This window comes from Vanessa atalanta, chromosome 22 (assembly GCF_905147765.1).
Source record: "Vanessa atalanta chromosome 22, ilVanAtal1.2, whole genome shotgun sequence".
NCBI lineage: Eukaryota > Metazoa > Arthropoda > Insecta > Lepidoptera > Nymphalidae > Vanessa > Vanessa atalanta.
In genome coordinates this window covers 323899-451133 of record NC_061892.1, presented here as the reverse complement: position 1 = coordinate 451133, position 127235 = coordinate 323899, and the positions used below count along the sequence as shown (strand labels likewise).

General features: G+C 32.4%; 6 protein-coding genes across 10 annotated transcripts; 1 reads left to right on the top strand and 5 right to left on the bottom strand.

Moving 5' to 3' along the window:
- The first annotated feature begins 18730 nt into the window (after nt 1-18730).
- LOC125072566 lies at nt 18731-28423 on the top strand. 3 transcript variants are annotated; one of them, XM_047683196.1, is made up of 7 exons: nt 18731-22020; nt 22269-22480; nt 22622-22826; nt 23978-24099; nt 25143-25318; nt 26626-26735; nt 28060-28423. In XM_047683196.1, exons 1-7 carry the CDS (start codon nt 18846-18848, stop codon nt 28362-28364), a joined length of 4305 nt encoding a protein of 1434 aa, XP_047539152.1. In that variant the 5' UTR covers nt 18731-18845; the 3' UTR covers nt 28365-28423. The 3 variants fall into 3 exon arrangements, with proteins under 3 accessions (XP_047539152.1, XP_047539153.1, XP_047539151.1); XM_047683197.1 differs by having other exon boundaries at nt 25140-25318; nt 26626-26731; nt 28060-28214; XM_047683195.1 differs by having other exon boundaries at nt 18732-22020; nt 25140-25318.
- Nucleotides 28424-28887: 464 nt separating this feature from the next.
- On the bottom strand, nt 28888-54976 carry LOC125072736 (hyaluronidase-5-like). 2 transcript variants are annotated; one of them, XR_007119970.1, is made up of 8 exons: nt 54770-54976; nt 41439-41788; nt 38462-38601; nt 33842-34017; nt 32971-33160; nt 31019-32671; nt 29231-30170; nt 28888-29043 (listed from the first exon to the last, which is right to left on the bottom strand). XR_007119970.1 is itself a non-coding variant. In XM_047683418.1 (7 exons), exons 1-7 carry the CDS (start codon nt 54826-54828, stop codon nt 30060-30062), a joined length of 2679 nt encoding a protein of 892 aa, XP_047539374.1. In that variant the 5' UTR covers nt 54829-54976; the 3' UTR covers nt 29224-30059. The 2 variants fall into 2 exon arrangements, 1 of the variants encoding a protein (XP_047539374.1); XM_047683418.1 differs by lacking the exon at nt 28888-29043 and having other exon boundaries at nt 29224-30170.
- Nucleotides 54977-64020: 9044 nt separating this feature from the next.
- On the bottom strand, nt 64021-72872 carry LOC125072793 (ATP-sensitive inward rectifier potassium channel 10-like). The gene is made up of 9 exons (XM_047683488.1): nt 72108-72872; nt 69393-69519; nt 67669-67857; nt 67234-67305; nt 67016-67123; nt 65404-65510; nt 65057-65209; nt 64728-64847; nt 64021-64401 (listed from the first exon to the last, which is right to left on the bottom strand). Exons 1-9 carry the CDS (start codon nt 72647-72649, stop codon nt 64041-64043), a joined length of 1779 nt encoding a protein of 592 aa, XP_047539444.1. The 5' UTR covers nt 72650-72872; the 3' UTR covers nt 64021-64040.
- A 1313-nt stretch (nt 72873-74185) lies between these two features.
- Nucleotides 74186-89278, bottom strand: LOC125072794 (inward rectifier potassium channel 2-like). The gene is made up of 10 exons (XM_047683490.1): nt 88654-89278; nt 85162-85303; nt 84572-84763; nt 80418-80489; nt 79602-79712; nt 79100-79206; nt 77371-77520; nt 75211-75330; nt 74575-74673; nt 74186-74364 (listed from the first exon to the last, which is right to left on the bottom strand). The coding sequence occupies exons 1-10, from the start codon at nt 89103-89105 to the stop codon at nt 74244-74246; spliced, it is 1566 nt and encodes a 521-aa protein (XP_047539446.1). The 5' UTR covers nt 89106-89278; the 3' UTR covers nt 74186-74243.
- A 3838-nt stretch (nt 89279-93116) lies between these two features.
- On the bottom strand, nt 93117-124646 carry LOC125072792. 2 transcript variants are annotated; one of them, XM_047683487.1, is made up of 10 exons: nt 124496-124646; nt 114622-116118; nt 114198-114359; nt 113525-113726; nt 99587-99812; nt 98366-98493; nt 96132-96274; nt 95235-95325; nt 94630-94676; nt 93117-93586 (listed from the first exon to the last, which is right to left on the bottom strand). In XM_047683487.1, exons 1-9 carry the CDS (start codon nt 124545-124547, stop codon nt 94658-94660), a joined length of 2520 nt encoding a protein of 839 aa, XP_047539443.1. In that variant the 5' UTR covers nt 124548-124646; the 3' UTR covers nt 93117-93586; nt 94630-94657. The 2 variants fall into 2 exon arrangements, with proteins under 2 accessions (XP_047539443.1, XP_047539442.1); XM_047683486.1 differs by lacking the exon at nt 94630-94676.
- LOC125072795 lies at nt 108873-110575 on the bottom strand. The gene has a single exon (XM_047683491.1). It carries the CDS (start codon nt 109979-109981, stop codon nt 109025-109027), a length of 957 nt encoding a protein of 318 aa, XP_047539447.1. The 5' UTR covers nt 109982-110575; the 3' UTR covers nt 108873-109024.
- Nucleotides 124647-127235: the final 2589 nt, after the last annotated feature.

The following is a 127235-nucleotide window of genomic DNA, read 5'->3' as shown; positions in this document are numbered from 1 at the left end:
TTTCGTCTTGGGAAACAATTTGTTAAATTATGAATTACAATCGATTGAAACATGAGATTCAGTTCGTTCATGTCAATTTTAGTAATAAAATTAAATGTTTTAAAATTAAAATATAATATAATTTTTTTTTTTTGAAAGTCTTTCTTGCTTCCTTAAAGTTACCTTTGTCTAAAAAACATACTATGTATATTGAATTTATTATTTGTATATAGACTGATATTTATCAAGCTTTAATTTTTATTAGACATTGGTTTGATGGCTTTAATATTTTGAAGATATTTTATGATACGTTTGTTGTTAAAAATAAATATATATTGGACTGTGTGATGTAAGTACAAAACAAAATACATACAATTAATATCATTATTCTGAATCAAATTTAATTAATTATGGAATTTATATTATTATTTTTGTAAGTAATTCGCGTGAAATTTTTTTTTGTTGTTATATATATTAGAGAAAATCTAAATATTTATTATTGAATTATTTATTATATTTATCTTAAAAGAATCACTATGGATAAGCAAGTTCACCTATGTAAGGATGTAATTATTTTATCCACATTTTTGTTTTACTGTAATGTTTTATAAATTAAAATATAATCTATTGACATTTAGCAAACAAGTAACATTTATTTTACAATTTATATTTTTAAGGTCAAAATTAAATTTTTTTTATTCAAGTAGGCTCATAAAAGCACTTTTCAATCGACATGTTATTGTTGAATTAACTGTGTTTTATTAATTAACCGTAAAGCCACCATCGGTTCGGAAAGTAGATTCTACCGATAAGAACCGCCGAAAATGTCAGTAGTTACTCTTTTCCGCCATTTTAATTACAGAGTATGTCTGTAAAGTACAATTCAATTCTCGAATAGATCTTTATATAACGTTAATATATAATATTATAGTATTTTATTTTTTGGTTATCACGTTTTTTCATTGAAATGGGTATTACATGGCTGTGATACTTGTATTGTGACACAATACAGATGGTATGTCTAATAGAATAAAAGTAATCTTCCTTATACACATCATAACATTCTGGGAATGAACTGTTGTCTCGGACTCCTACTGACTAACTAACTCAAACTCAGGGCGTTCATATAAGCCAGGGCCAAGGGTACGTTTTTTATTCTTCCGCGACCGTAGCCCTTTGTTAGGCTTCCTTATGCTCCTATATTGCCTACTCAGAAGTTTCCGTAATGAGTCGTGTCTTGTGGGCCGAAACCAACTCCGCCTCATCAAGTGAAGTCACAAGATCAAACAAACCTAATTTAACCTGGAAGGAGTTATAAGTAAAGAGATTCATTCACTAGATCTATTTCTTACATTGGCAGTAATTTTAATATAACCTGAACGGTGGTCGCCTTTGCCGTTTAGATCTTGTATCCTTAGAATAATTAAATGTCATCTATCCTTACTAATAAATTAGGATACATTGTTTTATAATGCCTATCTGAAACAAAAAAAATACTAAAACAATATACGTAAAACTCATATCAGAAGATGCTGCGTGTTTCGGAGAAGATTAAAGTATATAATGCTAATACATAAGGAACATCTATTGACAGTTTAAGACTTTTCGCGTTAATGCTATTTGTTTCGGGTTTTCTATAATACATTGCTGTTTGGTGTTTAACAAGTGCGTTATATCGAACGTTCGGTTTGGTTATCGGATCTACGGTTCTCGTTACATAAAATATTATAGATCATCCAAAAGCTATTCTTCATTAAAACATCAAAAATATATGTAATTATTACAATTTTATTTATTCATTTTTAATCTCTTCATAGTACGAAAACAAATTCGCATCTCACCGTCTGTACATTTAAATCCTTTAAATCAACGTATTGTAATGTACACACAGTTTTAATTAATGAATAGAGTTATTTAAGATGGTTTATATGTTTGAAACATGAATATTAGACTACAAAAAAACCGAGAATTTCAACTTCCCTAGCCAGAAAAATACGAATTCTCTTTATATCTTTGTTCTTCAACCTAAAAGTTATAGTCCCTTAATGTACCCGTGTAAAGCCGGGTCGGGTTGTATGTATAATATAACGTTATTAATTCAAGGAATAAATGTTCATACCTCTCCCTCTATATCTTAACTAGCTGTGCAGGTGACTTCGTGCGCTTTTGAATTAAACAAAAAAGTTATTTTTGTAGTCTAAGTTACTCCTTATTACATCAGCTATTTGCCAGTGAAAGTCCCGTCAAAATCGGCCCTGCCGTTCCAGAGATTAGCTGGAATAAACAGACAGACAGACAGGCAAATTGAAAAAAAAAAGTTATTTTGGTATATGTACTGTGTATACATACATATGCATCGTAAAAAGGTGTTATTTTAATATTACAAACAGACATTCCAATTTTATTATATGTATTTATATCGATTCTTCATTTATATCAATATATAAATTTAATTCAAACTTCGATTATTAGCGAAAGACATTTTTATAAGATTCGATTTTTCGAGTGTTGTTTACTTAAAAGTCTACCTGCTTCATAATCACATTTCATTACAAATATATATGAAGAAATCAACTTGTAAACAAAGCTCCTTTAAAATTCACCAGAATTAGGACAGGCGACCTTTAAACTTAAAACATTCGAGATGTTTCCAAGGCTACTCAGAAATTTACTTGGAAAACTTTATTTTATACAGATACACATTAATACATATTAATTGAAAAAATATTACTCAAAACAATATATATTAAATATAAACATAAGATTTTCTTTTATGTCGTTTTTTCAGCGATTGAGCGATATATATTATCAAAGAATTACGACTAAGAATTTACCTGTATCAAAGATGAAATCAAAAATATTTTTTATAAAAGTAGGGTTGTTTGTTAATATCCTGATTGTGTTTGAAATAAAAAAAAATCCAAAACCATATAATTAATATGATATACCATAAATGGGATATAGGAATTACAAATTCATAAATTAAACACAAAGCAAATTTGTAAAGTTACATTTTACACGGACTGAAAAAGGATAAACACTACAGAATTCAGTGGTACAGTAAATTCAGTGCTCTATCAAAATATGGCACACTGCCCAAAAGGCCTGCATTACCTCCCAAAAGGGCTATCTCAACTTCAGCCAAGGCTGTCTGCCAGCGCTTCGAATAGATTATAATTCTAAAGTTATATACCTAACTTTCATGTCTACGTTTTTAATTATTTTTCAAATAATAATATTGAAATAAATTAATTGAATTAAAATGTCTTTTTTTAAACAAACTTTAATATATATAACTTTATGTCTATCATGTTGGGCGTTGAGGAGTTTCATTGCCTGGAACCAATCATTGGTGCAGAAAAACTCAGCTCTATCGATTGGTTAGAACTAGTTTAAAATTCAGATGCAAGATTTGACCCAGATAACTAACAGGTGAGGTTAAATAAGAGCTTATAAGTTACGTACCTGCGTTCTGAATCAACACATACTCATTTAATACTAGTTTCCGCTCGCGTCTTCGGTCACGTGAAAGGGTTGGCTAATAAGTCAACGTGTTGTTGTAGACTTTAATCTATCTCAGTGCCAAATTTCCGTTCAGGCGTTCTGGTGTCATCAATCACAGTAACAAACATCCATCCGTCTAAACTTTCGCATTTATAATATTTGTAAAATTTATATATTTAGATAGATCTAGCACAGCATAATATAATCATTCATAATTAATGTAAGATGTACCTATATACTTCCTTTATACAGACTCAAATAGCTACATTTTAATCTTTTATTTACATTATTAAATTTAAAGGAAACCGACAAGAAACTCCCTAGTTATTAGTTATACATTATCTACTATATATATTTAAATTTATTCCTACTTCATAGATATGAACGAATACTTTACGCTTATGTTAATATATGTATATAATTTAGTACTTTTAAAGTGCATTAACCATTTATATATTTGTTAAAATATAAGTTTTTTTAAATCTATGGTTAATAATGTTTAATTCGATATTTATATTTTTTAATTTCTTGATTTCTTTTTTAATTAAAAAATATTCTTAGACAGTTTTAATTTTGATTTTCATTTATTAATTTAATTAATAAATTAATCTCTGCTTGTATTTTAGTTATTTTAATATTTTTCTCGATGTCAGTAGAATTTAGGATTGTATAATTTTAAAATGTAATTTCATGCTGGTAATTTAAAAGAAATAAATAAATTAGATGTATATTAATAGATTCGCAAAGATGAAAAATTATACGCGTTTGCATTATAACGCATTCGATAACGTAACGTACCTTGCCCCAGGAAGGCTGTATTGATTTTGTGAAGTCGGAAGCTTGGTGTTACAAGTTTATCTTCACTAGTGTTTATACACTGATTGTCACTTCGTGATTGTTTCACTATCAGAATAATTAGTATTGAAGTCGCATTTAATGTTTTTAGTTAATTTAGTAGCATCACACTCACTCATTGATGGCCAAAAATCTTATACATTTTCGGAAATAATTAAACAATAAAAGATTTTTTTTGTGTGTAAATGATGTTTTTTATTAAAATATATACCTATATAACATTATATTTTTTTATATGAAACGCCTTGAAGGTGATCGTTTTTTAAAAAAATACATTAGGGACCCTAGTTCTGTAACATTATCTACCAAACAATCCCGTTGCAAAATTATTAACAATTTTAAAATATGATCAAAAAAGTTTTTAATTAGTTTTATGTAAGTTACAAATTCTAGAATATTCTGTTATATTCTTATGCACGTACGTCACATGATCAAATATTACTTTCCCGTCTCGGTGTTCGTTTTATTCCGAGTTATCAATACTAATATTATAAATGGGAAAGTAACTCTATCTGTTACTTCACGCTTCGACTTCTGGACGGATTTAGATGAAATTTGTTATGAAGATAGGCTCCCGGGAAGAAGATAGGCAACTTTTTTTTAAATTTACTCTTCGAGGGGACAAAATGGGGGTAGACGGTTTGTGTGCTACAGGTAGTTTTATAAATTTCACGCGGGTAAAGCTGCAGGTTCAGCTAGTCGTCTATAAATATTAGCTAACCGATCTAATCGCTCGTAGAGTGCTTGTGTGGCGGATCGCGCGCGCCGCGTATTTTTTCTCGTACGAGTATCTAGTGTAATTTCTTGTTGTATTTATAAAGCTGACAGTATAGTATTACCCACATAAACAGTTTATAATCTTAGGAGGATATAAAGATTAATAAATTGTAACATTTGGTTACATACAGATATCCGAAAATCCACAACAGCGCGATTTTAAGACTATTTCTGCCTCGCACAATTACTCTGTTGTTGATGCTGTTGCAAGCGGTTTTTCCGAAACTATACGACTTGGGAAAGAGTTCAAGAAAAGAGTCCAAAAGGTTGTGCAAATGTCCATGGGATTTGGTAGTCACTTTTCATCAGGTGAGACTCCTGCTCGTTTGCCACCTGCATAAAAACACTTGCCGTTACATTTCCCCCTTCCTTAAAACATACAAATGTTTAGTATAATATTGTAAGTATCTAATAAAATAATTACCCGGTACTTATGTGAGCTGTTACTTCGTTTACATTCGTGTTATGTTTCTGATCCGTATTATACTAAAAGACTGTCAAAGCAGTCAAGTTAGAACATTAGTAACTTTAAACCAAAGGATCGGCTTCCGGATACTTAATATTCGTGGGTGTATAAGTTCACGCGGCTCCGTCATCGACGTTTCATCAAAATGGTTCATTGGAAGGAATAGTTTACTATTATTATAAGTTAAGCATGTACTTAACCGCATTTACACTAGTTTGTTAGTGTGAAAATCCAATTGCATATTCATTCGTGGTTCATGCAGGTTGTCTTGACTTGCATTATTAATAACGGACACATTAAAAATCATCAATAATAATGCTTATTTCTCGATAAATACTAGATGTGTGGAGTGGAATTCGTTGAATTCAATTCAGGATAAATATTGATTTTATTACTTATGTAAATTATTAAAAAAAGTTTTTCATTAGAATCTTTATTACAAACCGGATTGAAGCTTCACGCTTCATTTAATATTGAATGATCTAAAAGTGCTCGATGAGCCAACTCGAATAAAAAATATTTTTATTACGTTATTGTAAATTTGGAAGATTAGTCCATTAATCATTTAAAGCCATTTTGTCTGTTTAAAGTATTGTTTGTCATAGTTAGTGGTTACACTACGAACTAAGATTCCTTATTAAGAATTCTTAAGTAAGATATCGCCGTGATCAGATAAAATAGCATAAAATCGAAATATTCTTTATTCAAGAGCAAATGAAAAGCTACCAAAACTACTAAACCGCGACCGGTTCAGAAAGTAGACTCTACGTACAAGAACTGACAAGAAACTTAGTAGCCACTTTTTCCACCATTTCAATTTCAGAGATGATGTCTATAAAACTTACCCCAAACCAAAATATAAGACATAATACTATGAAAATAATCAAAGTATATTAATCGATATATCACTCAAGTAAAACAATTACCCAATAAAAAATTAACGGCAAGACTTGGGGTTTCAACCCAGTGCTTCGGGATTTGCACTCTTATAAGCGAGCCGCTAGACAAACGCTATGGTTATAAGAGCCATACCCCGTCACTAATTTGCACATTATAAACGAGAGTCCAGCGCCGCTCTGTCAATGTCACTTTGCAAGTTTGATTGGATGTTGAATTTTACCTGTTTCTATAAGGGTTGGCGACGTCTAATATACTCTAGATACTAGATATTTGATATTACATCAAGATAAATCAAAATTGAAAATAGCTACTGTATAGAATATGGCCGCGTGAGATGGTAACAAGAATGCTTGCAGCGATTCCTCGTTGAATTGTAATTCCGATTGCCTCGACGAAATTAACCAGCCAGGCAATATATATTTTGCTATTACTACGTAACTGCAAATAGAACAAATATATCACTTAAAATAAGATATATGTCACACAAAAAAGGAGTGTTTTACTGACAAGAGCAGCTAAACTCAGTTGATTAACCCGTAAATATTTACAGATTAACATAATATTCTAAATACCTTTTTCAACCGAGTTTTTTCACGCATTGTAGAACTGGAAACCTTTAGAACCTTATGGGTTGGGAACCGGGTTATGTGGGACTACCCACTAAAACTGCAATGGCCCAGTTAAGCCTTCAGATCCTAAACCACGAGATTTTTTCTTTGCATATTAGTCTTTCAATACACATGTTCTGTGTAGACCCTTACTCTGCTCGTGTGAACCCGAATAAACCATATACCAACTTTATATGAACTTTATAAAAATAAACTGAAACTACTGCGGATTTATTAGCATTTCTATCCGGCTGAAACTAAATACAGAACAACTTGTAATGTTACATTTAATTCAATAGTAACATGACGATTTAAAGGTTCTAGTACTACTTGAATAAAGTTCATATTAATTTATGTTACCTTAATTTTAAAAATGTTTTCGGACAAATTATTCAATGAAAAATAAAACAAAACTAAATGTTTTCAAAGCTTTCTCAGCCCTGTGTGAATTCTGAAACAATTTAAATGTAAATTCGGCTCTAGAGCTAACTGCGCGATCGCTACGAGTATACTTCAACGGAATGAGAGCATTTTATACGAGTACAACCAGTTGCTACCAACTCGACGTACATTTTAAACAATGTTTTCATTCCAAATATATTATTAGTAAAATCGCTTTGCTTTCTGTAATAATTCAATTCAAAATCCCTCATTCAATATTAAAGCATATACACACATAACATAAATTAAACCAAATTGGCATCAAAAAAGCTCGGTGTGTTCAGCAAGGCAAGACAGTATTTCACGTCGGCCCATCGTCTAAGACTCTACAAGGCACAAATTCGGCCACACATGGAGTACTGCTCTCACCTCTGGGCGGGTGCTCCCCAGTACCAGCTCCTTTCATTCGACCGTATCCAACGTAGAGCGGCTCGAATTCTCGACGATCGACGATTTCCGATCTGCTTGATCCTTTGGCTTTGCGTAGAGATGTTGGATCGCTCTATCAATCAAGGGGAATGTTCGGATTAATCCCGGCTGCTGAGTTTCACCTTCGGATATCTCGTCAAAATTCTAAATATCACCCGCACCTAGAAGTAGAAAAATCCACAACAGCGCGATTTTTAAGAATTTTTTTGCCTCGCACAACCACTCTGTGGAACCAGCTTTCGCCGGCGGTTTTTCCGAACCGATACGACTTAGGAATCTTCAAGAAAAGAGCATACTCCTTCCTGAAAGGCCGGCAATGCACCTGCAAGCCACTTTCTATCAGGTGATCCTCCTGGCTCGTTTGCCACCTCAAACATAAAAAAATAACATATAAATCAAAACTACTACCCATTAGGAAAAGAAAATATCTGATCTGAGAAGGACTTAGAAGAATCTCTTTCTGACATATGACTATAAATAAACAGCCATGAATTCACTTATTATATCATAAAATTTTACACAAAAATAAGTTTCAATGCTCTTATTAGGTCAGTACTATTCCTATGACAAAGAAAAACATCAATATATTCAAATTATGGTTATGTAACATTACTAAGATTGTGTCTGTGGTTGTCGTTGTAATAAAGAAAAATCTAGAAGGCACCTTTATATAATTTTATATTGCATAACGGTTTTTGAATAAGTTTTAGAATCAACGGAAAGACTTGTAATAATGATTTTTTTATAAACGCTATTTCAACCATAACAGAACAAACCAAATAAACAACATTTGACATCAAATTGAAGCGATATCATTGTTCGAGAGCTTGATTAATCTATGATATTCACTATAGATTTGCGAAAAAATTGCTTTTTGGACGTCGACAAAAATTTTATCGGAACTTTGGAAGTCAAATTGAAGTCTAAATAAGCGCAATAGTGTTGTATTATAAATAAAAATATAGTAATCATAAACTCTTAGTAGTGCACAACGTAGCTGAGTTATAAGCAAATTGGATGAAATACGTAAATCTAAGGTTTGTTTATCTTTTATCCTATTTATATTGGAATAGGCTATATATAATTCCTTCGCCAATACGCCACCGATCTTGGGAACTAAGAAGTTATATCCCCTGTGTCTGTAATGACACTGACTCACTCACCCTTTACATCGGATCACAACTGAGAGCCATTTAGCGGTAGAATAGGATATAAGTAGGAAACCGTGTTGAAACCGCAACAAAAAATCTATAAATCTTTATTTAATAAATAAAGCATCAGACAATTGTAATCTACTATTGAATATAGGCATATCCCAAGCTGGCCTTTCGCACAGTCACCCGACTACTCACACATCTTTTCAGCCTTCTTTTATCTATAATTACTTAATTAGCTATTTGGTATAAATAAAACTAATGAACCTAATTCAACTGCTTTTCATAGTTCCAAAAGTTTGATTCCTTTTCGTAATATTTTTGTATGGCATCGTTACTCTTTCATGCCTATTGTAATACACTAATCATTATATGTATGTGTGCACTATTCACGCACACTGAAAATTGAGCGTAATGATCGCTTAAATAATATCGATCCTTTAAATAAATACAAGGAGAATCACGCTTGTCACGACATAGTCTAAATTTAAAGCGGGTGAATATGTAAATTGAAGCTATTTATCTATAATTTTGTATATGTTTGTAATATTAAAATAACCCATTTTACTATGCATTTCTATGAATACACTGCACATATACCAAAATAACATTTTTTACAATTTTTGTCTGTCTGTCTGTTTGTTCCGACTAATCTCTGGAACGGCTGAACTGATTTCACTGGCAGATAGCGGATGGATTAAGGAGTAACTTAAGTTACTTTTTTTTAAGAATTAATTATAGAATAAAAATAAAATCAAGCTACAATATCCAAATAAATTCAAACAACGCGCACGAAGTCGCGGGCACAGCTAGTATAAACGCGCTGAATCTTCTGGTATATGAGATACCCTCCGGGATGTTTTAATAAAGGGAATATTGTACATTACAATACAAAATGATATTATAGAACTTGGTATCTATTTATTTTTAGGTATTTCACTGACATATTCTGTAATTAATATGGTGAAAAAGAGTTACACTGAGGTTCTTGCCGGTTCTTCTCGGTAGAATCTACTTTACGAACCGGTGGTAGATTTACGGTTAATTCAACACTGTAACATGTAACGATTCAAGAGTGCTTTTATGAGCCTGCTTGAATAAAGAGTATTTTGATTTTGATTTTTTGATATAAATAAAAGATAATTCAAATGTAACACCGTTACAATTTATATATCTTTTTAGTTTATTTTAAACTAGCTTATTATTTTATTTCGAATTAAATTCTATAATACACGTTTTGATGAAGACTCTGAAGTTCTTTATATTAAAAGCGTTATCAAACAATTGTTACATTTTCTTCCTATTTCGCATTAAGACCCTTATATTGCAAACTCTTATACATTATATACAATTAAATCACGACCCTAATTCTATAACATAAAGCCCAATTTCAAATAACAATAAATATAATACACGGAAATTTTAAAGGCAACCAAATAAGAACCTTATTCATAGCAGTTAAAAGTGTTTTTTTAAATGCGTGCGGTAAATGTTTTATTTAATGGAAACGCTTTAGTGGTTAGTGAAAATGAGCCGTAATGTGCAGAGGTTGAGGTTGTGTTTCGCTTGTAAATGTCTATATTAGGGGCCGGAGCCTTTTTCAGCCACTGTAGAGGGTGGTAGCTTGTTTCCATAGGAAAACTTATTATAAATTTTATTTTAAAATTAGCTCTTGAGCGAATAATGTAAAGAGGTTTCTATTTTAAATTACTTTTTATTCTTATCTATACTGAATAATTATAATATCTATAGTATAATACAAAGTTACTTTCAACTTTGTCCGTCTGTTACGTTCACGGCTAAGCCATTAAATTATTTTTGATGAAATTGGTACACAGTAAGCTTGTGCCTCAAACCCTGAGCTCCGAGCAAGGACATAGGGTACTTTTTTTAGTCTTACATATACATTTTTAGATACTTTTTGTATGACGTACGAAAATTCTTGAAGGATTTTCGTCACAATGTGAATTCGGCTCTGACTGATCGGCTATAATTTAATTTTTTGGTGCTTACTAACGATATCTTTTACATGTTTCCGAATGTTCTATATATGTATATAAAAGGGAAAAATACCACTCACAGATTAATCACGAAATCTCAAAAATTATAACCGACATAGAAACTTGTAATTTGCATGTAACTTGTAACTTGATATCATTCGAGAGCTTGATTAATCTATGATATTCATGGCATTTTGAACGCGGATGAAATTGCTATCGAAAGAAGTAACATTAAAGTGGAAATATTTAGTTAACTGTAATAATGTTGTATTATAAATAAAGACATATATACATATATAGTGCAAAGTATAGCGGAGCTATGAGCAAATCACACGAAATACGTAAATCTAAGGTTTGTTTATCTTTTTTCCTACTTCCGTTGGAACAGGCTATATGTATGATGGCGACGTATTGACAGTGTGTAGATTGGTTTATCTTTCTGTCATTGCTTATGTAGTATATAAACGAAGACTACATAGCACCCGATCCAAATATTCCATAGAATTTATTTTATCAATGTATAATTGATAAAAAAAATAATATTTAAATAAGAATTATTAATGTTAAGTCCTTCGTTATATAAAAATAAGAATTAATCATGACCGCGTGGAATGGTGGCAAGAATGCTAGCAGCATTTCCACGTTGAATCGCAATTCCGATCATGTGGGCAAAAAACGAACTGCCCTGTCCTGTCACCAGTGGAGGTAATAAGGCGAAGTGTTATACTTTTAATGAAGATTTTCGCACTACTACTCCAAGATCCAAGTATTACAACAGCAAATGGGGCAAAAAAATCTATCTATCTTATGTATAATTTATTTATTTTATTTAATGTTATCGTATGAATTATTTTACTAAAAATATTGTCAAATGCTAAGTGATTACCTACGATACGGGATTACCTACGGGTCAACGGATACATTCAAAGCTTAAAGTTGATATTTATTTATTGTTTTTCATTTTTATTTATTAAGTACTTTTTGATTTTCATTTGTTATGATCTATACTAATATTGTAATTGCGAAAGTAACCCTGTCTGTTACCTCTTCACGGTTAAACACGATTAACTAAACCGATTTAGATGAAATTTGGTATGGGGATAGTTTGAGTCCTGAGGAAGGACATAGACTCTTTAAATTGGGGAGCAAATTGTCTGTTATAAGCCAAACCTTGTCAGTAAATCTGCATGTTCTACTGGTATAGATATGTATTTCCAAGGTTGTTCCGTATTGGTTAATATGTAGTTGAATTCAAACGAAAATCAAAAATATAAATTTAGTAAAATTGTATGGTTTTTTATTTTATCGACAAGTGACTTAACAATGGAAACTCGTAATGCAATCAGGGTAGCCGCCCCGATGGGGTTCAACGACCCATCGCTCGGTTTTGTAGGCCGAATGTAAGTGTTATTTTAGGATCTAACAGCTTAGAATTTATTATTAAGATGATTTTTCATATTAAGCACCTACTTACGTTTTAACTTTAAATAATGAATGAACTAATTTTTTAAAGTTTTTATATATATATTTAGCAACCAGAAGCGAGGTAACACACAAAGAATATCATAAATAAATACTGCAAATTTCAGTAATAAAATAACATCAAGTCACATCAAAATGGCATACGTGACCTTAACCACGACTAACACTGATTATCACCATACCACCGAAAACAAGTGGTGGTTAGTGGGGATGCATAAAAACTCCTTACACTTATATTTCTGCATGAAAACTCTTTACAATTTATTACTATAAATAGAAAAGCTTATGTGCTTCGTACTTTGTAGCGCAATAAAATCTTATCGGATGTTTGTGTCCCAGAAATTATCACTAGAATGCCGGAATTTGGACGTTGACTGAGTTTAAGCTCTGATTCTTTAGAAAGCACTTACAGCCTTTGGATATTTTCTCGGTCGAGTCTCACCGTCCCATACGATTATGAGAGTTTACTTATATTTAAAATTTTTCTAGTTTTTTAAGTGTTTGTCCACTATACAATCGAACCGATGGTCCAATTAAAATGGTGCAATCCTCTCGATTGTCCAATTGACCTTAACCGTGCTCAATTCGAACATTGGAAGGAGCTCCAAAATGTCTCTTAAATTTGACTGGCAGTTGCCTGCCGGATGAGCTCTTGATGTGCTTAAGTCGAGATTGTGCACCACAATATGTCCGTTGCGGTTGGCGACTCTGACTGACTTTTTGATAAAATTGTCTCTAATTTTTTTTTTGTTTTTGTTTTTTTTATACAAAGTACCAAGACCTGATAAGGATTGATCTTAAGTAAAATTGTAAATGCGAAAGTGAGTTTGTTTGTTACGCTTTCACGTCTGAACTACTGAACCTACCAAAGCGAAATTTTAAATACACATTGTCAGGGGTATAAAAAAAGACCGAGGGTTGAAGACACGGGCAGAAACTAATATTTTTATTAAAAAATGGCTATATTTTTTTATCGGAAGCCTAGTTCTTAATGTCCTTAATACAAATTAGTTAACATTAAATTGATAATTATGCTGAAGTTTTTTATGTGTGTCATTCGATCTATCCGTCCGTACATGGAAGAATAAATTTTTCTGATGCGTCTATGCAAAATATAATGTCTTCGAAATTACCTGTCTAATATCGCTTAAAACTAATATTTTTTATAGTAACTTAAGGATTAATATTGTGTTCCAAATAAATTGTACTTAGCATTTTTTTATTGTAACCCTTTGATCCAATCGACACATTGAAAGAAACATTTTTCCAACAATGCCAAGACAAATATAATTACTCCATAAATAGTCTTAGTTTAACGGCTTTATAAATAAATGAAGCGATTACGTAATCAAAGCAAAAAAAACCCTGAATTTCTATCTTTTTTATACATCTTTTTTATCATCTCTGTTTTGTTTGTTTGGATAATCTATGTAGATGACTTCATGTAATTTTTTTCAAAGTAACATTAAAATTCATAAAATGTTGACGCATTATCTACATGACAACATAAAGAACACGAACAACTGTTTGTAGTAAGGTTAAATAATAGTAACACATATTTCTATACATATACATAAATATGTATACAAATGTCTGAAAATCTCTTGGTTAGAGAAACTCGGAATGATGACAATTCAGAAAGCTTTGATACTTCCAGAATCAAATCACGACCACGACAATAATTGGTAGGCCATGAAACGAGAGCGTTGTGTTCATCGAAAAGCATATTTCTACTGGATAAGAGCGAACAGTGATTTTTTTATACAAAATATGTATTGGAATTGAAACTATAGGGAGTTCTTTTTTATAATAATGTGATAAAGGGTCGCGCTAGTTTTTATAACGCCGTAAATGTTTCGCGCAGAATGACGTTACAACAATATGCCACAGGGTCAGCTGTTTCGTAATCGGCCCGGGAATCGAACCAAAGCCCCGAATTAAGAAACAGTCACGCACAACGTTATATCGTTTTTAATGCAGGGAATTATTCAACAGGACATAAATTTTTCGTGCTAGCCATTTACATATAGCCACAGTGTAATTTGCTTACAGAGACTTGCAAATGTTAAACTTATGTTTTTTGTAGTTATAAGTGATTAAAACTTCAGTATTAAGTTTTGGCATAAGAATTTATAAGTAATATGTCCAAATTTATTTATTAACCCAATTCGATTGGTTTATTACAAATAATAGTATGTATTTTAAAGTCTTGTAATATAATCTGACATAGTTCACTACTCTGCGCTGTCCCCCCGAGCAAGGCACGCGCCAAACATGTGCGGATTTATCACAGACGGATAACTTGTACGGAGAAGGAATTTCTTTTATTTTTATTAGGCAGTACAAAACATCACAGCAGAGTAAACCTTTTGTTAATATATGTGATTATAGTTGTCGTCACATTATATTTACAAGTATATTATATATATTCAGAATTATATTAAAATTGATCACTTTGAATGAATCTACGACGATTATTCTAAACAAAGAGAGAAAAGAGAATGTAAAAGTTCCTTTCATCGTTTTGGGGGTAGGTTTTCGTTTCTTCCAAATTATTCCGCAGTTTTTTTTTAACTTTGTCTATTACACAATACAAGAATATACATATGCTATCTGGCTCAGCCCAAATTTTACAGCCACAAGGAAAGAATTAAAAAAAGTAGCCTATTTCCTTTCTTGGTCTTTACTACGTATCAAATGTCATCAAAATCGGTTAAGCATCGGCAGTAAGTATAGAAAAGTTGAAAAATAGTTTGCATTCGGAATCAAAGAGATCTACCATTATTTTTCTTTTTAAATAGACGTATGAAAATAGATTATTGTTGTAATTCGTCGACGAAAGTAAACATTAAAGTTTTAACGTTCGAATTTTTGGTACCTACAACGACTGAATTTAGAGTCTAATAATGTAGAATTTAATTAGAAATAATGATTTCGCAAAAAATAGATTTTATTAGTATACATAGCAAAAATATGTATGTTATATTTATAAAAGTGTGCTCCGTAGTATTTGTCGCGTGTCCGAATGCGTGTGCGCAGTTATAATTAGTTTACGCGGTGTCTTTTATCTCCCCTCGCAGAGAGACGCGGTTTCACCCTTCTAACTTTTTATAATCTAAGAGTCTATTTTTAATATAAAAAGATATATTTTATTAAAAGAGGTATTACGTACTAAAAATGTTACGTCATAATATGCTAAATTTATTTTTATATTTAATAAAAATGGACACTAATTGGTCAATTTTAACATATTTTTTCAGTTATATTTATTGTATAAATAAACATATTTTCAGTAACTTAGAGTAAAAAAAATGCAATTAATCACATATCAAAGATTTATTGGAATTAAAATTAACCGTAGGTACTAGTGATAAAATATACATATTAAAATTAATTTTATTATTGAGCTGAACTTGCAAAGTTGTTACAATGCTTGCATCTAATCCGATGACTACGAGTTCAAACCCAGACATGCTACACAGAATATTCTTCGGCATCAGGTTCTTCACCGTTTACCAGTCTATCTATTCTATCGAATAAACTATTAAAACTCCAACTGTACATCGAATCTGTTAAAACGAGAGTAGTTTATTTTAGAGTCAGCTCTTTAACTATGTTTTTGGGGTGCACCAACCCTTCTTCATTAGCATTTTAAAACGAGGGCCACTCGATCAAATGACGGACTGTCTAACCATTAAAACGACATTAGTCCTTCGCACATTACAATACAGACTATAATCCTATAACATTGATTAGTTTTTTTTATTTTAATCGGCAAAGCAAGGACCGTGTCTGCGTACGATTTCATAAGAGATTTATATAGGTCATTTCGATTTTCCTTACATGACGTATTGCGTTGTATAAGCACAGCATTGTTGTAAATTTTTAATGTTTAAATCCATTGTTAACTTATTATTCTGCGTGACGTGGATTGTGTTTCGATATGCGTCAAAGCACGTGAATAAAATATGACATTTGTTACGATTTGAATTAAATATCGAAAAAGTAACGGACTGTAAATGGTACACTTGGAACAATCAAAAACAAATAATCTTTATTTATTGTAGACGCATAAAGCATACTTTTGAATCGTCATGTTATATAATCGAATGAACTGTGAAACTATTGGTTCGGAATGATTCTACCGAGAAGTGTCAGCAAGTAACTTAGTAGTTAAACTTTTCCGTTCCATTCTGTCCGGGATTACCGGACATACTAGTCCTACGTACTAGTCCTTACTAGTAACTTACTCTGTGTAAGGCTTTTATATGTAACGAAATACGTATTTGGACCTGCAATCTTCAATTGAGATCAGCATGTTCTGCTCAGCCAATAATGAATATGTTAATATGTTCTCTATATATAAAACCATGAGCGTTATTCCTTAAAAAAAGTAAACGAATATCTCCAAAGAACATCATTGGCTTGTAGAATTTTATAATAGGTAGGTATGTGATTGCGGTGTATGTTAATACCTGAAAAGTATCTATTTTGTTTCTTTTTACGACGATATCTAAAAATCGACCTTATAAAAAGTAACTTACTTTGATGTCAAAGGCGCCAAATTGTGGGTGCAAGGGTAAATGTCAACATGTAGAAGACCGCCTTGAAATTATTCTGACTATAAAATAAATAACATTTAAATAATTTACGCTTCAAAATCGGCGAAAATTAGTTTTGAATATTTCAAGAGTGAGATACAAAGTGAGATCTTAACGAATAAATCTACAAGGCTCATTAAATTTAACATTATTTTGATATAAATAATCCGTGGACATTATTCTATTCATATAATATACTGGAAAAAGCGATTGTATTGTCACATTGGCATCACATCTGTGCGTTTTTTGGGTTTTGTAACAGTTGCTGTTGACCCTACTGGTCTTTACAACGCTATCTTGGTGCTTTATTCAGCCGATCATATGACCTTCAGAATGACACTCGATTTTTTTTTTATTATTTGACATTTTATATTCTATACTTAGCCAATTTAGTATGAAGACGAACTTATAAAATTCGCTAACGACTGGATGAGAATAACCCAAGTCAGGAAAAAGTGGAGTAAGATGGAGGAGGCCTGTATACTCGTCGAGAGGTCCTTAGTTAAAGTTATATAAAAAAAAAGGAAAAAAATAGCTATCAATTACTACTTATATGATACAAGTTTTATTCTCAAAATTACATACGAAACAGTTTAAGTACGATTTATAATTATATGTGCGAGGTAAATTAGTCATTAGTTCTTGTCACAGGAACGCTCTCAGCGCTCTGTATATACCTACTTCATAACATAACCAAGTGTGCCTTAGATACTGATATATAATTTACTTGATGGTAAGGCTTTGTGCAAGCTTTTCTGGCAAGGTACCACTCACTCATCATATATTCTCTCACAATACTATATAAACACTCAATTGCAGCAATAATTAGTAATTAGTATTGATGTGTTCTGGATTGACGGGTGAGCCAGGTTATTACAAGAGACATAACGTCATAGTTCCCAAGGTTAGGTATAATTGTTGTGAGGAATGATCAATAATTCTTAAAGTAAACTATGTCTATGGGCAGTGGTGATCACTTACCATCTTGTGGCCCATTTGCCGGTCCGCCTACATAAATAAATAACAGTTTTACTTATGTGCATAACATTCATAAAGTAACTTATTTGTATGAGGCGTGTATATAGAGGTAGCCGATAGTTCTAACACAAGAAATATTATACTATATAATAATAATTCTAGACGTATTTTAGTCTTAAAATAAGTATAGACGTTTTAAAATAAGTATACTTTAGTCGATATCTCTATCATTTACGTATATTTGGTTGGATGGTATTGTTTTTTTTTCAGAATAAGATTACACTGAAGCTGTATATCACATCTTCGATCAACGCATAACACATATAGATACAAATTTCACCGCCAATAAATCCGATATATATTTAGATCCGTAACAGTGCGAATGCACTTTTGGCAACCCACTCTTCCTCATTGCTCTCGGCATTTCGAAAATGTTCATCCGTTATCGAAAATAGAAACTTGTGCTAATGAGCTATAAGATTGATTTTCTATTACAGGATTTAGGGTATGACATTTTGTGCTCCGACTCGTAGAAATTTTAAGTTAAGAATAACAAGTGACACACAATTCAATCAGATGAACATAGAAAGTTGCGTTGGTCACACGTTGTTAGAGTATTCATTAAGTTTATTTATGGGTGAATAAAAAGTGAAAGTGTATTGATCTTAAAAATGAATAGTAAGAAAGGTAAAACTAAAAACCGACCGAAACCATCAAAAACTTCACAAAACGTAGACTTAGTAGATACAAAAGATGCTGAGATTTCTAGCAAAGCTGATGAATCTGAAAAGTGTGAAAGTCTTAAAAAAGAAGAGATTACTTTACCGGAGCTTAATATTGATGCTGCACCTGAAGTCATAGAGCAGCCCGTCGTGCCGGCTAGTGAAGCTCCCAAAAAGCCAAAACGAAGCAAAGCTAAAAAGAAACAAGACACGTGTATCGAACCGATAGCACATGACAATTTAAATACAAATGCTGCAGAAGATGATAAAAAAGGAAATATTGTCCAAACTGAATTGCAAGAATCTGTTGATGTTGTACCGGTCGCTCGTAAAAAGAAAACAAAAAGTAAGAAAATATTGGACCAACCAAAAGCTAATGTAGAACCACAAGCTTCAGAATGCGAGGTTAAAATAGTGGAAGAAAAAAATACAGACATTAATTTTGACATATCTCATAAAGAAAATCAGGATACGGAAGCACCTAAAACTTCCGAATTATTACAAAAAGAAACAATCGTTTCTAAGAAAAAGAAAAAAAAGAAACATCGCCATGATTCAGAAAAATCTGATTTAAATGACCCTTGTACTCTAGCTTTTCAAAAATTATTAGAATCATCAGAAGACGTTAATGAAGAAAATGAAAGTGAAAAGGTATCAGTGGACACTATCAATCTTACACAGGAAAATATAAGCGCAATTCCAGTACTTATTACGGATTCAAACCAAACTAGAGATTTACAAGAAAATGTAAAGGATGACGCATCGAAAAGCAAGAAAAAAAATAAAAAAGGTAAAAAACAGCCACCCGAAACAGAGTCACAAATCAAAAAAGAATGTAAACATGAACCAGAAGAGGATGTCGCAAATGTTACAACAGATAAAAATATTACTACAGAAAATATTGAATTAGACACATCAGCAATGGACCTTAACTTGAAACCGAAAGCAAAAATTGTCAAGCCTGTTCAAAAGAAACGTAAAGCAAAATCAGAATCTCAAGATGAAAATATCCCAGAATCAATAGAAATTGATTCAGAAATTAAAATCAACGAACCTAAAATGGTATCTGAAGATAAAATCCCCGATAAGAGTATTCAAGAAAGTGAGGTTACGAATATATCCATAAGTTTGATAGACGATACGAAGGATATTGAAAATAAAGCGTTGTCGGAAATTACTGATAAAATTGATAGTACGGGTGAAAATCTTTCCACTGAAGTATTTTCATCATTAGAGGCATTAAGTAAAAATGAAGAAGAAAATCTTGTTAGTGAAAAATCTTTTGAACTACCTAAAATTAAGGAAATTCCACAAGAAAAAGACATTATAAAATCAGATAGCGAAAAAGGGTCTGACAATTCGGGCTTCGTAAAAGTTAAGACGGGTAAACAAAAGAAAAAACGACAGCAAAATGTTGATACCGTACCTGAGATTATAGAATCTGTGGGTCCTTCAACAGTTAAGGGATCTGAAATAAATGTCCTAGAACATGAAACGTCAACTAGTAAAGATCAAAAAGAAACATATTTTGAAAAGCATTGTGATTTTGTAGAAAATAGTCCTAAACAAGATGAACTGGAAACGTTAAGTATAGCTACTCCTGATTTGATTCAATACCCTAGATCTACAAGTCAACAACACTTTGACGATAATAATAATGATACAATAATTGAAGAAATATCAACGACGGATGAGTTTAAATTGGGTATTCCTATTTATACAGCAACACCTATTATTCAAGGATCAGGTGAATCACCCGAAGCTAAAACTATTACTGAACCAATAGATGTTAAAGTTACTGAAGTAACTTCACCGACCATTAGCACTAGCAATGACAAAAATGATATAAAGTCCAGAATTATTGAAGTGAACAACGATATGGAAGAATTAAGGCGATCCATTGAAAGATCATTGGCAGAATTAACAGGTGCTGAAATATGCACTACTGAAGTAGATAAAGAGTTTGAAGAGTTATTTCAAAATCAAATGGAAGACTCACAACGAACAAAACGACCAGAGGATAAATTAGAAAGTTTACAAGCAGAACAATTGAAATCAGATGAAACAATTATGAAGTCGCAGAAAGAAAGTGTTGATACAGAAATCGTCAGAGTAAGTAAATTGAATACAATTATTGAAATAAAATCTGAACAAGCAGACGCAACCATTAACCAACCGATATCTACTGAGGATAGTACCGAAAAGCCTGATATGGAATCGGATGCAACAAGTACAGTTCCTATTTGTCCAGCTAGAAGTAAAGGTAAAAGCAAATCAAAGAAAAAAGGTAAAAAAGAAACTTTATCTACCAGTAGTAACAATTCCACTACTCAACAGTCAGACACTACGAAAAAAGACACACCTAAAACCTCTAAATCTAATAATTCTGATAAATCTGATCAAAAACCTGAATCATCAAAAGAAAAAGGTAAACAACAATCAGTAAATCCTACTGGAGATTCTGATCCTAATTTGAAACATTTGAAGTTGGATTTGTCTTTTGAGCCAATAGAAAATTTTGAAGACGCTCTTACATCTAGCGCTGATGACGTCAATAAAACTTTTGAAATAATTGTAAACGAAGCAACTGAATCGTTACGACAAAACAATCCACAAATAAATATAATAGCTCCGAAAGAAGATACCGAAGAAAAGAATAAAGAAAAGAAGCGAAAACAAAATCCTGCATCGCAGCCAAAAAACTTATTAGGCAAACCCAACATTCCTGCATCATCGAATAAAACTGATTACAAAAAGGAAAAAAATAAACCTCCCAATTCAATACAAGCTAAAGTTAAAATAAAGGATTCTGTGGAAATCGAAAAATTCAATAAAGATTTAAAAGAATCTCATATCGATGGTAAAAATAAATTAAATAAACAGAGTAATGGTCCCGATACTTATTCATATTTATCGAACACGAACGAAGATTTCATTTATAAATACAGTTTCCGTAAAGTTTTCCTACAAAGTAGTTGCCACGTTTGTAAGAAGGCGTTGATACACAGATTCCCTTGTAAGTTTTGTTCATTAGTTTTCTACTGCAGTCAAAAACATCACGACGAAGATTGGGCTAGGCATCAATTCTTGTGTTTCGCTGTTTCCACAATTGCTCATCTAAAAGGTATCGTAATTAGTTTTTATATAACTGAATATATAATATATGTAGATTAAATTTTTATTTAATTCATTATTAATATAAATCTCTTTTTATATACTATGTTACCTTTGGTCAAATCTTTACAAAATATAAAGTAAATAATCCAAATTATAAAGTACACAGGACATTTAGGTGTTTTTTTTTTTATATATTCAAAACAATAAGGCCATTAAAGTAACATTTTATCTGAGTTCATAATGTATTTATTGTAGAACAAAAACACATCTACGCTGATGCTCAAAATATTACCGGACAGGACTATCGCGTGCTTAGAATGCAAATGATTCTGTCTTGTGAAAAGATACTAAAACGAAAGCTGGTACCTTGGGAACAAGAGGCCTTGCTGTATCCTAGACTTTGTGCGGATACAAGTTGTAGACAATGGAAGCAAACGAAACTGAAAGATTGTGAGGGATGTGGTCAGGTAATATAAAGGCTACATAATAAGTAATTGTTTTTCAAAATGTCTTAAACAAAATCTGAAGCATGCAGGGAAGTTCAAATGATTGATGACGCTTGACTATTAATTGACGATATCAACTGATAATATATCTATATATTACAGATATCATACTGTGCTGATCATCCAGATCATCTGCCTTTATCTCACCAACGTTGGTGCAAATCCTACGCTCTATATCAGAAACTTGTGAACTATCAACAAACGAAAGGAAGGCTGGAACCTAAGCTCCCCACCAAAGTTATGGAGCATTACAGAATACCAGAGAAAATGAATGAGGTGCTTGGAGCTATGTATGAGGAAAAAATTGGTAAGTTTAGGTAATAACTTGAAATCATTTATGTTAGCCACTTCAAAAGTACACATTAATGACGTAGTAAATTCAGTTTTGTAATAAGTGTTACGGTTTCAGACATTTTGTAAGATATTTAAAAGATTGTGGAATAATTGATGTATTATTTAAATAGTACAAAGAAAGTCGGGTCACTAAATATTATCGGGTTCAAAATCTCTATAGCCGTCTGTGAATAGACCGGCTGCACTGTGTTTGCACCGAGGAGATCATCAATATTCCTATTGTACTTCTACAGTAAGCGTCTTATTAGGAGTAAAAACAAGTATTAAGAGTCCGGATAATAATAATTCAAGAAGTTCAGATCGTACGTGCGAATGTCACATCACTCATAGTTTCGTAAGCCGTTAAGCCGTATTTCATGTGAAGAATGTCTTTATATGATTAGGGTAATAGTTTTCAAGAATATCTTACTACATAGTATTTCATTCATCTACGAGAAATTTCTTTGGTCAGTTTCACGCTGATTCGTCTTATTAATTAAATCCTTAAATATTTGATATTGTGCCAAGTGTGTGTGAATTATCTCTCACACCTACTGAAATGAGAAGTTTTCGATGAATAATATCCATCAATATAAATATATTTTTTAATCACTTACTAATTTTATGTTATTAAAACAATATTTAATCTATTTTTCATGGTAGGTATTCAATATTGAAGGTACATCGCGAAGAAATATTCCTATGATGATTGAAAGTCAATTAATCAAAATTTGTTTTGAAGAGTTGTTACTCATATCACATATCTGCGCCAAGTTAATAACTTCAACTAAAAAAGCGCGGTCCTTATACTATAATACCTCTGTAGTATTTATTTCACCGAAATGTCACAAATAACCACGAGGTAGCCCGTACGGTTTCTACTCTGTGATTGGCAATTGGGAATCATTTTTGTATTGAATGTCCTCGTTCAAAAATTCAGGGATATGTTAGCCGATTTGCTGTTTTGCATAGATTACGAACTTTCGAATACGGCAGACATTAATTGCTATTAAAATATCTAGAAAAAAATGGTATAGAATCTAGATCTTTACTATCTAGACTCTAGAAGCTGGAGTAAAGATAAATTAATAAATGATTAATAATCAAATTTATTTTTATTATCAGACATGGATGAGATTCAGTACGCAGCGTTGACGCAACTTGCATCAGCACCATTGACAGCAGCGTACGGTTATCAGATCTACAGCACCAAGATGAACTCGACATGCGCTAATGGAGTCTTAAAGGTAAACAATCTTAATTTAAATGCTATATTATATGCTATAATACTATAATGCTAACAATACATTCTAATGCAAAAGGTTGAGTTGAAAACCTAAGTTCTTACATTCAACATAAATAAAAGATACTAATAAAAGGAACCCTTAATCAAAAGTATATAAATAAAAAAAAAAACGAATCAGATAAAATCTCGAATAAGAAATGTGTTTTCTTTTATATAACAGTTTTCGTTTTGCTGGATTTAATAACTACTAATCTTCAGTATGCGAAAAGCGTTCGCGATACGCTTAGGAAGATAAAATATGATGGTCCTCATGTTTTTAAAAGGAGAATGGAAACAATCCGTATGGTTAGAATAATTTTCTCGAAGTTTGTTTATTCCCATCAAATTATATCGAATAACGATAGTTTTAGGATCTAGAATAACATCTCATCTCCACAGAGGATGGAACATTTTGGAGCTTATTCCACCGTATATTTTTGTGTTTTCTCCAATACAGGTTAGTTGATATACATTCATCCAACATTTGCAGATTCCTCGCGATGTTTTTCTTCAGATTTGAGCATGATATGAATTATATAAACAATTTAAGTACATAAAAACTTGGTGGGCTTTATTCGGCTTTAACACGATATCTTCGTTTAATTTAGACTTTTTCTAACTTTATTTCATGTAGCCATCTTAGCTTATCAGACACACTTGGAAAAAATTAAAATACACTTTATTCAACCACTTTTGAATAGCTATTTTACAGAACTATATTAAGAAAAGCACCTGTTCGGAATGTAGATTCTACCGAGAAAACCGGCAAGAAACTCAGTAGTTACTGTGTTCCAATATTTAAAATGCAAATATATGTATATTAGTTAAAATCAATTATATACAATATATCCTGCCGGAAATTCAACACGTATTCGTTCCACGATTTTTTATCGTCTGTGTAATTTTGTGTCGAATAATATGCTATATGAATTAAATTTATGAATCCACAAATTTAAAATAACTATATACCTACATATAGCTTCATTTTGTCATTACTTTCAGAAGACCACGTTCACTATCCACGCAGTGGGTACAGACCTTCAATTCGAAGCTGATGCCTTGAACAAGTGGGAAATATTCTTCTTACACTTGCGGCCTGATGTCCAAGATCTGAGAGTGGTGCTTGTTGGACCAGACCTGAATCCTTCAGAACTTCCTCTGGAATTACTTGGAAAAATCAAGTATGTAAACGTGATATTTTTTTATTTTACCAGGAATACCCGTACGAATACTTACCATAGTTGGATCAAATGGGCTGCACAATGGCCATTGGTACTGTCAGAAATACACAGCTAGTTCACTGCTAACATCCCATATGCAGCTATATAGTGTATATTTATGTTATTCTATGTTATTTTGTATACTGGTATACCTACTCTTGTTTATAATTAATTGTAAAAAAGTTAGAAAGTGTTTCGGTTTGGGTATACTTCGAAACTTTTTTTTTTTTATGCAGCTTGTTTTGTCAACGGTCATATATTTAACACGCTATATTTTAAAATAATAAGAATAACGAAATGTAAATATAATTTTCAGACAAACGAAAAGCACATATTACTTTGAAATTTTAAAAGTTATCTGTATCAAAAGAATTCTTACAGAAACTACAGGACAGAAATGTGAATAAGTATGTTCTACTGTTACTGCGATATTATTTGTCTAATAACAAAAGTCTAGACTAGACGCGGCGGAGACAGCTTTACGACATTATATGCTCATAAAATAAAGACAGTGGCTACTTCGAACTCATTCACAATTGAGATGAAATCAAATACCGATTCTAATAGCTAAGTGAGACAAAAAATTGGTGTTTTTTTAAGTGTCGTAGGAATATTTTACTCGGTGTAAATAATATATAGATTTTAACTGAAGCTGAACCCACCGTGGGATTTTATCCATGCACCAAACATTCGTCTTGCGCTTGGCAAGAATAGCACCGTGTAAATATGTCGGAAGAATTTCTGCTACATATTCATCCTCCAATGTTATTACTGCAACGTGGTATGACAACCTCATTACCTTCTTAAAAGAGAGGGTTCTTTTGTTGCGAAGAGCACAGTAAGCGAATCAATTTTACTTGTCACAGAAACAGCAATTCGGTCCGATAATTAGTAGTTGTTGTTGTTACAAAATTCGCTATTCTAAGTCTTTAAAAAATAATTAGCGGTGTAGGTACTGAAGCGAATACGATTTACTATACTCATATTTATCACAGGCACAAATTATGTGCAAATTTCAGCCCAAACTTTAATAATTAATCAGTTGCAAGATTTGAATGAGCCGAGATGGCCCAATGGTTATAACGCGTGCTTCTTAACCGATGATTTCGGGTTCAAACCCAGGCAGGCACCACTGTAAACATTAAACATTCTGTAAAATAGCTATTCAAAGCTAATGATGAAATGAATGATGCAAGGTTTGATCTAGACATACGAGCAGGTTAATTTAAATAAACGCAAGTAATACTAACATTCTCTTTTGTTTACAGGCTATGTGAGAACTGTCGTGCAAACAAACGCAGAGTGATGTTTCACTTCCACGACAAGGAAACGTACCACGAATATTATTCCGGCGACGACTTTATCACACCAGATGTCGGTAAAGTACTCATTTGTTTTCAATCAATTATTATAAATTAATATTTTTTTTATATCAAATAAAATTTCATAAAAATTATCAAGTAAAATTAAGGTAAGAGTTCTGCACCCTGTGTAGGTAGTACAGACTCAGCATTTATTTTACTGCTAAATAGTACTACAGCTTCTGACGGGTGAGGAAGCCAGTGTAAAGTAGACACAAAGGACATCTTTTCTTAGTTCCCAAGATTAAATAAGGAATGGCTGACAATAGAGTACTTTCGACAGTGAAAAATATATTATGTAATTTGATAAAAATTTAAATTGTGTAAATATCAGAATATTTCTACTAATATACTATACTCATAATCAAAATTTTGAATCGTAAAAAAACATTATTTTATTATTATATAATGTATGTGTAACAGTTTTGTCGATGTTCAAAACGCGTTTTTTTTTTCGCAAATCTAAAGTTAATTTCATAGATTAATCAAGCTATCACTTAAATTTGTTGTCAAATGTCGTTGATTTGACTTATCTCCTCTTATGGTTGGAATAGAGTATAGGTACACATCTATGAACTTTCATAGTAATTGTTAATTTATCGTCTGTCCCTTTTTTATATACAGAATTAAATTCATAAACGAAGACAGAACACCGTCTGCCGGGTTTTGCTAATAAATAAAGCGTATGTCTGTCTAGTCTCATTTCTCTTTGTTACTAAAATTAACGATTTAATATATTAGCAAAGCCATCTTTTGTTTACTATGAGTTCTACTCTAGATGAAAAAGTTAGTATGTAGTATGTAAGCTATGTTACCAGTAGCGCCATCTATTATTTAAACTATGAAACAAAATTTCAGTCTATTAAAAACATTTTTTATCTACGTCCTCTGTTTGTCATTCTGTCTGTATGTCTGTCGATAAACTAAAAACCTGCCTGACTGATTTCTATACGATTTTCACCAATAGTTGGGGTGTTAAATGTGGAAGGTGTGTATAATCATCATCGTTGTGAAGTAAATTATCTGAAATAAGTATAACAATGACTGTCGAAGTTTATATTACGATATATACCTTTTTAGTAGTTGATCCTATCTGTGCGAAGTCGGGTCGAGTAGCTAGTACAATCTATACTAATATTATAAATGCGAAAGCAACTCTGTATATTATTCCATCTGTCTGTCTGTTGCTATTTTACGGCCACTGAATAGAATTTTATGAAATTTTGTATGAAGCTTTATGATTAAACTTTAAGGATAGACATCGGCAACCAAACCAACATCTAAGCATAAACGAAGACTCGGGTGATTAGCTTACATATTTATGATATATATTTGTTTCAGTGTGCGCCTTCAACCCAAACATACAAAGATCGTCTCTGTACAATATTAAAGATACCTGGTCTTCAACAATTGACAGCATTTTGCAGCAAAAGGTGCCTTTCATCATAACATCCTACAATATCGAAGAGTTGGAAAGAGACATATCGCGAGTGAAAGAGATAACAAGATACAATTTCAACGTTGTTTCAGAAGCGAAACATAATCCCTTCAGTAGTCTGAGACCGGATAGAAATTTCATAACGGATCACGAAATACCTTTGTTGTTTAAAAATTATTGTTTTAGTATACTGTGTGGTGCTTTTTAATTGTTTTTTCTTAGTGTTTCGTTGACTGTTATTTATTTCGTATTAAACATTTGAATTTATACGTATTTTTATTACGTGTTCTAAGATCTGAATATCCACGAATCTAGACTGAAGATTCAAACCTTAAAGGTTTATATATTTTTAATAAATTCTTCACATGTATCCTTCCAGAATATTCATGAACTTCTAGATTAAATAATAATATCCTTTGTACAATGAGGTACTATTTTGTAGACTACATGCTGTGTGAGCGCACCAACCTTAGGTACTAGACCTTACGTACTTCAATAATTACTCGACGATATGCTAGTCCATCAATTCATTATCTAGATCTGGTAAAATATATTTAATATATGAATGAGCCCTTTGAAATAAAAATAAAATAAATCCTTTGATAAAATATTACATATTATTGATAAAATATTACAAACTTACTTAAAATCTATTTTACTTAAAAATATATAATTACATTAATAATATTTACAATAGTAAAATTATCATATTGTTACAACACTATGGCGTATCACAGATAAAATATAAGTGATGGAATTATTTAAGCTATTATTAAAAAAAAAAAGATTTACATTCATAATATTATAAATTCCAACAACAAATCTTTTTATCACTCCGTTGACATTTTAAATTAACATTGTACTTATTGCGGATGAATAGATTAACACTTAATGTTGTCTTAGATTTTCGCGATTATTATACATTGAAATAAAACTAGTTTTTAACGGATTTAATCGCGTACATTAATTATTTTAACATCCCGACGTTTCGAGCACTTTGCAGTGTTCGTGGTCACGGGCAGACTATCCGTGACCACGAACATTTTCATAAGTTTTATTTCAATAGATTAACACTGATCTTTTTCTTTGTCCTGAGTTATTTTGACAGTTAAAAAAAAATTGTGTAGCTTTTGTATCATACGACGTTTTTCAGTAAAGGCGTATCTATTCAATCACGAAGGCGCCCTTCCACGATAATTTAACATGAAGAGTCCTCTTTTGTGAATTGATCGATAGATAGATAATTAAAAATAAATGTTCCAACTAAAGAAGAATAATTTCTGACTTAGATTTAAATGTGCTGGCACGCAAAATGCTATTCTATTACCAAAGACATGTATTAAAATTAAAATATTCTTATTATAAGATATTCACAAACGGCGCTTTAGGTTAAAACATTTACCAAGGTTGATATCGTTGGAAAGATACGTTTTTTCCTGTCAAATTGTATTTGTTGAGATGATTTGTAGAAAAGAATATGAACTACTGTTACAGATATACAAAGCACCCAGTAACCTAATCTAGGGTGGGATTATTCTACAACATTTTAATATTGTAGAATAATACGAAAATACTCCTCATAGTTCGTCAATCAAATTGAAAATATTATTGGTTTTGATAGTTGATTGATTAATTGATATAAAACATTGTTATCCAAAAAGATCAAGACCCTCTTGTAAGTCTTGCAACATAAAGAAAATTATAGTTCCACTTTAGTTAAATACTGTTAAACTCTATTCGACATCAGTATTCAAATATACATACATATAAATCTGACCGCAGCCTAAAAATTCCTGATTTACTTATAAGTAAATCAGGAAAAGATTCTATAGAATCTTCAATGACTCTTTTTGAAGGCAACAATGAAAAAGAAAAAGTATTAAATGCAGTTGAACTGGATGTCTTAAGATATACTGTTGATAAATATATTATTAAAAAATATGAAAGTAGAATAGATATAGAAATACATGGAATTCGAGTTGGACCCCAAAGCGAAGCTGGATGATACACTCACCTAAAGGAAAATATAAATAATATAATACATGACATAAATAACATTTTTAAAATGAATAAGCAGAATAAAACCATGAAACTTTCTAGAAAGCTTTGAAAGTTGAAAGTTTAAAATATAAAAATTTGCAATTTACAGATAAAATAAACACACAGTTTGATATTGTTAATCATATCAATTAATTCATAAGTAGTAATGAAGCAACACTGGTTAGTTACGGTTAAGTTAGTTAACACAAATAGTTAAATGAAATTGTGCAAATATTAATGACATTTAAGAGTATGTATGCAGTAATTCCTAAGTCAACAAAATCTAAAAATTTGAATGTATTAGCGAAGCAAATTATTTAATCACAAGCTTAAAACTATTAAAGGAAATAAAATTAAAACTGATGTCAATACAAATATAGTTGAACTATACTGTCAGAACAATTTCGAAAGTTTCAGCAGGATATTGTCGTAAATGTCAGACAGTGATATGCGATATTGTCTTTGATGATTATGATATTTCAAGGATACAAGCAACAAAATAGCGTGTAGCTTAGTGAGTCAGTTTTCGAGTCGAATGAGATTTCGTCTTTGTTAACGTGCATAAAACACTAGTAATATTAATTCTTCATAACAAAACTTAGTTGTAAATTCATGCTTTAGCAAATTAAAAGTTAATTTAATTTTGTCTCTAATGCGAAAAAACTTAACAATTCATCTAGAGATCATATAAAAATTATCACAGTATAAATATTTTAAAATTCTATTAACTAAATATAAATGGAAAATGTATTGAAATTTCGTAAGAGAGACAGAAATAATTATAACACATTCACGTCACGGATAGTAAATATATGTCACAACCTGATCAGCTGCAGCGTCTGTTGTAAATAACGATTCGTTTTTATCTTCATATAAAACGTCATCTTTATTTTCAATTGTAATGAATTCACTGTCTCCACTTTCTGTCACTGTAACACTTTCACTCGTATTAGAATCTTCCGTCGTATATACATCTGTATTTATATTTTTATCTGTAGAAAGAATTGTATTCGTGGAAGACGAGAGATTAACTGCTAATAAAAATGAATTGTTCTCATTATTATTGGTTTCTATATTTTCGTCGTATTGTGTGGATGATTCAAAATGTAAATCAGTTGTATTTTCCATCAAAACGTCAAATTCATCGTTGAAGGTTATTAAATCTTCGTTACTTTCTTCTGTTGTTGATAAAGATCTAGATTCATTATTTTCTTTATTGTAAGGCAAATAAATTTCGGTTGTCTGATCTATTTCAAATATAATTCCTTGAGATTCTTCTTCATTTGTTTTTGATATTTCTGTATAGATTTCAGTACTGTTGTTTACAAATTCATCATTGTTTGTGATGCTTTCAATAGAAAAATTGGTATCTAAATTTTCTGAGTCATCATCGTTTGATAATTCTTTTACTGATGAGTCGGAATCTGCAGTATTTTTTTTCAATTTATTATGTTTACTTTTTATATATTGTTTTCCACTTTCATTTTCTGAATTGGAATTTCCGTTTAACAAAAAATCTAATATATTTATAAAGATATTTTCATTTTTAGATTTCATATTGTTTTCTTCAATATTAGAAGGAACTTTCACGGTTGTATCACTTATTGATGTTGTAGTGTCACTCGCAACATTAACTATTACATCTTTATTTAATAAATTATTTGTAGCAGGAGTCGAAAATGGCCTTTGGTTATCTTCAATGGGTAAGATATTATCAATGGAAGAATCTTTTAATCTAATTTCTTCATCTTCATCTTTATATTCGTCTATATTTATTGTTTCATCAAAATACTCATTTTTTGCCTCTTCTATCGCAAGATGTTCTATAAAACCTAATGGATCTTTTGTGATTAAAGAATTCAAGGAATCAGTATCCTTAATAATGGGCGCTTCGGTTATTTCTATACTATTGTTATTATTTGAAAAGAATGTTTCGTTCACGATATTTCTAGTTGTCTGTTTGCTATTTTCACTTTCATTATAATTATCAGCTTTTATCAAAGCGTCAAATATCATATCAACAACAGCACTGTCGTTTAATGTCTTCATTTCATTTATATCTTCTGTTTTATTAAAACCTTTCTTTTGTAATTCTTTTTCAACGTTTTGTGAAATATCTTGAGAGTAATTCTCTGGTGGTATCCAATCATACTCTGGATCTATTTCTCCTTTTCTGACAAAGCTATTGGTGCTATTCTCGGAAGATTCGACAACACTTGTTTTATTCGTCATATTTATATCACTGGTGACAGTGTCATTAATGAAATTAAGTTCAGGTGGTGTTTCGATGATAACGTCATTGGCTATGTTTATTTTCTTAATGTATTTCGCTACAGTAGGTCCCAAAACTTTTTCGACGTAAGAATACAGATTATTGCATTTGCTAACTGTATTCACGTCGTTTGAGCTACCCCATATGATGAATCCGGATGCGTTTGATTTGTAAAAAGACTTGAGAACAACGTTTAGGTCTTCCTGGAACCAGAAATTAGTTATTTTATTGGTGAGAATTCTAAGACGTCTTAGTGACAATTAAGTAGAATACTTGGACTATAGAAATGATTTTAGCAAAACGTTTTGTATTATTTTGTAATGAAATTGAAATCTTAAATGGATCAGAGGAAAGAATCATGTAGATTATTAATATAAAATATCAGATTCGAATACAAGCAATTTCAACACGTGCTCGATCAAAGAAAACATCGCGAAATTTCCATGTATCATTTAGAAGATAATTATGAAAAATTATTTATTATTTATTTTAGTAAACATACTTCTGTCATATATCCACCCTCACGATATCTAAACCAATAGTAAGGCAGTATCGGTGTCTCGTATCGTCTAACTCGATTAGCTTCTCTGACCCGACCTCGAACTAGTGACCCTAACTGGTCTGAAGATAGATTCTTTGAACTGTACACCGACGGGTACAGCGCTGTGCTCTCAGACCACATCCAGTAAGTTCTGAAAAGAGAAATTATAACTATGTTATTTTATAAGTGTTTGTTGATTTCCAGGCTGGTATGTATAACTTTAATTGTACTTTATTGACTTAAACTCTTTAATTAAAATGGTAGAAAAGAGTAACTCGTGAGTGTTTTACCAGTTTTTTCGGTAGAATCTACTTTCTAAAGTGGTAGCTTTACATTTAATCCAATACAATAACACGAGGATTCAAAAGAGTACTTAAATTATGAATATTTAGATTTGATTTGATTTATCAGATTTGATCTCTAACATAGAGAACACAATTAAAGATTCTTCGTATAAAGATTAAAAAGATTGTCATTTGCTAACTTATCAACGGCAGAGTCTAAATCATTCGATCAATATAGAAATATAACACTAGCTTGGCCTAGTCGTGTAATACCCAAGAATGCGGGTTCAATACGGGTAAGCACCACTGATCATAGGCTTAATTTTCTTTTCAAAATTTTCGAGGTTGGTGGTGATGGAAAATTTTGGTTTAAATATTATGCCAGATATCCTAAATCGAAGCAGATTGGCGAAGTAAGCTCCAAATTTGACAATAGGGAAGTCCTTAGCAAAATGATTTAGACTTATAGACCCTGACATTAATACTTGCTTATTTAAACATTTTATTAAGATTAAGTTTAAAAGATAAATTAAAAAAAAGATACTCACATGTCGTTTTCAGCTAAAACATTCGGAGCACAATCCTCCTTTAAATTCTGCCCCGCCATGTTAAAGCAGTGTGGAAACCCGTAGTATCCCCAAAGCGCTTTAGGACGCATTTGCTTCGCAATGGATAACGTCGTCTGCATAAATGTTCTAGCAGATGCTTCGAAGCGTTGCTTCGCCTGTAATTTATACAACGATGCTATTATTTATTTTATGTTTACAATTCTGTGTGAATATACAAAGGAACATATCGATTGGTTCATTTCTAAGAAAGGCCAAAATGTATTTACAATCAAATACATTGATGAATTTAATAATTGTAAAGTTTTTCACGTGATTATTTATCAAACGACTGATTTAAAAATGATTTAGACGAAATCGTAGTTCGAATCGCTTCGACAATTGTCGAATTAAGTTTGTTTCTTTGAACTCCGCAGTCGTTTTTGCTTCGCTTGATCACGACGATATTATATTATTATATTATACCTTAAGCATCACAACGAACTATTTTCGATACTGGATTATTTACCAAAAAAGACTAAAAAATTCAGAAGCCTTCACTACAAAAATAATTAATCATAGTTAATGATAAAATAATATATTTAATAGGAAAGCTGCACGAAGTTTTTTTTTTTAAATTAATCGATAAGTTATTGACATATAAATAAAGTTTCATACTAAGGCGTACGTACAAACTACACGTATCATCTGCGATCTGACATCAAAATTCTCATTATTGGTTTACTTGACTACATATATGGATTAAATTTTAATTGCAAATTTGTATATTGTATAGGCACAGTTAGCACATATTAAGACCTACTGTACCAACGGTTAGAAATCTGAATCTTAACCTAATATAGTGGGTTCAAATGATAGCTAACACAAATGAACTCTCAAGAGCTTATTTTGTGTAATAATCTCCCAGTAATGGCTTTTATAGGCACAGCTTACACTAAAAAGTAAAAGTAAGTACATGTAAATGTGTCACTACTGGACTAAGACCTCCTCTCCTTTGATTAGGTTTGGAGCTTATTCCACCACGCTGCTCCAATGCTGGTTTGTGGATACACATGTGGCGACAGTTCATTGAAATGAGAGATAATACAATCACAAATTGAGATCAAGAAAATTGAGGTGTATGTCTGGACTTGGATCGAATCTTGAATTGGAACTGGACCGGTTAAGATGTACGCGATCGGTCAACTACTGGGCCATAACCACCGGCTCCTGTACAGACTAATATTTTACTAGTATATTTCAGTAATATTCATAAATGTTAAATTAATGTTTTTCACAAATATACCGTAACGAGAAAACATTCCTTTATACATCAACGTAATTCAGATCTCATCAACGAATTCCTATTAAGTAATGGGTCACATCGTTGGTCTAATTACACTATTGCATTATTGAGGACGAACAGATTTGAATGAGATTGCGAAACGTTGTGATATTAAAATAATGTGGGCAGAGCTTCTAGGATAGAATATTATGTTGATAGACAAGTACGTGCTCTATGAAAACGATTTTTTTAAAACTGTACTCTATTCCAATCGAGCTAGAAATGAACATATCTAAGATTTAAATATTCCAAGCGATTTGCTAATAGATCTGTTATATATGTTACTATAAAAGCTCGAACTAAGCTAAATCTTAAGATTTTCCAGTAAAGCCTAAGATTTACCGACATGAGTTGGTAAATGTATTTATTATAACGAGACGAATTTTTCGGACTTTTACCATTCCAATCTAACCTAACCTAACATGTAAATCCTAAGATTTACCGAGTGAATGATGGTAAAATTCGAATACCAAAGTTTTATGGACATTTACCATTCACAATCGGTAAATCTTAGGTTTTACTGGAATATCTTGAGATTTACCGTAAAATATAAGCAGTTCTTTATTTAGAACGCGTATTAAGAAATATATCTTTATTTATAATACTACAATATCCCACTTAATTACTAGTATACATTTTTTACGTTCGTAGTTCCGATAAAAACATAGTCTACATACAAAATCCTTTTCTATCAAAAACACCATATTTTGGGCCATCTGATGGTAAGTTCACATCGCCTATAATTATTGGCGCTGCTAAATATATTCGCTATTACTATTGCGTCATATATCTTGGGAACTAAGATGATATGTCCTTTATTCTGTCGTAACATTGGCTAACTGACCCTTCAAACCGAAACACAACAATACCAAGTATTACTGCTTCTTGATAGAAGATCTGAATGGTTTCGCGTTAATTAAATTTCAAACCTATGAATAAGTCTTTAATCCCCTGTCGTCGGAACAGGCCATAAGTGTAAGTATAAAGTTACAAATCAGATCAATCAACTAATATACTTTATTTAAGTAGGATCTAACAAGTAAATCGTAATTTTTAAATATCGATGATGATGTCGTCCTTAACCGGTTTCGGCCACGTCAACTAACCTCAAGGGAAACCAGCCAAATATGCAGGATAAATAATAGTGCACAAGTATGTGCACAACACAGGTTCACCCTCTGATTCCTCACTCTTCAAAGCAAAAGAGTTCAGGCGGCAAAGAGTTCAGTCGGAAGACGAAAGGTTTAACGTGCTTACCGAGGCAGGGGAGTATCCACACTTGTACACTTGGTACTGAGAATTTTTCGATAGATAAACCCAATAAGTTTTTATCGGGCTGGCTTGGGATTTCAACCCAGGACCTGGGATCTGTTGCCTTATTAGCCACTAGGCTAACGAGGCAGTCAGATTACAAGATTATACTATATATAAAGCTAACACTGACTTACTTAAATAACAAACGTACGGTAATAAGAATTACATGAGTGTAAGCAATCACAATAACGAATAAAATAAATCTTATTTCCCAAGACATTTCCATATGATATGAGCAAAAATAGAAAGGATAAATGTTGAAATCATATTTAACACTTTCCCGAGAATCACATTTAATTTTATTCCGTAAATTCTGCCTCTTTGTTTACAGTGTTACCGTGTGAAATTTAATAAGTGTCATTGATTAAGTCATTATGAGTTAACGAGCAGGCAAGCAGAGTTACTTTCATTTATTGATTTCGCATTCGGGTATAGATAAACACAATCCTATTATACCTACTATGTGTACAGAACAAGTGACTTGCTACTGTAATTATCTAACTAATAATAGCCTTCGGCCTAGACTTTATAAAACATATGACACTCTGCCTTATTTCCCATTGGCGACAGAAGGGCTGATAAATTTTTCGCCTAGATTTTTTAAATAAAAGGTAGTTGGATGGAGGAATAGGCCACCTGATAAGTGGTCACCACCGCTCATAGCTGGCGCTATAAGAAATAATAATAAATCCTTATAACGCCAATGCGTCACCATTCTTGTGAACTAAGATACTGAACTGAACTGAACTGAGATACTGAATTAATGTCCCTTCTGCCTGTAGTTACACTGGCTCACTCAACGTTCAAACTGTTTGGTGGTAGAATATCTAATGAGTGTAATGTGAGTAAAGCCCTACCACCAAGTATTGCTATAGAATTGCCATAATTAATAAAAACAAAACAATCAAAAACATTGCTCATTATGGTATTGCTTTGTGAAATTCAACATTCTTAGTTTTATTTTCTAGAGCGTATATGAATAGTTTTGTTGGCATTAAGATTTTGGTTCAGAAAAGTTAACATTTCGTTAATGTTCCGCACAACTTTCTTAATATTTTCTTTTATAAGAATAACACAACAAAACAAGAATAAACGAAATTGGTCCAGCCATTCACGCGCGATGCCGTGGACAAGGAAAATAAGGATTCATTTGTTTATTTATAAGTGGGACATTTTGCCTTATTGCCTCCACTGGCAATAAAGACTGGTTTATATTTTGCCTAGACAACAGGGATTCAACGAAGGAATGGCTTAGGAATTGTTAGAATTCTTGCCACCATTCCACACGGTCATGATTTGTGCAGTAGTTTATAAGTATTTTGATTTGTATATACTGTGAAAGTCCTTAAAATTATATTATATTCTACGACTAACGCTACGTAGTCTACGTGATCGCAGAACGTATTTTATAATTATTTTTTAAAATAAAAGTAAAACGTATATAGTGCAAAAAGTACCGTGTATAGGAAAATGTATGTGTTATGTATTAGATATAAAATTGTTTAGAAGACAATAAAAAAAAAATGTTTAGATACTATTATATAAAACTGTAGGTATACTTATACTAGAAAGAGACAGGGAGAAAGAAAAGAGATGGAAAAGTTGCCTGAGCGTATAACGATTTTCCTCACGTGAGGATTTCTACCAGTTCATTCTATTGTAAGTCGAGTCTTTTAAATATCGTTGAATTAAGTCCAAAAAACATAAATAACATTTCGACAATAAACAAAAAAAAATACTATGAGTTTTCTGGAAAAGTTTTTTAAGCGTTATATGAAGTTCTAACAAAAGAAAAGCCGACTTCGAATTTAAATAAGACCAAACGGAACCTATTTAACAAATACGACCGAATTGATTACCTCATTCTCTTTTGAAGTCGATTAAAAGGTCTTATCACGGAAGACAAGATCGTAGCAAAATTTCAGATATATCTTCTACTATTTGTCAACTATTTGATATATTACCTCCGTGTTAATCCAACTCTTGGGCCACCACCAATGCAATTTCTTCTCAATTTCATAGGAAACGTCCTTGTATGGAACTAGAGTACCGAAGTTCTGCCGAAAGATGGGCCGCCATGATTCGAAATCTATGATTCCAATGCCTGAAATTCAATAATAAATAATATTGAATACAAGATTTAAGTTTAACTGTATAGTTTTTACGAACGACTAGCTCTGCCCGCGACTTCTTACTTCTGTGAATTTAACAAAAACGTTATTATTCAGTTCGCAGATATTAAATCGTTGGAGCAGCGGCGTGAATTTATTATGAATTTACTCCTTCCAGTTACTCCTTATTACACCAGCTATCTGCCAGTGGAAGTCCCGTCAAAATGGGTCCAACAGTTGCAAAGATTAACCAGAACAAACAGACAAAAATTGTAAAAAATGTTACTTATTTGTAAAAAGTGTTTATTTTAATATTACAAACAGACACTCCAATTTTATTATATGTATAGATGTATTTATAGATATCAACGGACGGTATACAAAATAAAAATTTGAATAACATCGTAAACGCTAAGCCACCTCATGTCAACTATGGATCATCGTCAATACTATACAGCAATATGGCAAAAAAAAACTTCAAAAGTAAATTATACAGTTAAACGTAAAATTATTGCGTAAATGATTGCACAAAATGGCGATTAAAATTCTAGCACAAATTCTGCAATATTTAAACAATTTGGTAAATAACTAGGTCTCTATTTATGTATGTAACTATTTATTTATAATGTTAATTTATATATTTAAGAGGATAGGTTAAGGATAAAAGGAACCCCTACAAGTATCGCTAGATTCAGGAGAGTTATATCGGATGAAAATACCCTTAGACATGAAAATAGCAGGTTTGGTGATAAAACCTTAAGTTCGTGGAATGAACTGAAAATAACTTGGAATTGATTGATGATTTTTCCAAGGTTGGAAACAACACATGTTGTTGATAAAATATTCACAGTCACAACGGAGGAAACAATAGACCTCATAGGCTAAGGCGTATCTCTAGTGGTCCAGTGGTTATCTCCAGTATCGCAGTGGTATCAAGCCTTGCAAATAGTCAAATTAAACTGGCTTTGGCAAGGGTGTAATTAAGCTGACTTTCTCACCAAATCGGAATACATACTGAGTAGTAGTATTAAGCCGTAGTGGTAACTATTGATACGTACTTGCAAACAACACTAGCTCCAAGTAACGTTTAGTCAAATCTTTAAATATTGTAATTCAAAGCTTACAAAGTACATTTGTGTCTCGATTTTAGTTTATTATAATTAAAAAAGTACTGTCTGTTCTCTCTTTAGGTTCCGTATATTGCTTTTTATTTTAACGTCATGTTTAAAGCTATACGGTAAATCATTTGTATCATACTTTATTTTTTGGTTCTCCGAGGAGACGAGATCTCACGTTTCTGAGAACAACCTGAGGCGTAGTTTCGATATTTGATTATTATTTTTTCAAATAGTTTGATCGTAAGATTAGAGCTACGCGTTGTGACTTGTTTACGGTGATAGAAAGATTTTACTCATAATTAATTTTAGCTTGGCTTAAAATCTTCTTAGACGCATTTTGGGCTTCCTGGTTAGCGGTCACCAATTATTGTCGCTAAATAAATATTGACCTATTTTATTGCCAATTATAGCTTTGATAACTAAGATGTTATGTAACTCGACTCTGTAGTGACACTGAATTACTTAGACGACTTTGTACGAAACCCTAACGCCGAGTAAAACACTAAAAGTTATTCGAAAATAACATGATAATAAAAATTTTCTTGTTATACTTTGATGTGCGGTCATCTGTTAGTGAAATATCAATTTAACCGAGGTATTTTCTTAATACTTGTTTTCCATAAAAACTGATCTAAGCCAAAGCAATCAAGATCCCATAGAACGTGGTTGATAAAAACGATCAAGTGTCAATCGAGTTTGCGCTCTAATGGTTCCGTACTCTCCTTTATTTTGTATTTTATTGTTGTTTATGATTTTCATAGTTCCACGTAAATATGTTGTTTGGTATTTTTAATCTAATAGCCTAACTAACGAATGCCAGGTCTAACGATATAGTATCGAGTCAGATGAACAGGCAGACGATATGGCTTTAGCAATAGGGTTCCAGCGATACGGAATCCTGAAAAGCAAAATTGGATTTTACGACCGAAAATAACGTAGTGTACGTTAGTAGCCGGTTTCAATAGACCTTGTTTAACGTTTAACTGTACATTGCAGTTGATGACAATTTTAATTTTTAACCAATTTTAAAAGATTTACACATTAAAGTAAACATACCAAATGAATCATACTATTGTATAATTTTGTACGTCCACGTCAATATCCGACTATGACGTACGTTATTAATGCTATTGGTGATAAATAATATCACAATTTATTTATTTATTTATCCTCGTTTTAAACGTCAATGTCCTGAATGTCTGACTAACGCACAGCTCTATAACAGATCTTCGTTTCGTAATAATTTCATATAATGCTTCTTCCGTACTATAAAAAAATATAAAATCTCTCGGTATTTCACTTAGTGGAATTCAAATTAAAAACTTTACATAATATAATATTATCAAGTGATTTTGTTTGTTTTCACGTCTTAACGACTTAACCGACTGTCATAGAATTTTATATCCACTTCGTCAGGGGCATACAAAACCAAAAAGGGTACTTAATACCTAACCCCCACCGCGCAAAAGTAGGCGATGCCACGGGTAGGGAAGCTCAATATAGTTATAAATGTTCTACAGAAGGAGACAAAAAATGTACCTTGTTTGGATTCCAATTTGAGTATGGAAACCCTATACCAATTTTCTGTGGTACCCTTAGTGGTTTCCACGAGTCGCGACGAAATCATTACATTATAACGTATTAGTTATTATTATAAGATTAATATAATAACAATTAATTCCTAAACTAATAACAATATTAATAATACTTGCCACTAAAGTCCGGGTTTGGTACAATTTCCTCCATATCCGCTCGAAAAGCCTTCAAATGCTCTTCCAAATTCCCTTCCTGGGGGACACCACCGTTCCTAAAACGGTATTTCCCACTGGTTTCATTTTTGAATATAGCCGGAAACAGACCCGGTTCGTACATGATCGTGATTTGCTCGCCATTGAAGCTGTCGTCATCATTCTGAATGATGCCATATTTTTCATATAAATTGTCGAATAGTATTTTCTTCGATTTGCACTGAACTGTTGGCACGTTCCAGTAAACACGGAAAGGTTTTCTGAAGTCCCTGCTTATTTCATCTTCGAGAACTTCGACGACGTAGTAGTTATTGCTGAAATAATAATATAAAATTTAATTTAAAAATGTTTTTGACATTAAGTCCAAATCGCGCTAAATTTGTTTCAGCGACGTCTATATAGACAAATGTTAGCAACGCTCTCAGGCCAGCCATTAGATATTTACAGAATGTTACTTTAAAAATAGTACCAACTAGAAGTGTTTTTTGGATATCAGAATCAGAAACAGAAAACGTTTATTACAAACATATATTGCAAACATAAGAGTTTAACATAAGAATAAAAAAATAAAAATACAAAAAATAAAAAAGGACATTAAACACTAACTAATGACTACAAGAAAACAACAAAAATAACTAATAAAATAAAGAAAAAAAAATGTATTAAAATAAAGGCGTTTTGTTTGTAAATTTCTTAATTTTAAATTACATTGTTTGTTATTATACATATTATTTTCAAGTTTACTTAATAAATCGATTGAGGAACCAAGAGCCGTCTGATTAAGCAATGTTTGACGAAGGGCTTTCCCCTGCTGCCAGAGTTTTGGAGATAAATGTGTTATTTTTTTTTTTTTTGTACACACTTAACATAAAAACTCTTTTAGAATTGACATGAAACTGAACAAACTTTTTTACGTCCTCACAAGTGTGTGCGCGGATATAGGTTAACTCTCTATCCCCAGTGAGAGTGAACCGAAGGGACTGTGACCTGGCACGACCGGAGAGAATTCAGGCGCAGAACCTATATCCGTACGGCTTACCGAAACGCAAAGGTATAAACATCAAACTTAACCCAACCCAATAACATTGGGCTCACCCGAGTTAAGAACCCGAGACCTCGGTATCTGTAGCCTGATCAGCTAGCCACTAGACTTAGACAATCGATAGACACGTAATGATATATATTTAGAATAAGTATACACTCAGATTATTTGCGAGATAACCTCGTACGTTGAATTAATAACTTGTAATAATAATACATAATATATGTATAAAACTTTATTTATAATTTCCTTATTGAACAGTTATCTCATAAATACAATGTTTTATCGGGTACAATAGACGCAGATACAATATGAATCTCATAATAGCCTTGACATTGTATTAATAGCTGAGTTGAACGACCTTACGTGACGTTGCGTGATAAATGGAATAGTTCAGTATGTATGTACGAAACGATATTTACTAGAGCAACGAATTATAATGCTGAGCCAAGATGGCCCAGTGGTTAGAACGCGTGCATCTTAACCGATGATTTTGGGTTCAAATCCAAGCAGGCACTATTTAATTTTCATGTGCTTGATTTGTGTTTATAATTCATCACGTGCTCGGCGGTGAAGGAAAACATCGTGAGGAAACCTGTATGTGTCTAATTTAAGCAAAATTCTGCCACATGTCTTTTCCACCAACCCGCATTAGAGCAGCGTGGTGAAATATGCTCCAAAACCTTCTCCCCAAAGGGAGAGGAGGCCTTAGCCCAGCAGTGGGAAAGTTACAGGCTGCTAATGTAAAAAATATAACGAATTATAAGAGTCTTCAGATTCAGTGTAATCGATTCATTATAGCGGTAGGCAGACGAGCAAATGGGCCACCTGATGGTAAGTGGTTACCACCGCTCATAGACAAAGGCGCTGTAAGAAATATTAACCATTCCTTACATCACCTATGCGCCACCAACCTTGGGAACTAAGATGTTATGTCCCTTGTGCCTGTGATTACACTGGCTCACCTCACTCACCCTTCTAACCGGAACACAACAATACAGAGTTTTTGTGTTTTATCAGATCGAATATCGATTATAAAAATAGTTTACGGTCGATTTTCGATTATTTACGTTTAATTGATCCTTTATAATGGAACAAAACTAACGAAATGCATTGATTTTATTACGGACGTGAACGAATCAGTAGAATAATTTCGATTACGGCGTCTCGATAAATTCGCTTCAAATACGACACCTTTTCTCTTAAACTTCAGTTAAAGATCGATTATTAGTTTCGGCCTTATGGAAATATACTATAGTGTCTAATATATTTTATATAAATATCCAATATTTATATGTTTTATTTGAGCGATAGTCGTGATAGAGCTTGTTTCAGGGCAAACGACTTTGAATATGTTATTAATTGATTATTCGTATTTAAATATTTGATCGAAGAGACAAGGTATCGTGCACTTGCAGGTTGTAAAGATTTATAAGGTCCTTTAAACCTGGTAAAATTAGTCGCGGAATAGAGAATGAGTAAGACCTTATTCATCACCTAGACATATGTATATTTGACCATCTTTAGCGCGAAATCCTAAGCTAAAAACAGATTGAAAAGAATTAGTAGATAATTTACTAATACTAAAAAGTCTTTTAAAATTGAAATTTCATGTTGTGCTATTTGATAGCGAAGTTCTTAAAATATCAGCTTTTAAATAAGAACAAACGATAGCATTCGCTTGGTAGTTTTATTTGAATACGTTGACCTAGTAACAACATTCCAAGACAAAACACTTGATAAAAACGATTATCGTAAACAAGAGTATAAGTACTGTATTAATAAACTCGAAAGTCAGCGTATGACTCGATCTTGAAATGTCGGAAACTAAAATTAAATCACGTTTTTGGTTTGGAGTTAAATCCAACTGATACTCGAAATTTATAATTTCTACCATAGAACCGATCGAAACCTATTCACAATTCTAGATCGTTAAAAAATAATTATTTTTTAGTTAACAACCCACATCCGATAAATTTGTATAGTCGAGATATTTCGATATTAAATATATAAAAATCAATGACATAAAGTTCATCAGTTTGTTCCAAATAAAAGTAAGGCTCGTGAATCGTCCGTTCATACGTGCGGTACGGTAAACTCAATGGAAACTTATCCACAATATATTATTAATAAATGATAAAATATATTTGTTTTTTAATCAAGTTTTATATAATAAAGTATATTCCTCTATAAAATTGTACAGATAATAATAATAAATATATTATTTGCATATATACTTCTGGTGCCGTCATTACTTCTGATTTTCCATAACACAAGTGCTTTAGCTACTTACATTGGGATCAGAGTAATGTATGTGATATTGTCCAATATTTATTTATAATATTATAAATACAACAGTGACTCTGTCTTTCTGTTATGCTTTGCTGAAACAAATTTGATAAAATTCGATAAGTCGCAAACTTGAACCGGAATGAAGAACTGTCTAAAGGCTGTCTATCTAATAATGATAGCTGTATAATAGTCTGACAGCAATATTTCCGAATTCATTATGAGGTTTAAGTAATTTTTCAGATTGACTGCAGTCTTGACGACGGCAAATAATCGCTTCAAGGCAGACGGGATTTGAAAAAGACACTAAAGTGCATAACATACCACTTAGTGTATTACTATGTATTACTATATCTAAATCAACATATACTTTATTTATCTTCATTATCAAGGCTTTACTATATTGTTTATATTTACTATTGTATTATGGATCACGAGTACCTTGACGAACAAAGAAAATATTTCGTCAGCTCTCAGTCAGTCAATAGAAAGTCATTCTTACAGTGTCAACATAGAGTTGAGTTCAAATGTTTTGTTTCGGTTTCTTATTATGATTTATATGTGCATTCAACCCCTCAAGTACAATGAACGCCTGGGTGCAAATAGTGTTTTGATATTTACTCCACCAAACATTTTTTTAAGAAACCTTCTGGGTGTCTGTCCGATGGTCTGATGAGTGGTTTTTCACACACACTGTGACCTGGATTAAGACGGATGTGTATAACTTAAGTTTAAATTGAGACATTAATATTGTCGTTTTGTTTTTACTATTTGGAAATGAATGTCTTTTGATTTTATGACTGACTTATGATGGATTTGAATACTTGGTGTATAAATAAATAAACATTGAGTACTAAGCCTATGCGTTGAAAAATGGTATTTTATTTATATACCGACGAACCAAGTTTATCAATACATAGAAAGAAGGATTTCTAATATAGTATTTAGTGGTAGGCCTTCGACCAAGTCTGTCTAGTATCGTACTACATGTTCATTTTTATGTTCCGGCATAAATAGTAAGTGAGCCAGTATAAATACAAGCACCAGGGACATAAGATTTTAGCTTCAAAGTTTGTGCTGTGTTAACGTTGTAAAGGATGGTTAATATTTCTGATGGTGCATAAGGTGGTCGTGACCCGTGGTGACCTATTATAAATAGGTCATAAAACAACTAGAATAAAAATTTATTCAACTAGCTCAAATCATATGATTAAATGTTACTTATCATACGTGTAAACAGCGATACTTAGTACTGTTGTATTCCGGTTCGAAGGGTGAATAAGCCAGTGCAGCTACAGGCACAAGGGACACAGCATCAGTTGTCCAAGGTTAGTGGTGCATTGGCGATGTAGGAAATGGTTAATATTTTTTCCAACGACCATGTCAATGGACGGTGGTGACCATCTGCTATCAGGTGATTTTTGTCATTATTAGGCTTGCCCATATAATAAAAAAATTAGTTTACAATGTTAGAGATACATAGTAAAATACATAAAATCACAACATGAAGCCCTAAGCGTAATTGAAATCTACTTCTGGTTGTGGCTCGTATTAAAAAGGATAAGTGCAGACTACACTGGTATCATCTTGAAATTATAAGTTTGACGGACAGACGGATGTAATCTGCGTTAATATATAGAGGTCGGTACGAGTTCTTTGTGATCACTAACAATATTAAACAAGATACATTAAGATTTATTGGAGTCGTGCGGTCGTGATCTCAGCGCGTTAAAAGTTGTTATTAAATCATGAATGAATGAACTAATCAATTAATGATTAAAAAAATGAATACTTAATTTCATATTTATGAGAGGGATGTGGGTTTTAAAAGACGATTGTATATTTTTTAGTTAAACTCACAGACGCAAACATATGTTTATAATTGTTAACGAGTATGCATTTAATCTAGATACTATATATTTTGAACTATCTCGATTCCTTACTTATACTTTTCCTATGTTAAAGGTTGTCTGTAAGAGATTGCTTATAGAAATAAGGCCGTCTCTGCACAACCGAGATCTAATAAATTAACGTGTAAAACATTTCTGTTCAATAAAACCTTTTCTGTTCTTTCTTCCTAAATATCTAATTGAAGAAATATTTAATTTTATTTGACTAATAAAAAAATAAACCTACCAACATATTAACATCGAATCAGCGTAACTAATGTATTGTAATCGTAATGTACTTTCTCGTGTCGTAGCGTGTAATCGGCCTACATATTTAAACTAGTTTTGACAGGTCACTGATTTTAAACAATCATCCGACCTCCGCAACCCTTGAAGTGCGATACCATGTTGTATATGTATAATAATATACAGTTGTAAGCGTGTTATTTCCAGTAAGAACTGGTAATGTTCTAGTGTACTTTTACATTACATTAGCAGCCTGTAAATTTCCCACTGCTGGACTAAGGCCTCCTCTCCCTTTGGGGAGAAGGTTTGGAGCGTATTCCATGTGGCAGAATTTCGAATTGAAATTAGACACATGCAGGTTTCCTCAGATTTCCTTCACCGCCGAGCACGACATGAATTATGAACACAAAATAAGCACATGTAAATTCAGTGGTTCCTGGGTTCAAACCCGACATCATCGGTTAAGATGCACGCGTTCTAACCACTGGGCCATCTTAGAAGATGATAATTTACTCCTTAACAGAAGAGAAGTTAGGCTATCAGCTTACGAATATAAAACCACTGAAATAACAGTAATATTTTTATTTTTTATTTTAGGACTTTTGTCCTAAACAGGTACGTCAGTCTTACTGTCCCTTCTTCCTTTTTGTTTTAATATCATTTAATATTAATAGCCATTATATTAGAAACAGAAATGGTATCATAGGCGGCGAATTCTATGTTCGCGTTCAATCCTGATCCATATAATAAATATGTAGTATATCCATATAAATAATATTTAGTCCCGTGTCTCGGGAAAGAATGTAATGAATAGTTGATACACCTGACTTCTTACCGATCGTATCGGATTGCTGACCTGAATGATAATGGACCTGGGTCTCCGAACACACTTTTGCACTATAAAATCTCTTGAATAGTTGAATAGTCTTTGAGATCAGATTTAGATTATATTCGGTCAGGATTCTAAGCTAATTTTTTTTTAGCATTAGCAGCCCGTAAATTTCCCAATGCTGGGATAAAGGCCTCCTCTCCCTTTGAGGAGAAGGTTTGGAGCATATTCCATCACGCTGCTCCAATGCGGGTTGGCGGAATACACATGTGGCAGAATTTCGTTGAAATTAGACACATGCAGGTTTCCTCACGATGTTTTCCTTCACCGCCGAGCACGAGACGAATTATAAACACAAATTAAGAACATGAAATTTCAGTGGTGCCTGCCTGGGTTTGAACACGAAATCATCGGTTAAGATGCACGCGTTCTAACCACTGGGCCATCTCGGCTCTTTATTATATTATTTTCTAAGCTAATACCTCTTGCAAAAGAACTTTATCTTCTTAACTCTATCTTTAAGGTTTATAAATGAGGGGGGGAGAATACAACCGAATTGATAACTTCCTTGGATTTTTGAAGTCGGTTAAAAATAGCGTATCACTGTAACTCAGATTTCAAATATAGTTACTATAAGAAAATTCACGCACACATTGCCATGAGAATTGTTGTTTTTTTCTCGTTTAAAGATGTATGTACAAGGTGTGTTTATTATGTCTTAACACGACGTATGTAAAATATCTTATCATTTAAATGTATTTTTCTGTTGTTATTAAGCAAATGTTATCTAAATTGTTTTATTAACCCACATGAATAGGAAGATTTTTACATGTGTTTACGTTTTTCGTATTTGCATGTTTTTAAACAAAATATACTTTATTCAAGTAGGCTTTTACAATCACTTTGAAATTGACATTTTACAGAACTTTATTAAAGTAAAGTTATCATCGGTTCGGAATGTAATCTACTACCGAGAAGAACCGACAAGTTACTCAGTTGTATTAATGAATTTGTCTATCAAACTTGTTCGAGTTTAGTTAAAATTCTTATTTTCCGTTAGGAAAGTTGAAATTCTCGGCGAAAGCCGCGTGAAATGTTACTGCCAGTAGGGTCGTAGAGTATAACTGATGCTGATGGTATCATTCTGTCCAGCGGCAAACCTCTAAGAAACTAGCCATCTACACAGGACACTATTATAATGCAGAAGAGTGTGCACTCTTCCTCTCAGAAACCGATGCGCCGGCAAACCGTCACGAAGTGGTAGAGATCAGACACAGGACGAACGGCTTTCCGAGGCAAAGGAATACGAGGAAAAAATACACACTAGGAACTTCTAGATTCCGGGCTATTATTGAAAAAAAATCGAGAGAAAAACACAATATTTTTGTATCGGTTCCACCAGGAGATTGAACCTAGGACCTCAGGCTCTGCGGCCGTATATGTAGACACTAGATCAACGAGACCGGCAACAGCGTGAAGCTATATAGTATAACCTATTTTAATATATCTATCGCAAAAATATTTTTATATATAAATGGCATATCCTAATTCGGGTGACGGGTTCGTGGGCTCAAGTGGTTAAGTTTTATAAATTCCGCGCGGGTTAAGCCGCAGATTCAGCTAGTATACAATCAGTTATGATGTTACGTAATAATACATAACAATATAGTAACATATGAATGCAGCGCGTTGTCGGTGATATAAAAATATTTACACAGAAATAGGAAACGCAATGTAGGTCACTGGGGAACGCGATAGAGCCATTGAAGCAAATCTGATAAGATCTATTTGTATATATAGCACATAGCTGAGTTTAAACTATTTCAAATTTATAGTGTTATATTTTATTATAAGTTAGCTATATATAAAGCACATGGGTCTTGACCGATTTTTCAATGGGTTCAAGACTCAAAACACTGCTTTATTTTCAAGTGACTATATATGGGTATATAGGTATATATTTTAATAAAACATACTAAAGTTGATTTTCAATATGTTTCTGACGTAAAGTACGAAACCGATATAAAAATAAATTGAGAAATGAATTATGTTTGCGTAAATATATTTTATTTTTCAGTAAGTACACGGACTTTTGTGTCCTTGCTCTTTTGAATTTCTTTTTCATTTTTTTAGCTTTTGTATGCGAATTAATATTAATATTAAAATTAATTTATATAATATAGATAAATTTAAATTACAGTACAGCTGTAATACTATTGAATAGCCATCTCAATACCTAAAACACGTATTAGTAGCTACATCGTTAAAGCCACCGTCATCGCTTGGGCTAAGTAACATGGATTGAGGATACCCGAAATGTGGTCAGCTTCTCAAACATCTAGGTTGGTTATAATCTCTTATAGCGTTGCCTGGAGCAGCATAGATCGGCGTATAAATATTATTTATTTTAATTATTTTTGGTAAAACATTTCCTGGCGTCTCTGGCGTTCTTATTCCTTTGTTTCAGAAATCTTAATGTCAAATATTTTCTTTTTTGTTCGATGAGTTTCCAAAGTAATTAAAGATACAGTTAATTTTTACTTGCCAAGATTATTAATAAATCTTTTCATTTATTAAAATAATACTTTTTAGAAAAAAAGGCCTGGATTTAGGCATCACAGGATTGATTGAACACTAATTGGAATAACAGCATTGTAAAAGAGCAACTATGCGAGTTTCTTGCCGTTTCTTCTCGCTGGGCTGCTTTTCTAAACGGTGGCAGTGTTTAAATATTGACGATTCAAAAGCTTAATTGTGAAGTTCACTTGAATAAAGTACATTTAATTTGATTTGATTTGATTTGACTTGACATTATAAATTTAACTTAATAATAATTATTCATTGTCTTCTGAAAGTAGAACAGACAAGAAAGAATCTTTTTACGTATAAAGGTATTGACACACGTTACTCGTACAAAGAGCACGATGTCATTGACCTCCACCAAATGCGCTTAAAAATTGGCGCAAGGCCGGACCGGAGAGAAAGCGGAAGTGAATGCATATTTTATATTAAAACATGTTTATTGACTATTTTTAGAGAGTCTTAATTTTTTTTTAATTATAATTTCTCCACAGATGTTTTGGCCGAGCTTTTTAAACATATATCTAATATATTAACTAAGTACCTAGTGTGTACTGTGTACTGTGTTGTGTCTGCTTACTTTTATTTCCAGTGATCACAATCTTAATTTTATGATTATATATATGACTACGCATGTTTTAATTAAACTTTACACCGACGACAACTAGTTTATTGTCCGACTAGTTATTGGATTTTTTTCTTGTTCTTGTCATTATTTTAGTATTGAACATCGTTGAAAGAGCCGACATAGTTCAGTGCCAAGGACAAGTGAATATTAATCGAAAATTCAAATCCGGAAAACTTAATTTCTTTTTATAATTAATCTCGTGCTCGCCAGTAAAACATACGAGGAATTTTGATGAGCTAACCTACATGTGTCTAATGAAGAGCCTAAGATCCTATACATGTATATCCACCAACCCGCGTTAGAGTAGCATGGTGATAAAAGCTCCGACACTTCTCTTCAAGACAAGAAGATGCTTTTGACATGAAACAGTTGCTGTTATTTGCTCGTATAATATGATTACTGGACGTGTGATTGAACTGACAAAGGCTTTAAATTAAAATATCACAAAATCCGTTCTTAGCGCGCTTTTTAATTGCGAAAGTCTAAAGAATTTTACCATTATATAGATAAAATATTTACAAGATTAATGTTTACATAAATGGAGAGATCATGTAACTAAATTATATTTATTTTCCGTTCCAAGGCCCAATTATTCGTAAACTTCTTCTGGGCACTGTCCAAGTTTCTAGGTCTACCAGCAATGATTGCTTTGAGTTCATTGTGCTTGTACAAAAGGGGGAATGAACGAGTTTATTTGTAGAAGTGACATCAGTTTAAATGTTGGCAATGTTTTGTCAAATTATAGTTTTGAAGCTAACATCCATCAGCGGAGGTGAAGAGTGACGTAAGAGGATTCACCTGCCTAGACAATATATATATATATATATATATATATATATATATATATATATATATATATTATAAATGCGAACGAAACTCTGTGTGTTACTGTTCACGATGAACAGGTTTATATGGTGTGGAGATAGTTTGAGTCCCGGGTAAGGACACAGTTTTTTTTAATTGACACCTCGAGAAGGTAAAATGGGGGTTAACTTTGTAGTAAGGTTTCATTAATTTCGCTCGATGGTATTATCGTCCTATATATGTATGTTTACAGAAAAGGATAAAGTGTATCTTTGTATGTAAGCATGTTTTTAACTATACTTTTAAGTAGTATAAAAAAAGTCGCTTTCTGTGTCTGTCTGTATCTCCTCTTCTTTGATCTAAACCACTCAATATATATAATACGATTTCCATATGGGTTATATGTTTTATATTAAAAAAAAATTACGTAAATAAATGTTTTGTGTGTTACGTTATAGATATTTATATTTTAAACGATTAATTAATTTTAAAATTATGAATCATTGTCATTTTTAAAACTGTCATAATCATCTATCTGTTTAGAGAATATCGAGTATATTGGCAGTATCACTCTGTCAGAATTCACTTCGTCCCTCACTCGTGAAAATGATGATCGACTTACGATATTTTGAATCGTGTATCTACTAACATTTCACGCTCGTGTTCCGCGTTGAGTTTCGAGTTTCAGTTTACAGAATATCTATACAGATAAGAGAAAAATACTAGCAGACATTAATTAGTAGAATTTAAGATGTTTAAATTTTGAATGAATTTGAGCGCACCCGTGCCTATTCACATAAATTCACAAATAGGAAATACCGGTATTGATGTCAAGGCTATGAATATATGGATTAATTAAAATAAGAGAAAAGTACGGCAAATGGACGGCTGTTTGTTTAATTAACGATTCCAGTTTATTTGATTTCAAATTGAATTCTGTGGATGGATCGTGATTACTGTATTTGATGATTGCCTCGTTGGTGTAGTAGCTAGTTTTTAAAGCTGCAGGTTCCTATGACCTGGGTTCAAATTCAGTTTCGGTCCAAGGAACGAGTAAACAAACATATTTTAGTATTTACAATATTAGATAGGATAATCTTTTAAATAATAACACGTGTTACTTTTTACGAATATCTATATTGCTAACTAATTGTAGACAAAATTCACTCAAAAGTTTTGTTCCTTCAAATATATACTGTTAAACATTACTAACTGCGTAATTCCGAGTTGCTTCTCAGTATTTTCGGACAGAAATAGCCAATAACATATTTTGGCTCGACCCAATTCGAACCTATGATCCTCGTGATCCGCAGCTTTATCGACTAGACAAACAGGTAGTTATGTAAGTATTGAAATAGGAAACGCGTTAACAATCATAATATTTACGTATAAAACGCATCATAGACATTATAGTGTCGTTGGGATTTAAAAAAAAACGTGATAATATCGAACTATAAAACATTGTATTGCAAAATGTACGTTTTATATAACAACAAAATCCTATAATTAAATAAACAATACGCGGTAAAAGTAATCATAAAAAACGCATGAACTGTTTTTGTAAATGTAAGAGTTTTTTTTTATTTAATTTAGGCGAAGGCGATGTTATTTACGGTCCACCATAAACATATTGATAAAAATGTAAAATTACTCTTTGATAAAATTGTAGCATCTAACTAGTAAAAATAATAATACATAGTAAATGTCCCGGGCTGGGTCAAGGAAAAGATAATGAGTGGGTTTTGTAGCTTCCACCACGCTGTTTCAATGCGAGTTGGTGGAAAATGTGTGAGAATTAAACGATACATGCTGATTTTTCTGACGTATTATAAATATATATAAACTTAACAGCAATTCAATGGTGCTTTTATTTGAGCCCGTAATCTCTAGTGGAGATTCACCTGCTCTAGAAACTGGGCCATCTCCGTAATTATAAATATAACATCGGATGTCAAGATCGATGCAAATCTTTACCTTGAACTCGGCTGTTATTGCTACCAAAAATAAAAGTGTTTATATTCGAAATACTGAGCCATGGGGATAAAATTATTAATCATTGAGGACCTGAATTTTACCCTGAGAAACGTAACGGAATATTCATGTGCTTAATTAGTTTGTAATGCAAACGATCGATGGCCAAAGAAAATTATAAGGAAACCGGTTTACATTAGATCTATCCAGCAGCTTACATGAGTAACCTTCTTAGAAGGAGAGGAGCCCTTAACCCAAGAGCTCTGTGCGCTAAAGTTTAGATGGTGACGAGTTACCATCAGGTGGCCCATTTACCCGGCCGCCTACATATTATATAATAAAATACCTTAACAAGATTTCCCAGAGCATATACACCAGACGTTTTGTTAAAAAAATACATAATAAATTTTATTGGTTCCCTGGAAACATTCGTCCTAATTTATTCACCTAAGGAGGTGAGGACTTTTCAGTAAGCTTTAACTGCTTTTAACTAAATTAATAGAAGTCTTAATACCGGTTTCCATATTTCTAACAAAACAATGACGAATTTCCATAAAATTCTCAATTCTGTTTAAAAACCCCTAGGAGATGATATTTGAAAAATCGCTGTTGATGCTTACGTACGGAACTCACCGGTTGTATGTCAGTCAGTCACTTTAAATTTTTTTACGTATTTACTAACTATTGGTTAATTATTGCAATAGTGTTTAATGTATATTTGAAACATATACATAATATATAAATATTCTAATAATACTATTGTAGTAAACAAATGTCGAAAGTGCTATATACGAAACTTTTTGATTCTGTCCCATGTTGAGTCATCCAAAATATTTGGGTTGAAAATTTTAATTAATAATTTTAAATTGAATTACTTTTTACGTATAATAAAAAAATGTTTAACTTTATTTTTTTATAGAATATATTGAAAGAATATTAATTTTATCTGAAAATTTATTCATCAACTTTAAAAAGCGTTTGGGAAATAAAATAAAGTTAATAATAATACTTCCTTACCTTCCATCATCGCATTTCACCGCACAGAATATTAAAATCGAAAACAATAAAAACTTCATCGTAAAAACTTATTACGTAAACACAAAAAAAAATAATTAAAACACAAGTTCCATTGTCTGTTAAAATTAAAATAAACTAATTCTTTTTTTCGCGCAATTTAAATTAACGTAATTTGGCGCCAATTTTTGACATAACATGATGCGTTCATAAAGCGCGCTCGTACGCGACTAAGGTATGTTCACTACATCATTCCATTAAATACTTTATAGATTGCATACTCGAAGAGCTTGTGCATTATTGTCATTTATAAGAAAATATGTTATGAACGATGTTTTGAATAATAATGTATTTTGATGTATATCGGTTTTAAGTATTAGCGTGTAGTGAATTGTAATACATTGTGTGTTAGAAATATAAATGGTATGCATATTATAATAAATTCTAAATAATAGTTTTATGTAATAAATGTTTAACATTTTTTATGTATTTGTTTAATGTTTATGAAAAACAGAGTATAAAATGTGAATTTAACAATAAAATGTATTAAAGACGAATAATACAATTTAAAAAGGATTTATATTTCATAATATCAGTTTTACTTCAATCTGTATGAACGTAAATAAAAAATAATTATGTTAGACTATTACTCCAAAAGTAACGTCAATTGTATTTTTAAATATAATAAATATTTTATATTATATAGTTTATTGAAAAATACAATTGAATAAAAATGAATATTTTATTGACTGTATAACATATTATATGTTTCAAAAGTAATTTTATTCCAATATTTTCTGATATCAAACTCAATACTAAAACTTATATTATAAGGTATTCTTTTGCGTGTAAACAGAACAATTAGATGTTGGAATGGAACTCTTGATAGTGTTAATTGAGACGATTTTGCCACTGTCATTGTTATTGCTGTTATACGAATTTTACATATACAGTGACAGCGAGTATAATAACATAAGCAGCCCGTAAATGTCCCACTGCTGGGATAAAGGCCTCCTCTCCCTTTGAGGAGAAGGTTTGGAGCATATTCCACCACGCTGCTCCAATGCGGGTTGGCGGAATACACATGTGGCTGAATTTCGTTGAAATTAGACACATGCAGGTTTCCTCACGATGTTTTCCTTCACCGCCGAGCACGAGATGAATTATAAACACAAATTAAGCACATGAAATTTCAGTGGTGCCTGCCTGGGTTTGAACCCGAAATCATCGGTTAAGATGCACGCGTTCTAACCACTGGGCCATCTCGAGTATAATATAGTTAACTAATAACAAACTACGGTTGTAATATTCAATGTATACAAATATTATAAATGCGAAAGTAACCTGTCTGTATGTCTGTTATTAATTGAACCAGATTGAGGCATATTTGTTTAAATTTGGTATGAAGCAAGCTTGAACTCCAAGGAAATAAGTTTTTTATACCTTACAGCTATGACCTATGAACGCTTCCTTTAAGCATGAGTGAAGCCGTGAGCGATAACTAGCAGTATAAAACTTATCACTTATGTACTAAACTCATAGTAAAAAATCAGTAGTTGTAATACGTAAGTATAGACTTTACTTGGTGGGAGAGCTTTGTGCAAGCCCATCTGGGTAGGTACCACCTACTCATCGGATATTCTACCGCTAAACAACAGAACTCAGTGTTGTTGAGTTCCGGTTTAAATGGTGAGTGAGCCTGTGTAACTACAGGTACATGGAACATAACATCTTAGTTCCCAAGCTTGGTGGCGTATTTGCGATATAAGGAATGGTTAATATTCTTTACAGCGCCATTGTCTATGGGCGGTGGTGATCACTTACCATCAAGTGGCCCATATGTTCGTCCGCCAAACTATGCCATAAAAAAGACTCTTAATACTACACCAACGAAAAAAATATTTTTGATAATTCTGTTCTGTTTTATTGAAAAAAAAAACGAACAGTTGTTCACATATCCAATGGATATATATAATATCCAATGGATATGTGAACAACTGTTCGTTTTTTTTTACATAAATGAATCATACACAAATAAACCAATTGTCATATTGATCAATTTAACGATATAGAAGTTGAAGTGCTGCAGCGGCTTCTAGCAAAGCAAATCAAATCAAAATATTATTCATTCAAGTAGACTCATACAAGGACTTTTGAATCGTCAGGTGTCAGTATTGAATTAAAAGGTCAGATTTACTACCACCGGTCCGGAAAGAAGATTCTACCGATATAAAATAGGCGAGAAACTCAGTTACTCTTTTCCATTATTTTAATTACAGAGCATGTCAGAAAATTCCTTTTTTTTATATACTTGTCTAAGAATGATCCTATTAAGTCCATGTTTTTTCTATTTTTAATAGAATCTTGTATTGGGTAATATGCCTTAATTATCAATGTTTTTGACATTAGCTTTAAATTTTTTAATGGGCCAATTTAAAAATAATTCGAGATAAAGCGAACTGAACGGTGTAAAAACTTTTTCTAAGATTCAGTCTAATAATGTCGAAGTCTATTGATTTTAAAAATATAAACAAAAATCATTGTGATATTTCTGTTAAATTATTTTAGTATACTAGAGCAACAGTATGACACTTATATTTTTTCAGATGATATATTGAATGTATATTGATATTAAGCGTTTTAAGAATATATTTCCGAAGTAAATACATGACCATATTTCAAGTACACTTGTTATAATATCTTATTTGATTAACATATATTAATAATTACACTTACACGTAATATTTAACAACTAACTGTTAAAGAATTTATTATATAATCATTTACATTATATTATCACAAGTACATGAAATAAAGTAGTACTAAGGCAAAGTCCTCTGCCCTCTTAATTTGAAGGTTGAAAGCTTTTTTCACCACGCTTTTCTTATAAGGTATAGTTAATTATGATACTGAATTTCAATAAAGTTAATCAATATTTTATAATTCAAAATTAGCTTTACTCATTTTTTATTTAATTGGTACGCGGACCAGCAAATAGCCAATACACATAATCTTGTTTTACTGAAAATATTTTTAACTAATATTTATGTATTTATATGTAGTGTTATGAAATTTTCATAAAAAAATTGATCAGGCGCGGTCTTCTAGACTACAAGGCTACATTCATCTGACTTGGCATCACACACGGAAGCCGTGAGTAAACATGCCCTACAATTATTACGCTAATTAGTCATACACACGAATAACAGCTCATTGATCAATCAAACACATCAAAACTTTGCGATTTTTTTTAATATGTAGACGAAATATTAAAGATCTGAATTATGATTTAACCGGCTGTTAACCCGAAGATTGAATCGCTAATAGTTAAATAATCGATTTAAAATAGTCGTAAAGTTAGGGTGTGGCTACATAACTAAAATTTGAGCATTGATTGTAAGTAGTAAGATTATTATTAAAACAAAAAGTATAATCAATCAAAACGAATATACATAATAAGAACACAACAATGCCAGCCGATGCGGAAGTTGCCTATCATTGTAAGAAAAAAATATATATGTAGTATATTAAAAAAAATATACTATAACGTTAATAGTATCCATGGCTGAAATCTTATTACTGGAAGTGAATCAGAAATTACCTAAAACAAAGATAACTGTTGATGTCGCAAGCATTTCTTTCTCTTAGCAAAAAACAACAAGTTTCTAGCATACAAACTTATATACTAATCGTTTGATAAGATAATATTTAATATTAGTTTTATTTAATTCATAAAGATTAAAGTGAAATGTGGAAATTAGTGAATCTACAGAAAAAGAAAAGAAAAATTAAGTAAATTATAATTTTTTAATTAAGCGAAATATATTTTTGAATAACAATAAAAATGCATTAATTTAATGAAATTTTATTAATTTTTTTTTTTAAATAAATATAAAAGTCACAATGTCACGTGCTCCTAGACTATTAAGGAACATTTTTGAAAGACAATTTTGAATGGTAACAATAAATTCAAAATAAAAGATTTTCTTTTTAAATTCAATAAAAAATAATAATACATTCAACGGTGTTTTTGAACGCGTAAACAAACCTTCAATGTGTTCGGTGCAACGAATGTTCTTTTTTAAAAAAATCAGGTACCTCAGCGTTTTAGCAAATCATAATAAGTCACGTATACAAACAGAGCTATTGACAAATATTGTGTATGTTTGTTCATTTGATACCTATTACGTACTGACAAGTACAGGTAATTTGATCTAGGAGTAAAGTTCAAGTTTGTTGGCCTTAATACGATCATATATTTTGCTATGCGACTGCCTCGATTTTGCACAGGTCCAATAAAGATTTATAAATATTAAAAAGGGTTGGAGATAGCTCATTAAAAAAATCTGTATTAAAAATTTTAAATTAATTTACAAGCAAAATTAAATTAACCAAATAATTGATATTATTTTTAAAAACATTAATTCCTGAAACTAGCTAGTAGCGAAGTAGTATGAAGTAACAACAAATGAAAACTAAAATATTTTTTTATTCCATTATACATAACACTTTGTCAATAATAGTTTAAGTGTAACAACATAATAACAAAAACTAGTAAAAAAACTAATGTCCTGGGAAAGGCTTCCACGATGCTTTATTTCAGGCTGTTTTTCAGGTTTAAAACGCCACTTTTTCACATCATAGATCATTCAAGCTATGGACCAATGTAAATTAAAATTAAATAAATTCGATTGTCAAATTTTGTTTATTTGGATTTTGATCTCTTGTGCTTGGAATATAATGTAGGTTTCCTCACGAGTGCTGAGATCTTCGTTCAGTGAATAATTTATGTCCATACATTAAATATATTTTATTGTTTATTTATTTTACAAACCAGACAGGTAAATGTTCCTCCTGGTGATATGTGGACTTTGCCCCTGAACATTGGCAAAACAAGACCAAACCAACGCTTACACAACTCAAGGGTACATTTAGTTTTTGATTACTATGACTTATCTATTATATATATTTCATCGCTGACAAGATATAAAACCTTTTTTTGTAGACGTCTTAGAAATCTGAACATAAAATTCACGGTCGTCACGTCCATAATCTGACTTTAAAGCGGATGAAACTACGAAGCCTACATACTAATATTATGTACTAAAACTATTAGCGAAACCCGCGACATTCTCTGGTATACCTTTTATGTGTACCGGTTTGTTAAACCAGCTTTTGAATTAGATAACTTAAAAGATTTTTTCCGTTATTTATTAGAATAGATCATTATTTATAGGTATACAAGTTTTCCTTCCGTTCGCTTGGTAAGCGTTCGGATCGACAATTGTATTTTCAACTACTTGGACATTGATATCTCAAATTTTAAATGATATTTCGTTTTTCAATCGGTCAGACTAGTCTCACCAAAGATACGTCAACTGCATCACATACAGATCAAGTGTGTGCTTTCCGCGAATATAGATGCACTCTGACGCGACCAGACATACACGAGGCGCTGAATCTTTACGTATTCGCCCAGGAACTTCTAGTCAACGAGTGAGAAATTGCGATATCTTGTCTGCAATGTCATGAGCTAACCGCTAGACTAAAGCGATATAAACGCAACATACCATGGCTATATCTAAGCCCGCCCTAACTTCTGTAACTACAAACGAAACTATGATAGTTCCATAACAATTGGTTTAGTAGTTTCTTCTTAAATCCGGAAATAACATACAGATGAACCTTTTTATTATATTAATATGATTTAGAGTTCAAGTATGAACGAATGTTTCTCGTACTAAAATAAACAAGCCCAGTTTATTTATAATGTTTGTGTGGAAATAACGCTTTGAATTGTTTTCGATCGAGTTTAAAGAAATTTTTTGTAGGGTTGTCACTTGTGAATTATTCAATAAATATTAAAATAATATGAGTATTTTATATTGCCAATATCAGCATAATGTTGTAGAATTATGATTCAAAGGCCTACTTTAATAAAGTATATATGTTTTTGTCAGTTATTGCAACGATTCGTCTAAATAAATAAAATTAGAACAGTGACGTTTAAATATTAAAATATTAATTGGTTAGCATGATATGAATCTTGAAGTTACTTTCGTTTATTATAATAATAATATTTTGAAATAGTAACTATAACTATTAAAAAAAAACATAATAGTCGTCCATACTGCTCCTTCCATATGATATTTTGCCTAGTGTATCGTGTGGTATATTAATTATTTAAATCCTTATAATAATATAAAAATAATTTGCGGCGAGTAAAATGAAACTGGACAGATGGACAGATAAAGGAGAATGAAGTAAGAATGAATTTAATATACGTATTTAGTAATATTAAGAATACGAAAGAGAGTTTATTTAGTTATAGTTGCTCCTCTGCACAGAACAGGACATTCGGTACCTAACAAATGACAGGGGGTGATCACAAGCGGGTAACCAAAAGTATAAACTAGATGTTATAAAAATATAAATTAAATTTATATAAAAAAATATTGTTTTGTGGCAGCCCTAACCTAATTAACGTACGTGGGAGGTTATTCTGTTATTATTCGTTTAAGATCTGTTCGTCGTTATAACAATGATAGACGTTACAAATAAATGCAACACCTCACATGTGGTGTTTGTGTTTTTGGTATATTTCAACCAAAGGATGAATTCAATTGAAAGTCTTTGTTTTCCTTTATTTCAATGCCCTTAGCTCTTTCTTTGCGTGTTTACCTTCATTGGAACAGAACATCCTAATGAGTCGGTCGCGCTTTGTCCAGCTGTATCCTGGTTTAATCACATAAATTTACAATTATATGATTTTCATTTACACTGCATGTAGAGTTAAATAAAAACTTCATAATATTTGACATTTTTTTACATTACATTAAGAGCCTGTAAATTTCCCACTGCTGGGCTAAGGCCTCTTCTCCCTTTGAGTAGAAGGTTTGGAGCATATGGGTAAGTGGAATACACATGTGACAGAATTTCGTTGAAATTAGACACATGCAGGTTTCCTCATGATGTTTTCCTTCACCGCCGAGCACGAGATGAATTATACACACAAATTTATCACATGAAAAATTCAGTGGTGCCTGCCTGGGTTTGAACACGAAATCATCGGTTAAGATGCACGCGTTCTAACCACTGGGCCAACTCGGCTCCATAATATTTTACATCAATTTTGAAGTCAGTTAAACAGCGATTAAATATTTTTATTAATAAGAATGTAATCAGTCTCCGGGGGTCCATTTTTGGAGGATAAAATGTATTAAATATGTTTACCGATTTGCAGTATAGAAAAAAATGGAAACCATCTTAGTTATCAACACATGTTAAGCGTTTATTAATAACTTTTAATATAATATTCGTTTAATGTTTATCTAGAAACGTTTGCAGGTTATTTTTAAACATCCAGTCCGCGTGTTCTACATTATATAATGCCTTCCGATTTTGTTTTAATCTGTTTATTGAACTCGTTGACGTAACATTTGTCACGTTTATATTTATAAGTAAGCCGATGGCTTAGTGGTTAGTACTGCCTAACCGAACCTTAGTGCGGGTTCAAGCAATACTGATTTTTCATGTGATTATTTTCTTGTGAGTTTTTTTGAGTAAGGATTGCATATGTCGAATGTAACTTGCGCAAACAGCGTCGTGGTTCCCTTCACTACCGAGTACGGAATTAATTTTAAACATAAACTTAGTACATAAAAAATCGATGGTTCTTGTTTTGAACTCGCAATCTTTGGTTGCGATTTAGATGTTCTAACCACCAGGCTGTTAAACATTTTTGGCAATTTTTATTTTTATTTCATTAAATAATCGGACTGTCAAATGGGCCACCTGATGTGATCACTACCGACCATAGTCATTATCACTGCTCCCTCGCTCTACGGTAAAACTGGAAAACAATAATAAAATAATAGTATCGTTGTTTATCGGTGCAATATATGACGCGTGGGTGTTACTCACCCAGACGTACTTGCAAAGTGCCGCCTACCTACCTAAGCCGTCATCAGTACGGAACAGAGGGGTACGAGATAGTTTTGAAATAACGCATTATGCAGAACTCTTCTTAAAGGGGACCGCTCTCCCATTTGTGGATGACCCATGACTGAAACCTGTTTCGGTAGGGATTTCCTTGGTATTCTTCACAAATTCAGTAGTGTTGCTCGTCTCTTGATGGGGAGTCAAGTAGGTAAAAGACCTACGTCCCAATTGATCGCATTCTATGTTAAGATGCAACGCTAATATAAGTTAAAAAGAAAAAAAAGTATTTTAAGGGAAGGATATACTTCAATCATTAATCATTTATAAAAGCAAGTATGCAGAAAGGGTTTTGTTTAATATCAAAACCTTGATTTCGAGTTGGTTAAGCTGTTTTTAGAACTGATTTCCGTTGCACTTTAAGCATCTTTTTATTATTATTAAATTTTGACCAATTATTTTGTTGTCCTTGTATCTGATACACACGGTCTTCGGTTCTGTTTATGGTTTATTAATTTTTTGTAGCTTTGGGTACAGCAAAGATACAATACTTATTTTAGCTTAAACTGGTAAATAATTTTGGCTATATTTAAGGGTATAGAAACATTTTGAAAAACGCCGAAATCCTTAAAATTTATATCGACGCGTCAACTTTTTTATCCTTGATGTTGTTTTTGCGAAAGCTTACTTGGTACATCATAGTTAGAAAATTTTACCGCCAAACAGCAGTACTGGTATTACAGTGTTCCAGCTTATAAGGTAACTCTCTAACAACTCAACAACCCAAGACTGCTATTTCTTGAAGTGTCACTGTCTATAGGCAGTGCTGTCCACTTACCATCAGGTAGCCTATTTGACAGTTCGCCTACCTATATGACATAAAACCCTTTAAAAAGTCATTAAAACTGCTTGGGCTCGCTGTTTGTAGTGTACGTAAGCAATCAGATAGCATCCTACTAATATGAAAAGGGTAACTTGAGATTTCCGCATGAGGGTCTAATCGATCATATATCGATATTTTTGATCGATCGATATTTTTGAAGCTTTTATGGGGTATAAAATATATGAATATTAAGAAATATCAATCACGAAAACTTTTGAGTCATCATTCATGGTCATCGAGATCCAGTTCCGTTGTTGTTTAATTTTTTTTTTATGATATCGGTAGGCGGACGTGCAAATAGGTCACCTGTTGGTAAACGATCACTACCGCCCTTAGACAATGGCGCTGTAAGAAATGGCGCTTTTTATACTTATATATTAGGTCGAACTTAGGAAATAAAATTCTAGATTCTTCGATTCCAATATTTAATTATGATACAATATTTTATAATATTTAAATTTCAACCGCTTTGGCTGAAGTTATAATATGCACTCCATGATCCTGCATATAATTCTCAGGGCGGTATTTTCTAAAATGCCATCCAAAACTTCTTTGCGTACCAGTTCTGCTAAAAGAAGGTGATGAAGGTAAAGATTCAGGGGCTGGGGATAGATTTGATGAATCTTCCTGGCTTAGAGATAAGTTGGTAGGAGATAGAGAAGTGAAGGTAGGCGTTGATAGCAATTGTTGAGACGATTTGATGTTCTCTTCGAATTCTTTCAAGCGGCTGGCGCTGCACAGCGGCGTTTCTACTTGTTCGACGGTGTTCAGATTTTCTAAATCAATGACATAAGCCTCTTCTTTTTTGGAGTACCTAAAAAAAATATACTTTAAGCTTATTATGTATTATGTGTAGGTGTACCCTACAGCTTCTTTCCTTTTTCCGGCGTGAAGTCATATGAGTTCACTGAGTTCACAGTTACACTTTATCAGTTGAGTACGAAAAATTTGCCCATATAACAAATAGAGATGAATATTTTTATATGATCATAGAACAACTCTAAAATATGTCAATTCTAATATTGTCAATAATATTTCATACAGAGTCAAGGTCTACGGGCGGTGGTGACTCTTTACCATCAACTGATCATTTGTCAGTCTGTTAACCTATCTGAAATAATGTAAAAAATTATGACTTACTTCAAAACATTCTTGAATCGGTAACCCCAAATGATTTCTTTTGAGAGATAAGATGTTCTACTCTGCGTCATTGTTCCCATATTTTTAGACGATCCCGTCAAACACACAACTATTTCAAACCTGTAATTAAAAGTTATGAATAACTTATAATACTTAGAGTGCAAGAGTATCTTTCATTTCTGCCGAGCAGGATATTATTGACCAAATTAAAATTTAAGTCATGCTTGCTCCGAGTTAAATCAGAAATCCTTGCTTATGATACACGTGTTCGAACCACGTGGTGAACTCAGTCCTATAAGCAAAAAACATATAAATACTTCTACTCATACCTGTAGTCCATCATATCCTGAGCTGTAAAGTCATAGAGAGGACTCTGCGCATCAATCACATGGACCACTGTGATGGGCCATAATAGAAAAGCACGAGCCTCCTTCAGTTCGAGCTGGTGAATATAATTTTGCACGGTTTCACCTTCTAAAGTCCTGAGAGAAATATCGTTAGTCAGTTTGTATACAATATATTATATTGTTTATATAGTTTTTAAATTTGTTTTTACCTCTTCAAATGACTCTGCTATGCATGTATTTAATGTTACTTTTAATTTTCCATTAGGGGTACATAACCCATAAAGGATAATAAGTTTTACACTTTTAAAGTGAATGAAAATAACATTTACCTGATTGGTTTCAACATGTACGCAGTGATCGTACCCCCAATCAAGTGAAGGTTCAGTAGATCCCACACCCTGAACTGAAGGCAGAGTTCGCCGTCACGCAGACACACCTGTCATAAAATGGTGTCTTTAATGAACTGATATGATATGCTACATATTAATTTATAATTCACCAAAAGGAGATTAGTCGACAGACGACCGACAGATGATCAAATAGGTTACTTGATGATAAGCAGTCAGGTTAGTCACAAATCACTTTTACACCGGTAGTACAAACGGTATACAGACGGTAAGTGGTCACGACCGCCCATACTTATTAGCGCTGTGAGAAATATTATCCATACCATACATCACCAATGTTCTACCAACCTTGGGAATGATGATTTTATGTCCTTTGTGCCTGTAGTTATACTCATACCCTTCAATCCGGAACACAACAATACAAAGTATTGCTGTTTGGCGGTAGAAAATGTGATGAGGGAAGTTTGAAAACAATTAAATGACAATCACAGAATGGTTATTAAAATTCCCGTGTAAATCAAAACAATAAAAACCGTAAACAATTCAAAAGAAACAGAGAGAAAATGAAAGAGAGGGCATTCCCTCTTCTTCTTTCATCGCGTGGAGTGGGCATAAACCTTTTCCCTTACGTGACGATTTCTGCCAGTTCAATCGGCCGTTAATCGCATAAAAGAATTTCGTTCCAAGAAGTTGCTAGTATCTTTTCTTGAAATAGATTTGACATAGATTATACAATTTATACAAAAAAAAACTCGAGTTCATGGGAAGTTTTATTTATAAGCATTAATCTCGACCCGTATGCATGTTTCGGTTACAGAAGCTATTTCTGTGATACATAATGACTGTTATTATATCAATAACAAATGGTTTCACAGAAAAACGCTCATTACTTGCTTACCATATATTTTTTATTACGTAATGAGCTTGTACTTGAATATAATCACACCTAATAGTATCGATGTTGTCTATAATGAGAAAATCTTGCACAGAAGATAATTATTCAGTCCCATTAATAACCAGTTTCTATTGATCGGAACTCAAATGTGGGAAGTCTTCCATGCTTCAGATGTTTCATTGCATGAAATTATATGTAAAGCTCCTCGTGCGTATTATTGGGGTCTCAGCGATGTATGTGACCTCAATAATATAATAGTTCCATCATCTAATATGTGTTTAGATGTTGTTAGTTATAATTTCTAAACCTAACAAAACCATCAAGTTTATACTTATATTAAGCGATCGGTGGAACAATATCGATATTGCAGCGCCTTCTAGCAGCGAGTTACTACAGAACTAAGTAACTAAGAACTGAGAGAAGTTGAAGTGAAAAAAGGTTTTTTACTAAGAGAGAATATATACATTTATGTACCAATTTAAATGGAGATTGGTTCACCGAAATTGATGTCGAGATCAATTAACTCCAAACAAATATACTAAGATGCATTTTTATTTACTACACTAACTGTTTATTATATTTTTATATAAAATTATCAGTAGTTCTCTGGGATGGAATGTGCCGAATCGGTATGTCAATGACCTAGGGCTGAGATTTTTCAAACAAATATATCTTCATTTTATATTCATTGGTACTTACAGTGGCTTTCTTACTGAACCCAACAGACGATACATGTTTATTTGGCCTCACTAATTTCGTGAACAGCAAACTCGAAAGACCTCCTGATAGAGCTGTTCCCGCTACAATCTGGTGCAAAATGTGAGATAGAGATTAGTTTTCAATAATTTTAAATCCACACAATTAAAGTATGGGGAGAATTCAAAGTGATTTCAAATATTGTCTAATAGGATACATACCTCTAAAACCATAACAATGATAGCTTCAGGGCACTCTTCGTTTGGATATCTGACGCCGTAGCCGATGGTCATCTGAAAGCATATACATAAGCATATTAAAATTGGAACCATTGCCCAGGATTTTGCCACTAAATATAAGGTGTAATTTATAATAGAATTAAAATGTAACATCTTTGGATAACCAATCTATATACATATCACCAAGTTTGTCCCAAACGCGGCAAGAAATTTATACAAATCATGCAAATGTCCCAGATTTTTAGTATAAAAAAAAATTATTATCTTTAAATACTATTCTGTAGTAAGATAGAAAATTAACTATTTCGATTTCCAGAAGCAGTAGGTAGTCTTAGTGAAAATGATAACCGTGTAAATGACAATTAAATACTAAATTGCCCATTCTAACTTAAACATAATATCCTAATTTCTATTTACCTGAGTTTCCACAGACATCATAAGAAAACCAGCGAAAGATGAAGTTCCCGTAACACAGTGCTCCTTTCCATCTCCAATGTCGTCTTGATAGGAAGATGCCACCGCGTACCAGATTCCAGCAAAGATGAACCAGAAGATGAAATAAGTGCAGATCATCATTAGGAGTATGCAACGCCATTTGCTGTTGATCTGGAAATAATTTGGATTATCATAACATGTTCTCAACAACAAATATAATTAATGTTACGCAATCAGTGAAGTTTATTACTTGTTATACATATTTTTACTATAAATAATCAGATTCTTTTACAAGATGCCACTAAAAAAATAATTATATACTTTGTAATCTATATAAATGTTAATGTATCAATTTGAATGATGAATGACGTTATGTTTTACTTCATAATTTTTGTTATACCTTTGTTAAGATGGAAGAGGGTAATAATATCAGAATTGTGGTTGCATGTTGTTGTATTGCGTTAGATATAAAGTGAAACGTCTCTTTTATTATTTAATTTTATTTGGAATTTATAACGATGTATATATAGTAAATAAGTTTTTTTGCAAAGGTAAACGAATATTTGAAAGTATTTTACTCATCAACCAGGTCCCAGATAAATCTAGAACTAAATCAAAAGCGATTATAAGCATCTTTCAACAAAATTGTTTCAATAAAATACCTTTCAACTTTTTGGCAAACTTAAAACTTAAAAATTAATACATATATTCAATATCTTATCTGTTATTTTTGGAGCCCGTGTTAGACAAAGCAAGGCTAGTCAAATCTGTTAAGATATGGAAACGACTCCACGAGTAACTGATTAGGTATTTTAAACAACATATTTATAGTATTCAGTTTTTAGTGTCATATGGTAATCGGTCTGTTTTGATAAAATTAGGTTCTTCATCTGATTTACAAGACCGGATATAGAGGGGGGAACCGGGGCTACTGCCCTAGGGCCTCCACATAAGACGGGCCCCCACAACAGAGATCAAGATTAAATAAATTATAATAATGTTACTATTTACTTCTTTAAAAGTTACAGTTACTGACAGAAATTAAAATATTGAAATTAATTTCTAAAATAATTATTAGGGTCTCCACGCCTCTGCTGCTCCGGGACCTTCACTCCTTTGTGGCCCCAGGGCCTCAGGACCTTTGAATCCGGCTCAGCTCATTCATTTATAAAACAGTAGAAGTACGATTACGAGTACAGTACGAGTTTGTACGATTCAAGTATTGTTTTGGACTTGATTATAATATCTCCGTAAAAAAAAATGGATATAGATAGCATCATGAATTCTTTACTTTCCAATATATTGGTTACTAATATAGAATACATTTTAGTCGAGTCGTCAAACTATCAATCGAATTCGTTCGCAATTTTTACCGAGCATCATGTTTTGGCCAATTAAAAACAATACAAGTCAACTGTTATAACTCGAAAAATCTGTTCACTCATCGTTCGTTTTAAAAAGATAGTCTGTCTAGAGATAATCTATCACTTGTCGCAACCCTTGAAATACCTTTATTTAATACGATTATCTATCTTTAGCAATTGTATAAATTCCATATTTCATTTGCTAAAGTTTTCCCTATGGCAATACATTGGCGATGTATGTATGTGTTTTATGGCGTGTTTATTTTTGTGTAGGTTATAAAGCTATGAAATGTTAAGTTAATCGTAAACAAGATCGCACTCAGATGTAAAGTTCGCACTTACTACAGTGTTGACGATATCCCTCATGTATTTAAGAGACTTAGCGGGCACGTTGCTCCTAACAGGTACATTCTCTTCTCCAGTCTTATAAACTACTCTCCTAGATCTAATTGGCCTGCCGTGTTGTCGTCTGCGAATAAAAAAATTAACATATCATCAAAAAAGTTTGGGTTGATTATTATTTATGCAGCGTTATCGATGTGACAATCGCTCGTTCAATGCTGACCCCTTGGCCTATTATCGTATAGACAAATAACACAAGCTCCACCTTAATGATATAGTTTTACTGGCTGAACCTGTGGCTTTACCCGCGTATTTATAAAACTTTACCTATAACACATAAACCGTCACCGTTTTACCGCCTCGAGCGGTGTATTAAAATAGTCTTAGTAAATATCCTTCTCGGAAACTTAAACTATGATCATATAAATTTAATCTAAATCAGTTCAGCGTTTTACGCTTGGAGAGGTAACAGACAGAGTTACTATCGCTTTATTTGGTGGTAGGGCTTTGTGCAAGCCCGTCTGGGTAGGTACCACTCATCATATATTCTACCGCCGAATAGAAATACTCAGTATTGTTGTGTTCCGGTTTGAAGGGTGAGTGAGCCAGTGTAACTACAGGCACAAGGGATATAACATCTTAGCACCCAAGGTAGGTGGCGCATTGTTGTGATGTAAGGAATGGTTATTATTTCTTACAGAGTCATTGTCTATGGGCGGTGGTGACAACTTATCATCAGGTGGCCTACTTGCCCGTCCGCCTACATATTACATAAAATAAAAACATAAAAAAAATATGATAAAAAAAAAGTATAGATTTTATCGACTCTTAATTTTGGTTTTAATATCGTAGCCATCACGGGGAAAACAAATGACTAAAATTATTTGTGGTTCTTAAAATAATACAATCATACGTATTTAAAATAAATATTAGTTTGATAAGAAGTTGGCGAATTGTTCCTCGAAAATATGTCATATTTGGTTATACTTCTATCTTATCAAATTTAACGATAAAAATGATTTATCGAAATTTGAACCAGTGTACTGCGCGGTATATAATAAATACAATTGATAAATATTTTTAAAGAAAATCCTCCTTAAGCGAGATGGGATTACAATTTCAAGGTCGAATTTACGTGCAACATTTTATTTGTAACAATTAAAAAAGAAACGATTCTGCGTTTGATTTTGAGTTTCGTACAGTATGAATAAAGCAAGTATTCCAATTGTAGTAGGTAATTTAGAAAATTATTTTGTGCACATTAAGTAGAATCACTTTATAAAAATATTTAAATATTTGATTATATTTATTTTATAGATACTCCAGCGGTATCACCCGCGTGATAGTGATAGTCATAGGTTTTAGGTATAAAAAAGTAGCCTTTGTCCTTTCTTGGAGTTTACGCTTGCTCTACAAATTTCATTAAATTCGGTTCAGTGGTTTAATCTTGAAAGCGTGACAGACAGACAGTGTACTTTATCGTTTATTATATTAGTCAAAATTCACTTCGATTATAAATATATTTTAGCGTAAATATTGTACCGCGTGGAACTGTGGATTAGAGAAAAATCTACTGCTAAAGATAAAAAATTAAAAAAAAAAAATTTAAAAAAAAAAACTATGTTTCAATGTATAAGCGATACCTTTACAAGGTACCTTCACAAACAAAAACTATTAACTATAATTTAAAAAAGGACGACGTTCATATTATCCTAGACTTCCTTTGTTTAATAGAGACTCCAAATATAAAAGATTACGTATTGTAAGGATTTAAAATCGCATTTTCTTTAATTCGCTATCAAAACATTCAGAATTCAATATTTGCTTCGTGGTGTAGATTAGATTTATAATTACTATTACATTTCAGGTGTTCGCAGTTTCATGCCTCGAAAAGTACTTAAAGAATCTCGAGCCTGTAATCTCTCCGATCATGTTTGTTTGTCATCTCAATACTAAGGGAATGTATTCTGCCCTTGAGGTTGCATGTAACTTGCACGGTACATTCATTAACTCCTCTGCAGCTAGTTCATGAGATTATTTGCTATCATCAAAACTCGATTACAGAATAATTACACGAACTTAACAAATACTTTTATCATATGATTATAATATTCTTAATAAATGACTATAATTCGGCGTGGTTTGATAGATGAGGCCGTATTGTGGCGAATAGTGTCAAGGTTGTGTAGTTTCCGCTATTTTTGTACTTCGTAGGAAAACACAGAATATATAATCAATAAAGGACTTCCAGATGTCATTAAATTTATCAAAGGAAACCTAACTGAACCAAATAATTACACATAATCATGATACTTGATGACATCCTTGATGAAAAAAAAGGTTAAACTGTAATTATATTAATAAAGCGTCCTGACTGATTTTGGTCCTAAATTTTCATGGTGTCGAAGTATATTTATCTAAATTTGTTGTATACAAGATTGAATGCATAAAGACCTATCCTATTTTCGGTAAAATCTAATTCCGGGAGTAGGTTAATTAACGTATGATTTTGTAAAATTGGTTTCAAAAATGTAAAATGATAAATTTTAGATTAATTGTAAAGAAAAGCTTAGTTTTTTGGAACAAAAGTTAAAAATAATTAATTTATTAAAATGGAAAATAAAAAATTTTAAATGTTTGTAATTGCAAATAAGGATAAAAAAACCAAAAGAAAATATTTTTTCTATATAATAGACTTCTAATTATATTTCTTACCGAGATCGTTTGCCTTTCTTGCGCCTTTTCGTATATGGGGTAGAATAACCATGAGCTGAAGGTGCTCTTGCGTCAGTCTCATTATAAATACTATCCGCACTTTCGATAGTGTCGTAAATATCAGTCGACACGACGGAACCGACGAGGGGTTGAGTTGATGCATCCGAAATATTTCTTTTCTCCGAACTTTTCGGACTTTCCGTCTCAACATCAATCGTCATCACGAGACCATCATCTGTTTGTTCGTCTTCACTTGAATATTCTGTATATCCTAATTCAATTTTACCTCCATGGTACGCATTGTTATCGTCATTATTTACAAAAGGGAAAGCGATTTCTCTGCCTTCGACGTATGTTTGGGAAATTCTGTAATGTTTTTTTATCTCTTCATTTGCGTATACTTCTGTGTTGACTATTCTCGGTATTTCAATCGATGATCTTCCAGATCCATTACCGATAGCTTCAGAATAGCTTAAGGACCTCTCTAGAGCTCGGGATCTGCTCCCCCGACGTTCGTTTTCGTAATTATTAATTACGTTCATGTTTAATATTATTTTATAATAATGTGTTAGATTTCCTATGTTTAACAGACTTAAATTCACTTGTAAAAGTCTTCATTTATAAATAAATTACGTTCGATTACACTAAGGGCTTACTTAATCAAAGGACCTTTTGCCGGCAACATTACCACTTCATTTTGTTATTACGTACTTACACTTGTATTACTTGACACATTATTTATTACATCGTTTTCTTCGAGTTTGTTTTCTTATATATTACTTAAAACATTTACAATGATTTTCATAAACAAAAATGGATGTGTGTTTTCTAAAGGTTATGTTACAACTAATTCATGTTATCTACCTTCAAGATAACACAGCTTTATCCGAAACAAGATAAGAATATTTGTTGATAGTTACCTTTCGATCAATACCCATGGCCTAGAATCTATGTTTACACAGACTTTACAAATACCCGCATTCATTATTTACATTGCTTCATGAATTCGAATCGTTACAGTGACATAACAATTATTATTGATTTATCTTGTGTTCATTTTATTCTTCTGTAATTGATCTTAATTGAGGAGTTTGAAATTCTTTTGTTTGATAATTATCATGTTCATCGTTTAATAAATTCATATTTTATCACTAATGTTGTTTGTATTTACATAAATAGTCGACAATTCGTTTACTATGCTTTCAATTGAAGAAAGTATTATTTCTTTGTTATAATAGAAAAACAAGTGGGCCGCCTGATGGAAAATGCTTACCTTTCCTCGTACCATACGCTAACAATGTGGGAACTAGGATGCTTCGTCACGTAAGATGACAACACTGGTTCAACTCATCCTTCAATGGGGAACACAGCAATGCGAAGTATGACGATTGCTGAGTGGCGTAAGGATTACTTACGTAGGCTAAGAATAAACGGTACTGTAAAGCCTATTTCTTTTCTTTTCTCTTCTTTCGGATCTTCTAATATATAATTTATTACTTTCTGGACTGTTGACAAATGACAAGCAAGGGTAGTACTTCTAATTGAACAATCATTTGACTAATTTTAAAATAAAGTTAAATATGGTCTAAGTTCTTTGGCCAATTTCAATGGATAAGAATGAAGTCTTTTTACTATGATATTTAGTGAAACTTATTTTTCCTAAGGTAAAACCAGCTCCTTTTGACACAATACAGCGCCACGTTTATGATATCTGTCGTTTCTACACGATGTTTGTATTTTTGTACATGAAAGTCAATTTCCCTCGGGACTAGATATTGGTATGAACTCTCTCGGATCTGGATGGATCTCGGTCGTGTAATGTCGTAAACCGACTGAAGGTGATGCGCTATTCTGATGCGTTTGTCCTTAAAATCTGATAGCTAATATGGTCGATTTTGCATATCACACTCTAGAAATTCAACATCGTTTTGTTACAAAATAACGGTTGGTTTGGTTTTGGGTAACTTGCAATTTGTAATAAGACATTTTAGCTTATAAAATGATTAAGAAATCACAGGCAGACACTTCAATTTTATTTATTATTATCTAGAAACAATACATCAAATATAAAATTATGAGTTACACAAAACTATCGCCTCAACAAGAGTAATAATCGTTTCTCAATTTATAATTTCTTCAAGTCTTTATATCCTTCCTTTTGAAAGACGATGTCCTGCCAAGATGAAAAGTTGATATCCTGTCTTGGAAACTGCCAGGCGTACCAGGTGGTTCTGACTTTTCAGGAGTCTTTCCATTGCTTGAAAAAAATAAAAAGGCATGATTAATTTCAAGTCGTTTCCAAGTATTTTCAAAGTTTTCGAATGTAAGAAAAATATTCGAAGGGAAAAAAATTTAGATTCCAAGGTGCTGGGATCCAACCACGGATATTAAAAGTACCATAATCCTTCAATTTGATAATCCGTGTAGAGATTATTATATAATAAATGGTGTGTGGTGGTCAAATTACCTTTCTAAGTGGTAAGCGCTGCAGAACGGAGTATTAATGTATTCGATGGCGTCTAACTTGGAATGGTCTATGACATATTTCTGCTTGTGAATATCATACCTGAAATTATTTATATATTTTTTAAATGTACCCACTTTAACATTTACATATTTTTTTATGATAAAGGTAGGCGGAGGAGCAAATGCACTACTAGCCGTAGACATTAGCGCCGTTTGAAATTGTAACTATTTCTTACATAACCTTGGGTACCTTGGCAACTGATATGTTGCGTCACTTGTGCCTGTAGTTACACTGGCTCACTCTCATTCAAACCGAAACACAACAATTACACACACATACACACTAAGTATTCCAGCTTGGTGGAAGAATATATGTTGAGTGGGAGGTTTATAACCAGGCGGGGGCTTGCACATATCGTCACCACTAAATGAAATGTACTCTAGCATATACATAATGTATATATAAAGGAGTAACCCGACCAAATGAATATTTATGTTAAAAATACGCATTTATTGCAATGAAATTTATATCAAAATACTCTTTTTCATAAGTCATATACAATATTATGCCTCATTAATATATTTTTAGGAAAAGCTACTTACTGATTTATTGTTAAAAGTGGTTATTAATACTCACTTAACGACTGGGGGGAAGCGATGTCCCCACACCACCTCCCTAGGCAGGTAGGACGTCTGGCTCTGAGTGAAGGTACCCATTGATGCAGAGGCACCTCTTAGACTAACTGTGACCTCGTAGCTAAATAATTTAAAATGTATTTAATTAATTATTAGAACAGCAGAGAAACAGATATAATTATAAACAATAGATGTGTCGTGGGTCATCTGGTTGAATTAAATACATTTGAGGGTAAATTATTTTTCAATACGCCTGGTATTAAATAAACAAAACGTATAGATCGGAAAAGTACAGTGTCGAAGTACCCAACTTATTTGCCAAGTGCAGTGTAAAATACGATAAGGAACGTTGTACCAATAAGAGCCGTGAAAAGTTTAGATCTGTTCAGGTAGCGCCCCTCCATGTAAATAATGGACCGCTAGCTTTTATAAGCCGACAGGTATCGCCAGGCTGTAGGCTGTCAGGACGGTGCGTATTTACTATAATTCATGTATAAAGTTAGATTATTTTGTTAAATTTATTTATTTCATTATATTATAATTTATTTCTTTAAAACATATGTGACTTAGAAGTCACTTTTCCGAGAATTTTCACAATAAAGGTGTCTCGGGTGTCATTCCGCTAAACGCGCGTAGAAGTTTAAGGGGCCAATTATTTTTGTATAATATTGTCCATGTTAAATGTCTATTAATTGAAATGTCTACTCATCGCGAAAAAGCAATCAATTTTTTTTTCTGTATGCCTTTGTAAGTCTATTCAATGAATGTGTTCTTGTTATGTCCAAGTAAAAATTATAACAAACATTGCAAAGTTATATATACGTTTAGTTTACGAAATATATGTAAACCTTTACTGTTTTATTTTCGTTTTTATTTTGATTTTAAGTAAATGTTAAAAAAATATATTCTTTTAATTAAGTGAATTAATTTATATTTTCAGGTATTTTTTACCTAAAATAAAATAAATATATATTAAATATTATTTTATACATGTAATTATAAATTATAATATAATATATATGTTATACGTACGGGTTGTATTGTACCAGGAAAATATCGTGCGAGTTCAGATGTATACTAGACGCAACGATTTAATGTACCAGAGCTATAGATAACAAAAGGAGTTCACATTGAAGTATGTACATAAGTCTCATAAATCCTATCCACTCAACCATTGTGTGAGCTACAGATTAATACGGAACGGTCTTGATTCATCGATTTCATGTACCAGGACAACATGAGATAGTAGAATATGTTTACGCAGTAGACGTATAGATATCGTCGTACAGAGAAGGCATTGACACGACTAATCTTAGGCAAGACTTTGTGTATTAACAAGATGACAGGTACATTTATTTATGAATGTAAAATGTCCATGCGTGTAATAAAAAATACGTTAACAAAAGGATTCTTATCACTATTTCTCATAGTTATGATTTGTAGATATTTTTTAAAGAACAATTTCGGTTATTCTTAAAATATATATATTTTAAATTTAATATTTTTTGCTTTAGAAAAATGTTACTCTCGTGACAATAAAGACATGTTGCATTTGAAAGATATTTATTTATACTAGTGGGTCGCCCGCGAAACTTTGCGTTTATTAAAAAGATTTTTTTAGTAATTATGAAACCTATTATAAAAAGGTTTTATTTTGATTTCATTTCGTTGTAAACAGCAAGCGTCTTATCCACGTTTAACGCCAAAATGATTAAACCTTATTTAAATGAAATTTTTAATGTCAAATAGTATAGGTACATTAGTTCACTTAGAATTAGAGTTTGTCGATAACAATTAATGTTGTTTACGTTTTTTTTTTTTCTTATACAGTCGTAGCAACGCTCTCTAACCGGCCAGCAACTTCTTGTCACTCTCTAAAATTAATTCTTTGTTAAATTGTAACAATTTAGTAAATTACAATGAAGAATACTTTTTAATTTTCTGAACATCTACGACTGGAGCTCTTCAAAATGAGATGATAACCGATTTTTTATGTGCAAATATCCTCCCTTAATCACTAGGACAAAATCGGCTCACGCTACCTATTAATATTTAAAAAAAAAAACAATAACTTCGTAACTGATATGACGTAATGGAAAAAATAATAATACTAGGGTATCAGAACAGATCAGAAGTTAGATAGATATAATTCTCTAGGTACCTATTCTGAACAATGTCCTGCGGTGAGAGTTTGTAGAATGGACTCGATTCATCGATTTCGTGTACCAGGGTAACAGGCCACAGGAGGAATTGTCGCTGTTGTAGACGTAAGCTGTGTGCGTAATATCGAATTACTTCGCCTTCCTTTGTTCTGAAAAAGTATCAAGAGATCTTTTTAATGTATAAATAAATTCCGTGATTAAATCGAAATGATTATTACTATAAAATAAATAATAATAGTAAATAAGTTCAGTCTGTCTCTATGTAGAGATATATTTTATCATAATATCTTATGAATTAATTTTAGTCTTGGATTATAGGGCTTAAGTAAATTAGTTAACGTTGAGTTATATTAGGGTCTTAAGTTAAATAACTTATTATAATTATAATTGTTAATTGTACAGGATTAATGAAAAATAGTAACTACGGCAATTCTGTTTTTTTTTATGTAGATAATACATTCGGTGTTAGGATTAATCGCAGTTAGCTTACTTTAAAAAAGTATATTTTCATTTACAATACAATGTAAATACTATTTTTTTTAGATATTTAAGTTTTATTTTGTCTAAAAATAGAAGCTGTTAGACCAATAAAATTTCCATCAACGTTAGAACGACGGTATAATTACGTCGCCAAAACGTCATCACAATTAATCGAGCCGTTCGATTAACGGGACCGTTAAAGCCAATTGCCAAGTGCCAAGGTTATGCCAATTACACGTCTCACGTAATAGTTTGTTTGTTCTTGTTCACTGTTATGTAATAGGACCATATATATATGTATGTATGTACAGTGTTTATCACCTGGTTGGCAGACGAGCAAATGGAACCCCTGATGTAAGAAGTCGCTACTGCCCATAGAAATTGGCTTCGTAAGCAAAGTATACATTGCAAATCGGTTACCAATCTTGGGAACTAACATTTTATGTCCCTTATGCCACACATAACAATACTAAGTACTGCTGCTTGGCCGTAGAATATCTAATAAGGGGGCTGTACCTACCCAGACGGGCACAAAGCTCTACCACCAAGTAACCTAAAGTCAACTAATACAAATAAAAATATTTATTTAGGAAATGTTAAATAAACACTCCGAACCGGTGCAGGTGGTAAACATATCAAAACTATCCTTGCAAAATTACGATTCAAACGTGCTTGTAAGAGCCTACTTGATTGACATATATTTTGTTTTTTGTTATCATTGTCATAATCTTTTGGAATGGTAAATCCATAACTATGGTAAAGACATATGACATCATAGGCTGGTAACGAGGCAATTAAGTGTTTACGCTCTATTCCAACCATAAGAGGAGAAAATCTAAATAAACAACATTTGACAGCAAATTGACGCGATTTGCGAAAACATTGTGTCATGATCGTCGACTAAACTGTTATCGAAATTTTGTAAGTAAAATTAAAGTGATTATAAGTAGTTGTGTGTAGTGTGCAAAGTTATAGTGTTGTATAATAAATAAAGATAATTATATTCATCATAAAATCTGAGCATCGTATAATATAGCTGAATTATTATCAAATAGCATGAAATACGTAAATATAAGGTTTGTTTATCTTTTTTCCTACTTTCATTGTAATACGCTACAAATCTATTCACTCACGAAAACGCACCCCTCCATGTGATATATATATTTTTAATATAATATAAATATATAATTATATAAGTAATTTATGTTCCTATATAACAGAAATATATTATAGAGATACATATCTTACCTACGGGTGTGAATGAAATGTGCGGTGAATTCAGAGCAAATGATGTGATCGTAGTTGAGGTCCCAAGCACGAATCATGAGACACAACCGGCCGTCACGCATGCATATCTAATGAAATAAGAAAATATTTAATAAAAAGCCTACGATTACGTTACGAAAAAAATATTTTTTAATACTATTTATTATTTACTATTAGCTCACTACTAGCGCCATCTAGTGACATGGTAATGAACTTTAATATACTTTAATTTTAATAAGAAATTCATTTTTATTTATTCTCCATTCACTCATTAATTCATAATTGTAACTAAAATAATCTAAGCTATAGAACGAGTAAGACCATTATCATAATTTATTATGGTTTGTATAAGATACTAATACATTTATAAGAACCTTCCATCATCGAATTATCCAATCGGAATTATGAAGTAAAAATAAACCATTTAATGTGATTGATTTTTTAAATGAATTACTTCGTAATTGTATACATTTTAAAGACTTACAACAGCCTTTTTGCTAAAACCAACGCCATCTCTTGAGAGTTTCTCTGGTCTCGTTAGTTTAGCATACACGACGCACGTCAATACGCCAGACAGCCCGGTGCCGAGGATTAACTGGTAACAAAGTAGGTCAAAGAATATAGTAATAGTTAACAATAATGCAACAACCAATTTTAGAAACAATAATATTAAAGCATTAAGCTTTAACGTTTATATTTTAACAATTAAAAGAAACACTTTTTAAATGCAATGGCACGAATATGCAGTTTGCTATTTTATTTATAAAGGCGCAATAAAATGTAGAGGCACAAAAATCTTAGTAATTTTTTTAAAACAGAAACTTCTAAATATACTCGTTTAATATAATATTTATTAAACACTTAAATAATTCAAATATTTATTTGAATTACCGATACATTTATTTCTTTGATCTCACATGATCATAATTTTTACCTGAATTATTATTATAAATAATATTATTATCGGTTATACTGATATAAGATAACTAACTAAATAATCACACAACAAATATTTTTATCAGAATAATATAAGCAGTGATTATTATTCTTTGCATGATGCGATTTCTGCAAAGAAATATAAATAAAATAATGGTAGAGCCGAGATAGCAGAGTCGTTAAAATACATGAATCTTAACCCAATATTATTACAATTAAATTCCTCTAAATGCACACCCAGATTTGGAGCAGCTGTATGAAATATCCTCTAAAATTTCTTCTCAAGAGCCTTTACTCCTACAGAGGAACAGTCGGTTTACAATACATTTTAATGGATTTTTTTTTATTTTTATAATTGTCATACCTGCATAATGAACAAAAATATTGACTCGGGACATTCTTCATCGATAGCGCGATCTCCGAACCCAATAGTGGTCTGAAAATAATTAAAACTATATTAAAAAAAAACATATATATAACGGAGAAACGGCAGTATTGTTTGGTTCGCCATACATATTCACAAATAATACAACAAATCGGTAGCTGGATTATCGTATATTGATTTTTACAATATTTCGTTGGCCGCGATCACATCTGTCTTATCCTTCTTGACAACTGACATTTTATGTTTTTCTAACGTGACAAAGAGCGATTGACTTCACTGGCCATCCAGAATCAAATATCAAAACTAAGAGATTACAATCAAAGTATTTAATTATCTGACCATTATTAATTATGTTTACTACACGGTTGATAAAACTAGATTTGTATGTAAATGCTATAGAAAGTCGATTTTGACCATGACTGTTGAATAGCTCCGCTGTAGTGGCTATGTTTTGAGATAGGAAATTCGAGATTCTGGACGCAAGCCCGGGCCAATTAAAGTTATTGTTTTTTTCTTTAAAGAACGCTTCTTATCACGCTTACAAATAGTCTGAGTCCTTTCATCGGATTAGGAGAGTGCATCTATGATTCCGCTCAAACTAAACAACACAACAAACAAAAACAAACACTATAATACGTCCAACGCAGTTTAGTTGGTAGTAGGTAGGTTTGAAGGGTAAGTGAGCTAGTGTTATTACAGGCTTAAGGAACACATCCTCATGGTACATGGTCGTTGGCGCATTGGTGTTGTCATGAATATAGCGATGGTGATAATGACTAATCAGGAGGCTCTTTTGCCCGTCCTATTTCAATAAAAAAAAAAAACAAAGAACTATTAATTCCTTCTAACAATCGTTGTATATATAAAGAAAGTTTTCCAAAATCATTGAAAACTATGCTCAGAAATCACTTGAAATCTTGAAGCGTGATAATAAGACCGCGTGTGTGAAAACGTGATCTGGCAATCGAGCAATTTATCAATAGAGTTTGATTAAGCCATGTCTCCATGGAGCTTCATAAAACGAGCATTGCGTTGTTCCCTAATGGATGATAGACGCCTTTATAACGACAGGAAAGATTCCGCACGTGACAACTGTTATCACTCCATATATATGTCGCAACTACTTCAATTAGCCATTCAAAGAAACGCCTAACCAGTTTACTAAAAGGCTCTACTCATCAGCGGCTTAAATGACATTCAGCCAATTCATCTTCCGTTCATAGAATAAGGTAACTTGCTTTAAACGGCCCTTTTTTTAATCTAACCTAACCTATCTCAATATAGCCGCGATATTATAAATATTTGGTATATAATCAAATAATTATAATCCAACCAAAACTCTTCTATGAATGGAAGATGTATTGGCCGGTATCATTCAGGTATATAATATCACTGGTTGAACGGCGCCCTTTAGTAAAGTGTCTAGCCGGGTAATTAAAAGAATAATTTAACCAGTTGGCTGCGACATATACAACAGTCAGACAGATAGGTATATGTACATAGAAAAAAAACTTGACGATAAATTTCTAATCACCTTGGGTTAGGATATCAGGATGGTTCAACGAATAGATTTCTTAGATCTCTATCGGGAGCTGTAGATTCATATCCGAGTTTCACATTCACGTGTTCAATATTCACGAAGGAATAAAATCGCATTGACGTTGCAAGTAATGGTTAATATTTCTTACAGTACTAATGTACATGGTGGTGACCATTTATTATCAGGGGACCGATTTGTAACCTATCTGTATTATAAAAAAATAATACCCCACAACGTGATGAAATACGCTCAAGAACATCTTCTTAAGAGCGATTGTTTCCCAGCAGTAGGATATTTTCGCGTTGTTATTTTATGAGTTTAGACTACAAAATAGAGTCAATGAGTATATATTATATATTTAAAGATGTTATCTCGGGTCTGGGTGTATGTGGTACCGTCGTTACTTCTGATTTTCCTTAACACAAGTGCTTTAGCTACTTAAATTGGGATCAGAGTAATGTATGTGATGTTGTCGAATCTTTATTTTTATTATATAAATTTCATTATATCCAGCAAAACATACGTTTTAACCAATTGCCGAAATGTCGTGTTCAATTGGAAATTACCGAATTAATTAATTGAAAGCGGTTGACCAAATTTGACTAATTGGAATGGATTATGCGGTTCCCTTTGATGTGTGTACCGTAGATAACTAATGAGTAAATGGTTTATTAGATACTAAATCTATTTACATACATTTTCTATGTATATATAACGCCTGGCAGTATTATATGTATAGTCTGAATCTAACCCATGTATAAATCGATGACGACCTCCGTGGTCGAGGAGTGTGTAGACCGGTTTTCATGGGTACGCCACTCCGAGGTCGCGGGTTCGATTTCCGGCCGAGTCGATGTAGAAAAAGTTCATTAGTTTTCTATGTTGTCTTGGGTCTGGGTGTTTGTGGTACCGTCGTTACTTCTGATTTTCCATAACATAAGTGCTTCAGCTACTTAAATTGGGATCAGAGTAATGTATGAGATGTTGTCCAATGTTTATTTATTTAAATTACACGTGCAGTAAGGTTGTATCCTCGTTTGATAGTAAGTTCAATATTATTCTACCGCCAAATATAAAAATTCGCATTGCTGAATGATGGATCCTGTTTGTAGGGTGAGTTATCCAGTAATACTACAGAAAAACAGGATATAACATCTTAAGTTTCATGGATTGTGGTACATTGACAGTGTAAAGAGCGGCCAGTTTGAAGGGTGAGTGAGCCAGCGTAAATAAAGGCATAAGGCTATATAGTTCTAGGGTGACATTTAAAGCTTGAAGGTATTATATATTTTCTGCAATAAACTACTGGTCTAAATTTTAAACGACGCTGTTTGTTTATTATTACTCTTTGGACAATGTTATTTATTTTGGTTAACGGTAACATTATTCACTGTTGGTTGGTTATGATAAATCGTCTAATCGATTTCGATCACGACAGGTATTCTTACAAGAAACTTCTACTAGCCAACAGTGCGGGACGTCTAATTATTATATTCATACGTGCAGAAGCGCGTCCGTAAAAAAAAATCAAAATTAAAATAGACTTTATTCAAGTAGGCTTTTACAAGCACTTTTAAATTGTCATTTAACAAACTATATTAAATAGAGAAACCATCAAGAAACTCAGTAGTTACTCTTTTTCAACATTTAAAAATACAAAGTTATGTTAGTTAAATACAATTATATATGTATATAATACATCCTGCCTGGAATTCAACAAGTATTATATTAGCTCCACGCTTTTTTATCATCTATATTATAATCTTTTATTGTATAATATGCCTTCTTCTCACAGAACACAGATGGAATCCCTATTCCCTCAATATTATAATTCGATATTATATATATATATATATATATATTCGATCTATTTTCTTTTTGTGCATTTGTATGTAAGGCCGCGTGTATTTATAGTTTAGAGACTTTTATCTCTTAAAAACATATTTATTAAAAACTGCATTGGATGTAAGCGACAAAATACAGATACTTTTAGATACTTATTTACAAAATGTAATAAGTAAACCTATAATGTAAAGAGAAATAAGCCATAATACATAAGTACATAAAACTTAAAAGGGTAAATAAAAAACGCTTAAGCGACGCTAGATAAAAATGAACGAGCTAATTTTAGACGAGAATGACTTATCATATAGCAAACACTAACAAAATCCAAGATCAACGAGTTGATAATGAAGTCTTGGTACTCGCTTAAGAAGTATGAGCACCTTTATTTATAGGGAATATTTCAAAAAGTATCAATTTTAAATGCACACAAAGATTTTTTTATTCAAGTTACTGCAGACTAAGTGCTTAAGTGTGTGCACGTTCACAGGTGCATTATTATTCATCACACACGCACACTTAATTCAACGATAAGGTAACGACAACCGGAGCTAATTTACGCATTAACATCTCCTTTACGTGTTATCCGAGGTACGAGAGTGATTACACTGTCCACTTTCAAAATAAGCGTTGTCTATCTTACTAACGCTAAGCACAAATATCTATATGCAGTAGGGACAAATTATACAAATAATTATCGAAGTATTAGATCAACGAATCTGATCGGAATAAACTTCATACATTTACATACCTGCGCCTCAACTGAAGCAAGAAAAATTGTAACAAAGTCCTTTCCGCCGGTGACGCAAGCTCGTTGAGGGGGTTCCGGCTCGAAGTCATAGTGGGCCAAAGCAGTGATGTACCAGAAAACAGCAAAAACCAACCAAATAGCGAAGTGGACCACCACCGTACCGATTACAATCCAGCGCCAGCGAAGATTTATCTGAGGATATGAAAACTATAATTGAAGACTTGAAAAAAAGAGTTACATTTACAGTCAGTCCAGGAATTAATATACCTATTTTTAGAATGCCTCCCATTTTATGTAAAGTATATTTAGTCGTTAAGATTCCAAAAGAGTCTTCCTAGAATGTTATAAAATATTAATCATTTCTTACATCATCAATGTGCGGACTACTTTTGGAACTAAGATGTTATGTACCTTGTGTAACACTGCCTAACTAAGGTGTTATGTCCCTCGTACCTGTACTAACACTGGCTCACTCACTTTTCACACAGGAACACAACAATACTAATGATTGCTGTTCTATTTGGTGGTAGAATATATAATGAGTGGATGGTGGCTACCCAGACGGGTTACAAACTCTATCACCGACTTACCAACGTATGAAATGTGTCATTCAACAGGCGAATCTTTTCAAAGGGTACATTCGATATCAAAGCTACGTTCTCCACTCCATTCTTAGATACGAGTCGCTTTGGTAAATCACAATGCGCTTTGTAGCGAAGAGATGGTTCCGTTCTGAAATTGAAGCAAAATGTAACGTTTATTATTATTTATTTATTAATCTATACAATTATTACATTGAATGTGTTTGTTTGTTCGAACGCTTTAATACTAGATACTAAAAGTCAAATTTGAATACATTTTTGTATTAGATTGTCCTTTTATTAATTAGTGTTTGACGATAGGTTCAATATAAAAGATTAACTAGTAAAACATAAAAAGAGGCGATATCACTTAGTATATCAAATTTAAGTTAGGTTCTCCCTAATTTGACTAATAGGTATCCATAAATCCATAGGTATCCATAAAATCTCATGTTCAGAACCTTGTTTTATCATATCATTAATAATGAATAAATAATTAATGATGTTATGATAACCTGCGTAATGGGCTGTCGCCAGTAACTTGGCCAGGTTAGTTAGGAAAATGTACAAAACATCACACTGGATGATCGTGTGATGAGGACTGAGTGGGGAAAGGAGTGTTGCTTACAATCAAAATTTCTAAAAATAAAAAAAAAATGTTTGCACTTCGAAACTCACTAGGTAATCTGTGAGTTTGTTGTAAATAATTTTGTATATGAATAGCGAATTTATCAAAAAGACGCAAATCTATAATAAATTCGGAGACGTTTTGTTCACAAACCTTAACTGAAAACATATTGAGCCAGAAGATGCAGAGCGTTTTGGAATAATACTACTCCAAATGCAGCTGCGTTTCGCAGTATCCTTTCAAATTTAGACTATTGACGTGACAAACATGTGTTTGTATTGCACTTTAAGAACTTTCTACATTCCTCATGCCTTACGTCAACCTATACAAAGAAAAGTACGTCTGTACACACACACAAATAATATCATCATTATGCGATATGCGCGCGAGTGTGTTACAATATTATTTAATCATAAAACAAATATTAAATCACTCGTGTAATATAACTACCGCGTAGTGTGGCTTGTTTACAATGTTTTATGGCTCAGAAACAAAACGTTACATGTGATATATGAATTTGAATGCGTTATAATGCAGTTTTGGAATGTAGTTACTCTCTATCATCGATTCAAATTTAACTACGTCAGTTAAATACAAAAAAATAATACTTATATAACAACAACAACAACACCACCACAGTTAGATGGATATTTAATGATTTTCGCCGGCGGTTTGTCCGAAGCGAATAGGTTTTAGGAACCTTCAAGAAAAAAGCCTTCTCATTTCTTAAAGACCGGCAACGCACCGGCAAGCCACTCAGTGGCGCAAATGTCTATGGGCGGTGGTTAAGAAATAATGAATCGAACGTTAAAATTGACTGCTTCTTTGGCCTAGTGACTAAATAAAAGGACACAGATTCTGTGGTTCTGGGTTCACACCACCAGGTCGGACCGATGAAAAGGGTTTTCTGTTGGAAAATTATATGTAACATGTATACGCCCAGAGTCTGGATATTGCAAGTGTGTATACTCCCATGCCTCCCATGCATTTTACGAGCAAACTGTACTCGTATGTAAACAGTTATAATCAAAGCTATCATTTCTTCGAAATAAAAAGTAGAGATTTGCCGAAATATTTATACTTTTCTAACCGATTATAATAAAAATAGAACATCCCAAATCAATATCCCTTTTATTCTAAATCAATCCTTATCAATATATACCACAAGATTAAATTTCCTATATAGAATTGCTATGACACCGCGTTAACTTCCATAGCGGTATTTTTATTAGCATGACAAATATGTGTAGCTTGTAAACATATAAATATGTTATGAACGAGATCATTGTCACTAATTCCATGTGAACGTCAGGCGTGGAATATTTTTTTCAGCTCATTTAAGGCGATTATGAATAATTCATACATTCAGGATTTATAATATGAGTGACCTTCTTTATGAAATTCTTTTAAACCTATTATTTTCTCAAATGTAAAATTAAATTAATTACTTTACTTTATCACTGTACAGGTACGACTATAACTTTGTAAATTATTGGATTCTAATAATTATATTGTTAAGAATATTTACGTCTTTCAGGCGAACATATTTTAAAAAAGCTAATGTTATTGTTATTAACAACTCTACACCACTGATATATTAAAACTTAAAAAAAAATTGACGTGTTGTACAATGGAAGGATTGCTAATTAGTGGTCTCTTCCAGACAACCTTAAAAATGCGTGGACTTTTCCTAATAAAGCGTACACGTTGACTCATTTTTAAGGTCTAACGTTAGATATTCATCCTCGTCACAACATATAGTTGTAACATTATTATGTTCGTGTAGTAACATGCCGCCTTCAGACAAGTCCGTCTACTTATTATGTAAATATTTAAACATTTTCTTTCACGAATATGAAAATCAACAAACACCTAGTACAGTTTTAATGATTGTATGGATTGTACAGTTAGATCTATTATATTCTTCACTAATACTTTTAATGCTTTAGATAAATTAAAAAAAAAAAAACAATCTGTAATTTTTCCATTGCTAAGTTTATTGCCTTTTGTCTTGAGACTTAGAGCTTATTCTATCATGTTGTAAAGTAATTAAAGTAAGATGTAAATCTTCCTTTGAGGAGGTTTGCTGTTACCACCACGCTGCTCCAATGCGTATTGGTGGACATACATGTGGTATGATTTCATTAAAGTTAGACACATGCAAGCTTCCTTACAATATTTTCCTTCACCGCTGCGCACGAATTGAATTATAAATGTAAATGAAGCACATGGAAATTCACTTGTGTCTGGGTTTGAACTCGAAATCATCGGTTAAAATGCACTGGTTATAAAAACATCACACAGTTTTCGATGGTGGATAGACATTTGACAAATTTTCTAACGACACGTGCAGTTTTCCACACGATGTTTCCCTGCAACACTAATTACGAAATGCTTAAACGCAAATGATGAACACGTTAAGTGGGTTACGCCACCAATAAATATGCGATTGAAAATGCCTAAATGCGATCAAATTATATTTAAGATATAATTGTTACCTAAAAATAGTTTGAAAAGTTGCAAAAATGACTCAGATTCAAGTATCTTATTAATTAACACTACATATAAAGCGTGTTTATATGTACTGGAAACCGGCTGTCTTGGTATGGGCATGTTATGCGGAGGAATGAGGACCATGTTGTGAGAAAGGTTTTGAGTATGGATGTGGATGGATATAGAGGTAGGGGACGACCCAAGAAACGATGGATGGATTGTGTGAAAGACGATATGGTTAGAAAGAATGTTACTTGTGAGATGACGTCTGACAGAGAAGTATGGAAGAAGAAGACATGCTGCGCCGACCCCAAGTAAAATTGGGATAAGGGCAGGAGGATGAGGATGATAAAGCGTGTTTATTAGCTGGTAGTACTTACCTCTTAATCCTTTCAGACATCTTCATATCGCTCTTCCGAAGCGGAGCTGCACGTATGTGATTTGCTTCTTGAGCCTGTTCACCTTTATTCATATTAAGACTTGTATTACTTTGGGTGATAATAATCTTGGGCAGTTGCTGAGATAGACATTTCAAACGTTCAGACTTACAGCTAGAGTTCAGACTTTCATTTGATATCAATTCATTTTCAATTTTCAATTCTACGTTCGATGTTTTTATGTTACTTTTATTTGGTACACTATAAATTGATGTGATGTTATCAGATGTGTTTTTATTTACGTCTCGTATCGTTTCGTATCCTGGATCATCGTTTTCAACAAATTCTTCTTCCTGATAATCACCTTTAACTGTTTTTAGATAGTCGAGACATTCGTCGTAAAGTTGATTAAGTTTTTCGTATTCTGCACACTGTGTCTTAAGATCTTCTTCCATTTCAACACTTTTTATTGTAACTTTTCTGTCAATCAGTTTTAGCACTTTAAATAAATATTTTGACTATATTATTACTATCATATAAATTCACTTAAATTTAACTAATATTATTAGCGACGAGCGTAATTTCTGTGATGTGTAATGATAGTGTTATCACTGTTATCAGTGCTAATTGCGCGAGTGAAGAGCGAGTACTAGGCGGCCCGGTCCGGAGCGACCTTGCGCGGATGCTGTGGATTAATCTACGTAAAGGCGCTTACTAAATCTCACTTTATCGGAATATCAGTTTGGATGACGGATTTTTTTTTTTAATTTGAATTAATGTTTCCACATTCATAGTGTTATCAAAAAATGACTATATTTTTCCACAATGTAATATATACATATATAAAATATATTTGTAGTTTGAAATCTGTTGTATAGATATATTTTTCTCATAAGTATCTATGAGTCATTTTTTTTTCTCTTTATGTCGGTGTTATAAAATGTTTTAGTATTTAATGAGTACCTTACACATACTATTTATACAAGAGAGATGGCATTCAACGTCTGCGACATAATCCAATTAAGTTCAATAAGCACTTCCTTGTTGTAAAATTTTAACATAATATATTCTGAGCGGCCGTCGCCTCGGTTAATTTCTACTGTTATTGTTATCACGATGAAAAATATCTAAAATAAACTCTATATTTTCGTTTTTTTTTTCTTTTTTTAATCTTTTGTATATTTTATACTTTGTTAAGATGTGGTTGTAATTCCCCGGACGATAAGCGGGCTTTAGAATATTTATTGTAAAATGTAACGTTACGTTGCTCGTATAAGTAGTTTCCGCCCTCGGTTTTAAATGTTTTCGGGGAGGGTAGATCAAGTGTTGGGTTAGGTTACCCCGTGTACTTTCTTGTGGCATCGAAGCATTTATACTCTACGCTATAATTAAATGGCAGAAGGACTAAAGATACGCAAACATTAAATTTACAAATTCCATGCGATTTTCAAATAACTCTACAATAGTATGCGTTACGGATTTGATTTATATATTTACTTGGGGTGGTTTTTGTTTTTTGACGTTGGCGTAGCTTGTCTGGATACCACCCACTCATCATATACTTGGATATCTCCTCCTATAAAGAAGCGTTTTTGAATCGTCGATATTAGAATACTAGCACCGTTTCGGAACGCAGCCTCCAACGAGAAGAAACGCAATACATAGTATTGTTGTGTTCTTGTTTAAAGGGTTGAGAGAGCCAGTGTAACTACGAGCACAGACATAACATCTCAGCTCCAAGGTTGGCACATTGGCGATGTAAAGATTGGTTATATTCTTACGTGACCACTTATCATCAGATCCCATTCGTCCGTCCGGCTGCCTATGTCATAGAAAAATAAAGATACAAATCTATTTCACTTAATTAATTATATATTTTAATTTTACTTCCAAAGGTGTCACTTATCAATTCACAGTTAATTCCTCTAATTATTAGGTACATCTTAAGCAACGGTTACCACTAAATTCAAGTTTTATTTTTTTATTTATTGCAAATTTCGAAGCAATTCGGCCTGGCAGTTTAAATATTGGACAACATCACATACATTACTCTGATCCCAATGTATGTAAGTAGCTAAAGCACTTGTGTTATTAAAAATCAGAAGTAACGACGGTACCATAAACTCCCAGACCCAAGACAACTTAGAAAACTAATGAACTTTTTCGTCTCGGCCGGAAATCAAACCCAGTATCTCGGAGTGACGTACCAATAAAAACCGGTGTACACCACTCCCACTATCACCACTCGACCACGGAGGTCGTAAAAAGACTGCCACGCTGCCACTGCCTTTGACATTGGAATCGACTCTACCAAGTATAAATTCCATACCTAGATTTAATTTTATTAACATCTTTCAGATCGTGACTTCGTTAGCCATCAAGTATTAATTATCATATTGCATTTGATTACCAATCCAAATATAATGTCTTGTCAGAGTATTTGCTTCGGTGTAACTGAAACCGAAATTGATTGCCCTCACCGATTTCGGTCAAGGCGTTACGGTAACTAGCCAACTACTTAAGGCATGTTATCGCTATAATACAAGTAAATTAAGTTTCAGGCTGTAACTGTACTACTTCTGGGCCAATTCCTCTTCTTTGCGGATAAGAATTAGAGCTTATTCCACCACGATGCTCCAATGCGGTTTAGTTACATATGTGGCATGATTGCATTAAAATTAGACCCATGCAGGTTTCCTCACGATGATTTCTTTCACCGGTGAGAACGAGATGAATTATAAACAATAATTTAAGTACACGAAAATTCAGTGGTGCTTTCTTGCATCGGTTAAGATGCATGTGTTCTAACCACTGGGCCATCTCAGTTGACTATAATATACCTACTAGATATATACATATATATTAAATTAAGTGTCTGGGTGCATCTGAAATCAGGTTTGTTTTTGTTTATACCTATATAATGATCATTATTAAGTCTTGCTTAACTGTTATTCACTATATACGTATTTATTGTGACAGTTATTCGGGAAAGACCCTCCTTATAAATACTCTTCTAGCGTATTGAAATATCATAGATACTAAGCAAAGACGATGAGATTAAGATATAGACAATTTTATTACTTTTTACTAATTTGATATATTTCTAACAATCCACAGTAGTACAATTCATCAGTACTATGAATAAAAAGTATAAATAAATGATTAAATTAATATTTATAAATGGAACAGCAATCCTGCTCAACTGGAGAGTGAACAGAGGGGGGACTCGTGTATATGTATAGCAACCTAGAATTGGGAAGTCAGTTGTAAGGAAAAACCGAAGCTTTTTGAATTGCCATACACCACAGACTATACAAACAAAAACAATTTAAAATTCGAATGTGGTAGTGTGCTCTAGCTGAGAAACATAATACTGGTATTGAGTTGTTCTATTCGAAGCATGTAAATCCTTTCGCATCCTTTCCCCTGGGCACGATATAGTCTCATTACCTTGCGAGGGAATAAATATACACCTGTGTCAATAAACATGCATAAAACATTGTATAAGAAGTCGAAAGGCCCAGTGGTTAAGATTCACGTATTCTATACGTGAATCTAAACCGAATGCTCGTTCAAATACAGGCCACCATCATTTTTTTATAAGTTGAAACCCTCACGGGGAACCTTTATCCACCACTGGGATATTAAATTTATTTCCTATTATTAAAAAAATTGATGAATTTCATTTCTCATCCATGTTAATTTTAAAAGCTGTTCAGTGTATTCTCTTGCTGTAAATAATAATTAATTATAATATTGACAGTATGCTTTGCAACGTCATAAAAACATATTCGGTCAATTCTTTCAAGGTTTTGATATAAAAGAATATCTTAAAATAACGAAAAAGATAGGCTACCAAAATGCTTGTAATGATTTTTTAAGTAATTTAATTTGACAATACATTTTTGACTTTATAACACATGTAGGCGAACGGCAAATGGGCCACCTCATGGTAAGTGGTTACCTGGCACCAGGTTGACCTTGGGAACTGAGATGTTAGATAGTAGATATTGTTAGAATTTTTATATTATTTACTTTAATTTTATTTGTTTTTAAATCATTATAAACATAAATGTATATAAAAAAATATTTTCTCAATATTACAATTATACATTTACTTATTAAGATATACCAAAAAATTTATCAATTTAAAGAGTTTTTTTTTTTATAAGATCATTATTGGATTCTATAAGTGTGAATTTATTGACACATACTTTTAAATTAGAAGTCATTTTAAAATAAAAACAACACATCGTTTCAATATTATATTTTTTTGTAATATTACTCCATTTTCGTAAGGCTTAAAAAAAGCTAGATGGATGAATGTATGAATAGAGTTCAATAAAAAGAGGTTTCACGGTGAAAAAAAAAAAAAGAAAAAGCCGTAACTAAAAAAAAATAAAAAATACAACCATTTATTACCAATATAATTTATAGAAGAATTTTAAAATAATTTATAACGTACGTTAAAATCTATTATTTTATTTTAATAAAAATCACAACAATAGGTAAGTTACAACTAATCGTCACTATGTATAATTATGTATAAGTTAAATACACTATATTGTATACAACACCTATGTATGTAGCTTAGGCTTAATATCATATACCCCTATTTGCTTTACATCGCCGTTAAAATACACTTGTATACATACTATATCATGTAAATAATATTCTAGTTGACATATTTTTGTAAATAAGTTTTAATATCGCGTATTTAATAATATGAAATTTGTTCGTTTAGAAATATTCTTGAGGAAGTTAAAATATATTTTTATAGTTCAAAAATTATAAAGCAAATAGGAGTCTATACAACAAATGGTTTAAAATCACAATATCATAGTCTAAGCCTCGAATAATTTCTATACAAAGCATAACTTCGCCCTTCGGTATTGCTTAAACACTGTATATGTCACGTGGGCTGATGCCGGAATTTCTGGAACATTTTAAAATAGAATATTAGATTCATATATTGATTACTGTCAAATTGTATACAACAATAAAAATTTTTTTTTTAATTTTTCAATGATTCTAAGGACTAAAGTCCGGGCGCCGAGCGAACGTATTCTGACGTCTGTCAGTCGGTCGTGACTGATGATGAGTGATACTCTAAAAAAACAAGCAGTTAGCCTTGCATGATTTGGACATTACTATAGAACGAAATCATCTTATGCATTCATTTTGTTAATAAAAATTACGAATTTAATATAGAATTAAACATTTAGAGTTTGAGTATAAAAAGTATTCATTTTTTTGCATTCACAAAATATCCTGATACGTAGGTCCGCCGGGATTTGAAATAATGTTTTAAAGGTACACAATTTTCAACCGATATGAAACGATTGTTATACTCGTATCACTAAATAAAATCTCTTGGATGGAAAGACATTCTTTAACTATTTAAATAAACTTATGAGCCAAATAGTATTTAATATAAGTTGTCATAATTATACAGTTTTTCATGTATTCCATGTGATTATGAAGTTGTCAGGAAGCCATTCTCTCAGCGATTACATATTATATTATTTTGTTAAAAATATAATTATAAAATAATTCGGGCCAATAAAAAAATGTCATATTATACGGTAAGGGAGAAATAAAAATAATTATGATATTTATTTGAAATAAAATTAACACTGTTTACTATACCTAACAACATCAAAGATTATAAATTATTCATTCCATATTAAAATACTCTTATTGATAAATAAAATTCTTAATTGTTTTGCTGACCATACTTTACTTATTGGCACGAATTATAAAATTACTTAGTCGATAATTGTCATAGGTAATATAAAAAACAGCCTTACATATAAATTTTGTTTAATTTGTGTTCAGTTAAACAACGATTTGTCTTTTTCTATCATGAATGTTTGGTGATTCAAAAGAAAAAGACAGCATTGTTTATGTAATCAACATTTATATGTTGGACTTTAGAAGTATGTTAAAGAAATATTAGTATGAAATAAGTATGCATACCGATTATATATAATCATATGAGTTACGGCTACACGTCTGTTGTGTACCTGTAAATGATTGAGCTTGAGTATACTGAGCACTAGTATTCGACTCAGTTGGTGAGTAAGCGATGACGTTTAAGGTGATGAAATATGAGAACAGCTATGATCGAATGATGACGTCAGTTGTTCAAGCGAAAGTGATGAAACAAGCAATAATGTTAAGAAATGTCATATTATTCCTTTAAAAAGTAAAAGCAAATTTTTAGTAAAGAAATTAGTGATGGAAAATGTATTAAACATAACGAAATAACGATGTCCTTATAATTAATTAAAATTAATTGAGGTTTTTAATGAGCATCATAATAGTATAGCAAATTTGTAGGATCACTTAGTTTTTAGTCGTCTGCCCAAAAATTTAGTGTCATTCAGGGTTCATGTATGTATGTTTGCCGCTTTTAAATCCATTTAAACACATTTGGATGTTTGCGTTAGGATCTTTTCATCGTCCCAAATGACACTAATTTTAAGTTAATTAATTTTATCTTTCAGAAGACATTAGTTGAAACCGAAAATGTATTAGAAAAATATGTTGTGTTTGTTTGTTCGTTTGACAGTTATACATACCTATCGCGAGGCGTCATCGCGTCCTCGTCAGAGTCGATGTCGTAGATGTCGTTATGCATGTAACTCCTGTTGGAGTAGCCGCCTACGTCCACTGGAAATATAAGTTAAACTCCCTTAAAATAATATATTTGGACATACTACATATTAACAAACATAATTGTTTTTAAATTAATACTAATATAACTATGTTAAGCCTCCAATAAAGGATTTATTTTTTAGTAAGAAATTTAAACCATTTCTTACATCGCCAATGCGCCGCTAGCTTTAAGAACTAAGTTGTGCAAGTAATTCACTGATTCAGCCTTCAAACCGGAACACAATTAATTTCAGTAATTTAGTTTGTTGATAGAATATATGATGAGTGGGTGGTACCTACCTAGTCGGGCTTGCACAAAGCTCTACCACTAAGTAAAGTTAAGTACAGTAAGAAAAGGTTAAAGGTTTGGCTAAAAATTGGTAATAACGATAGCGTATTGTCTAACTCCTTGCACTATTGTTAGAAACCACCTTCTATCACATCGCTATGTGACCTGTGATCCGTGGAGGTGTTAGCGAAATTGGAAGCCTATAAGTCTGTAAATGTCTTCCTGGTAGATAAAGGCCTCTTCTCTTGAAAGACGTCTTGGAATTTATTTTACCACGTTGCTTGATCGTAGTTTGGTGGATTTTCAAACACTTGACATTGGAGTGATAAAATTTTGTTAGACGGAGGCTTGCCTGCGAAGTTTTCCGGTATATCTGATCTTGAAATGTATTATTAAAACAAATTGAAATTGCGGCGGTTCTTGTTCTATTTGAACCGGCAATCTCTGTTCAAGATTCAAACGTTCTGACCACTGGATCATCTCGAGAAACAAAGGGTTATAACAATGTAGTTGCGCTTAATATAGAGCCTACCTTTAGCAGTGTCGTCGTATTTGGCATCAGCCCATTTGTAGTCGGTCTCGGAGTAGAGCGGAGGGAGGGTCTGGTGTGGTGTGGGATACAGATCCAGGTTACGCTTCTCTTTCACGCTGTCTGTGTCGCTGAATGAGGGCATCCTGGAACAGCAAAATTAAAAGGTTAAAATAGAAAAAGTAATTTCTTTTTAAATGTCCCACTGGGTTAATTTTCCGGATTTGAATTCGCAATATTCGTTAAGGTTCGAGTAGATTTTTTAAGAAATAGAGGAAAATTTGACATTAGACAAAAAAGAAATTGTATAACATTAAATATCAAATTAAATGCAAATACAACTTGTGATTATTGTAATGTAAATGATTAACGTAATGATAGAAATAGTCGTAATGATAACGTCCGAGTAAACACTGATAACACTCGTGATAACGGGAAAGTTAATGTTAATGTTTGACTCCATAGTAAATATGTTTTTGCATCATACTGTTTAAATTGAATATTTGATGATAGAGAATGTGGGTGAAATATTTTACTTAGTAGGGCTTTGTGAATGCCTTCCTATTAATGGTATAGGGAGGTGGGCGGGCAAATGGGCCACCTAGTGATAAGTGGTCATTCCTGCCCATAGACATTGGTGCCGTAAAAAATATTAATAATTCCTTAAATCGGCTTCCCTTGTGGCTGAATTTACGAGTACTTGGCTTTCATTTAAAGATAATGTTCGGCGTTTGTTTTACCACGCTGTGGTTCACGGAATTTTCATGAGCTTAATTAGTTTAATATGTAATTCGTACTTTGCCATGAAGGAAAACATCGTACAAAAAACCGCATTTGTTGGATAAAATAATGCATAATCAATAAGTAAATTGATAAATGTCGACCGCTCAAGAGGAAAAAGAGATTTTTGACGAACAGCGGGATATCACCCACATTAAATTGCTTAAATAAAGCTAGGTATTGTGCTAGATGGATTTTCAATGCGTCTAATCTCATATTGTCATAATCGTCAAATATGATACCATTGGCATGATTTGTTCTAGTCTTGAGTTAAACTAAGAAACTAGTACGTCTGTTGCAATCATTAATCTGTTTCAATTTAGTAAATGTAATATTCGCATGTATATCTTTGCTAAGGGTTCTGCAGAATTACTAGTTTTTTTTTTTACAATATTTCTATTAAACTCATTTAAGCTTTTTATTAATAATATATAGTAAAGCATTATTTACTTTTGAGTAATTTTTTTTCGATATAAAATAATAACTTTTATTGTACTTCAATCTTCGTATTTACGAAGACATTTGTCCTTCCAATAAAAGAGGAGCGGAGAAAAATAAACAACTTTCTTTGGTATTGGTCGAGATTTTAAATAAACTTTGGCATTAAAATTGGATTCGTGATAAAATGGCGTTTTGAACGTCATCGAAGTCGATATCGTAAAGTTGGAAGTTTAGATTAAAGTGGATATTAGTAATTATGTGGAATACTTTTGTATAATATCTAACTACATATTAAAGAAGAGCTGTCTGTGTCATAAAGTAGTAAAGCTATAAGGAAATCGCATGAAAAGCGACAATCTCAAGTTTGTTTATCTTTACTCCTTCTTCAATTGGTATAGGTTATAGAGCTATGAGTCCCACGATCAGCACAAACATGTAATGACAATCGTTAGAACACGATAAGGATTCTTATCGACTTTTATGATTATTGTACTTAAGAGTCTCCGATTACTAACACAAGAGGATGTTTATGTATGACGTTTTCATTAAACTCTGCCTTAGTACCTACGAAACTCTTTACCAATTGATTCGGAAAAATTTGATGGGAAATTATTTTATTTTTGCATGATTTAGTGTATAGCACGTGAAAACAGTACAAGGTAATAATTAATTACTAAATTAATTTTTATTCTGTACTGGAGGTCGTAAGGCTCAACTCAGTGAAAGACGAGTTTTCAACATAGAAGCTGGATAAGTTTTGCAGTTAAGATGTTAAGTAAAACGTCTACTGCGGGCCTAAGGTCTTTTCACATTTTGAGGAAGAGTTTTGAAGCCTATTCCACTACGCTGTGCTATGAGGATGCTGGATACACAGTGAAAGATTTATATCTTCCATTTAGTAAATTTAAATTCTGTGATGCTTGCCCGGGTTTGAACCGGGTTTGAAACGAATTGTTAAGTTTTATGTATTTTAAGAACTCGTCCATCACATAATGCAGTAATAAACTCAAATTTACCTGGTGTAATCCGCGAAACAGCTGTATCTCCAGAGTGCAAAGGCCAGCATCGCCATGGAAATGACGACCCCACCGGCGATTACGAGCCACACGATCAGCGTGTCGCGGTCGTTGGGGACCTGGTACTCCTGAAAATTTAAAGAATATTCGTTACCGATGTAAATATGTCAAACTCGTTTGCTTGGGTACCACCCAATCATAATTTCTACCGCTAAGCAGTAATACTTAGTATAATACATGTACCAGTTTCAAGAGTGAGCCAATGCAGAAAACACAAGCTCCATAAAATCAAAGTTCACAATTATGGTGGCGCAATGTCGAATGATTAAAATTCCATATGGCGTAATATCTATGGTAGTGATGGCCACTGACCATCAGGTTGCCTAATTACAAACTACAATCTACAAAAAAATATGTAAATAATTAAAGTGGCTTAGAAAAAGCAAGCACGTGAGAAGGAAAGCTTATGTAAAGTAAGGCTAAAAAATAACGTAAATGTAGAGTATTATTTACAGTCAAAACTTATTCTTCTTTTAATTAGAAATAATAAACTAATAGAACAATGTGTTAAAACACACAATGTAGATAAAAACTTTCAAACAATGGTCACAAAATCGCAACTGCAAAAGTTTCGCTAGTTTTTTCCGTTGCAGAGCTAGACAATTCTTTGCCTACTTTAGATCCAGCTAGGTCTAGCTAGACCATTGTTATTCTAATTCTTGCCAGAAGCATTATGTGTTTGCGAGATGAAAAGTATATTGTTCATGCTTTAAGATGAAGAGCATATGTCTTATTTTTCTGGAATTGTGGTGAAACCTAATCTAGGGTGGTGCTCTAACTTCTATCGGACATTAAACTAAATTTATTTATTTTTTATTTATTTTTCAAATTCTAAGTGATAGTTTATATTTAGTATCCGACAAGATTTTAGTTGTTATCTTCCTATTGAAGGAATATCTTTTATAGTATTTATACATTAAAAAAATATTCTAAATAAAAAAATAAAAAATCTAATTTCTTTTTAAAAACCCCTTGTCTCTTTATGAAGAAGCTAAACTATTCACAAACATAATTTCAATCGAGATATACACGTCTACCTTTGTTATGGCCTTCTTTGTGACAAAGCTTGAACTATACAGAGAAAATAACTCAGTGGTTCATGCATCGAGAGCCTCCAACTTATTTTAATTTGGAAAAAGATTATATAACAACAGTTCTTACCGTTATGCCTAAAACCCTGAGTCTGACAGCGAAAGGATCGCGTTGAGAATAAGTTTCCCACATGCTCCTCAAGTCTTCTTCGTTTAACCTCGCTTCGATTTCTTCATCGTCATCATCGACGTCGTCATACACGACGGGCACTCCGAATCTGACTTCAGTGCAAAGCTCGAATTTTGGCCAGTTGTGGAAGCAAAGCGCTTTGCTTGTTATTTGTGTCGTTTCTATTCTGTAATTAAATTTAATATATTCATATACATCAATATAATAAGTATAAAGCACAAATAAAATCTGATATTAATGTAACAAAAATGGGAAGTTGAAAAAAGGAAAGCAATCGTTTCAAAGAATAAATTTTGGTAAGATTGATTATTTATTAATTTAAGGGGCCTAAATATAAATGATTAATTTATTATTCATTTATATTAATGTTTATAAAACGCTTTTTCAATAATTATGTTTAAATTTTGTGATCTCATCTGATCTACTTAATAAAAATACTAACAGACTGATAAATAACGCATAATCTATTGGTGTAGAAGCAAAACATTTTACACGTAACGTAAATAAGAAATATATTAAATATATAATATATTTCTCATTTAAGAAAGTTTTGCCTTTATCAATAATTTCTAATTACGAAGTAGTTTTATGGTGTGTCTGTTTTGTTTTTATTTACATGGAAGGAATTATGCATCGCGACCAATGTGTTAAAAAGAAGGTATAGAGTTTGCTTACTATAAAATCGAACATTAGACAAAATTCGGATGATTGCCAAAAAGCTGCCGACGGGAAATCCCTTCAGACACATGATTAGACGTCTAAAAATTTCAAAGAAAATCAAACTGAAAACAAATTAAAAGCAGAAATTATACTTTCTGTTTTAAAATAATACTAAAATATTAAAATATAAAAGAATACGATGCGACAATAGATATCTCCGACATCAAAGAATTTTAAGTAGTTCCGGCGCTGCTCTTTCAGCTGAGCAAAAGTTTTTATGAACCCGCTGCAGACATTGTGGAACGAATGTTCTGTATTTCATAGCTATTAAATATTCAGTGTATCTGTGCCGTTTCCGGCACCTTGATTGTGATCTTGGCTTCTATCCAATCTTTTGCTTTGTATCTTAATGGCGTTATTGCGGGTTTTATTTGTTGCATTACTAGTTCTATCTGCTGACGAAGAGTTTTAGTATGCGTTTTCGCCAGTTTTTATTTATTTCGTTAGTATTTGTGTGATAAATAATATTTAAAGCGAGTTCCATTATTGATCGGAGCTGAAATTATGTGTATTCTCTTAGAATTAAATTAATTTTAAATGAATGCGTTCAAGATTTTTTTGGACCTTAAATTGTACGTTAGTGGGAGAAGTAAGGAAAGCAAATTTTAATTTGTTGTTCGGATTTGACCCCTCTAAATCTTCGATTAAGAATTACGTCCCCAATCCTCTCGACCGTTTCGACGAGAGCCTTCTTGTCTTTCTAAAGCTTTAGAGTTAACCTTGAATCCTGCTTAAATTTCAGTACATATTTATTCTCCCTTAGGGGTAATACTTTTTCTTCAAGTTTAAATTCAAATTTAATTTCAAAGTCAAACAAGTTAAATGAAGACCAAACAAAAATGAATTATCTAAATAGGATTACAAATTACGGAGTTCTGAGGTAACAAACGTAAAAATAATACAACCGAATTTATAGCCTCCTTGTTTTTTTATAGTTGGTTTAAACGATATGTGCGCATCTCGGCTTTTAATGATTTTTATTTTATTTTTAATGACTTCATAAATTTAACTAAAGTGAAGTTGAATCGAAATCGATAGTAAATATATAAAGCTGAAGAGTTTATTTATTTATTTGAACGCAGTAATCTCGTATATAACAGTCCAATTACAAAAAAAAACTTTTTACGTTTAATGGCCTATTTATTAAGAAAGTTTATAAACATTACGATTTACGCTACGACTCGAATGAACAGCAAAAAGTAACGTGTTACACGGATGTAACCGTACGCAGAACTATCCAAATATTTCAAAATAAATTTAGATCATATCGACAACTTATCGTCGTGGCATTCGTACCATTATCAGCTGTTTAATAAGAGACATAAATATTTTCACTGATAACTTAAATGATATCGAATACATTTATAAACTTAACATCGCCACAAATTGTGACTCGGGCAATTACCCCGGATAAATATAGCTTTAATTAATTAATAGGTACGTTCGAGTTGGATAGATTGTTGGATAGATGCAGAACAAAATTTTCGAAACGAACTTATTGAAAAAGCAGCACATACATTAGCAAGTATTTATCAGTTAAATTATGATGACACAGAACCACCTGAGTGTCTGTCTGAACGTGATATACTCAAAAACTACCAAACAACTTTTCATATAGTTTTCAGTAATGGGCGAGGTGATTCATGATGTTTTGTGAGGAATCTAATTAGGAACGTATCGTAACGATAATAAATTATTAGATTTGTATACATTACACGTACATTTTAATACATTAAACGATCTAAACTAATATTATAAATTCGAAACTAACTCTGTTTGTCTGTTGCTCTTTCACGACCAAACTACTGAACCGAATTTGATGTAATGTGGTATGAATTTTATGCCTAATACCTGATTATCAAATCCTAAAACGTGAGCAAAACCGCGGACTACAACTAGTTATTAATACGTTTGTTCAAAAAAACTTCTCGGTATCAAAATTAAAATAAAAGGTAATCGATTTGTTGTCGTCATATAAATATCCAATAGTTAATTCAACATTCTCAAAATTGGTCTTAAAGCTAATCCATTGATCTTCGTCGAAGAGAGATGTATCAATATAAAGTGGAATTTCGAATAAAATATTATGTATTTATGAAAAACCATTTAACACAAGATCTCCGAAATTTTAGATATAGATGCAATTGTAACATAGAAAGATTTTAAATTAACGTGGTTATTTTCATTACTATAAGTATTTGAAACGGTATATTTACCATGTTTTTTATTTTTACTTGGTGGAGCTAGATATTTCGACATTGTCTACGAATGTCCTGTTCACGAGAGTGAAGTTTGACGAATGTCGACGGCATTAGAAGTATCCATATCGGACTACCTCCTTTCTCGTACGTTTGCTGCGTAACCACTGGTCACCTAGTGGTGATCTGATGACCACTGGTCACCTGCTCAGACACAGTCGTGTTTAATTTAATATGAATAAGGCGTAATACTCGATAAAGGATTTTAATATATATGAGAAAAAAGTGTGGAGTTAGTATAGAGGAACACTTTTTTGCCGGTTCTTCTCGGTAGAATCTACATTAGGAACCGGAGAAAAAATGACGACTTAAGAGTGCTCGTAAGAGATTTGATATTTGCTGAATATTTACAACTAGGACATAACCACCTTTTCTACTATATCTATAAATTTAAAATAATGAAGTTTTGTGTTTTTAATCAACTGTAAAAACTACTAATGATATACATAAACTTATACCATAAGTTTCATCGCGTTACAGAGATTTCATTATAAACATAACACATGGCCGACAACGTCTGTCGATAGTTTTACTTGTAAATAATAAAACACGTACCGTTTCTAACATTTAGCAAAACAAATAATTCAACGTTATAAACAACGAAAATAAATCTTTGTTAGTTAAGCTTGAGAATAACCAACACTAATTTAAGATACGAGATTAGGATCTAACCTTTCGCGATCAAAGGCGAGGCAGTGGGTTTTATCAACCATCCTACGTCGTTTCTAACGCATCGCTATGTCTAGACCATGACGTAAATATATATATATGTAATTGAAAACAAATTGTAACGCTTATGTTCATTATAATAACTATTTCAATTACTACCTAAGATTCACCCCCTCCCCCCTGAAATGCAGGTGAAGTCTAAAGCGAAAAGTAAACCTGAAAAATATCGTATATTTTCCGTATTTTAGTATTTAATAACTTTACAAAAATAAAACAGCATAAAGTTTTCACTGTAGCAAACGGTTCTGTTTAAGAAGGTTTTCCTTTCTTTTTAATTAATTTTAATCAAAATCTATTTATAATACAAAAACTCACAATGATTCCTAATATTATAACTCACTAGCTAAACCTGCTGCTTTATCCGAAATATTAACTTTACCTATATCGCATAAGCCGTCAGCCCCGATTTTACCCTTCGAGGGGTGACTTAAACAAAAGTACCTTAAGTCCTTGCCCGGGCAAACTATCCCCGAACCAAATTTCATCTAAATCGGTTCAGTGGTTCAAGGGTGAAGAGGTAACAGACAGAGTCATATTTTATAATATCAGTATAGATTTGCTGACCGTCCTGACATCGTACGTTTTAAAGTAAACATTTATATATAAAATCCTATCTTGTGGATGCTACTCACTCAGTCAATATATACTATTATATATTTTAGTATATATATTATACATATATATAATACCGATACTGCGCGATCGAAATATAAACGGCTTGAAAATGTTATAAGTACAATGTGTATTAGATTCTTGTACATGAGAAATCTTCCATCAATTTATTATTATGAAACAATCGTTATCAATAAGGGCTTTAAACGAAGCTATGCGGTTAATCAATTAAATTGTCCGTATAACGGTCGTGTTGATTGAACAATTGTGATCAGTGCGATCGGCTTACTGGATCCTGTACCGAATACATTTTTAAGCAGTTTAAATCTAAATCAAAATATCGCATATTTACATCAGGAGTTATAGTCCTATTCCAGGTTTTAATCTGTGTACCAAATTTCATCCAGAATTAACAAATCCTGTCATCAAAGAATCGAAAAAAAACCATACAAACTTTCGCATTTCTAACAGATTTAAATAGGCTTTTATTAGTTATTTCTAATCAATTTCTAAGCTCTGATTATAAAACACAACGTTAAATAACTAAGAAATACAAAGCTATAAAGGTTCGCAATGTATATTCTAACTCGTGCAAAAAAATGTAAATAAAAAATATTTCCAATTTACACTTGGGCATTCTTCGTTAAAAATTTTTAATATATTTAGAATACACACAGAAATAAATTTAATATTTTAAATATTTAATGAAATGTTAGCCTGTTAGTCATCTGCATTCCGAAAATATTATCGAAACTTTGAACAGTTGTTTTTGACACTAGTTTGAAGACGTCTGGTGAATTTAAAAGGTTACATAATATACAATATCTATAACATAAAACATATATAGCTAAAACAGCAGTAGTTATAAAATACAATAGAAACTAAGTAGGTAAATAGCGTTTAAATGTAATACCCAATGACTATATAACGCGCATTCAGCAGATGTTCACGAAACTATAATAATTAAATTAATAATTTTTTTTTTAAATAAACAAAATTAATTTACCTATCAACATCAATGAGGTATTTAGACGGATTGATTTTATTATGCTCAACTATTTATATAAATTTAGTGTAAGGATGTGTACTGAGGAGAATCTAGCTTAAAACTAACCAAAATAAAATTCGAACACAAACTCATACGATCTTTCGTCCTTTTGTAGAATATGTCGTGTCGTCGAATCAATTATAAAATTTATTTTATTTTTCTTCAATGAAATAACAGACGTGTGAGATTTTATCGAAGAATTTATAATAGAAGTCAACGTTATCTAACCCATCAGGGGTTATTTCTGACACCATGGTGCATTGCGGAACTTTTTCTGCAATATGTCTACGCCTTATACGTGTCGCATGGTTTGTGTTCGTGATATTTATTTTTTGTATATTTCATTAAAACATCTCTACCGGCAAAATGTTCTCTATTCTTGAGGCTTAGAGTTTGTTGTTCGGGGTGTACAATACACAATACACATGTGGCAGAATTTAATTCGATACGGACATGCAGTTTTCCTCACAATTTGAACAATTTATTTCTTTTGACAAACGTGATCATATAGACAAGACTAATACTTATATATTTTACTTTATCTACAAAAATATTATATTAAAATTGTTAACTCGTCAAAGTTATGTTTTTTAACTGTAAACCTCAAATGTCTCTCTTGTCCGGGCCCCTTGTTTTGGTTGATTTATATGAGAGCTAAATGGTGCTTGTTTGAGTTCGAACTTTACAGCTTCGCAAGCAATATCTAAGGCGTGAGTTACAAACATACATACCTACAGTTTTCTAAGATACATTTTCTTATGTAATATTTATATAGAGCGTCATATCCGTTATTATATTATGTTATAATTGATATTTGTTATTCAAGAAAAAAAAGGAAATTAAAATTCTTTGATCAAGGCAAACAAAGAAGTGATAAAATTTTATTAAATCGAAAGTAATTAAACGATCAAAATCTTAATAGAATCGAAATTTTAATCGATTTACTCGGAAATCGATATAAATTGACTAGTGAAATAAATTCAGCGTTTGTAATTTATATACGTTGTAGATCTTATTAAATGCTATCTATTGATAAGCATATAGCTTTGTATGGTCCCTTAAGATATACCTTATTTGCCCTTAAAGCAATATTAATTTGTTTTATTACAATCATTATCAAGCTAAGCTTATCCTGGATGAAGGATGTTTGATCTTAAGAAATTAAAGGATTTCAGATATTTTTTACATTAAAACATTAGACGACCGTTTGTGCAAGCACAGGTGCTTAAGTGCCTCACCCTCATAGTCCGATAAAACGCCAATCTAACATGAAGCAAAAGCCATGCTATACAGAATCAATGTTGGGTTTTTTATAAATATCTAGCTGAACCTGCGGCTTTAACTTCCGACTCCAGTTTCACCCCCTTAAGGGCAGAGTTTCGTAAAATCCATTCTTAGCGAATGTCTACACCCTATAAGAAACTGCCAAATTCAAGTTTGTAGATGTTTAGTTTCAGCGAGTGTTATTACGTTTTTATATATTATAGATAAATTTGTACATCGATGATGTTATTTTAATAATAAACTATTTATTCCGTATGTTGAATATATTAATGAGTTTTTGAATCTGCAATGTAGTTTTTGCAACTTTGATATCACACGTCAGCTAACACAAGATGCAGAGATTTAGCAACAAAGAACGCGGTGCCTAATTGGATACCAGGTTTATTAATAGTCCAGAAAATTCATTTCTATCCAAAAATAGAAAACTATGTTTTGTTAAAATAGTGGATGTGTTTACTTCTTTCGTTTTTTAAGTATAAAGATTCGTAAAGAAAAGGTATTTTACTTTGTGGTAGGGCTTTGTGCAAGCCCGCTTGGGTTAGTACCACAAACTCATCATATTTCTTGGCGCATTAGCGATGTAATGAATGGTTAACTTACGTCGCCATGGTCTATGGGTGCTGGTGACCACTTACCATCATATGCCCTGCCACCTATCTTTATTATTACAAATCTATAAATAATTATACTATCGATACTAAATACTATACTAAAAATGCGTGGTACTCGTTGATTTTCGTAGGGGATGATTATTACCAACTTGCTATAGTTTCATACAAGTTCTTCTTTGTAAAATCAATATTATATTAATTTACAATTGTACAGAAAACAAAAAAATATGTTTGTTGAGTCAACAAGGATTACAGAATATTATTTACATTACGGTCAAAAATGGCATCAGATCCTGGCGCAAGTTATTGGCTTTCTTGGATCTATCATATAGGCCGAATTTCATTAAAATCGGGCCAGTCATCCACCGGGTGATTTAATTCACCGCCAAACATGAGGTGAATTATAAACAATTAACTGTCATTTTCTCAATTATTACGCAATGATATTAATTTAGCGGTCGGATATAAAAACCGCGAACTTCAGATAGTACAAGTATTTCCGGACCGCCTGAACTTAGACGCTGCGACTTTGAACATATATTCAACTAAAACACGTCATGTTAAATGTTTCTTCAGAAAATATTAGAAATATTGTATAGGTTTTATAGATACCAAAATTAATACTATATTACATATTAAAAAAAATGAAAATATATATATACTTAAAAAGATATATATATATATATATTCGCGATGTACTATTCGCATCAAATACATATTCGAGTTCGCCTGCATATGTATGTCAGTGAACTCCCCCGACACGGCTGGACCGATTTCGATAAAAGTTTATTGTGTGTGTTTGAGTCTCTGGATGTTTTATACTGGACCCGCTACCCGCTGTAGGGGGCAATGCGATTCGGGGTCAAGGATTATTATTGTTGTTTTTTTTTTATTAAGGAATAAAAAAAACAACTTCACAAACAAATGACATCAGGACGAAGTTGGGTTGAAGCCAGATTATTTATAATTAATTTTCTGCCTCATTTCATGGAAACGACAGATGTAACTGTCCAGGCGTCGAGCAAAATAATGTACGAAATAATAAAAAATGACAAAAAAAAAAACATTAAAAATACAAAAGTTAAACTTCACTTACCAAAATGCTAATCTTCGTTATCTCCCGATATTATTCTACACCCATATTATTTACACGTAGTTATTACGTAACAAGTAATAGGAAGAAAGTTATGCTAGTTGAGACGGATTCGACTATTTTATCTATATATTTGTACATACTATTACACATTGTAACGCTTCCGCTAACGAAGTGACAGCTCGCTGACTTTTAAACTTTTATCAATTATTTCAAGGTTCAATAGATCCAGGATTCCAGTCTTCTTTGTTTTATTTACAAGAGTTTATACTTCGATATGTATTTTTTCACTCTAAAGGGCACCTTATGCCAATACCTTTTCATTTTCATTTTAAATGAAAAGTTTTTGGCTAAATCTCATACAAGTTTTTCTTCTGTAAATTTAACAGGTTTCTTTAATACTTCTAGAGGTTTCGATCGGATACAGTTCGACTTGATCAGATCGTTATTGTTATCGTTAATCTTAGTTTTATTTATTTTTTTAGTTTCGTTAGCTTCAGACTGTACTTCGTTATTGTTGTCAGCGTTTAGCCCTTCGGGTATATTTAAATCTGTTTTTCTAGCTGTTTGTCTACCGGTGCAATTATCGGAACGAACGTTATTCTGCATTTGCGGGTAGTGATGTAATATTGCCGTAGTATTGAACGTAATTTTGCCGTACTTCACATACTCTGCGGGCCTTTTGCTCTCGTGTCTACTCGTACTCGGTGCACTTAATTCTACGTCATCGTTTGGTGATCTTAACCTAATATTTGTAATGGGACTCTCGTCTGAGATCCCTTCTATAATATCTTTCGTTTCGTCTAGTAATCCTAGCGCAACTCTTTTGCTACGCTTTAAATTCTCCATGTATATATTATAACGATTCATATCTAAAGTAATGTTTTGTTTTAATGGCAACGAATTTGGCAATTTCTTTTGAGGTATATCCTCGGCCGTGTATCACAATTGTTTCTGGTCGTTCTGGTTCTTTGGATTACTCGATTCTTTAGCCGCAACGCTGTCGCGCGCGGCGTTTGTTAGCTATGTCTGAGACTGCACCATCGATATGCTGGTGGTCTCGGTGACGATGGTGGGGGCGGGGAAGTCATCTCTCGTGGAATCGTAAATGGGGAACTCGCAGCACAACATGCATTTCAGGAATTTCGGTACCTCTACGTAAATAGCTGGCGGTATCGGTATAAAGGGTGACGTTGACGCTTTATAATATAAATAATCTGGGTTATCTCTATACTTTTCGTCGGCCGATCGTTCGAGCAAAGGTATACCAGATAAGAACAATATGATTGCCGCTGTGAATAAAGGCGATAATATAGCAATGTATTCGATACCTTCGATAACATTCAGTGATATTATAAAAATACCCCACCAGAGAACGACTTCTCCAAAGTAGTTGGGATGTCTGGACAATCCCCAGAGGCCGTCGTTACACCATCTGCCCTGATTGGCTGGTTCTTGGCGGAATGCAAATTTTTGTAAGTCCGCATAAGTTTCAATTAATAAACCAATCACAAACACGCCCGCACCAGCCGAGTCTAATGTTGTCATTGTTTTAGGCGCCTTGGGATATGAGTGGTGGGGTGAATTGATTATAATGACAGGTAAACTAACAACGTACACCCACACCGCCTGGAAGGTATAGAACACGGCAAACCTCAGAGTGTTACTTTTGCGATCCTCGAACTGTTTGTCTCTGCCGATGTGATAGATTCTGTATATGAGATATCCCGAGAGCCTCACGCCCCAAACACATACAAACGCTGTCACCATAAGCTGTCTGCTGTCATAGCTCTTCAACGTGCTACCTCCTTGGCCGAGAAAGAATGTTAATAATGCTATTATGATAAAATTGGCACCACCAGTGAAATCTGTAACTTTGTCGCTCTGTGACAGCGAGGCGATCATGAAAAATAAGATCTGCATCGCCACGGTGACCATAGCACTTACGGCAAAGTTGTTTCTATCTATGAGGGGCTCCATGTTAAATATTTGACACTATATTTTTGAAATTTTGGCATCAGGGAATACTGACATCGATCTTTTGGCGCATTGCTGCATTTTAACACTTATGCTTATCTCATTTAGGTGCTATTATTGCTAATTTGTAGCGCGAATGCCATTTTTATAAGCCGATTTACTATATTTATTATTTATTTAAGCGTGGTTTGTAAAGCGTACGATTTATTTTACAGGAGTGAACGTGTATTTGAATTTTAAAGCGTGGCACTGTAAGCTTGTCCCGCACGAAAGCTTGCTACTAAAATAGATATGACGTTTCCACTGCGCATGTCCGTGGTGGGCGCATGCGCGCTACATGCCTCACTCCGGATTTAACATTACGTACTTTTCGTCGCATTTTCCTCTTATCCACCACAACATTGTATTTTATTATTGATGTTACCTTGTTTTTGTTCCTTCGCTGTATATTGTTTTTAGTCGTACGTTTCTGATGCGTGTTCCGAAATAAGTTCTTTATTAGGTCGAAGTGACGTAAACGAGTGCGAAACTGGGCCACGGCATGTACGTGGCGTGTACTTGTTTTTGAACGCACTGATGTAACTCGTAGTCGGGAATAATGGCTTGCACATGGTCCAATATATGCAAAGACATGATCGCATTGTACGTATGTTTTGTTTACAAGAAGATAGAAATTGCAGATTATTTAAAAGGGCATTACTAAGGCAAATTATACGATAACAAGAAAACAATAAAGATCATAGATTACGTGGAATTAAAATTGTAATGCTTTGCTCAAAAAAAAAATGAAAAAAACAATCAAATAGCATATCAGTCTACTAATAAATATTAGTCCTATTTAAACAGTAGCTCCAAAATGTATTTATTGATAAATGAAATGAATATTGCGTCATATTTTAATATTGATTAATTAATTTCTAATGTTATGTCTGGTGCTGTACTATCACGTCAGATAACCTTTGTTGTGTTAATAATTGCATTTGTTACATCCCTAAATAACAAAATGATGACGCAATTCATTTTAACTCAAACCGTATTTATAGACGACGTGTAAGAGTATCTCACATGACATGTTTTGGCCGATATGTTTGAATTCTCTTCGTGATATGATATGTTGTTGTTTTTAAACGGTTATAAAGTTTGTAGAAATGTTATTATATTCTGATAAAGTTAGTTATTTATCATTTCTTTATAATATAAAGAGTAAAGTTCGGACGAAGTTGTCGAAACGCAAAACTATCGAATGAATGCGTTTCTCGAGAAAAGTTTTGGAGCTTAAAAACTCCTATCGAATGTCAACGCCTACGTATATTTTAGGTCACAGCTTATTCACAAATTAAGACTAAATATGACTAAATAATATAAAAAAAAATGAATACTGACTATTATAATTAATTTTCTACCAATAGTATGTACATATATTTGTTATATTTATTTGGTGTTTATTCAGAGCTGAGGTCAGTGGAAAGATTACGAATCTTAACAAAGTTCGCCAGTGCTAATCCGGGTAACCGATGATTCAATCAATTTCATGTTCTTCGTTATATTTATGATTCATATTGTGTTCGGGGATGATGGAAATCATTATGAAACTTGCACGCGTTGAATCAAATACTGACATCTGTGTATCCACCAACTCGCACAGAAGCGCCTTGGAACTAGCTTAAGTTTTCCCTCCACCAGATTGGCAATGAAAGTACTTTTTTTATGTTTTATTTTTTGTATATATTCTATTGAGTCTGCCTTTCTTTCATTTAGAAAACTCTTTCTAAGTTCTTTCGACATGTACGTTTACTTTTATATAACACTTTTACTAGGTGATAGGGCTTTGTGCAAGCCTGTCTGATTGGGTACCTACTCATTATATATTCTACCGACAAACAGGAATATTCAGTATTATTTAAAGGGTAAAGTGTCCTTTCTGCCGTACAGTATATAGCGCAAGATTAATAGCGCATTTATGATGGCAACTTACCATAGGTGGTATATTGACCACCTATCTATTTTATATAAAAAATACGTGTTTAACCTTTGTAAACGATAAAGGCTACAAACAATCTTATCAAATGGTATTAAGGTTTTATTTCATGGTAAGCAAGTTCGATAACTAATCTCCTAGGATACAATATAGATTACTATATATATATCTGTGTAACAAAGAAAGATTAAACATACAATTCCATTTTTAAATAAAATAAATTCATAGTAGAATTCACGAATCAATTTTGCTACCGATAAATTTATGTTATTTGTAATAGTCTCGCTATATTATGCACTACGAACAGTTACTGATTAATAAATGTTTATATATAATACCAAACTGTTCTATTTGATTTTTTATAATAATCTACTGTTATTTCTAAAACACCTATTTCACTAATAATTTTTTGAAAATCAGGCTGGAAGGTCATCTAATGGAAAGTGATTCCCACTGCCCATTGACATCTGCAAAACGGCGGAGATTGAAAGGATGTTGCCGTCCTTTAAATAATTTAGTAATGAGTATGCTTTTCTCTTAAAAGTACTCAAGTCATATCGTTTCGGAAACACCGCCAGAGAAAATTGTTTTCATCGAGTGGTCGAAGCAAAACATAGGTCTTAAAAATTGAGCTGTTATACATATAGATTGATTCAAGCTGAAGGCTTATATGTAAAATACATGCACAATATAGTAGAGAAACGCTGATAATTTTAGAGGTTTCTGAAGTGATGTCGTAAATAAACATATTTTTAGCGCCTACATTGCAAATAATGGCTGAACCCTACGAGATAGAGTACAATATTGTACTACAGTATTGTACACCTTAAAAAGTCTTAAAAAAAGACCGGTTTATATTGTCTAACGATTGAAAAACTGTGAACGTTGTAAGATATTCTGTATATTTAGTATCAGCATTGCACCCGTGCGAAGTCGGTATGGGTCACTAATATTATATTTATATATTTCTGGACATCGATGTGTTGAGGATGAAATTTGGAATTCTTTGGGATATTCCAAGAAAACTGCGGTAAAAGACGCGGAAGATTGGTCCAATATCGTTTTAGATATTAAATAGTGTCGTAACAATTCAAGGTTAAAGTTGTTTATTTAACTTCAGTGCTGCCCTTGAAATGGACTAAATTTAAGTTAGTTCACGCTAGGCACTTGTGTTTCAGGTTAAAGCACTTTTTATTACTCATAAAAATCTTACAGTTCACTTGTACAATGAGTACACATAACTTAGATACAAAGTTTGTTTCAATGGTAGAAGACCAAAAAACAAAAGAATATATAAACTTAAATTTTAAATATAGAATAGTATTTACTAATTTAATTCATATACATTTTCCCTTACAAAAATGTTTAGTTGCTTAAAGGTAGCCGTACTGGCACACGATTTTGTACAATTCGATAAACTATTACGTATTTTTACTCCGTTACATAGAACGCTTCTATTATCTTCTACACCATCCATTGGCGTTACACCTATCATGCTACCTACAAACTTAAGCTGTATAGCCTCTTCTTCTAGACCTAGAATAAGTTAATTGAAGTGAATAACTTACGTGGTGTTTATGCCAGGGTTGATATTGTTTGAATTTATGTACAACGTAGCCATGTCAGCGATGATCAGCCTGAATTGTTCCTCGATATTTAAGAAGTCATCAAACGAAACGCCTCCTAAATTCAAGGTGAATGTCGATATTGGAGTCGGTGCTGGTTCCGGTTCTGGCTCTGGATCTGGTAAGGGAGCTCCAGGTCTAGGGACTGAAAGGTTATTTTGAATTCAAATAATCTTCTTAATAATTAATAGTTTATTTCATAATTGATAATTCTTATGAGGACATTCAACAAGAGCAGCCACTTATAACAATTCAGAAGAGACCATCATAACGGTGTTATAATTTTGACCACTGTAGGATTGAGATATGAACAATGCACAATATTGTATACAGATGAATTTTCACAAACATCATTACTCTGGACCGAGATCGCCCAGTTCAATGGCCCATGGCTAGATCGCGTGACACTTAATTCGTGGACCAAAGCCACTGAATTTTCATGTGCTTAGTTTGATTTTATAATTCATTTCGTGTTCGGTGACATGTTTATCCTCAATCAGCGCCGAATCAGCGTGATGGAATATGCTTCAAACCTTCTCAAAGGGAGAGGAGTCTTTATTCAAATTCATTCAATTAAAATTTTATTTATAATCGAAGATAATAAAACGTAACTTACCAACCATCCGTAAACTCAAGCGAAAACCTCTTAAGAACTGCATGGCCTGTTTTGCTTCGAAACGTATAAACATCTTGTCGACGTCCAGGAAACGGTACCGTCTCTCGGTACGCAGAACGTATGAGAACAGGAGACCATCAGATCCTTTTTCATCAATCCTTCCTAAATTTGATTAAATAATAATTGACGAAATACATCATTTAGGTCAACCAGATTAGTGCTATCATATCGATATAAAGATTAGTTTTTTGTATTATTAAATATTTACCAATGAGAAATAAATAATAAATCATACAAAAAAATGCATTAGCAAAGGTACAGTATCAGTTCAGTTTCTTCTACTATAAGGAAAAATAAAAATGAATCCTGCAAATTATATTTAATGAATAATAAATTGATAAAGTATTATTAAAAGGTTTGTTACCTGGTTTTACAAGTAAGTAGTCGCCAACATGGCCGTTGATTGCGAAGTCAGTAATGTTTAATTCTATTCCCATACCATCGCCTGAGATAATCCAGTCTACAGTTTTATTCGTCGGGTAATGTTCCGGATAGTTAGGTGATGTTATTACTACGGGCTTATCAACTGTGAGTGCGATATATTCTGCTTCTTCCGAATAAGTAGATGCCTCTAATATTTCTTCTAGATGTTCAGATCTAAATTCTTGCATTAGTTCATGCACTTCTGCACTAGACAAGTCCTCTAGCCGTTCTGTTGTCTTTAATTCGTCTGTTTTCGTTGCTTCCGTTCTTAAAATTGACCCTTGTTGTGTTGTAGTATCTTCATTATCTTCAGGTATAGTAGTACTCGCAACTTTTTCAGTAGTTTTGATTGTCACTAAGTTTCTATTTTCAGCTTCACTGGCCATTAAGGCGTCATTAAGATAAAGTATGGGATCAGACATTTTACTTTCTGTTACGGGGGATGATTTTTCAGATACATTTTCTTCAACACTTTCCTTTTCTTTATCTGCATTTTCTGTTTTTGATTCTTTGCCATTATCAAATATTTGTTCTAAGTTTTCGTCATCTATTTCTTCGTAATCATACGATCCGTCTTCTCCGATTTCAGAAGATTGAACATTTTCATCGTCATAATCTTTTAGTTTGCTCCATGTTTCATGAAGTCTATCTATATCAGACATTAAATCATTAAAAGCATTGTCTACTGTATCTTCGTCAGTAGTTTCTTCTGTTTTATTATTTGTATCCTCAAAAGACTTTGATTCATTATCATTATCTTCACCCCCATTATTGACGTCTTCTTCAGTAATTTCATCCTCTTCGAGCGAATCTGGAGTATCATCGAAAAGTTTACTAGTTTCTTCAATAACTTCATTAAGGTCAGTTTCTTTATTTTCACCAGACTTTAAATCTACGAAATCATTATCGGTATCTTCAGTTAAAATTGTTTTTGTTTCTTCGATGATCTTTTTCTCACTGTCATTGCTCGAATATGCTAAATCATCATATGTTATCTGTGTGGAACCTTTAGCTGAATAATCTAATCCCTTGTCCTCTTTATCAGGACCTGCTGTTGATAACAACTTTGGATCGTTATTTATTTTTTCAGAGGAATAATTCAAAGTTTCCTTGTTACTATCGTTATTATCTTGACTAGACAATGTAGTTTTAGCGTCGTTATTAAAGTTTTCTTCTCCCAAGTCTGATCGATTATCTTCAAACTGGTAGTCATTTATACCGTCAAAGTTGCCTTCAGATTTGATATTTTTTTCATCACTATCTGCCCTACTCTCAGCAATAATACCTTCATCGGCATAAACTGGGGATGTTTTTGTCACACCATCATTTTCTATAGCTGTGCTTTTCGCTGGATCTTTGATGTCGTCATCAAATGATTTATCTATAACATCATCGTACCAGTAATCATCATACCATCCATCGTTATCATAAGAGAGACCTGAAACAATAATAATACTCGATAGTACACAATATTTAAATAATCGTTTTGTTAGTTTCACTTAAGTTTTACAGCATTTTTAAAAGAGAGAGATCAGGAGTGTGTTTAAGAGGATCTAGTGCTTTCAAAGGTAATAGAAGCAACATAATCGCCTTCCCCCGGGTTACTACCTATTATTTCTCAAAAGCAAAAAATATTGTCTCATTCCATAACTAAACTAAAGACTTATTCCAAAATTCAATCCTTAACGATTGAAAGATGACTATAAGTTCTGGGACGAGACTCGACCAACAAGACAACTGATTTGTCTACTAAGTCTAAATATAATTGTCAAATAAACAAAACATTTTGTCGTATCGGTGATGACAAATAAACATGATATCAGATCTATGTAGTCTGATAATACACGTCGGGTGATAATAATAATATTCCTTTGTTTTTCTCTTGATGACGAAGTTTGCCAAATGCGTACATCGCTGTATTGTCACCGAAAAATGATCCGTTGGTCATAATAGGCTGTTTCTATGGTAAATAAGCATATTGTACGAACAGTTTATGTGCAAGCGAATTATATTTTCCTAATGATAAATATTACAGACAGAGTAAATGACATATAATTAAAAATAAGTCGCATAGTTTTATTTTGGCATTCTTATATTGACGTCCGTTTTTGTGATTTAGATTAAAAAATGTTTAATCGGTGTGACAACTAGAGTTGTGCATGAGTTAGTCTATAATTGTGAAGTATGGCGTTACCAAATGCAACAATTTTTAAGTGTCATCTTTTTATAAGATATATTGTACATCGTGTTGGCTTCCTATTTAATAAATAAATAAATTTACACACATGATTACAGTTTAACATCATATCTAATACTGATTTAAATTATAAATTTTCTGGTGTTTAAAAATCACTTGTATTTTTATTAGAGTTGAAGTGTAAGATGTTGCCAAATGCCAACATCTCGCACTGCCAATGACCAATTAAAGATTGTGACATATTATCATTTTTTTAAAACTTCGCAATCTACACTCGATATATTATTGAATATTATTTGTCTGTGGACGATGCTAAAATTTATACTGAATTTCTTGCAGAATAAATAAATATGTATGAAACAAAATAATTACTTGAGTTTCTTGTCGGATTTTCTCGGTAGAATCATTGCGAGCCGATTGAAGCGTTACATATAATTTGCTTTTGAAGGTATATTTGAATAAAGAATACCAGAGGTCGTTCCGTGGTCGAAATGTCAACTCTTCCTATTATAAAACTGTGCCGCTGCCTGCCGTCTTAATCGTCGTCGTCATACGCTTGGGCCTTTTAAACTACGCAACGGATTTTAATGCGATTTTCAAGGATACATGAACATAGCAGTAAAGGAAAACTGACACTTCCAAATTTCCTAGCCGGAAAAAAAACAATAATTTTTGTTTTTATAAGTTTTTTATTAAATCTAGAAGTTGTATTTAGTGTTTTCAATAGCTAGTATAAAAATGAATGATTATTATTTATAGAAAAAATAAACTCATAAGTCTATGTTTTCGTATTTTGTATTTGAGTTTTATTTGAAAAATACGAAAGATCGGAATATAAATAAAATAACTTGGCGGAAATCGGCAGTAAAAAAATACAAGGATATTTCTAAAAACGTTGTTCTAAATGTTTGGATGCAGATTATCAATATAAAATATATTAGGTATATATAATTCTCTCTAACTTTTAACATTACTAAATTTCATACACAAGTTTTTTTTATCACGTATTCATATATAAATATATTAAGATTTAGTTTTCGATTCATTCGAACATTCATGAGGTTGTATGATAGTTGTTATAGATGATTGAGGATGTTGTACATCAAGGAGATTGCATAATAATAAACGCACTTTTAAACTACGAGTCGAATCTGAGTGTCACATATTTCGGGGATTCCCATTTTTCAATAATTATATATACTTGGTGTAGAAATAACGTTCACAGTCATGTTATTTATTTAATTTCTGTTATCTGTACATGACTCGTGGGTTATTTTAAACGCCGATAACCTTGTCCAGAGTTTCCCAAAACTTTAACGTTAAATTACAAAATAATATTCGTAATCAATAGCATTAAATTGTCTCGTGTTGATCTTTTTTTTTTTATATTACACAACATAAAATATTATCTACAAAGGGCGGACTCAATGCTAAATGCTTTCCCTGTAAAATTTAGGAAGCGCAGAAACGTACGACTGTAGGTATGCAAAAGAGAACTACATTAATTCAAGAGATTTCTATCTTTACCATCTTAAAATTAATATAAAAACAAGATTTGCACACAGGATATATCAATTTAATTGGATATGATTACTATATTGACATATTTTGATTTGTTGTACATGGTAAGGCTTCCTTTTCTCTTGTAGACAATTTATTCTATACTATCTAATAATATCGTTAATCTATCCAAGACTCGCTAATATCAGCAATATAATGACCAATCTTGACTTCAATTCAATCAGAGAAGAATAAAACCTGAACTATTCGATTTGCTAATAGTTCAGGTACATTGGGCGCTACAAACAATTCTTGATTAGTCCATCTTAATTTAGTGAACATCTCAGATCATTCAAAGTATCAATTGACGCGATCAATTCAATGACAAAGTTGTTCCTTTTGTGGTTGGCAGAGTTAAATAATATCTGTTCATTAAATCCGCGTCTCACTCGTGGTTGTGACCTGACACCGAAACTCGAAAATGATATCCAAGTCAAACCGTTGACACTTTTTTGTATATTCATACTCGATACAAAATATTAAAACAAGTATTGTAGACTGGCAATTTACAAAACTAACCATTATTAAATTTAACGAAAAGCAACCACCGATTTCGAATGCTGAAAATCTACAAATTAGAGACATAAACACACTACTCAACCCACGCTTTTTTCTCAACTACATAATCTTGTATTGTAGTAATATCTCTTATTTATTACGTAATAGTTTATTTATAACATTGTATTAATCGCTAAAGTTGAATATCTCTGCGGTTTTTTTATAAATCAAATGCTTTACCCTCGCGGACATAAGGGGCGTACCCAATGTATTAAGGAAATCCTGGGACACTAATATGGAATATACGTATTTCCATAAATACTGGAGAACAAAATAGCAGATGATACTAGAAAATTGAAACAAGAATTTTGGGTATAATTTGTTACGCGTGATTGGTGAGCCAGAAAATAGTACAGTATGATCATTGGCGTCATGACACCACACAATCGTACACGTCAAATTGACAAACCTTCTAAAATAGAAAATTCATAATATTGACCTTTTAATAAAATCGTTTAAGCAATTAATTTAAATGGACCCTGCGATGTCGAACACATCGTACGTTAAGGCGTTTAATCCAGAGATAAATATCGGTTATCCAACAAGAATAGAATACTTCCACTGCTTTTAAAATGTTATTATACTCGTAAGTGTGTTGAACAATATAATGTAATTTGATAAACGCGACCAAAATCTTTAGTTCAGACAGCACGTGTACGAAGTAAGGCGTCGTGGACTCCCCAAGCGTGACACAAGTCGCTATTGAATGACAGGACCTGTCAGGTTTCAACTTACGTCACAGTTCCAAAACAAATTTCGATCTACATTAGTACCGTCGTACATTTATGTATCTTATAAAATTAAATGAGAAATTATTTTGTATACTTCGTGTCTTCTGGTAAACGGTTCTAACGATTTGTTTCAAATTTTGTAATCGAAAAAGGTTTTACTTTTTATTTTTAACTATTAATATTCTTATGTATAGTAACGCAATTTTCAAAAATAATCAATATTATTACATTTCTGCACGAGCTTGAATTGAAAAATATTTGGTATTCTTTAGCAATTTGTCTTATCGTGTGAAGTGAAAACTGTTATACTGTCTGAACATCAAGTCCTCATTCTCACTACCCGTGAAAGGGATATAAAATCCCTTTGTTGCAGTTATCATTAGAAAAGATTAGATATAGTATAAATCCTCGACCGTTTGATATTGATAAAGAGAAGTCTAGACTGACAGACACAGGACAAGCTAACACTACACTAAGTGTTGGATTCATCATGCTACTTTTCCTAAAAGATTTCCAACTATACTATACAAATTTAAATCATTTGAGACCGTATTAGTAAATTATACAGCAGAAGACAGGTTGGTTGTGTATCCATAGAGATAAATGGAATCGATAAAACGCTCCCTGCGTTTACATGTGGTCACGATTTATACACTAGCTATTAATATTTTTATTATTAAGTGAGCACCCCTTAATCTCGTAATTCGGCTATTCACATCTGCTGGGCATACCACGACGGCCACATTTTTTTAAATTGTATTTCTAACTGTTTATAAATACTAATATTGGACAATTATAACACTTGTATTAATAGCTTTATTCTCGTAATCATTATCTGAAATAAGTACATTCTTTGAACGGTTGTTTCAAGGTCAATATACTAAACAATACGACGTATTGCTTTCATATATTTTTAGGCTTTATATTTCAGGCATTAAAGGCGATATTTGTCTGCAGTAATTTCGGCTACAATTCCTCAGAAATTCATAATTGTTTTATACGATTTTCGTTTCAATATATTTGTGGATAAGGTCCAAAGCAGAGTGCTCGAATGTGATTTTGTTGCACATTTGACAAGCATTAGAGATGTGCAGATATAATTAAAAAATATTTTACGCCTTATTCGTTCGTGTTAAAGTTGATTTTTGTTTGTAATCTTGGTAGTTATTTAATACGTCACAAATACTTTATTACTCTGTTTTACTCCATTGTGTATGAAGTTCTAAAAATAGAGTCGTTTTGTACTTTAATAGATAGTTCGAGACATGTAGAGTTGACTTATATAAAAATATGTAACACCACAATATGTTTGTGTATAGATATTAGGTACATATATCATTCTACATATAATAAAATGAAATGAATGAATGAATCGAATGGAACAAAATTTATTGAATGTTATTTTCTTGTTTTATAAAATAAGTGTGGCGGGCGAAATAATGGACCAGCTGATGGTAAATTGTAACCACTGGCCATAGATATCGGTGCTGTATTAAATATTAAGCATTCCTTAGACCGCTGATAGGCTCCAACTTTGAGATGTTGAACTAGGATGTTATGTAAAAGACTGGCTGCCTGACAAGTGCCTGTAGTTACACCGGCTCACTCAACTATGGTTAATGTTACAAAGAAATGTGATGCAAATAGGCTACCGATCAGCCTGATATTTAATATATTGTCTCAAGACAGGCGAAAAGCCTGCCTGTGATTTGGTAAAAGTACGACATGTCAGCTTAGAGCAGTGAATACCTAGACGAAATCGTTCTAATAATTTTCAACCTTCGTAAAGAGTGAGCAGATTTTGATAAAATAAGGACGTGATTAAGAAATATATTTTTTATAATTCTAATAACGAAGCTTAGATTTAACTGTAATAATAACTTAGTAGTGGGACTCTGTGCAAGCCCATCTGGGTAGGTACCACCCATTCATTAGATATTGTACCGCCAAACAACCGTATTCAGTATTGTTGTGTTCCGTTTCAAAGAGGGAGTGAGCCAGTCTAGTCAGTAACTACAGGCACAAGAAACATAACATCTTAGTTCCCAAGGTTGGTGGCACATGGGCGATGTAAGGAATATTTAATATTTCTTATAGCGCCATTGTCTATGGTCGCTTGTACTACTTACAAGGTATGTAAGGATAGTAAAAATGAAAACGCATTTTGAAAAAAGTTCAAATATCTTGTTCATAGAATGACTTAGTTTTATTTGAAAACATACGAAACCAACCGAGTTTAATTTAAATAACTTAACATTACTTTACTATGCATGACATCATCGAAGTGCATGAATCATACAAGTTAATTAATTCATCAATGTTTTAAAAAATAACGCGAAATTTATTACGAATAACTTTATTTAAATTATTCATATTTTGACGTTATTAATCGAAGAATCTTTATAGCTTATAGTCTGTTCCAATTGAAGAAGCCTTAGATATAGATTTAGATATTATATGCCATTTGATAAGCTCAGCTATATCGTGCACTACAAACAGTTCTTGATTAATATATATCTATATTAATAATACAACATTATTCCAGTTATCTACATATATCCACTTTAATTTTACTTCCATGGCTCTGATAACAGCTTCGCCGACATTTAAAACGACATTTATTTGCGAATTAATAGGAAAGATAAGAATATCATAGATTATTCAATGTTTCGACCGATAATATTGCATTAATTCAATTTTAAAGTTGTTTGTTTGTCTTGAGGAGTACAGTGGGTGGATTAGGTTATGGATGATACAACTACATGATGTCAACATAAGTATAATCGTAAAATTAATACAGTTTCTTTTTATTTTATTGTTGTTCAACAATTAAAATACAAAGTCACGTTAGTTAAATACAATTACATATGTATATAATATAGGATATATTATCTCTGTCTGGAAGTCAAGAAGTAATATCTCCACGTTTTTTTATCATCTATATAATCTTGTTTTGAATAATATATACTAATAATAATACTTCTAATACTAATACTATATATATATAGAAGCCTTTATCTTTTAAATGTTAGAATAATTATTATTATAATAATGTAGCATTACTCATTGACATTTCACGATCGAGTTCAGCGGTGAGTTTCGAGTTTTTCATTACAGAATCCATATTCCTGGGTGAATTATGAACGTCAAACCGATATGAGTAGTTATCGATTCAAATATAACCGACGGTGAATCACTGCTTATTATAAAATAAAGATAAACTCAACAACTAATAAATGAATTTTTAGGCGGATTACACTAATGGTCGGAGTGATCCATGAGGAAAATTTTGGTATATAATTCATTAAAATTTTGTTAAAATTTTATGAAATACAATGATTGTTGAAGTTCTGTGCTCGTGACGAAGCCGGGTCTGGTAGTTAATTTAATAAAAAGTACATTACAAATTAAGCAATCGAATAACTTCTCACGAGAATCATCGAAATTAGAGACACGAGGGATATAACTATGATCGATGGTCTGTAATTGTACATTCATTAGATCTTTGTTTACCTCTTAAGCTGAAAGCTAACGATACCTACGACTGTTAGTTAAAATTATAAACTAACAGCTTGAAAATATCACTGCTGGGCTAAGGCCTCCTCTCCCTTTGAGGAGAAAGTTTGGAGCATATTTCACCACGTTGCTCCAATGCGGGTTGGTGGAATACACATGTGGCAGAATTTCATTGAAAATAGACACATGCAGGTTTTCTCAAGATGTTTTCCTTCACCGGTGAGCACGAGATGAATAACAAACACAAATTAAGCACATGAAAATTCTGTGCTTGCCTGGGTTTGAACCCGAAATCATCGGTTAAGGTGCACGCGTTCTAACCACTGGGCCATCTCGGTAAACAATATATATTTGTATACAAATAGTGCTTGTTCTTTAACAATATAATTGTATGGAAATCGTTTCGTAGACCTAGACATTGGACATATGTAAGTATAAAAAACACAGGTTGATTAAAATATAACGCTCTTTCGTAAGAAAAAGCTAATTCATTTACGTAAATTATGTACCTGTATTCACATTTAGCAATTGCCAAAATACTTTCTTTAATACAATTAGCTTTATCTTTATTTGACTTGATTTAATTGAATTTAGACTTTAATTCGTATCAATAAAATGTTACGATTTATTGCTGTTTTAATTAAATTAATTATAATTACTACAATTTCACCACAGTGCTACAATATACCTAATCAAGCTAAAACCTAATTACGTTTTAATATTATATTGTTATAAATATAATATAAATTATTAAGAGAAATGAAAAATAATAAGTATTAATTACGTCTATATTTATAAATATTATTACTTACAAATTATTCCAATATAATGATATTATGTATGGTAAAGAACCCACATCTGTCTAGATTAATATTGTTCACAACATATATCAAGTAAAAAACACATTCGGGTTTTAAATTCAAAGTAACGGATTATTAAATCGTATTAAAAGTTTTATCAAAAACAAAAGGTACATTCATTCTCTTAACAAGTATATAAATCTCAAAACAAAACATTCATAATGTTTAAATTTTATAATTAAATATATATTTCATAATCTTTTTAAATATTCCGTAACACGTAATGTGTTTAATGTATATTAAAATAAACAGTTACAACTATCACGCCGATGTTTAAGCTGATTCGTTAGACCTTTGACACGCGTATACAATAAATGGCACCAACAAAATATATAAATACTTTTTTTTAAATATAGAATTATTAAATAGGATAATTTATATAAAAAAATTTACCTCCACATCCCGATATGGCTATTAAAGCCAGGCAAATCCATAGTTTAATCATTGTTATTTCACTGCACTGCGCGTGCGCACGTACGGTAGCATCCGTGCGTGAGACTATACTGAGGATTTATATGATAATACGTTTATCAGAGTAATATTAAACACTACGCTCATGGCTCGGATATGCTTGGGAATAAAAAAACATTTGAACGATGAATAAAATGTAGAGTTCTAAAATTAACTTTTAATCCGTTTATTTATGTCCATAGGGCTCCGAGAAAATGTGTTTGTGGCATAATCTATTTATATATTCTGACAACACCAGTACTGCAGTGCTTTGCATTTCTTGAGTGAGCTTGTATAATTTTTTGTATCGTCTTAGCATGGACAGCGCAATGACCAACGTATTACCGCGTGACACCAGCAAGGGTCGCCGCTGCGTGAAAACTCGTCACCATGAGTTGCTAAATTATCTGTCCCGAAATACACAATGTACCTCACCACTTGTACGTTTGTATTTAAAATCACTCATCCAGTATGATGTAAATATGAATTGCAATGTAAATTGTTATTTTATGATATAATTTCACGCGTCAGCAACAGTAGGCGGGTAATGATTTTATTTTCCTGCGTGTGAATGTGTCACTTGAGCCTAAATGATGCGACTGCTTTACTGCATACTGCATACTGCACAGATGTGTGTGCAAACTCATCACATACTGTATTCTCTCATATATCGTATACTTAGTGGTAGGGGTCTGTGGCAGCCTATATGGATACCACACAATCATCATACATTTTCCCGCATAACAGCAATAATTTATTAGTATTATGTTTTCCATTTTAAAGTGGTTGTGACCCAGTATAACTTCATAAACAATGGACATAACATCTTAGATCCCAAATTCTGTGACGCATTGGCGATGTAAGGAATGATTAATATTCCTTAAAGCGGTAATTTCTATGTGCGATGGTGGGCACTTACCATCACGTGGCCCACGTGCATCTTTATTGTAAAAACAAAAAACTTTGAACCGTCAATGCCCAAGTTCCGTGCTCCTAATGAAATTATCTCGATGGAAAAATACTTTGATATTTACCGGTGCAACTCTAGAATTCGAAGTCGTGATCTGCAGCCTTACAAGCCGGCCGATAAACCATCAAGGCAGTTAAAAGTCGATACACAAATAGTAGTAGCTGTAAAATTTTACTCTGCGGAAGAAGGAAAATTAAATAAAAGTGATCTGTAATAAATAATACATTGTTAACATCGCATTTCCGGTGGGGGGTTTCCCACTCGGTTACAAAGTGCACGTTTCATTTCACGCATTTCATTTACCTACTCGAGATTACAATTGCTTTCAATTTGAATACGATTGTTATTGCATATATCAATGTCTTTTTTTTTCTAGAAATGTTACATTCGTATAAACATCTACAACATTAATACACTAACATTAATAATTTCAATGGCAAAAATAAGAACAGTCAAATCTTAAATTTAAGTATTCCAAGCGAATACATCTGCTATTTTACGCACCGCTAATATCTGATTAATATAAACTAGTCTATTGGTTTAATCTGTGGATCCAATTCTATATTTCACTGGTAAAAAGATATAAATGATATATACATCATATCATTCTCTTCAGTAAATTGTACTCGTGCAAAGGGGCGGGTCACTAGATCACTTAAAACAATTAACAAATATAATAATTGTTATATGCCTATTCGAATCGAAGAAGGAATTAATATATAAACAAACTTTACATTTAAGTATTTCATACATTAAAATCCTGTAAATTTCCCACTGCTGGGTTAAGGTCTCCTCTCCCTTTAACCAGAAGGTTTGGAACATATTCCACCACGCTGCTAAAATGCGGGTTGGTGGAATACACATGTGGTAGAATTTCGTTGAAATTAGACACATGCAGGTTTCCTCACGATGTTTTCCTTCACCATTGAGCACGAGATTAATTATAAAAACAAATTAAGCACCTGAAAATTCAGTGGTGCTTCAGTGGGTTTGCACCTGAAATCATCGGTTAACGCGCGTTCTAACCACTGGGCCATCTCGGTTCATTATTTCTTACGATGTGTTAACCGCACAGCTATATTGAACACTACTTACAGAACTTGATTGTTATGTCTTCATTTATAATGCAACACTAGTCCACTTAACTACTTGGATCCACTTTAATTTAATTCCAACGTTCTGATAACAGCTCTGTCGACGAAAACGCATTTTTATTCGCAAATCCCCACTGAATATCATAGATTATTCGAGCTCTCGACCAATTCGATGTCAAATGTTCTTTATTTGTCTTTTGTCCTCTTGAGGTTGGAATGATCAATAGACTATACTCGTAACCGCTTTGATTTCTTCGCCGATATTCGAAACGCCATTTCCTCACGAATCCATAATGAATAGTATCAGTAAATTTTAGATCTTGAATGACGTCATGTCAGTGCAAGGTCGGACTTGTTTATTTGTCTAAAGCTTCTTCCTGTCGTTTGAATCGGCTGTATATATACTTTTTTGTTTTCATTGCGTTGAATAAAATCATTAACGCATGCTTTAAATAATGTTAATTTATTTGTATACATTATGTTACACTTGATAGTGGAGCCCGATTTTTGCCTAAAATGTAAACATAATTATAGAACAATAAATTGTTTGTACTAATACCATCCATTACAATTATACAAAAGGCTTTTGTTAGAAACTAACTTTATTCAAGTAGTATTT

Bases quoted from the DNA above. Each gene is read 5' to 3' on its own strand.
- LOC125072566 (XM_047683195.1), top strand. From the start codon at position 18,846: ATGAATAGTAAGAAAGGTAAAACTAAAAACCGACCGAAACCATCAAAA. The intron at 22,021-22,268 runs GTATCGTAATTA...TATTTATTGTAG, and splicing joins CACAATTGCTCATCTAAAAG to AACAAAAACACATCTACGCT. The intron at 22,827-23,977 runs GTAAGTTTAGGT...TTTTATTATCAG, and splicing joins TATGTATGAGGAAAAAATTG to ACATGGATGAGATTCAGTAC.
- LOC125072736 (XM_047683418.1), bottom strand. From the start codon at position 54,828: ATGAAGTTTTTATTGTTTTCGATTTTAATATTCTGTGCGGTGAAATGC. The intron at 41,789-54,769 runs GTAAGGAAGTAT...TTATTATTTCAG, and splicing joins GTGAAATGCGATGATGGAAG to CAATAACTACTACGTCGTCG. The intron at 34,018-38,461 runs GTAATATATCAA...TATAAATTACAG, and splicing joins AGAGTTGGATTAACACGGAG to GCGAAGCAACGCTTCGAAGC.
- LOC125072793 (XM_047683488.1), bottom strand. From the start codon at position 72,649: ATGAACGTAATTAATAATTACGAAAACGAACGTCGGGGGAGCAGATCC. The intron at 67,306-67,668 runs GTAAATAGAAAT...ATATGCTTTCAG, and splicing joins TGATGTCTGTGGAAACTCAG to ATGACCATCGGCTACGGCGT. The intron at 65,210-65,403 runs GTAAATGTTATT...TATTTCTCTCAG, and splicing joins TACATGTTGAAACCAATCAG to GACTTTAGAAGGTGAAACCG.
- LOC125072794 (XM_047683490.1), bottom strand. From the start codon at position 89,105: ATGGAAGAAGATCTTAAGACACAGTGTGCAGAATACGAAAAACTTAAT. The intron at 80,490-84,571 runs GTATGTAAATGT...AATTATTTTCAG, and splicing joins TTGCTTCAGTTGAGGCGCAG to ACCACTATTGGGTTCGGAGA. The intron at 79,713-80,417 runs GTATGACAATTA...CTTTGTTACCAG, and splicing joins TATTTTTGTTCATTATGCAG to TTAATCCTCGGCACCGGGCT.
- LOC125072795 (XM_047683491.1), bottom strand. From the start codon at position 109,981: ATGGAGCCCCTCATAGATAGAAACAACTTTGCCGTAAGTGCTATGGTC.
- LOC125072792 (XM_047683486.1), bottom strand. From the start codon at position 124,547: ATGATTAAACTATGGATTTGCCTGGCTTTAATAGCCATATCGGGATGT. The intron at 114,360-114,621 runs GTAACAAACCTT...AATCAAATTTAG, and splicing joins CTACTTACTTGTAAAACCAG to GAAGGATTGATGAAAAAGGA. The intron at 93,587-95,234 runs GTATGTATAACT...AAAATGTTCCAG, and splicing joins GCGATGACGCCTCGCGATAG to AAATTCCGGCATCAGCCCAC.